We start from the raw sequence: 144179 nt of genomic DNA on the forward strand, positions 1-144179 counted from the left end.
AAACATTAGCCAGACTCATGAAGAAAAAAAAGGAGAAGACTCAAATGAATAGAATTAGAAATGAAAATGGAGAAGTAACAACTGACACTTCAGAAATACAAAGGATCATGAGAGATTACTACAAGCAATTATATGCCAATAAAATGGACAACCTGGAAGAAATGGACAAATTCTTAGCAAACTACAACCTTCCAAGACTGGACCAGGAAAAAATGAAGTATGAACAGACCAATCAGAAGCACTGAAAAAGAAACTGTGATTAAAAATCTTCCTAAAAACAAAAGCCCAGGACCAGATGGTTTCACAGGTGAATTCTATCAAACATTTAGAGAAGAGCTAACACCTATCCTTCTCAAACTCTTCCAAAATATAGCAGAGGGAGGAACACTCCCCAACTCATTCTATAGTGGTGATGGAGCCATCATCAGCCTGATACCAAAACCAGACAAAGATGTCACAAAAAAGGAAAACTACAGGCCAATATCACTGATGAACATAGATGCAAAAATCCTCAACAAAATACTAGCAAACAGAATCCAACAGCACATTAAAAGGATCATACACCATGATCAAGTGGGGTTTATCCCAGGAATGCAAGGATTCTTCAATATACACAAACCAATCAATGTGATAAACCATATTAACAAAACTGAAGGAGAAAAACCATATGATCATCTCAATAGATGCAGAAAAAGCTTTCAACAAAATTCAACACCCATTTATGATAAAAAAAAAAAACCCTGCATAAAGTAGGCATAGAGGAAACTTACCTCAACATAATTAGGCCATATAGGACAAACCCATAGCCAACATCGTTCTCAATGATGAAAAACTGAAAACATTTCCACTAAGATCAGGAAAAAGACAAGGTTGCCAACTCTCACCACTATTATTCAACATAGTTTTGGAAGTTTTAGCCACAGAAATCAGAGAAGAAAAAGAAATAAAAGGAATCCAAACTGGAAAAGAAGTAGTAAAATTATCACTGTTTGCAGATGACATGATACTATACATAGAGAATCCTAAAGATGCTACCAGAAAACTACAGAGCTAATCAATGAATTTGGTAAAGTAGCAGGATACAAAATTAACACACAGAAATCACTTGCATTCCTGTACGCTATAGATGAAAAATCTGAAAGAGAAATTAAGGAAACACTCCCATTTACCATTGCAACAAAAAGAATAAAATACCTAGGAATAAACCTACCTACGGAGACAAACGACCTGTATGCAGAAAACTGTAAGACACTGATGAAAGAAATTAAAGATGATACCAACAGATAGAGAGATATAAAATGTTCTTGGATTGGAAGAATCAACATTGTGAAAATGGCTATACTACCCAAAGCAATCTACAGATTCAATGCAATCCCTATCAAACTACAAATAGCACTTTTCACAGAACTAGAAAAAAAATTTCACAATTTGTATGGAAACAAAACAGACCCCAAATAACAAAAGCAATTTTGAGAAAGAAAAGCGGAGCTGGAGGAATCAGGCTCCTTAACTTCAGACTATACTTCAGACTTCAAGACATTATGACACTGGCACAAAAACAGAAATCTAGATCAATGGAACAGGATAGAAATCTAGATCAATGGAACAGGATAGAAATCTAGATCAAATCTAGATCAATGGAACAGGATAGAAATCTAGATCAATGGAACAGGATAGAAATCTAGATCAAATCTAGATCAATGGAACAGGATAGAAAGCCCAGAGATAAACCCACACACATATAGTCACCTTATCTTTGATAAAGGAGGAAAGAATATACAATGGAGAAAAGACAGACTCTTCAATAAGTGGTGCTGGAAAAACTGGACAGCTACACGTAAAAGAATGAAATTAGAACACTTGTTAACACCATACACAAAAATAAACTCAAAATGGATTAAAGACCTAAATGTAAGGCCTGACACTATAAAACTCTTAGAGGAAAAGATAGGAAGAACATTCTATGACATAAATCACAACAAGATACTTTTTGACCCACCTCCTAGAGAAATGAAAATAAAAACAAAAATAAACAAATGGGACCTAATGAAACTTCAAAGCTTTTGCACAGCAAAGGAAACTATAAATAAGATAAAAAGACAACCCTCAGAATGGGAGAAAGTATTCATAAATGAAGCAACTGACAAAGGATTAATCTCCAAAATATACAAGTAGCTCATGCAGCTCAATATCAAAGAAACAAACAACCCAATCCAAAAATGGGCAGAAGACCTAAACAGGCATTTCTCCAAAGAAGATATACAGATTGCCAACAAACACATGAAAGGATGCTCAACATCATTAATCATTAGAGAAATGCAAATCAAAACTACAATGAAGTATCACCTCACAGTGGTCAGAATGGCCATCATCAAAAAATCTAGAAACAATAAATGCTGGAGAGGGTGTGGAGAAAAAGGAACACTCTTGCACTGCTAGTGGGAATGTGAATTGGTTCAGCCACTATGGAGAACAGTATGGAGGTTCCTTAAAAAACTACAAATAGAACTACCATATGACCCAGCAATCCCACTACTGGGCATATACCCTGAGAAAACCAAAATTCAAAAGGAGTCATGTACCAAAATGTTCATTGCAGCTCTATTTACAATAGCCCGGTGATGGAAACAACCTAAGTGCCCATCATCGGATGAATGGATAAAGAAGATGTGGCACATATATACAATGGAATATTACTCAGCCATAAAAAGAAACGAAATTGAGCTATTTGTAATGAGGTGGATGGACCTAGAGTCTGTCATACAGAGTGAAGTAAGTCAGAAAGAAAAAGACAAATACCGTATGCTAACACATATATATGGAATTTAAGGGAAAAAAAACATCATGAAGAACCTAGGGGTAAGACAGGAATAAAGACACAGACCTACTGGAGAACGGACTTGAGGATATGGGGAGGAGGAAGGGTGAGCTGTGACAGGGCGAGAGAGAGGCATGGTTATATATACACTACCAAACGTAAGGTAGATAGCTAGTGGGAAGCAGCCGCATGGCACAGGGATATCGGCTCGGTGCTTTGTGACCGCCTGGAGGGGTGGGATAGGGAGGGTGGGAGGGAGGGAGACGCAAGCGGGAAGAGATATGGGAACATATGTATATGTATAACTGATTCACTTTGTTATAAAGCAGAAACTAACACACCATTGTAAAGCAATTATACCCCAATAAAGATGTTAAAAAAAAAAAAAACTACAATGAAGTATCACCTCACAGTGGTCAGAATGACCATCATCAAAAAATCTACAAACAATAAATGCTGGAGAGTGTGTGGAGAAAATGGAACCCTCTTGCACTGTTGGTGGGAGTGTAAATTGATACAGCCAGTATAGAGAACAGTACGGAGGTTCCTTAAAAAACTAAAAATAGAACTACCATATGACCCAGCACTCCCACTAATGTGCATATACCCTGAGAAAACCATAATTCAAAAAGAGTCATGTACCACAATGTTCATTTTAGCTCTATTTACAATAGCCAGGAGATGGAAGCAACCTAAATGTCCATCGAGAGATGAATGGATAAAGAAGATGTGGCACATATATACAATGAAATATCACATATTTATATATTATATTATATTATTATAAGCACCTCTGATCATGGGTAGAAAATTTGCATAGTGGTTTTTATATTTAGATTTTATATTTAAAATATAAATATTTTATATTTAGAAGGACTAGTTCTTGGATGTTTGGAATTCTGGTGTTCCTACATTGTCATATTTGTTGTTCAGTTATATTGCTTTGCTCTTCAATTATTTCTATTTGTAACTCTTGAACCCAGCTGTCACATTCATTGGAAAAGGGCAATCTAACCATGCTGGTTTATTTTCACATTTTTTTTCCAAATTTACTTTCCAGCTCCATAATTTGAGATAGATAGCTCAATCTATCCCTTTTATTTCTAGAAACTGATTTCAGTGAATGGGATCATAATTTGGGGTAATTACTAATAAATGTCTCCCTGAGAAAATAGTGTTTAAATGAATTGTATCTTTCACTAAAAAGACCAAGTATTTGATCTAATCTTTGGTGGGGAGTCAAGGTCGATGACATGAACGAGTTAATTTCTTTCAATTCTCCTTGGTACACTGTCACAAGTCAGTCACCTAAAATTCGTGTATAAGTGACCACCATACTCTGCCTCTTATTCATCAAGTAAAGTGCTAATCTGTCTGTGTTCCTAAATCCTAGGAATTTATCTGGCTTATGATTTTAATGACTGAATTTGAGATGGGTTCTTTTTCAGCAGAGTGATTTATCATGAATGGTGTTATGATAGAATTTAGTTCTTTACATGACAAGTTCACCATTAACACTGGCCACTGTAGGAGCACATTTATGTTTGTCTTACTAACTTTGACCAGGCTATTTTCAACTGTTCAAGACTTGTGGTAGATGCAAAAATGGCCACAAACTCTTCCCCAACCTGCATCTGTGACCTTATAATGTGACTTGGTAGCTTCTCTCATAAAAGAGGGGGAAATCTATTTCTTTCCCTTTTGAATACAGTCTGGCCTTGTGTCTTGCTTTGGCCAATAAGGAGTGGCAGAAGCAATGATATGAAAATCATAAATGTCTCAAGATGTTTTGCATGCTTCTGCCTTCACTGCTTCATCATAAACCAGACAGCCCAAACCCAGCCATCAGCTGGTGGCAGAAATGCATAAGTAAGTTCAGCCAATAACGGTCCAGCACCGCCCAGGCCAGAACAGCTGTTGAGATAAATCCAGGCTGAGTTATCGTACTGCCAAATCATAAGATAAATAAATGTATGTTGATTTAAGCCATTAAGTTTTAGGGTGGTTCTTTTTACACAGAATTACTATCTGATATGACTTATCTCAATACACTATAAGCATCACGACCAAAGTTTTTAGTTCCATCTTAATTCTTAATGATATTGAAATAAATATAGTTATTCCAGGTGGTAGTATTTATACTTTTATAAACTGCTGTAGAAAATGCCATACATTGGTTAAAAATATCACACACTTAGCCTTTCAGCTCTTAAATCATATTTTCAACTTCCTGAACATCCGCCAACGCTTGATTCTCTTCAGGAAACATAATATTTTTGCCCTCAAGAGACATTCTTTTACAGATTTACCCTCTGTGAAAGTTTTTGTACTTGGAAAACTTTTTGTTACTTACTGAGCACATAACTGCATTTTATAGTGGTAGTATTTCATTTATGAACACTAAAAAGAGGTCCTCTTTAAAGTTCAATTCTTTATTTTTTTAGTTCATTAAGTTCTTCAATGTGCATCTTTCTCTAGCCTGTCATAATTCTTGCTATCATTTGTTTTATAATTGTACCTTTATTTGCATTTAATAAAAAAAAAAGACACACTGGAAATTCCCTGGTGGTCTAGTGGTTAGGATTCGGCGCTTTCACTGCCGTGGCCCGGGTTCAATCCCTGGTCAGGGAACTGAGATCCCACAAACCTCGGGTCGTGACCAAAAAAGAAAAAAGAAAAAAAAAAAGACACACTTTATTTGCATATATATGTAGGAATACTTTTTACTTTTATAAAGAAATGATCTCTTCTTCTTGAAACCACAAGTTCTTCTTGAAACTACAAGTTCTTCTCATTCTGTCTTCTGTTTTCCTACTTTTGGTAGAGACATGGGTAAAAAAGTCACTCTTTTCTTAAATCTACTGTAAGCAAACAGTTGGACATTTGAGAGAATAAATGGAGACTGCCACTTGGCTTAGATTCAATGAAACAAAGGGAATAGCAGATACTCTGGTCAATTGGAGAGCATGTGCTCCATTTGAAAGCAGAAGCTGATATTCAACTCTAGAATATTGTCACCAAATCTGAAAATCTGTTATCTGATTTTTCAAACTTCTTAAGAGAATCTCCAAATACATATTTTTATGTGAAACCTCCTGAGTTCTAAATTACAACTGATTTAAACTGTAACTTTAAACACTGTGTAAGTCAAGGATGTGCACCAGATGAACATGAGCAGAGTGGGATTTTTACGTTTCTCCTCCCGGTCAATATGTAGTATTAAGCAAAGTAGCTTAAACACAGACTAGATGAATGAATGTATAAATGAATGATAGGATAGTATAAAATAGGGACACAAAATAGGGAAGGACAAAACCTTTTCAGGGTTTTGCTCCAGGATTTGGTAAAGTAATTCAGGGAGGAAAAGGAAAAGACAAAAGTAGCAGGAGGGCCGACTGAGGAGGCATTCTGAAGGAGACTTGATTTCAAGAAAGAAGAAAAATATCTCCCTCTCCCATAGCTTACTCATGCTCTGCATGATGAAACACTGTACCTCTTTGACAGAGATGCTCTTCTTTAATGGGATCTAAAATCTGAACTCCTTTTGAAGCAAGACCCCTTGCATCCTCTCCAGATTGTGGAAAGGGTTATGGTTGGAAAAAAAAAAAAGGTGGGATACCCAAAGAGATGAAGAACACTGAACCATCAATTTTCCAAGAAAGAGTTCTGCTTGGGGGAGTAGGACAGGATCCAAGGACCCTTTCTTCTCTCCCTTCCCCATTCATCCAGTTACTTCTGAATATAATGGTCTCTCAAGCCCAAGAAGACATTTCTTAGGTTCAGATAGTTGGAGGATTTCCTAAGCTTATCTCCCGGTCCAGTTCTTGGCAACTGGGTGGAGTTCCTACCTTGAAGAACTCCAGAATTAAAAAAAAAAAAATCTCAGCATATGTGTGGTTGCCAGAGCTGGACTGAGGTTATTGTTGGTTTGTGGGAGTTAATGGTGGTATAAATTGAGAGCAAAGCAAGAAGAAATTGATCCTTCTGTATCAGGGTAAGTCACACCAGCAACGTATTTTTATAAGGATCACAAAGCACCTCTAATCATAAATCTTCCATTTCAAAGTAGAAAGTAGAGTCAAGAAAACACTCTGATTAATCAAATAAATCTGTGATTGGAACATACAGAATCCAGAACTTCTGAGATGCAAGTTCTTTTAATGTCCTAGTTTTCCAGTCAGGAATGGAACTTGGTGAGTGTGGATATGCGTGGTTGTAAGGGGTGAGGTGTGGGGCGCTAAAGCAGGCCATACACAACTAATTTTAGTTATCTGTGGAGCCAGGACCAGCAGAACTTGGCACTCTCATGAAAATGTCCAGGGGTAAATACTGGAATATAAATAGTACCACTGACTTGCAAACTCTCGATGCCCCAAAGCTGCTATGAGAGTTGTAGTTATTGAGGTTCTCATGAAGTTAGGATGAAAAACTTATAAGAAGTGGCTGTTCAAATAATCATATCCCCATGGATATTCTCTGCAATTTAAGGAGAAAAATAAGGGTATAGACCCAATTAGTCATATTCTAAGATGCCCACGTTACTATCTTTAGTAGACTCTTGTTATTTACTTATTTATTTGATCTCTTGAGTACAACACATCCTTCTTACTATTATTTTGATTTCCTTTTAGGTGGACTAACCCAATGTATGGTCTTGGTGGGAAATAGGGCAGCCTCTCCTTTTAAAAGCCCAGTGAACAAGATTATTCCACCCCCTATTCCTGGGTTGTCAAGAGATGGATGTGTGACCTAGGCTCGGTCAGTCAGTCCTCTGGCCCGGGACTTTGCAGCTGGAGCTGGTGGCGTTGGGGTGCGGGGTTGCTGCGGTGGACAGGTCCATGTGTGGATCACAACATTTCTGTAGCATGACATTTGCTGTGGTCCCTACTGCTTGGGCTTCCCACTCTCTCTTGTTCCTATTCATTTCCTAAGCCCAGTCCTCCCGTTTTCTGAGTCTCTGATATACTTTCAGTAAAGTATCCCCTTTTTGAAAAGAGAGCCGGAATTGATTTCTGTTGCTAGAACCAAGAACCCTGATTAAAATATTACCTGAAGACTGGAGAAGAGACATGAGCTTTCTGCAAAGTCTACTCCATTGATTAGAATACATAGGGGTATGTAGAATGCATGTAGGGTTCTAGGTATGTGCCTATGTTTGAAAAAAGGGGGTAGCAGCAACATGGGTAAAATTCACTAGAAACCTCTTGATAAATTGTTTTTGGAATGTCTGTAAGAGACAATGTTTCCCATAATAATGATTATAACAATAATTCAAACATTAAAATTACCATTTATTACATGTCTTCTTTACAAAAGACATTTATTTCTTAGAAGGTCTCAATCTTTTAATAGCCCTATGAGATAAGAGCATTTACTCCCATTTTATAGGTAAGATAACTGAGGTTCAGAGAGGATAATAATTTCCCAAGGTCAGACAACTGGTAAAAAATCAGTCAACATTCCCCTCCAGTCCAAATCTTGTTCTCTTTTTGTTCTACAAGGTCATCTCTCTTCCAAAAACAGAGGGCAGGGGGGGCTTCCCTGGTGGCGCAGTGGTTGAGAGTCCGCCTGCCGATGAAGGGTACACAGGTTCGTGCCCCAGTCCGGGAAGATCCCACATGCCGCGGAGTGGCTGCGCCCGTGAGCCATGGCTGCTGAGCCTGCGCGTCCGGAGCCTGTGCTCTGCAACGGGAGAGGCCACAGCAGTGAGAGGCCCGCATACCGCAAACAAACAAACAAACAAAAACCAGAGGGGGGAAGATTCTAGCCCAAAATATACCTTGTGAACCTCATATTGCTAAGTCTCTGCAGTTATCTTTTTTAACCACTGTGTCAACCAGACATTCTCAGACCCTCATTTTATTTTTAGACCTCACTGATTTGTAACTTACTGACAGGTGCATGTCAGGATTGCTAGCTCCGGAGCGCAGAGGCAAATGCTGCTAGGTGGAGTACGGATGCTCTTATTCCAAACACACCATCCTCTTTTTTGTTGACCTAGATAGTCCTTTGTGCTTTGTATTTTTGTTAGGGTTCTCCAGAGGAACAGAACCAGTAGAATATATGTAGGTATATCAAAAGACATTTATTATGAGGGATGGACTCACATGATTAAGAAGTCTCATGATCTACTGTCTGCAAGCTGGAGGCCCAGGAAAGCCAGTGGTGTAGTTCCAGTCCAAACCTGAAGCCCTGAGAGCCAGTGGAGCCAGTGGTGTAACCAGTCTGAGTCTGAAGGCCCAAGAACCATGGGTGCTGATGTCGGAAGGCAGGAGCAGATCAATGTCCCAACTCAAGCCCTTTCTCCACCTTCTTGTTCTAATCTGGCAGTCAACAGATTGGATGAAGCTCACCTGCATTGATGAGGCTAGGTCTTTTATACTCAGTCTACTGATTCAAATGCTAACCTCTTCCAGAAACGCCTTCACAGATACATCCATAATTAATACTCTACCAGTGATCTGGGCAACCCTGAGCCCAGTCCTGTTGACAAATAAAATTAACCATCGCTTATCTCAACTTTACCGGAGGTAGTTGTCAGGTTTTCCTTTCTTCTTCTTTTTTTTTTTTTCTCCTTCCTTTTGTCTATGACCTTTTTATTATTTCTGCAGTGACCAGGGGCTGTTTGACTCATCATTTGTCCTTTTTAGAATTTATTTTCCTCCCTTTTGTTTCAGAAATATGTGTCTTGTCTAATTTGCCTAAAGTTTCTGGAAACATCTCAAAGATTTAAATTTTTCATGCAATCCAGAGCAAAGAGGCTGAAGGTAGTGTATGGTAGGAAGTAAAGGTGGGGATAAGGAAGATAGGAGAGACAGTCTGTGGTATTTGGGGGACCATGGACTTTGAAAATTTTGGAATAAAAGGGACAGGTCTCTGCTTTCAGGGACAGTGCAATAAACTTTCTGTAAAGGCAGGTTTATATTGGTCTCAATTATTTTGTATTTCTTGGTATGAAAGCCTCATTTCATAACTATTTGAAATCTCTAGGACTAGGGATTAAATGGATATAAAATTAAGGCTGATAGTATATAAAAAACAATTCTAGAAAGAATATTTATGCTCAAATTGCCTAAGAAAGTCATTTCTTTTTCTTTTAAATTTATGAGAAGTTGAAAGTTAATCTAGAAGCAGTATTAAGAATTAATTTGGGTTTTGGTGGGGGAGAATGGGAAGTAGAAGATGCAGATGAGGAGAGAAACCCTTTAGCTAGGAACTTAATGGTTTTGAGGTAGTTTTTCATATAATTAAGCTACATTAATGTAATATAATGTAGTCTGACTACATTACTGTAGTAGAAGCAGATGAATATAAAAATACATTACCATTGATACAGGAAGTCATTGCAAGAGTTTGTTTTTCACAACTAGTTATTTTATTCCAATTAGAATTACTTTGCTACATTATTATGTTTAATTTATTGATTTATTCTAGTCTCATGAAGCTAGAATATATATGACGATCAAGACTTAAATGTATGTCGAAAGATGAAAGCTGAAGAAATGGGGTAAACTAGTAAAACAAAGTCAGGAGTGGAATTAGAACATGACACGCATACCACAAGGTCTTGCCTGATGGTAAAAGTGCTTGAAAGTTCATGTCTTGGTTTCTTGTGACCAAAGCAAAGAGGGCAAGATCATGAGTTGACGCTGTTCAGGAATGCTGTTAAGAGAAATCAAATCTTGCTCTGGCACGAGGATTCACTGGACAGCAGAATCACAGTTTCTGACAGGGACACCAGTTTTGCGGTGTGAGTGGCTGAGTCTACATCTCCTCCACTGCTTGCCTAGTTGAGAGCCCTCTCTCACAATTAAACTTAGGGATTCTCTCTTAGGGCCCTGCGACTTGCTAACACAGGCCCAAGTCTTCTGCTCACTGTGTGCAGGTGCTGACTGCAAAGCTGGCCCTCGGGGGATTTGTGGGCAGCTCCTACTCACAAGGGTCCCCTTGCCTTTGTGTCCTGTCTGTGACGTGGGTCTCTGGGCTGAGGGCCCCTGGGCTGCTCTGGCTCTACCTCAGGGTGGTATAGAGATAGTCCGGGTGAGGGCATGAAGAAAACTGGAAAGATGGCTCCAACAGCAACGCCTGGTCCCTGAAGGAAACGCAGGGTCTGGGTCACAAGCAGGTCATGGGGACTGGATGTTCTCATAACCTTCTCTAGCAACCTCATGGCGTACTTCCTAGCCCTGAGTTTCCCTGCTCAGTCCCTGGCAAATAATTCTTTTCCTTCCTGGGAGAGAAGTACACGGTTATCCTGGTGGGCACCTGAAGACCCCAGTGATCTGAGTCAAGGTCAAGACATGCCTGCAGGACCTGTTCTGACTCACTGCAGGTGCCTTTAGGCTCCTTTCATGCTGAGTTGAGGCTTCTGGAGGCTGCCCTTTCCCCACCTTAGGACAGACAACAGAGGAATACTGAGGGGAACAAGCTCATGAGAGAAAGGAAGTTACTGTTTTTGTTGAGGGCCCACTGTGCCTAATGCATTGAACTACGTGCTTCGTTGAGGGGGAATAAGTCCTGGGAAGAGACAAGCCAGGAACGTGGACCCACTTGCCTTCCAGACATGTTCCTAGGTGCTCTGCTGGGGAGGAAATTAGAAAATCATGAGCAGTGAAAAACAGCAAGCCTCTTACAGCCCAGTCCTTAAACCATCCCCCAGCGTTTCAGCCTCTCTCCCAAGACAGGAAAGAGACACAATAGCAGCAGGCTCTGGAAGATTCAGCCATCAGGAGAGACCCACATTGTCTTCTCATGTGCAGGGCAATGACTGCTATCAGTGCCAAGGGACAGACATTGCTGCTCTGGAAAGCTCTGCTGTGCCTAGCAGCCCACTTACCCCCTCAGCTCCAATGAAGACAAAAGCATTGCCCCCAAAGCTCACCTGCACCCTCCTGTCCCTGCTGGGTGCTCCAGACCTGGGAATAAACCATGCACGGACACACTGGATTCACTGAAAGAGGGGACAAGATTAGACAGGTGGTGGTGGTCAAGGACTCACACAGGCGCTTTTCCTGACCACATGCTTCATACTTACCTTGACAACCCCAAATGAGTCTCAGCAGGACCTGGGATGTCAAGGACATCCCTACAAGCCTCACCTCATTGGTCCTTTCCCTACACCTTTCCTCACCTGGAGCCCTGACCTAACAGCAGTATTCACCATTGTTATACACGGGCTCCTGGTCCCTGGCTGGGGCAGGTGAGCTAGAGTAGAGGCATCCTGGGAGACCTGGGCTGAAAGTTTCTGAAAGCAAAGAAAAATGTGTTGGTCCTTGGGACAGTGAATTAGGAGGAGAAGAAAGGCTGGCCAGGGGGCTAAAGTGTAGACAGAGTTTCAGAGGATTTAGTACCCAGAAAGGCATGGAGTGTTGCAAGGTAGGGCTAGAAGCGGGGAGGGGTGCAGAATATGGCATGTTCAAATTTCTATTTTTGAGCCATTTTCCAAGTTCTCCATTTTGAGTATTAAATAAGTTAGAAGGAGAGTTCCAGCATCCTTTGCACACAGTACATGCACACCTAGATGTGGAATAAATGAACCAACACATAAATGTGGACTAGACACAAAGGCCTCACCTGTGGGGGTCGGCACCAGAGCCTGCTCCTGTGAGGCAGAGAAGAACTAGTGTTTGCCAAGGGGAAGCTCTCTCCAGGATGGATTTGGCATAAAAGGAGTCCACTCATTTCACATATCAGTAGATGATGGTCTGGAAGGCCCCTTGCTGGGAAGTTTACAGTCAGAATAAGCATCCCACCTTCTATGTGACCCCCTGCTCCTGGCATTGAATTAGTGCTTAATATATGTTAGTGGAATGAATGAAAAATGTGAAATGCCTGTCTTCCCAGGGGCAGACAGCAGGTGCTTTACACCTGGAAAATTTAGAGATTTGGCTACTGGCTGTGTAACCTAAGCGAATCACTTAGCTTCTGGAGACCTTGGTGTGCTCTTTATGAGTATAGTGTAGTGCGTTAAACATGAGCTCTGGGGCCGCACTTCTTCAGCCAGCCTGTAGTTGGGTCACTTTAGGGTTACTCATCATTCCTGTACCTCTTGTTTCCATATTTGTGAAATGGGGAAAACAGTAATAATAATAATACCTCTCAAATGAAGATTAAATTAGTCAATGCATGCTAAAGTGATGGTAACAGCATTTGACACACGGTGAAGATATTTGCTGCTATTATTTTTATTAATATTATTTTGTTAGTTTTACGAATTAGCCTAAACCTGACTGTGCTTTCGAGTTACTCAGGGAATTAAATAAATACCATTTCTTTTTTTTCTTTTTTTGCGGCACACGGGCCTCTCACTGTTGTGGCCTCTCCCGTTGTGGAGCACAGGCTCCGGACGCGCAGGCTCAGCGGCCATGGCTCACGGCCGCAGCCGCTCCGCGGCATGTGGGATCTTCCCGGACCGGGGCACGAACCTGTGTCCCCTGCATTGGCAGGCGGACTCTCAACCACTGTGCCACCAGGGAAACCCTAAATACCATTTCTTTATCCTCATTTCCAAATTCAGATTCAGTAAGTCTGGGCTGGGATCAGATATTTGTTTATTCTATGACTGATTCTGTTGTGCAGCCAGATTTATTGACTCCAGGGCTATGCTGCTTAACCCTATGGGATGCTGTCTCTGTAGACTACAATGTGAATGGCGTCCCCTGGAGTTGTACTGCGTGGTGACTCTGACCTGGTTTCTTCCAGTCTTAAGAGGCTGTGATGCTGTTCTGTGTCCCACATAGGCACAGTTCAGGGTAATCCTATAGCATATATTCAGGACATACTTGATTTTGAAATTAAAGGACCCACAATTTTGAATTCTTGAGGATTTTAATTATTTGGCCATCGCTGATTCGCTTTGCACAAGTAATATACAGTCTTGCCTGGAAGGTTTAAAAAGTGAATATTTAAATGAAATAAACATGAACTTTAACAGGTACCCTTAGCAGGCAGGGTAGTCTTCATCCTGCTGGAGTCTATATTCTTCCTTCCTCTGTCCTGAAAATAAGGCACTTTAAAACACTCTAAATACCCTCCAAGGCCATGGAGATCTGCAACCACTTGTTTGGTGTGTGCCAGGCTCCCTTCTGTCCCTCTGGTTAGTATCTTCACGGGGACATTTCGCTCTGAAGGTCTTCTGCAGTCTCTTGGCACAGGGCATTTTAATAGGCTCCTTTTGTGACTGGAGATATTAAGTGAGTGCCAGGGTCCTTTTCCTTCCCTGTGTTAGTTAGGATTTTCTCTACTTTTGACATTGTCTTTATGTGAGCTTGCTGGATATCTGGAGGGCTTCTAAGGATGGAAGTGCTGTCCTTGGCACCAATATGCTGGGCGTCCCTAATCCATCTAGTAAGTGCATTATGGCATAATATTACAAGAGCCTTTTTTAAAAAAGGTAAAAGTAGTGGAAAGACTCCCCAGAGAAAAACATCAAAAGTCTCTCCTGGGGGCTTCCCTGGTGGCGCAGTGGTTGAGGGTCCGCCTGCTGATGCAGGGGACACGGGTTCGTGCCCCAGTCCGGGAAGATTCCACATGCTGCGGAGTGGCTGGGCCCGTGAGCCATGGCCGCTGAGCCTGTGCGTCCGGAGCCTGTGCTCCGCAACGGGAGAGGCCACAACAGTGAGAGGCCCGCGTATCGCAAAAAAAAAAAAAAAAAAAGCCTCTCTTGGGATTAACAGCTCTTCTTTGGGCATAAGAATTGAAAAAGGTGATGGAAGGGGGATGAATTGGAAGAGGAAATGTGATTATTCTATTGTGGGTAAAGGACCTAGCCTATATTAATTTTGGAACAAGTGACTTCTTGGAGTCAAGGTAGTGATATCTGATTGTCTATTGTCAAGATTTTAGCTGGCTTTGTGTATCCAATAAAGTCTTCTTCGGGGGGGGGCACCCCTCACCTATTAGATGACAATTGTGCTTGGTTCATGAGATTTGGGTGAGGTTGCCTCCTCCTTCCTTACTCCTGTGAAGGGTGGGACGTGTGCCATTCATGCTCCAGGCTGGCTCGTCCCAAGTTCTCCTTGAGACTTCTGCAGGAGCCATCTGGATCCTGAGCATTAAACAAGAGGCAGGCTTGGAGCAGCCAGCACCCTCCTGCTACCAAGAGGGCAGCCTAGGACCTGTGTCTGTGTGAGTACAAGCTGAGGTAAGCAAGCTGTGGCTGACTTCCACCTCTTTATGTTTTCCACGGGCTTGATTCTCTCTTTGACATTCTTCTCTAATTGTCAATGTTTTTGTCACAAGCTTTCTCAAGTCCTTCATGGAATGAATTAGAGGTATAACTAAATGAGTAAATGAAGTAAGACATTTTATGTAAAATGATTCTGTACTTCATGTTATCCTCAGAATGCCTCTATGAGGGCAAGGAGAGGATGCATTAATATCCCCATTTTCAGAGAAAGAAAATGGTCAGAGAGATAAAACCATTGTCTTGGTAGGTTTTTAATATATCCCACCCAGCAAGTGGCAGAATTGTGGCTACAACTCATCTCTTTACTTCCAATCCAAGGCTCTTTCTATTATATTATACATTATCATATATGAGTATGCATAATATAGTATATTATAATATATTATAATTAATATGCCAGTTATACTGTACTTAATGTACCCATTGCATTATATTCTATAGTACTTAGAATACTCAGATTATTTCTTTTCAAATCTAGTTCCCTGTTGTATTTCTCTTGTCTATGCATCTTCATGGAGATTGTTTCTAACCCATAGCTATTTTGTCAGAGTTCTATTGAATAAACAAATGTAAATGGGCAATCAGTCTCACTTGAACTCACATATGTAAAGCACTTTCTTGGAGGGTTGAATTACTTTAACTGACAGCCTCACCCACTGGGTGGTAGCTTCCAGACTATGTGGATGCCACCTGCTGCACCCAGGCAGTATTTTTGGTGATAATCAGCGATAGAGCAACAAAGAGTAAAAGCAGAAGTTACAAACCTGACTTCCTCTGGACCTTAGGTGAAAAACAGAGCAGCAGTTGTCAGGAAACCAAGCAGTGACTCCCCCCACCTCCCCGCCATCACTGCAGCCGGAAGGTGGCTCTTGTCCTCTGCAGGTTCTGAGGAGAGAGGCCTGGGACTCAAGCTGGACATCTGCGGATACTGCGGGGGAGGGGGTGTGAGGTCAGGGATGGGGCAGGGGTCCCAGTGAGTTTTGCCTTAGTTTGAAACGGATAAGTGGATGTTCAGTTATTTGTCCAATGACCTGGAGTGTAATCCACTCCTCTCAGGCTAGTGTGAGGCTGGCTGCTAACTTTCACAATTTCTAGTAGTCTCTATTTCCAGTATGAGTCACTGAGGAACCCCAATTTTTTTTCTTTTGGCTGTGGCACATGGCTTGTGGGATCTCAGTTGCCCGACCGGGGACTGAACCTGGGCCATGGCAGTGAAAGTGTGGAGGCCTAACCACTGGACCACCAGGGAATTCCCGAGGAGCCCCAATCTTAACCAAATGCCCTTTCTCATCGACCGGCATGCTTAGAGTCTTTCCTCTGGAAGGGAAGCGTGTAACCCAAGCTCAAGCAACACACAAATGACATTGAATAGTAGTGCCTCACTGCGCTGGGCCCCCAGGCCATTGACAGCTTCACATAGTAGTTTCCAGCATGTTCTGTGGTCAGAGAGAGAATGAAGGATGCTCCTCCTCCAAATGGGGCCGAGCTGGTCCCCAGGCTGACATCCTCATGATAAAACCAGTACAGGATCGGGGAGAGCCTTTCTGGGCCTCACAGAGAAGCTCCATCACGTTCCCCACCACAGCCTGGGCTCCGGGATCCCTGAGAGTGAGGACAGGGCAACACACAGGACCTGAGGGGGACCGCGGGCTGTCAGAGAGGGTCTCTTCCTCTTGACAGTTCACCATCTACCCCTGCCTCTGTTCCCACATTCCAGAGTTAATCCTTAGATCAGGGCTGTCCAACAGAACGTCCTGCAATGGTGGAAATGCTCTATAGCCCTGCTGCTCAGTATGGCAGCCACTACACGCATCTGGCTGTTGTGCACTTGAAATGTGACTAGTGTGAATAAAAGAGAAAATTTTTTATTTTAATTAATTTAAATGTAAACAGCCAAATGTGACGAGCGGCCACTGTATTGAACAGCACAGCTGCAGAGGTATTTACCCCAGAACTGTGAGGATGAATTCCAGGAAGCCTTTCTCCGGCTGGCTGACAGCAGCAGTGTTCTTTCATCTCTTTCGTCTTACTATCTTATTTTTTCTACCGAATTTGTAGTTCCCCTAAAGCAGCTATTTATTTTGGAAGGTCTGCCTCTGTCAGAAAAGAATTAGCTCTTCATAGCTCTCATCCCTATGATTACCTTAAAATGTTCTCATGACCCAAAGGTTCCCTGAGCCCACTTTGAGTACCTCTGACTGAACTGTGGGTGGGTGGAACTCACTTCTCACAGTGATATTTACTGCCTCACTCTGGATGAAGCCATAGCTGTTGTCAGCTGTAGAGTAGTATCCCCCAGCCTGGCCCTCCGTGATAACAAGGATTTCCAGCTCTGCTCCCTGGAAATGCCAAGTTTTGGTCCCCAGACTCTCCTTCACGTCCCCTCTGTGTCAGGAAAAGGTGATGTCCCCTGCGCCTTCAGACACAGAGCAGACAAGGACCAGTGTCTTCCTTTCAATCACCTGCCCTCTGGGGGCAGAGTTTCCACGGAGACACAAGACACAGGGCTCCCTGTGTGAACAGGAGACAGCAGGTGAGGCTTGACTCTTGGGAACATCAGGGCTGAAGTGGTTGGTATCACCCTAAAAGTGACAGCAGATGGACTTGGAAATTTTGAGTAAGATCAGAAAACAGCGATCTTTGTAGAGTACGAATTGGGGATGCTGGGTGTCAATCCTGAGTATATTTCTGTGGGAGGCAAGATTCTCACTTCTCAGCCTTCGGTCACATGAGGTTCCTCATCTTATAATGTACTCACTTCAGGAGCTTATTTCCCCTAGGGGGCCAGGATGGGCAACGCCAGGGGAAAATCTTTGGGCTTGTGCTTGGTGACAATAGGCAGAAGTCTTGTGTTGAGATCTAGGAAGAATAATGGAAAATATTAGCCCTCCTTTAAAGGGACATCATGCAAGATGATAAACTGCTTCTCTCCCTTCTTTTCAGACCTACCTCAAGACCCTCTGCTTCAATACTATCTTCTCTAATTGCTCTGATATAAAATGGGTCTCTCTGTTCTCTCAGATCCTACTGTGTTGGATTTGCTACTAGGCTACTCTCTAGATGACTGTCAGCTCCCTGCAAAGCCTCTATAGCATAATAATAGGCACCCAGTATATATCTGATTATATTACAATAAGAAAGGTAAAGTTAAGAGGACTGTGGTGGACATTCTGAAGTTTTATGATTTTTTTTTTTTTTTTTTTTTTTTTTTTTTAGTCGTACGCGGGCCTCTCACAGTCGTGGCCTCTCCCATTGCAGAGCACAGGCTCCGGATGCGCAGGCTCAGCGGCCATGGCTCACGGGCCCAGCCGCTCCGCGACATGTGGGATCTTCCCGGACTGGGACACAAACCCGTGTCCCCTGCATCGGCAGGCGGACTCTCAACCACTGCGCCACCAGGGAAGCCCATGAAGTTTTATGATTCTTGAAGCCTCTCGGTAACCATTCCAGTCCTAAAGCACTATTAGAAATGAGAGGAGTTCAGGATAGCCTCAGGATCTCTCTGGAACAGACCCCCATCCCCATCTTATGGGAAAAGAAGGAACTAAGGTCTGAATAACGCCCTGCCCTACCTCCCTTTTTCCAGCCCCAGTAGCCCTTTTCACCAAAACTCACTCTGCACATAAATTTGGAATCTCTGGCTCAGTTTCCAGACACAGGAAGTCACTTCTGTACCTTGTACCAGGAAGACCCTGAGTCTTCTTTCCACCTGGCAGCTATCTGGAGCTTTGGGGAGCTGCCCCAGCATGACCCCAGGTCCTAGACATCTCTGAAGAGGTGAAATTGAAGTTGGGCATCTGACTCTGTGGAGAGAGCAGAGTCTTACAGGTTAGGGTTACTAGACTCTCCTTGGTGGGCCAGACGGTGTTAGCTGTCAGCACAGGAGGTGGAAACAGCTCTAAAGAGAACAAACATAATCCCAGGGCAGCGAGGCTCAGAGCACCTGGAGAGACTCATCTACGTTCTCAGCACTATCAAATAGGTCTTACAAAACCAAGTCAATAGAATCACCACCCAACTCCCTGGCACAACTGAAGTATCATAATTTCTACCCATGGCTTTCTAGGGAAGCTTGATGAGCACACCCTCCGCCTCCCTGCTCCTTGACGAGACTTGTTTGCACCCAACCCTGCTATACCTGGAGTGTAGTCGTTACCTTGAATTTTGACCCTTACACGGTTTGAAGTTCTTTGCCACAGAGATACATAACCTTCCTCAGAAAGCAGCGCAATTATATGAGCCATTGTATCTGGAGACCGCTTTTGGTATGCTGAAGCTTGAGTTCCTTGTAAAAGCAGCAAGTTTTTTTCTTTTAACATCTTTATTGGAGTATAATTGCTTTACAATGGTGTGTTAGTTTCTGCTTTATAACAAACTGAATCAGCTATACATATACGTATACCCCCATATCTCCTCCCTCTTGAGCCTCCCTCCCACCCTTCCTATCCCGCCCCTCTAGGTGGTCACAAAGCACTGAGCTGATCTCCCTGTGCTATGTGGCTGCTTCCCACTAGCTATCTATTTTACATTTGGTAGTGTATATATGTCCATGCCACTCTCTCACTTCGTCCCAGCTTACCCTTCCTCCTCCCCATGTCCTCAAGTCCATTCTCTACATCAAGCAGCAAGTTTTTTCCCATCCTTGTAGTAAATAATTTCATTCAATTCCCCTCCCTCCCTTCTCCAGCAGCTCAGAATCACTCTATCTCCTTCAAAGATAGAGTGTGGGACCTGGAGAATCAGCCAGTCTGCAATAGACAGTAGACACTCAATTCACTCCTTGATTTTCCATCCTCTGGGTGCCTGTTGATATCTTGCACTCACTTTCCCCACAAAACCTATCCATTCATAGTTTCTTCAATGACAGTTTTGCTTTTTCCTCATGAATTTTACCCTTCATTCAGGAGCAGATGATTTCTGAAGCCTGACCCTCCTCTTCCTCACCTGAAGACACTACCAGGTACACAGGGTCACTGGGACTCAAGTTCAGGGTACAGCACTGGTGCTTTCCAGGATGTGTCTCTTAAATAGCATTTGAAATGAAATTTTTAGTCCATATGCTTTCATAGGCTCATCATGCTCTCTCTGTTCCTGGGTAGAGGGATGCTTTGCATGTCATTGTTACCACTGTGCCTTGGAAGATGGTGGTCCTTGGAGGATGGAAGAGAGCACAGCTTTTGGTTGGGCAGCAGATGGAACGAGCCTGTCATGAATCAAGTTTCCACTGGGCGCGAGGCACCTAGTTATACTCGTTACATGAGGTCACTGAATCCTCACGAATACCCATGGGGTCATTATCATCATGTCTAATTTGTAAACATGTAAGTCAGTGGGGGATCAGGCCATTTTGCTCATGGTCACAGAGCTAGAGTGTAGCAAAGATAGGATTTGAACCTCATTCGCTGAATTTTAAGGCCATAGTCTTTCTACTAAACCATGCTCTCTGCTTGAGAAAGAAAGAGAAAGAGGAAGAGACCCTAAGTTTGGATTGGCTGCCAAAACCCTCATCCCTTGCTTGGCTGGTGCCAGGGAAGTGAGGAGTCCACATTGCTCTGGGGTAGTTATGGCCCTTCCTCGCATGATTCTTTATGAGTATCAGGGCCTGAAATGAATCAGACAAATGAGTAAACAGTTCCTCCTCCCACACCCCAAAACAGCACTGACTCTTGCTCAGACCAGGAAATAACAAGTTGAAACAGGGTCAATATGAAATATTGAGTTTGTAGGTGAAAAGGATGGAAATGACAGGAATTTGTTCTGAGCCTGGATCAAGGATTTGGGTGAGACAGTTCCTGTGAATATTTCTGGCAGAGCTGCCTCCCTGTTCCTACAATGGATTTCCAGCTGGGGTGCTCCTAGGAGACTTCGTGCACCTGCAACCAGGTGAAGACACTGTCTCCTTACCTGTCTTTCCTTTGTCAGGTGCATCCTCCTCCTTTTGCAGAAGAGGTCAGAAAGTAAACTCTTGAGCAGAGCAGAGCAGGAAGGTGCCAGGAACAGAGAGGTAGATAGGACTAGAACGACTGGGCCTAGGGGAAAGGGGGACACTTCCCTGCAGCTGTGGGGAGAAGGATTGGTACAAGCTTCCCCAGGTTCCTGTGGCGGGCACTGTAACTCCAAGGCGATGAAAAAGAAACAAAGAGGAGCTTACAGGACTCTCCTCAGCCAGGAACTGCAAGAGAGAGAGACATGAGAAATTAGCACAGTACAGGGATCCCGTCCTCAGCTGCACACTCACACTTTATCTGCCTTTCTTTGCCTTCTCTGTGTTGCCCTGTCCCTACCCAAACAGCTGATGGACACTTCTCCAGTTCATCATCAGGGCCTATTGACTACTCAGCAGTTCTCTTTTTTGGTCCCAGACGCTAGTGTGGAATAGCCCAGAGGCAAGAAGAACAGTGGAGAAAGACATCTAGCCCTTCCATTTCCTCTGCACTGGTCTCCCTTACCTGCTCTCTGTTTTGATTTTGGTGTCCAGAGAAGGGTTTAGCAGAAGTCTGATCTCACCAAGTTCTCATCTGGGGGATTGTCCCTTTACAAGGGCACTCAGTGGAAGCAACTTCCTTGTTCACGCACTCATTTGTTCAACAAGCGTTTGGTAAATACTGTGCCAGGAGTGGGTCTAAATATTAGAGTTACCAAGAATAAGACACTGCCCCTACCCTCAAGAAAATTACAGTCTAATGGAAGAGATGCTAAGTTGATAAGAAATTACAATACAGTGTAATAGGGCTATGACAGTGGGAAGAGAGAATTGTTAAGAACACAGAAGTGGGTATCAAACGTCTCCTTTTTACTGAATAAAAAAAGACCATTTATGTAGTTTTGCAATGTAACAGGGATACATCAAAGTAAAACTGCTAAGCCTACTGTCAGAATTGAAGTTTGAAACTCTTATTTTTCAAATATTTTAAATATTATTTATATTAAAAAAAATAACTGCTCATGTATATTTTCAATTCCACAGCTCATCAGATTTCACTATTTCCTTCCATTTTTCTTGTATGTGTATTATCTTAACCTAATTTTAGTGCTTGTTAAGATACAGTTTAGAATTCTGCTTTCATTTCTTTGATATTATCATATTATAATAAATACAGTGAACATCATGGTGCATATTCTCTTCTCCATGCTCACCCCTTTATTTTAGATTCCCAGAACTGGGATTCCTAGGTCAACATACATGCCATTTTTTAACTGGCTTTCCAGATATGCTTTACCACTTCCGCTGCCAGGAGCAATGTGACTGCATCTGCTTCACTCAATCTTCCCGCACTGGGAAACTAGCATGTGGCCTTCTGGGATTATTGTTGCTGTTGCAAATTTATTGACTGTAAACTGAACCGCCATGTTTTAATCTGTGTTTCTTGAATGGATTTACTCATTCATGCAAGAAATATTAACTGAGTGCAGCTACGTGCCAGGCACTCTGCTAGGTTTTAGGGATAAACAGTGGTTTTTGTGAAGCGGGTGGTCCAGTAAGCAGCTGCTGCAGGAAGTGTCTTTTAGTAGATCATCATGATCTTTATCCATTTACCCGGAACATTTTCAAGTTTTTTTGCCAATTTATATGAATTCTTTGCATCATATCTCAGCTCTTTGCCTTATTAGCTGTAAATATTTTCCAAAGATAATACTCATTTTTATTATAGTTGTATTATTATCATATTACAGACATATCAAATGTTTATTTTAGAAAATCCTCTCTGAATTTTCTACTACTTCAATATTTAGGAAGACATAATCTGTATAAAAATCCAATACAGTCTTAATGCATTTTCCATGTTTTTGAGAATTAAAAAAATACACTTATTTCTTAATTATCTGGTTTATTTTAAAATTTACAGTGGAATCTGTAACTATCTATTGTGTGATGATGTCTATTTACCATAAATTAAGCTAATATGTAATTGAACGTATTTCTAGATTTCTATTATTTTCCACTGATCTATACTTATATCTTGTACCCATAATATCATCTTTTTATATTGTTCTAGAATCTATTTTTAAAATATATGAATTAGATTTCCAATGTTACTCTTTAAAAAAAAAAATCTATTCTTTGATACTCTCACCAATAGATTTTTCCAGATAAGTTTTTGAACATTTTATTGAGTTCCAAGGAAAATTCTGCAGGTAGTTTGATTGAAATTATATAGAATCTATAAATCAACTTGGGGAGAACTGACATCTTTATAACACTTCTACTTTAGTGCTCCTATCCAGACTAATGACATGTCTTCATTCATTGAAGTTTTCTTTGTACAGTTTTATAGATTTCCTTTTATAAGTCCAAAAACATTTTTATCACTCTTATTTTTTCACTTTTATGGCTATTGTAGATGGAATTTCTTCGCTATAATCTCAAACTAATATTTGATAATATTCAAGGAGGTCACTGTTTTGGTTGTTTATCTTGAATCTTCCTAATTAATTCATATTCATGTACTTCAAACTATACCACATAGATGATATAATCAAGAATAGAGGTTGCATAGTTCATAACACAATAGCAAACAAGCAAATGCCAAATAAGTGTGGTGGGAATGAATAAAGAATGAATAATATATTTTAAATCTTGCCTTCCTATGTGTATGCCTCTTACTTTTGCTACTAATGTTAGCGTACTGGCAAAATTTAAAAACTATGACAAATGATAATGATAGCAAGCCTCTGGGTTCTAGCTCCAATTTGAATGGCAATTTTAGTCTTGTTCTGTTATGTATAATATTGGCTGTCAATCTAGAACAGGTATTCTTTGTTATGTTAGGTAGGTAGTCTTCTGTTCTGTGATACTTATTTTAGGAGTAGATACTGATTTTTTTATACCTCTTCTAATACCTTTGGCACCTGTTGTCACCATAATTTTTCTCCTATTTAGCATTTTGATGTGGTTAATTATATAATAACCGTCGATGCATCTATTCTTCAATTCTGACACAAATTCTACTTGGTAGTAGTTAGTGTAAGATGAAAATACTTAACACAAGCAAATTGCTAGAGAGCACTCAAAAGATATTAACATTTCTATTGTCATCATTTTTATTTTGACACACTGCTAAATTCTTATTTAAGATGATAGGGGCCCACATTCCAAGGAAAGCTTTCCCAGTCCATTTTACCCCTAGAGAATGCCTGAGGGCAGAGCCCAAGGGAATTTTTATGGGCATCTGAGACTAGTGCTCTGGGGAGGCTGAAAAATCCATCCCATCCAGGTCCTGCTCTGTGGTGCCCACTCACCTAGAACCAGCAGCAAATCCACAGCAGCATGGAGTCTTGTTCCAGGAGACTCAGAAGCAGCTCCTCTTGGAAATTGACGGTTGCACTTGGATCTGAGGACAGAGGCTGTCCACAGTGGCACCAATAAGCGTGGCCCAGAGATTTTGAAAAGGGGAAGCCGAGGACACTGCTATTTGCTAATTGCCATTTCCTCTGTTGGGGGTCCTAAGGAAGTGAAATTGTTCTCTTGTTTATATATCTGCTTAAATATAGGTCAACAACGTAGCTAAAATAGTCAAGGAGTCATCCAGGAACTGTAAGACTTGGTATCCCATTATAACAGTTCAAGTCTCCCTAGTTTCTGTGTCTGGGGGATTTCATTCATTCCTTTAACAATTATCTATTGTTTATTTACTGTGTCTTATGGGCTGAGTTATATAGGTGACCTATATCTCCCTGGCCATGTTGTGTTGAACAAAGCTAATGATCCCTGCCCTCATGTAGTTTCTAGTCTAATGAGGGGAGAAAGCCTTGATAGAGAATGACATATCATCTATTTTCCTGTTAGGATCAAAAAACTTACTTGATGTCTTTCAACAGAATGCTTCTCATCTATCACTTGTTTATACTTCATGTGGTTCCTTATACGTAGTTTCTACTCTGCTCACACCCTGCAAACACACTCATGTGCTCTAGGGCCGATTGGCTCTCAACTTGAGCAGAAATCTCAACTTCTCCATTAAATGTTACTATGTGAAAACACTTAAACTAGCACCTGACACATACAAGAAATAAATGAATGAAAGGGGAATATCTGTCTGTCCCATACTCGTCGTGCACCAAATTGTTTCAGTTCACCTCCAGAGTATATGTGTTACCGAATTAGGTCTGGCGGTTCTCCACTCAAAACTCAAACTCAAGAAAGACAAATGTTGGTAAAAAAGAAAGTTGCTTTTAATCAGAATGCCAGCAATCTGGGGAGATGGTAGAATCAGCTTCCCCAAAAAATTACCTCCGGAGACTCTGCTAGACCATGAACATTTTAAAGGAAATAATCTTTGAGATAGGGGGTCAGGGTCATGGCTATCCCCCATGGCATGCAGGCCCATTTACTTCTTGTGATCTTCCTCTAGATGTTATCTTGTTTACACAGTTTGGTCATAAAGTTTGTTCATGATATTACTGAAGACAAAGCTAAGGAAGAGATATGGTCATCTGTTAATTACTTATTCTTTGTTTCTACTTCTTCGATCTGGGAAAGAACCAAAGAAGTATTGTGTGATCAAAAGATTTGAAAGGTCTGCTAGAGCCAGAGATGAGTAGAGCAAGGGGGTGCTTGTTAAAAGTTAGTAACAGGGCTTCCTTGGTGGTGCAGTGGTTGAGAGTCTGCCTGCCGATGCAGGGGACACTGGTTCGTGCCCCAGTCCGGGAAGATCCCACATGCCGCGGAGTGGCTGGGCCTGTGAGCCATGGCCGCTGAGCCTGCGCGTCCGGAGCCTGTGCTCCGCAACGGGAGAGGCCACAACAGTGAGAGGCCCGTGTACCGCAAAAAAAAAAAAAAAAATGTTAGTAACAATATAGCTTTGCTAAAGTGACAAGAAAAGGGGTTTCCTGCTGAGGGCAGTTTACTGCAAAGAACTGCTTACATATGCACTCCAACTCTTCCACCCAGTGGGTCTTAGTGATCACATAGATCTTACAAGTCCTGGGATGTGTCCTATTGCAGTTCCACAGTAAGTGGTGCTCAGTACACTGAAGCCCGTGAGTGACAATGTTATCACTCATGTGGCAGGAGGGCTTCCTTGGAAAGAGTACCTCTGGGATGGGTCCTCTGTTTTAGCCACCACTGCTGGACACTTTCAAGGTGTCCCTCCCAGTAGTAGAGCCTATAGTTGATTGACCCTGGGACTTCCTGGGACACAGACAGATCCTGAAAACAGTGTGAGGGGTGCCACTCAGGAGCTCCATCTGTTCAGGAGCAGATGATTACTTCTTTCCTGGACCCAAAGCCTCTGTTTCTTTTCCTTCCCCTTATTCTCATACCAGGTCTACAACTGCCTTTGCCTTTTGAACTCAAAGTATCCATTTCCTTCTTGAAAGTAAAAATTGAATTGTCTGTTAGGAAGGTCTTAGCCCACACAAACCCAGGAAGACCTGTTTATTCTTTCTGGGATTATGGAGGGTTTGGTACTTAGGAACCCAAAGGCCTGTTATCCTCCTGGGGGTGGAGGTCACTGTACCCGCCCCCTGTCCTTCCCCACACCCCTGCCCTGACGCACATTCACACAAACATACACAGCAAGTATGGACCAAGGATATTTCTTGTCACTTTCTTGCTAAAAACTGTAAAAAAAAATTGTCTAGGACTTCACTGGAATATAACTACATATAAAATGACTTAGACACACAACAGCTGTTTGTACTGTTGACCTGAAACAAATAGACCGCCAGGTATTTCTCCAGCAAAGGTGGGATTATTTGGGATCAGCAGAGAATTACAATTCAGGGTCTGCAACCACGGTTAGCCATATGCAAGTCCCCACACAGAGAGGGAAGGAGAATGCTTTTCTAGAGGGAAAAGGAAGCTGAGAGGGCTGCAGTAAAAAGAGTCCATGACTTCATTAACTGCTGAGTCCTTGCTAAAAGAGGTCTTTCTTCTTCCTGGTCGGCTCTGCTGCCATCACAGGGTGTGAGAGCTCTCCCTGCTGGTCTTCTGACTCTATTTAATGGCAGTTCCTGTTCATTAACTTTTTACAGTAGAGATCTAAGCTGGCTTCTTGAATTTGATAGCTGCTTTTTATAATAGACAGGAATACAGTTATGGCTACCTCAAATGTCATCTCTATCCTTTTCTGACTCTGCTGATTGCGGTGTGCAGTGGTGAGGATGGGAAGAAGGAAAAAGGTTTTAAAAGTCTGAAAAGGCATTCTCTATGCAGTCTTGCTGAGATAATAAACAGAATAATCATCACCCCCATCATCCTCTGAGCTAATACTTAATAAGGACTTACTAAATGCCATACGTTGTGCCAGGTATCTCATGTTCTCCTCCCGAAACCTCTGTAAGTTAGATGATATTATTACCCCCATTTCAGGACATCGCCAAAGCCAATTATTGCACCTAACACCCCCTTATCACTAAAGAAGAGGCAAAATCCTTGGTAGATTTTCTTTTTTATTTTGGAGGCAACGCATTCCTCATTTAAGTGTACTGCTGTGACCCAGTCACTGAGGACACCAGACGACTGTCAGTTTTGAGTGAGGTCCAGGGCAAAAGACGAGTCTGCAACAAGTCCACGTTGCCATGGAAGCTGCTCAACCATGGGAGGGGTACAGTCCTGAAAATCTGATGCTGCCTGAGATGACTGTGGCAAGTATGGATGTTGCATGGGGCACCCGAGGAGCCAGGAGAGGAGAATTACAGCCTAGCGTCCTAAGATTTTAGACAAAAACTATGCACTCTCTTCTAGAGATAACTCCTGAGATAACTCTTCTTCTTTTGAGAAGTAGCATTCTAGATTTCTTACTGGGTCTTACTGGAAGTTGAATGCTTAACCGTGGGACATCAAGTGACCACAAAATCATGAGATAGATTTTAGATAATCATATTGTATATGCACAGCAGCAATCCATCCTCAAGAGTAAAAACAAACGAAAAACACACACACACACAAAACAAAACCAAACTAGGCTCAGACAGGCATAAGTAAGTTGTGTGATGTGTGAGCAGGTAGCTCAGGCTGCCATGGCACCAACTTTTGCCTCATTTCCTCCTCTCTCTCAGCCCACATGTAGAGTTCCTTATAACCGGTTAACTAAAGAAGAAAAACTAGGGCTTGTTTCATGACGATTTTGCAAAAAATACTGAAATTAATTGGAAGTGAACTGCTACAGCATTACCACTCCAACTAGGATTGTTCCTGAAAAAAAGTGATGAAGGGAATCCTTACAAGGGACAGAACTTCAAGCATTATAAATGGTCGTCTTCTCAGTCTGACTTGAAATCAAATGAATTCTGATTAATTCACCTTTAGAGTTGAGGTTCAAGGAGCTCCCCTCCTTGGGGTAGGAAGTCCAGCATTTAGCTAGGGAGATAGAACCAGCCCTGGGGATGAGACACTGTTACAGTTTCCAGAGTACAAGTCTGGGTAAGAAACAAGCTGAGAGTTCTCAGCACCAGCAAACAGGGCACACAGCAGGACACCCACTGTCCTTGAGGTTGTGAAGAAACTTACATACTAGCGGAGAAGGCAAATATACCAATAAACGATTATGTAAATGAGATAGTTTCAGATAGTGGGGCTTTCTATGAAAGAAACAAAATAGGAATCAAAATATGTGGTTAGATAAAATGAAGCAAGCAACAACAATAGTAACAGCAACAACAGCTACTATTTGAGTGTTTAGTAAATTTCAGACATAGCTCTAAGCCCTTGGCACAAGTTAACTCATTTCATCCTCACAAAATATTGTTATTCTCATTTTAATATGAGGAAACTGAGGCATAAGGAAGTTGAGTATTTGTCCAAGGACACATGGGGGCTGGTGGACGAGTCTGCCTGGTTTCAGGGGCAGGTTAGTGCTGAGGTTCCCATAGCATCCCACTTTCTGATTCCAATTTGTTTCTGACCTTTCTGATCAGTATTCTAAAAGCAATTGTTTTTTAATAATAATTTCCCACTTCTATTTAAGGTCACATAAGTTGGATCACATTCCCTGATACCAGAAGAGTCCTATCGATATTTTACGAGTAAAGAGCAATTTCCACTTTCAGTAGATTGAAACCTGTGTGGAGAGCAAGGTTCTCCTCTTTACCATGTTAGTATTAGGGGCCTTTCTTTCCATTAGGTACTGAGGGACCAAAAAAAAAAAAAGTTTGTATGAAGAACTAGTTGAGGCACCTGGTTAATGGGAAGCTAAAGCTAAATGGCTGGGTTGACTATTGAAAGCAGATGATAATCACAAGGATACTACTTTATTCTGGACATAGATCATGGATTTTTCTACAAGATTCCCTTTGTTTTCAGGATCCATCTCACCGAAGTCTGTCATTTGCCAAATCTCAAGGAGATTGATGGCACAGACATTGTTCCATCAATAGCCACTTGTAAAACCTGCCCTTCTGTTTGAAGAGGTCTTATCCCTCCCTCATTAGCATTCCTCAGCAGATAGGGTCACACAGAATGACAGGCAGGAGACTGGGGTGCAGATGGGTGTAACCACAGAAGTCTCTTGGCTTCAAGTGACGGGAGCCTCACTCTTGTAGCTGTTAGATAGAAGGGGCTTAGATAGATATATATGAGTCTTCTGGGTGCTGATAAAGGGAGTGGACCTTGCCTGGAGACCATAAAGCAGGAACGGAAGTCACAGATTTTTTTTTCCTTCTGCCTGGAACTGCCAAAGAAAAGAAACCAGACACTTGCACAGAATTGCTCATTTTCCAGTCTTTTCAATCTGCAAATTTCTGAGAACTTTCTCAGCAACCTACTAACCACTACTTCTTCCTTTTGTGCTTACTTCCCTCTATTCCTTTTTTACCCCTCACACCATATGTAAAGCAGCCCAGTCCTAGCTGAAAGGCTGAAGAAATTAGCAGTTGTTGAAGCAGAATCACATTAATTATCCATCGATAGAGAAGAGGGGAGAGATTTATTTTAAGAGTGGCTTGTGTAGATAGATCCATTCAACTTCCTTCAAACCAAGGAAGGGAGAGAGAAGAATTTACAGTTGTCAGAGAGAGTAATGTGTAAATATGATTTCATCTACTAGAAGGACAGTACTGGGAGGAAACTGAAATGTCAAAGGGAACTGTGAGAGGCTATTGTAAGTTATAATCCTTGATATAAATGTCTCTTTATTCACCAACAAGGCACTGTTTTTGGCTTGCATCTTAAGAGTATGTCCCCTGTAAGTGCGTAGCACAGACAAAAGTGGATGCTCCAATATATATTACACCGTACTTGCTTTTGGAAAAATGAAGCTGTTCTCTAGACTGAATGACCCAAGGATTATGGTTCTTTTAAGCAGTAACCCTAGTCCATGATTCTGAAATCATCCTTTGCTGTCAGGTTGTTTGCAGTTAGGGGGCCCTATCCTTAATTCTTTCTGTCTGACACCTAATTTTCAGAGATTTTTGAGCATCAAGACACCCTGCTTTGGAGAATACAATTCAAGAAGTGGCATGTCTTCCACATTACACATGGGTATTTCCTCTCTTCAGACCAAGTTTTGGTTTCATGTTTCGAGAAATTTAGAGAAGTGTCAGCAGATGTCCTGTCTCTTCACCCATGGCTGGAAGAGGGCATTTTCATAGATGAATATATCTTTATATTCTATTAGATAACTTTGGCATATTAAAATACCATGAACAAAAGTATAAGGCAAAGGACACACCATGAATATCTGCATCACACATAATAAGTAAAGGATTAGTATCATTAGTTCATAAAGTAATCACACAGTTTACTAGGAAAAGACGGTTCCAACTGCTAAAAAAATATATAAAAATATTATCACAAACTGACTATTGGTTTAAAAAAAAGAACACTACCCCACACACATAAAATGATATTCAACTTCGCTAATAACCAAATAAAATGTAAACCATCAGATATAGCTTCTGTTATCATATTGGAAAAAAAAAATACACCACCCAGTGTTGGAACACATACACGTTTCTGGAACAATAAAATATAAAGTTGTACTGGATTAAGAGCTTTAACATTCTTTATACTCCATGTCCCAATAAGAATTTATTGTGAGAAAATAATCAGAGATACAGACAAAAGTTACACCTCAAACGTTTTTACAAAAGTAGAAAAAAAATGAAATATCCTAAAATGGGAGAATCTATATCATGCAATACTATATAGCTATTAAATTCATGTTTTAGAAGAATACTTAACAGCATGAAAAATGTCCAAATATATTGAGTACTGAAGGAAAATCATATCAGAGGGAAAATTGGATCTTCAGGAAAAGTTAAGAACATTGAAATATCTGGAGAAAAATAAAAGATCACAATTTTCTACTTAAGTTATTTAAAATATGTGTGACTGCTTAAAACATAAATTACAGCAATGACTTATATGATTTTTTTACATGTATGTAAATGTAGTACCTATGACAAATATCACATAAAGAATTCAAGGAGCAGGGATATAAAGATACCTATATGGTTTCATTTCTCCATTTTCTATGGAGAAGTAGAATACTAATTTCAAGCAGATCAGGAAAGATTAAGAATGTATATTGTAATCTCTAGATCAGCCTTTAAAAATAATATAAAGACATATAGCTAAAAAGATAATAAAATTGCCATATTTAACACACTAAAATAGGATACTAAAAATATTCAAATAATTCGAAAGAGGGAAAGGGAAAAACAAAGGAACAGAAAAACAGTAGAGAAAAATAGGAAGCAAAAACTAAAGTTAATAAGTCCAACCATATCAATAATTATCTGAAATGTTATTGGTCTAAACACTAATGAAATGAAAGAAATTATCTGAATACTTAAAAAAGTGAGACCCAACTATACACTGCTTACAAGAAACACACTTGGAATATAAAGACACTGATTGAAAGTAAATGGATAGACACATATACATTATTCAAACAATAGCATAAGAGAACTGGAGTGGTTACACTAATATTGGATAAAATAGATTTCAAGACAGATTATTATTAGAGATAAAATGGAATTTCATGATGAAAGAGACAACTTCAGGAATCCATAATTATTAATGTGTATACATCTAGTACCAGAGCCTCAAATACATGACACAAAAATTGATGGTAAAAATACATAATTCCACAATTGTAGTAGGAAATTTTTAACATTCTTCTCTCAGCTCTTGAAAGAACGTTAGACAAAAACTCAATAAAGACACAGAAAATTTGAACAACACTCTCAACTTCGACTTAATTGATATTTATAGAATAGGACACTCCAAAATTGCAGAATATATATTATTTTCAAGTGCACATGGTATATTCATCGAGACAGATTATATACTGGGTCATAAAACTAGTCCCAATAGGTCTGAAATGACTGAAATAATAGAATGTTCTCCAATAACAATGTAATTAAATTAAAAATCAGTATTGAAATCATGTACATACCCCTGTGACCTTGTCTTTTGAAGTAAAAGGCTGACTCAAGAGTTAATGATTGGGAAATGTGAATATGTAGAAACAAGGAATAGCTGTTGGGCTGGGGAACTGGTAATGATTTAGACTATAAATCCACCACATCAAATTAAAAATGTTTGCTTTTGAAAGGTACAGTTAAGAAAATGTAAAGGCAAGTCATGTATTAGGAGAAAATATTTGCTAAGCATTTCTGACAAAGGTATACATATCCCAAATACATAAAGAACTCCAGTAACTCAGTAATAAGAAGACAAATAACTCAAATTATAAAGAGGCAAAAGAAAGTTTACTCAGCAAATAGTGCTGGAACAACTGGATATTCACAAGAAAAAAATGAACATTTTTCCTCACACAATACACACACACAAATTTTCACTCTAAATGGCTCTTAGGTTTATATGTAAGAGTTAAACTATAAAATTTCTAGAAAACGAAATAGGAAAGAATCTGTTGACTTTGGGGTATACTTTCTTATATAAAAAACACAAAGCTTACCCATAAAATGAAAAAGTAGATAAATTGGATTTTATCAAAAATAAAAGAATATCTTCTCTTCAAAAGACACCATTAAGAAAATGAAGGGCAAGTTACAGACATGGAGAAAACATTTGCAACACATAAATCAGACCAGGATATATAAACAAACAAACAAAAAAACCTCTTGCAACTCAATCATAAAAAAGACTAACCAGTAGGGCTTCCCTGGTGGCGCAGTTGTTGAGAGTCTTCCTGCCGATGCAGGGGACGCGGGTTTGTGTCCCGGTCCAGGAAGATCCCACATGCCGCGGAGCAGCTGGGCCCGTGAGCCATGGCCACTGAGCCTGTGCATCCGGAGCCTGTGCTCCGCAACGGGAGAGGCCACAACAGTGAGAGGCCCGCATACCGCAAAAAAAAAAAAAAAGACTATCCAATAAAGAAGAGGTAAAATGTGTGAATAGACACTTCACAAAAGAAGACCTACAAAGTGCTAATAGGGAATTGAGAAGATAATCAACATCATTGATTATCAGTGAAATCAAAACCACAATGAGATGACACTATACCACACTACAAACTCTTTAGAGTGACCAAAATTAAAAACTGAAAATGCCAAGTGTTGGCAAGGATGTGGAGCAACTGTAACTATCAAACACTGTTTATGGGAATGTAAAATGGTACAGCCATTTTGGAAAAGAGTATTGCAGCCTCTTAAAATGTGAAGCATCAATCTACTATGTGACCCAGCAATTATACTCCAGAGTGTTTACAAGGGAGCGATGGAAACATATGTCCACACAAAGAATTGTACATGAATTTTCATAGCAGCTTTATTTTTAATAATGACAAATGAAACAATCCAAATGTCCATTAACAGGTAAATGGATAACAAAAGTGGTATATACATATAATGGAATATTTACTCAGCAATAAAAAATATATATATACTATGGATTCATGAAGCAATGTGAATGAATCTCAAAATCTTTCTGTTTGGTGAAAGAAACCAGGCACAAAAGAGTATATACTCTATGGTTCTATTTATATAAAATCTTACAGCATACACTGTAATCTACAGTGACAGAAAGCATATCAATGACTGCATAAGATAAAGGTGGAGGGAAAGAAGTATTACGTACAGGATAAGGAAACTTTGGGGGGTGATGGAGATATTTGGGATCTTGATTGTGGTAGTGTCTTCATGGATGCATATATTTGTCAAAATTCATCAAATTGTATACTTTAAATCCATGCAGTTTACTCTGCATAAATTATTCAATTATTTGTAAAAAATTAAAATAAATATAAAGAAAGAAATTATAGTAATGTCTTGAATCTTAATGCCTCAACTGTTACCTTCCTGACTAGTTGGGAAAATAATTGCCTCATGAATCTTCTCTCAAATATTCCTTCAACTCTCCCTGACTGCTTACAGGTACTACTATTTGCCCTTAGTTTGAAGATCTGCATAAGGGGTTCTGGGAGGGAGGTCCTCCATACACTCGGAACTATTCTGTAGGCTGTACAGCCCCTCTGGTGTCCCCATTTCTTGCTGGCATTTCCTGATTCTGTCCGGCTTATAGGTTGCTGTCCTTGGTGCTGCTTGCACCTCTTGCATGCACTCCTGGAGAGTGGCTCTCACTGTCCATAGGAAGCTACCTCAATCCTGTCTTTTTCCCTTAAGGATTTTTTTCTCTCTTAAGTCAAGAGAGAAAACCTGCCTTTTGTCACAACTCTTTTAGATGGGTTTCCCACAGCTGGATCTAGTGTCATGTTCCCCTTCTCCTGTATACCTTATTCGTTCTGGAGCTCAAGGTGGGGAGGCATTTGGAGCAAAACTTAAGGACAGACACAGACTACACCTGGATTCCTTTCTCCCTCTAAAGGCCAGGCATACATTATGGATTGCATATTGTACCTACTAATATGGAAACTAGAATGATAAGTCCCTCTTTCATAATAAAAATATGTATTTCCTCTTTAAGAAGGCAATCATTTTTTCCCTTGGCAAATGATCTTGTTAGTTGAATTCATTAGTCAAGGCTAAAAGCCTCAAATCAGATTGCATTTTGATATATGTTATACTTCCTGATGTCTAAGCTTCTGACACCCAAGGGGAAAAACATAAAATTTGAAATACACAATACTTTTATGCTTGAGGTGTTTTCAAGGTTTGCAAAGCATCATTTCATTATTTACTTAATGTTATCAACAATGGCTGGTGTAAAATCAATGATGTCCATAAATTGTATCAGTTGAGGTGCATCAGTCCTCAGTGAACTTCTAGCTTCTTTCCTTAAGGTCTATTGTTTTCAAAGCTAAAAAAGGTCAGTGTAACACTAGGTGATAGAGACTAACAATTTCAATTATTCCTTTTCTGCCTCAGCAGAACTTATGAATAAAACTGCTTCTGACATTTTTGCTGGCATACTTAAAAAAATGTTTTTTCTTCATTGGTAGACACCCAATATCTGTCAGTCAATTGAGGAATTGATTAGGAGTCACTGAGCAATGGAAGGGGATGTCTTCCTTTGAGCCTACTAACTGCCTTGCATCTCTACACCCACTGCCAGCTCAGGTCATGAGGGCTCCTGAGTGACACTAAGCTTTACCATCTGAGTCATGTAAATCATTGGCTCTACTGACATTCCAAGATTGATGTTGATGCTTCTGTAGCCATCAAATAGTGGATGTTGAATAATTAAACAGTAAAACTGAGCTGCAACTTGTAGGAGGAATGTTTGATCTTATGAGAGATGAAGTATCTTGAAGACTACAAATTCTGTGTGGGCTGGGGTGTGTATGTGTGTGTGTGCCATATACCTGCATCTATCTTTATCTATCTATCTATCATCATCATCATCGTCATCAATCATTTATCATCTATGTATCTATGTATAAATTTGTGTTAGTCTGCTCTGGCTGCCATAACAAAATACCACAGACTAGGTGGCTTAAACATCAGATATCTATTTTCTCACAGTTCTAGAAGTCCAAGATCAAGGTGCTGGCAGAGTTGGTTTCTGACGAGAACTCTCTTCCTGCCACCTTCAGGCTTCGCAGATATCTGTCTTGCTGTGTCTTCACATAGCCTTTCCTCTGTGTGCATGAAGAAAGATAGAGAGGGCTCTGGTGTCTCCTCTTCTTCTTAGAAAGACACCAGTCCAATTCAATTAGGGGCCACCCTTATGACCTCATTTCACCATAATTATCTCCTTAAAGGTCCTATCTCCAAGTATAGTCACGTTGAATTTTGAGGGAATACAATTCAGTCCATTATACTATCTAATCAGACAATTTGGAAACTCTCTCCCATTAAATAGAATGTGTTATTTAAAAAAATCTTAATACTGATGTATAGTTCATGAAGAAATAGTATATACGTGGATAGAACAAAGCTTTTTGGTTGTTTCCAATTTGGTAGCTGGAACAAAGCATGTATGACAGAACATCAGCCATGCCACTATCAACCCCACAAAAATGGAAACAAGATGTTTAGAACAAACTGTTTATGTAGAGATAGTACATTAAAAGATTTTGATCCCACTTAGATCAACCGGTCACGATTGCATCCTCATGATCCTGGCTAGACCATTTCTCCTTTCTCATCAACAGGCCTGGGAGCTGAAGGCCCAACTGCCCTGCCTTCACATGTGTCTCTACTGTGAAAGGAATGCAGAATTTACTCAAATGCTGATCACTATGTTCCTAGATAATACACAGACTCAGGCACAGAGGAAGTTGGCAGAGCTTTCACCCAGCCTGATGTCCCCTATAGCCCAGCCTCTTGGGATGCTGAGCCCTGGAGGGAAAGAGGTAGCATGGCTGGAGATAACAGAGATAATGACACAGGCTGCTTCTCAGGGTCTCTGTGAGCCACTATGGGTACAGAGCTAGTGGTCTATGGCTGACAGTGCACATGGGACATTCTCATAGTTTTCTGCAGCATCTTCAAGGTCCCTGTCTTGATTGATGGCCAGCCCTGCAGAATCATCTAGATGTGCCTTCTTCAACTCTGAATAGATGACTGCAGGCTCCTAGTGGAAAAATAAAACAAAACAAAACACAGATAGTAAGTACCTAAATGTAGGTGAGGAAGAGCAGAGGGGAAAGCAAGCCAGGAAATATGACCCACCTTATCCTCCCAGTGTTTCTTTGGTGAATTTGCTGTTGGATGGGAAGAGGAAAGAAAAGTATTAAACTGTGGGTAATACATTGTAACTTACAACCTACTTACAGTGCATTCCAAGCCAATCTTTCCTCTGCTGACTCATTTCCTGTCTCCTCTGCTGAATTCTTCCAAAGCCCTCACAGAGCAAGAATCTCATCCTCACACAAACAATAAAGCCTTTCCTCTGCCCATAAAATGCCCAGAATGACTTTCTTGAAAATATCTTCCTTTTTCCACAGCTCATCACAACCCCAGCAGAGCAACTCTGTTATTTCCACCTCCCTACTACTATTTAGGGCCTCTATGGCTACATTGATCATCTGGGAGAAGGAAGTAAATATGATTCACTTCACTTTGCACAGAGAAATTGGAGGAGGCAGCTCCAATAGGGACTTGGCATTCTAAGGCCAAACAGAAAATGCCCAGTAAGCCAAAGATACGCAGTTCTAACATTGAGAAAATTCAGTGTGTGTATTTCTCCTAACCTTCCAAGGGATTCTTTGGATCTCTTTCATTTAGTTATTCAGCCAATAAGCATTCAGTGAACAATGACCTTCTATTAAGCATTGGTAAGCCATCAAGTGGCAAAAATGACATAAACTCAGTCCATACAATTAAGAATCTTATCATTTTTAAGGAGAGAAATAGAGAAACAGACATGGAAACAAATGCAAGAAGTATTATGAGCACCAAGATAAAAATACATATTAAACTATGCTGTTGCCACAAAGGGTAATCAGTTCCTCTCAGGTTAGGAGATAGGGAGGGCTGGTGGGAATTACTGAGTTTCACGATGATAACTGAATTATTTCTTGAAATGTGAGCAAGGGTCACAGACAAACTAGAGGCAAGAACATTACAAGACAAATAAGAAGCACGAGCACCAAAGCACAAAACCACCCAGTTTGATCAAAGAAATGTTAAGAGTTCAATATGGCTAAAGTAAGGACATAAGGCAGAGCTTAGAGGAGGGACAAAATCACAGGGGAAGGCAAGGGTCATGCTTTAAAATGGAGAATCACTGAGGGCAGTTAACCTAGACAATGATGTGATCAATTGTGCATCTCAGAGGGATCACACTGGAAACAGGTCGTTACAAGGTTGGAAGGAGAATGAGATTAGAAATAAAGAGACCAGTTAAGAGAATTACAATTGTCTACACATTAGATAATTAAAGACTTAATTTATTATGCCTTTGTTCATTTATTATGTTCATTTATTGTTCATTTATTATGCCTATGTTCATTCATTCATTAAAGAAAAATTTGAGGGGGCCTATCATTTTCTAAGCATAACACTATATGCTACTGATATATTAGCAAAGAAATAAGGTGTCTGTCCTTAAAGAGTTTATGGGGTAGTTGTGGCAGTGTAGACAGGTAAGAGGGAATGGATATGATTATAGGATTGGTAATATAAGAGGAGCAGTTAATGCCTCTCATGTTGGATTCATATGGAGATGACTCTTTGATCAAAAACCCCTTGCTGGATTTGATAAAACACTGCCACCTTACCTCTACTTGTGTCTCACCTGAATTTTCTTTTGTATCTTGGATGCTGCAGATCTGGGAATAAACCAGGTTGCTCTCACCAAGATCCACTGCAAAACAATAGATCACAGTTGGCTGCAGTCAAGAGCTCACACTATAAACTCTTCTTCCCAGTCACCAAGTTTATAACCACCTTCTAACCTTGACATAGTGACAGAAATGACATTTTTATATTGAATATGACTGAACCATGGACTGTTGCTCAATCTCTGTTCCCTCCCTGGTTCCTCCCTGGAGCCCTCTGTTCCTTAGGAAGTTCTCACCATTGCTGTACACTGGCTGCTGTTCCATTGGGTCTGGTGGTTCAGAGTAAGTGGGTTCTTGGGGGTCTGTGTGGGAGGTTCTAGAAGGTTCCTTAAACTCCTTGGAACTGTAACTGTGACAGAAGGGGAGAGAGACAAAAAGGAGAAAAGTATTTGTGGATTACACAGAATCTCAGGAAAATCAATATCCAGGAAGAGCTCAGCATGGTTCATGTGAAAATATCATGGCTGCTACTCTGAGTCTTCATGCTTCTTTTGAGAAAACGTCAGAAGTATGGCACAAGACAGAGCCAGGGCAGCATCACAGAGAAGGCCAGCTGAGGCAAGGTCAGAGGACAAAGGCTACATAGTTCAAGGTCCCTTTGACAGAGTAAACACTTGTGTTTGCCTATTTTTTATTACTTTCAAAAGTTTAAATGTTTCAACATTGGTACACAAAGGCTTCTGCATTCCACAGAAGTTGACCTTTGTCCTTTTTTAGGTTCCTTTCAGTTTTCTACCTCATATTACAATGATCTACCTTTCCTGTAAAATATTATGAAGGCTTTTCAGGAAAAGTATTTTTTTCCAATTTCATTTCCTTCTGCAGTTAATATTGTGAGTTGAACATTGCCAGCATTCAATAATTGTTTCCTGAATGAGTGTATGAGTGGGGAAATGAGTGATAAGGGAGTGAATAAATGTAGCCTTATGAAAGATGATATCATTAAGACATCAGTGATCAATTCTCTACTGGCGCACACTTAAGGAAGGAGATAAATTAACCATGGATAGTAAATAACATTATTTCTGTGTATAAGTAGGTATAAGTGAGTATTATTCACAACTATGATCAAAAGTGGCCTTCTTAATCACGTTTTTTATTTCATAAGAATTTGAAATTTTAATAGGAAATGAGTAAAATATTTTTAATGTACATAATTCCATGTTCTATCTTGTGAGCATAAATAAAATGAAAATGCTGACAGCACAAGAAGCAGAGACCTCACCTAGGTGTTCCAGTGGTGGAAAGTCCTCCTGAAAAACAAAAAAAGGAACATTGATGATAAGTGATCTCTGTGGACAATGTGCTCTATGTTAGAATATCCTTTCCCAGAAATCAAATTCAGTCTAGATTTCAGCTATGGCAAACCTTTGAGAACATCTGGCTCCACCCCTTATGTCATGTTATAGATAAAGAAGGTGGGGTCTGGAGAGACATTTGCACAGAATCACACTTATTCTCAATCATTCAATCAGTAATAGCAGCATGAACTCTAAGTAGTTGTGACGAAGTAGCAGAAGAGAGACAACTTAATATTTAACTCTAGATCAAGTGCTTCCCATACTCCCACTTCTCTATTCTCACTGCAGCCCTATGAGGTAGAGACAAGGAGACTGAGGCCTAGAGGGGGGTTAAAATTAATACTTGTTACACAAGTATGACTCAATAGGACTACCAGAATAAGCCCAGACCTTTCTTTATCTCTGACCTTGCAAATCCATTTCAACAACATTGGGTGCATATTGTTTTCTCCATACCCCTTCTTTCCTTCACTTTCACCTGGCTAATACCAATTTATCTTTCCTCCTCCAGAGCTTTCCCTGATGCCAACAGGCTGGATTAAGTGACCTATATCCATGCACATAGAACCCTGCAATATTAAAATTACTATATTGTATTTTAATTATCTATTTCTGTGTTTGCCTCTAACTCTATCCTTCGTGAAAAGGTGTGTTACTTGAAGGCGCAAAACTTGTCTTAATTATTTTTCTATTTCCAGTGCCTAGAAGGTTGAAAATATTTAGTAAAGATTTGTTAAACGACTGAACAAATTAAACTATGTACTATGAGGACTAAGAGAAAAACAAGTTGACAATTTTTTAATAGGTGACTACATGTAAACCTAATTTGGAAGCCTACTCCATCAGCCTTGAAAATATGCCAGCTTTCCATCAACACAAAAATATTGAAATCTTTCTGGCCTGCCCAGTACAGCCTCCTCCCAGTTTCCCATCTCTGCCCTTTGCCTACTTATCTGTGGCTCTATATCTGTCTCACTGGTCTTAGAGGACACAAGTTATTTCCCAAAGTAAACATATTCAGCCTTACCTCTCATGGAAAATGACTGATTAATGCCTACAAACCCCATCTTTGGGAACCAGGTGTCCTGAGTTAAACTAGAGGTGTGTAAGTGTGATCCTGGCCTGTATCTCTCTCCTCAGGGCCATTGTAACCATATCAATCAACAACTAATACCCTTACTTGTAAGCAGGTTAACTAAGTCCCAGGATGCATCTGAGAGTCAGATTATCTCTTCATCTGCATAAAGGAAAACAGACCCAGAAGGTGGCTATTTATAATATAAGCTAGTATTCACTAAAGATATATGGGCCAGGCACTGTGCTAAGCAGTTTACATAGATTGTCTCATAGCACCTAAAAGGTATATACTATTATTATGACCATTATACAGCTAAGGAGACTGGAGTTTGGAGAGTTACATTACTGGAATTTAATTCCAAGCAGTTATAGAGTCAATAAATATATCACTCCCTTAGGTAACTTGGAGGAAACACTCAGGCTTAAGGAGCAGAGTCCTTCACTTTTAGATGAATTTGAAAGGCCTGAGCTCTTCCCTGAGAAGACTGGTCAATAATGAGAAGGAAGACTTTGCTATGAGGGAAGTACAGTAGACAAGATTTTGAGATGTGAAAGGCAGAGATCCTCTGATTGACACTGTCAGAATTCCTTAGTTGAGTTTGCTATTTAAAAAAACATTTCCCTTAGATGTAGAGGACAGAATCTGCTGGGTTTCTGCCCTCATGGATCACATTAAATAATGATTGGTAATCTTTCCTTCCCTTGTGTTATTTGGTGTTGTACTGACTGAGCAACCTGTTTTTTTAATATTATCAACTGCAATACTGAGGTTCTAATGTCTGCACTTCTAGTATGTTACTGATTAATAAATGACATCCAGACAGGTAATGAGATAGAAAAGTAATTTTTAAAGTAGGAGGTACAACCAGCCTTTTACAAGTCACCAAGATGTAATGGAGAGTATATGGACTCAAGGGCTAGGGAGACCCCAGTTAAGACCTAACTCTGACTCTTAGTAGATACACATGAATTTGGAAAGGTGTCTAACTTCTCCAAATCTTCATTTCTTCATCTTTAATATGGTTATAATGATATTGGTTTAATTGAAGTGAAATGTACATACTGAAAAACTGAGAGAATTAGACACTATAAAATTGCATATAATAGACTCTACATGAATGACAGATTTTATGATGAGTACTATCAGGGTTAGTGCTACACACATAATTGTATATGTAATATTATTTAAGAAACTATTAAGTAGCTTTAAATATCAGTCATAAAATGATGATGCCATTTTTTATACAAAGAAGAGGAAGGATGGATGCTCATTGACTGACCTGAAAGTGGAAGTCAGAAGACAATGCTTAACCACTATCATTAAGGAAAGTATGTAAAGCTTTCATTAAATTGAGACCCAATTATTTGTTTATTTGCTTGATTTTCAATATGAGCCCTGAAAAAGGAAAACAGAACCATTTGGTCTGACAGAAAAAGAGAGTTCATGTTACACCACAGAGAAAGACAGAAAGTAAAGGATTAGTAATTCCAGATATAAAGTCTTGAAACCTTATAAGCACCCAAAGCACTGAATAAAACAGTCTATGCACTCAAAGATTTCTGATCCATGAAAAAACATTCAGAGAGAAAAATAAAAGCAATCACATAAGAAAAAGGCAAGGATTATGACAGATTTCTTGTTAGAAACCATGCACACAGGAAGACAGTACAGCATCTTTAAAATATTGAAAGAAAACAAAATTTTCAACCCAGAATTCTATGCCAGTAAAAATATATTTCACAAATGAATGCAAAACAGAGACTTTTACAGACATACAGAAGCTGAAATAATTCACCACCAGCAGACCCATACTACAAGAAATGTTAAAAGAAATCTTTTAGGTGGAAAGAAAATGATACCAGATGAACATATGGATATACAAAAAGGAATGAAGAACATTGGAAGTGGTAACTTTATAAGTAAATGTATAATATTTTAAAATTATATGTAAACTTCTTTAAAAGATAGTTGTTTACAAAATTAATAGCAATGTAACAGGCAGGGGAGAAATGGAGTACACAATGGTAAGATTCTTATGCTATACATGAAGTGATAAAATGTCACTTGAAAGTAGACTGTGATAAGTTAGATATGTATACCATACACTCTAAAACAACCACTAAAATAACAAAGCAATGAGTTATATAGATAATAAGCCAAAAAAGGAAATAAAATGGAATCATAAAAAATACTCAAGTGGTCCAAAAGAGGGTAGAAAATAAAAGGAAACGGAAAACAAAGAACAGATGAGACAAATAGAAAACAAATAGCAAAATAATAGATTTAGGGACCTAACCCTATCAATAATCACATTAATCTAAATGGTCTAAATTTTTAAAATTAAAGGGTAGAGACTGCCATATTAGATTAAAAAAATCCAAGTTAACTATATGCTATCTATAAAAATACACTTTAAATATAGAGGCACAGGGCTTCCCTGGTGGCGCAGTGGTTGAGAGTCCGCCTGCCAATGCAGGAGACACGGGTTCGTGCTCTGGTCTGGGAAGATCCCACATGCTGCGGAATGGCTGGGCCCATGAGCCATGGCCACTGAGCCTGCGCATCTGGAGCCTGTGCTCCACAACGGGAGAGGCCACAACAGTGAGAGGCCTGCGTACCACAAAAATAAAAAAAATAAAAAAAATAGAGGCACAAATAAGTTAAAAGGGTAGAAAAAAGAAATATCATGCTAACATTATTTATATTAATATATTAATGTCAAAGAATATTTCAGAGTAAATGATGCTACAGGAATAAAAAGGTCATAAGGATAATGTGGTCATTTCATCAAAAACACATAACAATGATAAATATTTGTGCACCTAATAATAAAGTTTCAAAATACATGAAGAACATGTGATAGAATTGCAAGAAGAAATGGAAACATTTACAAATATTGTTGAAGATTTCAATACCCTTCTCTCAATAACTGATAGATCAAGTAAAAAGAAAATCAGAAAGGATATAGAAGACTTCAGCAACACTGTCAATCAAGTTCACAAACAAACCCATAGTACAAGAAATGTTAAAAAGAAGTCCTTCAAACTGAGAGAGAATGATACCATATGGATGTATGTATATACAAAAAGGAATGAAGAATTCTGGAAGTGATAACTAAGTGGGTATTACCTAGACATCAAGCCAGAAAAAGAAATGACAAGAAAATAAAACTACCAAATCAATATCCCTTATGAACATAGGTGCAAACGTTCTTAAAGATTTTAGCAAATCAAATTCAAAAATTATAAGCAAGTGAGGTTGACCCCAGAAATGCAAAGCCAGTTCAACATTCAAAATCCAAAACCTGTATCACTAGACTAGAAAATAAAATCATATGATCATCTCAATCAATGTAGAAAAAACATTTGTCATTTCTTCTGTAAAAACTGTCAGCAAATTACAATTAGTAGAGAGTTCTTCAGCCTAATAAACAGCAGCTACAAGAAATCCACAGCTAATATTATCATATGCAGTGGTGAAAGTCCAAACACTTTCCCCCCTTTAAGTTCAAGAACAAGACAAGTAGGTCTATTCTCAACACTTCTATTCAACATTGTACAGGAGGTTCTAGCCAGTCCATTAAGGCAAGAAAAAGAAATAAAAGGAATCCAGATTGGAAAGTAAGGAGTAAAATTATCTTTATTCCCAGATGACTTGATCATCTATGCAGAAAAATCTGATGGAACCTACAAAACTAATACTAGAATTAATAAGTGTGTTTAGCAAGGTTGCAGGATATGAGATCAATGTACAAAAATCAACTGAATTTCTATATACTAGCAACAATCAGAAATTAAAATTTTAATTTCATTCTCATAATATCTATTAATTTTATCTACTAACAAATATCACTGTCTTTATATGCTTTTCAAATATATCTCAGAGTTTATGGTTTGTACTTATGGCTATTGTCTATTTTTGTTGTTGTGACAAGTGGAGGACTTTGTTTTTCCTTCTTTTTGTTTTCAGTAAGCTTTGGACTGGGGTTGGAACAGTAAATACTTAACTTTCTAATTTTTAAATGGAAGCTAAACTCTGTTCTCTGATTTAAATCTCAAATTAAATACATGGAGTAGTAACTTCATTAAGAAATTTGTTGTACCTTTTTGTCACTGCCACAGAGTGGCAGTGATTAGAACTGAGGGCTTAGTACTTGGAAAGGGATAATTGACCTTTATAGGATGTACTACACAAGTCCAAGTTATTACAGCAATGGCAAAAGTCACAACATCAAAGAGTAAGATATAGTCACTCACCTGAATTCCTTTGGGTCCTGAAGTAACACACCAGAGCAGCAGTAGCAGCAAGGCCAAGGATACTTAGCAGTCCTGCAGTGACCCCCTTGGTGATAAGCGTTATTTTGTTACTGGAAGGCCCTAAGTAAAGAGACCTATACTTGAGTTCAGGGCCAAATATTTTTTATCTAGACAAAAAACATGTATGTGGGGGCTAGCTATATATTAGGACAGGTTTTGCCAGGTTCTGATTTCTCAATTTGAATCATTTACAGTATAATTCGTAATTTTCAAAATAATAGCACATGAGAGTGATTGCCAGAATCTAACATTAAAATGTATTCCTTTTCCCTCCCTCACCCCCATGAAATCAGTACCAGTCTCCAGAAACTTCAAGCCTTGTTTTCATGTTAATAACTCTTTGACACTGGGAGAATTTCTACAGTCTATTGGAGAAATATTTTATTGCTTATAAATGTAACCTATAGCCCAGGTACCACCAACCCACCTGTGACGCTGAGTGTCACCATCTCACTGCGCTGGACCCCCAGGCCATTGTCAGCCCCACAAGAGAAGTTCCCAGAATGCTCTGCCATCAGAGTGAGGTTGAAGGATGCTCCTCCTCCAAAGGGGTCCGAGATGCTCCCCAGGGTGACATTCTTGTGATAAAACCAGTACAGGATCGGGGGAGAGCCTCTTTGGGCCTCACAGCGAAGCTCTAACACATCTCCCACCATAGCCTGGGCCCCAGCAGGGTGGAAGGTGAAGACAGGATGAGACACTGGAACTGAGGGAAGCAACATAGTTCATGAGCAGCTTTAATTAAGTATGTGTACAAGATAAGTTAATAAAGGAAATATTTAGTTTAGTTTAGTAGTAGGAACATAGACCTGGGATTCAGGAAAACCTGAGTTTAAATCCCATCTCTGCTCTTTATTAGCCCTGTGATCTTGATGTTTTAAAAACTTTTTACTAGCTCCAAGTCTCAGTTTATTCCTTCATAAAATGGAGCTAATAATAATTATATCACAAGCTATGGTAATAAGAATCATGTATGTAAAATGCTCGATAAATGTTAGCTACTATTACTGATAGAAATAATAACTAAAAGCAAGGTTTGTTTCTCCATATCATTGATTGACTCCTGAGACTTAGCTTTAAACCTAGACTTCCACACCTATCTGAAGTAAGACCTCATTACCTTTTACCCAGTTACCTTGCTTTATTTTTCTGCATAGCATTAACACTAACATCTATCAATCTATGTATCTATGTATCTCTCTCTTATTTATCTATCTATCATCTATCATTGTTGTATATCTGATTCCTCTAATAGAATGTACATTTCATAAGGATGAGGACATATCTGTTTGTTCATTTTTGTATTTCCGGCTGCTGGAACTTTGTCTTGGCATGTAATAGTTCATCAACAATTCGTGAATGAGTGGATGACAAAATTGATCCAGATTGGCCCCAAAATATCCAGACACAGCAATAACAATATGATTTCCATTTTACTTTGTGATTATAGAAATAGGACAGCCAGGAAAAACAGAAAATCACTATGTTTTTAATTAATATATGGAATTATTAATCAATAATTAATTAATGTGAACTGTGAGATTGCTGATTCTGCTAAGTTGTGAGGGAACCTGGATGAGCCAATCTGTGTGCAGTGCTTTAGATATAAGCTGTGTGCTTCATTGGCAAGAGAAGTTTGGTAAGGATCTTAAGCTTTGCTTTGCATCTGAGATTGGCTAAAGGGGAGGGAACATGGAGACAATCCATTGAATGGGAATAATTCACCCTTCTGTACATCCTTTACAATATATAGTGACCTGGGCCAAATGCGAAGAGTCTCAGGGGTAAGGCTTTATACATTCTTTGCACATCTCAGTGTGCCTTTCCACCCATGTCACCACCTCATATATTTTTATCCAATTTTTATTGCTGTAAAATGCTCATAACTTAACATTTTCCATCATAAACTTTTTAAGTGTACAGTTAAGTGGTATTAAATAATTTCATGACATTGTGAAACCAATACCACCATCCATCTCCATAACTTTTTACCTTGTAAAAGTGAAATTCTATACCCGTTAAACAATAACTCCCTATACTCCATTTCCCCACCCCGTGACAAGCACCCGGCTGCTTTCTGTTTCTATGATTTTGACTAACCTAAACATCTTATATAAGTGGGATCATACAGTATTTGTCTTTTATTGACTGGTTTGTTTCACTTAGCATAATGACCTCAAGATTCATCCAGGTTGTAGCATAATTTTCTTTCTTTTTAAGTCTGAGTAATATTTCATATTATGTGCATACCACACTTTGCTTATCCATTTATCTATTGATAATGGATATTGGGTTATCAACAGATAAACGGACTGGGTTGTTTCCATGTTTTAACTATTATGAGTAATGTTGCTCTGTACACGCGTGTACAAATATCTTTTTGAGAATATATTTTCAGCGTTGGGGGATGTATACCTAGAAGTGGAATTTCTGTATCATATGGTAGCTCTATTTTTAATTTTCCGAGGAGCCTCCATAGTGTTCTCAATAATGATTTCATCATTTTACATTCCTACCAACATTACACAAGGATTCCAATTTCTCCACATCCTAGCCAACACTTGTTATTTTCTATTATTTTTATAGTACCCATCCTAATGAGTATGAGGTGGTATTTCATTGTAGTTTTGGTTTGCATTTCCCTAATAATGAGTGATGTTGAGCATTTTTTTCATGTATCTAATAGCCATTTATATGTCTTCTTTGGAGAAATGTCTATTCAAGTCCTTTACTCATTTTTTTAATGAGTGCCCCATGACGCCAGCCCCTGCCCCTCAACCCACAACGGCAGAGTCCACAAACCTTATGACATCAGAAAGGGTATAGGTGCCAGCCTGACCCTAGCTCCCACCCTACCCCCTTGCTTTGCCTGCATTGGTGGAGCCTATGACTCAAGGGATCTCAGACACGAGAGAACAGCCCACAATCCTGGGGCACCAGGTGATGATAACAGCAACACTTCAGGAGCAAAGCAGCAGTAACTCCGGAGGCACAGGAAGTGATAATAGAGCCACACTTCTTATAGAGAGAGGGGAGGATGGAAAGTGACTACTCTCAAACATAGCCAGAGGCAGCTTAGGTAAGAGAAACCAAAAACTTATGCCATACCACCACCTACTGGAAAACAAAAGAAAGGCCTCTGATATCTAACTGTCACCACATCAAGTGCACCAGCAGAGAAACTACCCATCAAGTACCATGAAGAATCACAGTAACACTGTACCACAAAAAGAAACTGGCAATTCTCCAGAAACCAAACTTACAGTCATGAAATATTGTGATCTAACTGAGAAAGAATTCAAAGAAAGTCAAAATAGTCATCATTCAGAAACTCAACAAGCTACAAGAACACTCAGAAAGCCAGATTAATGAGCTCAGAAATAAAATTAATGAACAAAAGAAATACTTTACCAGAGATATTAAAACTCTAAAAAAGAGCCAAACAGGAATTCTGGAATTGAAGAACTGAATAAATGTTGAGAAGAATGCCTTGGAAAGCACTAGAAATAGATCAGACTATATGAAAGAGAGAATTAGCGATCTCAAGATAGAAATCTAGACATGATACAAGTATAAGAGGAGAGATAAATAAGATAATTTTAAAATGAGGGAATTCTCCAAGACCTATCTGACTCTTTTAGGAAAGGCAACATTAGTATAAGGGGTGTCCCAGGAGAAAACAGGGAGAGGCGAACAGAGAGTATATTTAAATAAATAATAGCTGAGAACTTCCCAAACCTAGGAAAGAAACTGGATATACAAATCCATGAAGCTAAGAGAACACTTAATTACTTCAAAGCAAAAATACCTTTTACAAGACATGTTATATTAAAATTGTCAAAAGTCAATCACAAAGAAATAATTTTAAGGCAGCCTGGGGGAAAAAAGGATGGTAACCTACAAAAGAATCTCCATGAGCCTAACATCAGGTTTCTCAACAGAAATTCTACAGGACAAGAGGGTATGGAATGACATTCTCAAAATACTGAGAGATAAAAAGTGTCACCCAAGAATATTTTTTCCAGCAAAGTTATTATTCAGATATGAAGGAGAAACAAAGACTTTCCCATATGAATGAAAGTTGAGGGCATACATCAACACTGGTTCTGCTTACAAGAATTGTTGAAAGAAGCTCTTCTACAAAAAACAAAAAGGCAAAAGTATACAAAACTTTGAGGAAACTGAAATAGACAGAATCAGAAAATTGCAGCTCTTTATCAGAATAGGTTTTAAACACTTTATTATAGCATAAAGGTAAAAGGGGGGAAGCCAGAAAAATAACTATAGCTACTTCAATTTGGTATAAAACTCACAATACAAAAAGAGATAATTTGAGACAATAAAAACATAAAAGGGGAAGAGGAAAAGGATGGAACCCATATAGGTAAATGAAGATAAGATTCTATCAGCAGAAAACAGACTATTTTATCTAGGAGAGGTCTTATGCAAACCTCAGTGTAACCACAAAATATAAGTCTAGAACAGAGATACAAAACATGAAAAAAGGGAAACTGAGAAAAATATCATAAAAAACCACAAAACCAAAATGGCAGGCAGAAACTTAAGGGGAAGAAAAAAATGGAGATATAGAGCAACCTGAAAATGAAAGGTAAAATGGCAATACTAAATTCTCCTTTATCAATAATAACCTTAAATGTAAATGGGTTGAATTCACCAATCAAAAGACATAGAGTGGCTATATGGAGTAAAAAATAAGACCCAATTCTATGCTGTCTCCAAGAAACTCACATTACCTTTAAAGACAAACATAGGCTCATAGTGAAAGGATGGAAGATGATACTCCATGCATATGGCAGCCATAAAAAAAAAAAAGTGGGTATAGCCATGCTCATATCAGAAGAAATAGACCTCAAGCCAAAAAAGATAACAAAGGACAAAAATGGACATTAATTGTGATAAAGGGGACAATTCATCAAGAAGACGTAATAGTGATAAATATATATGCACGTAACATAGGAGCACCAAAATATACAAAGCAATTATTAACAGACCTAAAGGGAGAAATTGACAGCAACACAATAATAGTAGGGAACTGTAACACCCCACTATTAATGGATAGATCATACAGAAAGAAAGTCAACAAGGAAATAGCAGCCTTAAAAGATACATTAGACCAGATGGACTTGATAAATTTATACAGAACATTCCATCCAAATGCAGTAAAATACACATACTTCTTAAGTGCTCATGAAACTTTCTCAAGAATAGACCATATGTTGGAATACAAAACAAGTCTCAATGAATTTAAGAAGATTGAAATCATATCAACCATCTTGCCTGTTCACAATGGTATGAAACTAGAGATCAACCACAAGAAGAAAGCTGGAAAATCACAAATATGTGGAGACTAAACAACAAGCTGCTAAACAACTATTGGGTCAAACAAGAAATCAAAGGTGAATTGAAAAAATACCTGAAGACAAATGAAAATGAAAATATGACATACCAAAATTTAACTTTGCACATAAAGGAACTAGAAAAAGAAGAACAAATGAAGCCAAAAGTCAGTAGGAGGAAGGAAATGATAAAGATTCAAAGAGAAATGAAATATACACTAAAAAGAAAATAGAAAATATTGATAAAAACTAAGACCTGATTCTTTTAAAAGATGGACAAAATTGCCAAACCTTTAGCTAGACTCACTAAGAAAAATGAGAGAAGGCTCTGATAAATAAAATCAGAAATGAAAGAGGAGCTATAACAATGAATGCCCAGAAATACAAAGGATTATACAAGAATATTGTGGACAGTTATATGCCAACAAATTGAGCAACCTAGAATAAATGGGCAAATTCTTAGAATCACACAACCTTCTGAGACTGAATCATAAAAAAATAAAATCTGAATGACCAATCACTAGGAAAGAGACTGAAATAGAAATCAAAAACCTCCCAAGAATAAAAGTACAGGACCGGATAACTTCACAGGTGAATTCTACCAAACATTCAAAGGTGCTGTAAATCCTATCTTTCTCAAAATATTCAAAAAACCTGAAGAGAAGGGAATACTTCCTAACTTATTTTACAAGGCTAACATCACCCTGACACCAAAACCAAAGACAACACACAAAAAAGAAAATTACAGGCCAATATATCAGGTAACATAGATGCAAAAATCCTCAACAGAATATTAACAAACCGAATACAACAGTACTTTAAAAGGATCATACACCATGATCACGTGGGATTTACTCCATGTATGCAAGAGTAGTTCAACATTTGCAAATCAATCAACATGGTACATCACATCAATAAAATAAAAAATAAAAATCATATGACCATCTTGATAAATGCAGAAAAACCATTAGGAATGGCCTAAGTTCCTGAATGTAGAGTCAGAAGAAAGAATCCCAGGACTCTCAGGTAGAGGAAGAAAAAGTGGGGAGTCTGCTGGAATGTCACACCAGCAAGTAGCCCAAAAGAGAAGACACAGTCTATTCTGGGCTGTAATTGCTGCAGGCACCCCTACTAACCTGTGACACTGAGAGTCACTCTGTCACTGATCTGGACCCCCAGGCCATTGTCAGCCTCACAGGAGTAGTTTCCAGAATGTTCTGCAGTCAGAGAGAATTTGAAGAATGCTCTTCCAGAGGGAACTGAGCTGCTCCCCAGGCTGACACCATCATGATAAAATTGGTACAGGATCGGGGGAGAGCCTCTCCAGGCCTCACAGTGAAGCTCCATCACGTCCCCCACCACAATCTGGGCCCCAGGAGCCCTGAGAGTGAGGACAGGGCGAGACACTGGAACTGAGAGAGATAGTAGACTGTCAGAGGACTCTGATGCTGTGACAGACTCATAACCCCACTCAAGAAACTTAAATATAGATATATCTCTTGAACCATGAAAAGTAATCCTAAATAATTTTGTTTTCATCACTACGGTCCTCTCCACAAGTAAAATATCTTCAACTTTTGTCATCTTTGCCATTCCTTGGTTAGCTTCTAAATCTTCACAACTCTGTTCCTTTGCCTTCTTCCAAAGAGCCTCATGGCTGATAGAACGCCTAAACCCTGGCTTGTGAACCGAGGCTGAATAGAAGGAATCGGGAACTTACTTCTCAGTGTGACTTTAATCAGTTTACTGAGGATGGGACCGTGAATGTTGTCAGCTGCACAGTAGTATCTCCCAGCATCATGCTCCTTCACAGTGAGTATCTGCAGCTCTGCCGACAAGGAACGCTGGGTCTTTGTTCCCAAACTTCTCACTGTGCCCTCTCTGTGCCAGGAGAATGTGACAGTCCCTGTACCCTTGGCTACTGAGCAGATGAGGAGCAGATTTTCTCCTTCAATCAGCTGCCCCTCGGGGGGCCGGATCTCTAGATTTACATCAGACACAGGGACTCCTGGGAGGACACAAGATGACACATGAGGGTTCTCATGGCAGAAACTTCAGGGTCAAGGAGAAGGCTGGTTCTGTCACGAACAAGCCCATAGCAGCAGGTACAATAAGCAGGGGTCCAAAGTGGGCAATAAGGAATTAATTGTGCATGTTATTATAAAGGCAGAAACACCCCTCCCACCACATACAACAGTTCCCATTCTTGGGGAACGTGGGGACTAGGCTCCTGATCTTCTTAAACCTAATGCTGACTGCAGTCACATTTTATTTACATTTATATCTAAGGAATCTTTGGTGCGCTGATGGATCACAAAATAAGAGTGAACCCTGAGAATATTACTTCTATCCTGAAATTCAAACCCCTTTCCTATCCTTCAAGACTCTTCTCCAGTCTCACCTCCATCTTCCCACATTCTTTTCTGATTATTCCAGTTCATGTTTGTCTTCCACTTTTATTTTGGAATATGTTTAGGTCAACAAACGGAAGCAGCATAGGGACCTCTAAAGACTGCATGTGGTCATCTGTGTCTGTTGACTTTTTTTTTTTTTTGCACTACGCGGGCCTCTCACTGTTATGGCCTCTCCTGTCGTGGAGCACAGGCTCCGGATGCGCAGGCTCAGCGGCCATGGCTCACGGGCCCAGCCGCTCCACGGCATGTGGGATCTTCCTGGACCGGGGCACGAACCCGTGTCCCCTGCATCGGCAGGCGGACTCTCAACCACTGTGCCACCAGGGAAGCCCTATCTGTTGACTCTTGAGAGGACATATCCTGTAAGTTTCTGTAACCACCCCCCCCCACAGGGTTGGGGACCCAGTAACTGATCAATAACTGTTATTAACTGAGTTAGATGGAAGAGAATGTTCTAGGGACATTAGGCCAGTGTTGAACCTGAAGAGAGAAGGATACCAGGACAGCTGAAATTCTCCTCTCTGTTATGTTCAGTGTCCTAGGGAGCAGGAAATGTCATTGCTCTCCTCTCCTCTCCCCAGCTCTGACTCTGGAAGTGCAGCCCCACAGACACTCACTCTGCACATGTATCTGGGATCTCAAGCTTCTTTTCCTGACATGGTGAGTCACTGTCTCTGCCTGGCACCAGTAAGACCCTGAGTCTTCACTCCACATGGTAGGTAAATTGAGCTCTGGGGAGCTGCTCCAGCCTGATCCCAAGGCCTGCTCTTCTCTGAAGAAGCAGAATTGAAGCTGAATGTATGACCGCTGTGGAGGGAGCCAAGTCTCACATTTCAGAGTCACCGGTCTCCCCTCTATGGGCTGGGAGGGTCTGGCTGTCAGCACAGGAGGGGGAAACAGCTCTAGAGAGAAGAACAAACACAGTTCCCAAGGTAGTGAGGCTCAGGGCTCCTGGAAAGATGCATGTGTGCTTTCAGCACCAGCTATCAGAACACAGAGACCCAAGTAGGTGGAACCACTTCCCATCTCCCTCCCATGACTGGAGGATTTTCATGAAATCCCCACTGATGAGCCCCTCCCTAAATCCTCACACAGTTTCCCTGCCAAGTCCTGTTACCCACAGGAGGGCATCCATTACCTTGAACTTGAATTGTTAGAGGTTTTGAAATGTCTCTCTTTATTCCCCAAAAGCTGTTCCTAGAAGCAGTACAATGATATTTGCCATTGTCCCTGGAGACTGAATTTAGTGTGAAGTTTGGTATATAACTCTTCCTAATTTCTTTTTTATTTTTGTATAAAACTGTTTCAATTGTTGCTTCTTTCCCCTGGCATCTCAGAACAACATCATCTCCTTCAAAGACAGGGTGTGGAGCCTGGATGATCAGTCTGTCTGCAAAGAGTGGAGGAATGCAATCAATTTATTTCCTGAAGCTTGTTTCTTCAAACTCTCATTTCTGCCCATGAAGAAAGAGCTGCAGTCCTATACATACCTGCAACTGTCCTCCATCAACATTTCCACATGATCCCAAAACCCAGTTCTCCCTTGTCCTAGGATAATGAACTAATTTCCAGAAAATATCCTTAAGAAATCCTCATACATATTGTTAAAAGAGAAGTTTTATACCATACATTTCTTCAGACCCAAGTCCCTTTTTCCTGGTGACTTCCCCCATACTTACCAATACTTACCAATACTTCTTACCAATACTTACCAATACTTCTCTGGATGGAGAGGATGGACAAGGCAGCATTCTGTTGCTGTCCTATCTCCTTATTTTCCCCACTGGGGTCAATACATCAAATATCCTCATGCCTGTTTACAGCCCTGCCTAGGCTCCCTGCATTAGCGTAGCCCTTAGACATGCTGCCCAGTGGTTTAATTTCAGAGACTCTCTCCTTTCTTTCCTCACCAGATAAAAAATCCATATGTACGGGGTCACTGGGAGAGGATCTTCGAGTCTTGCATTTGTAATATCCAGTCTTGTGTATTTGGATCTCTTCAGATTTATTATCCAACAAATGATCATCATGATACCAAGATATGTCTCCTTGGGCTGGAGAAAGGGAATCTCTGCATGTGAGAGTCACTCTGTCATTTTTGAAGTTTGTAGACCATGGAGGATTGAGGAGAAGAAAAGCTTTTGGAGTTACTCCTGAATAGGAAATGGAAAGACGAAGGCAGGTAAAGGTGAATGAGAGGTGGGTGGGGCGTAAGGAAAGGCCCAGCTGCAACTAGGAGTTTTTCTGGGCTAATTCCTATTAGGACTAGGGCTGGAAATGGAGCAGACACAACTTGGGGAACTGCCTGGGACAGAATCTGTTCTTTGTCATTTTTTGCCTAGTAGCAGTGGGTGGGTAGGTGTCATGCGGGATAGGTCTCAGGTTCCTGGTATGGGCTCAGAAAAGTTCAGGAGACATGATTTGTAGTTAGGCAAACACTGTGAGGGCCTCTGAAGGTGGGCTGATTCTGAAGTGCTCTTGTCCTATACCTTCCTGTCAAGGTAAAAGTCAGCCTGGGTTGTATATACCTCAGAAGCAGTTTCTAGACTCTGAAAAACCAGTACCTACTTGGTTATTAATATCTAATGAACAAGATTTGTTTCACTTACAATTCTTTTAAACTTTGCTTAATTTGAGAGTCTATGGGGAAGGCAACATTTTTCTACTCTCCGCCTAAGGTGAGTATAATCAGTAATTGATACAGGATATAAAAAATTTGAACAAAGGGGCATGGACTGCTTGCATAATCATATTTGTATATATAATTGCAACTAACCAATGGGACCAGAAATTGAAACAGTGTAGTGACATGAGCTTCTTTTGGAGATGTATAAAGATTTGGCTCTAGCATTTTCCACTGTGAATAGGAGATATTTCTATGTTCTTTGATAGTGGCACCAGCTTGGACATACAGAGGGGTCTTAGGGAATAGAGTAGATCAGATTTGAGTTTCTCTCAATATCAGCCTCCTGCCTCTGCCTTTCCTTCTGCAAATATTTCCTTCCCCTCCGCACTGTGGCATTCAGTAATAGGGAAAGAACTGAAGACTGGAGAAGTCAGAGGAGAGTCTGCTCACCCACTAATGCAACAGGTGTGACCTCGGAGTAGCAATACCACTGATGTTGGCACATCACCACAGGCCTCATTTATGGGTACAGGCAGTGCTGGCTGGGAGGACCAATGCCCAGAGACCAGGAGGAACAGAGAAAAGGGAAAACTGACCTGATTGATCTCTTCCAGGAGCTGTGAGGGAGCCAAGATTTAAAGGTTAGCACAGAGTAAAGTTTTTCAAACCTTTTCACTTATGCAATTTGAGAAGTGTTCCAACAACCCAGCCACAACCACTTCTTCGGTTTTTCCTTCCCATTTCTTTGCCCCCATTCTATGATACCCATAGTCCCCAAACAAAGAAACAAAAAAGAATAGCCTATAATTTATTGTATAAATATGAATGACTTGTACCCACAATCCTGACTCTTCTCTTTGCTATTTAATACTTAGCAGCTTCATAGTTCATTCCCCCCTGTCTTCCCTAGTCTGAACTCAGCCATGTAGAGACAGAAAAGGCCTTGGAGAAATGGTTTCTCCTCCCCTCATTACTTGGGTACTGTTCCTCCTACTTTTTCAATCTCTGGCTAAATACTGGCTTAAAGTCTCAGGAAGCGGGGTCATATTTCTCAGTAGATCTTCCCTTACTCAACTGAATTTTGAAAAATATTGTTTATGTGAGGGATTTAGAAGGGGTTTGGTGGAAAGAAACATCCAAGCTTCCTATGAGATGAAAAAGAAATGGTTGAAGAATCAAGGGTAATATACTTGGTTTGCTCTGTTGGCTTTGGTTTTCCTGGGACCCAGCTCTGCTCATTCTTCATCTCTTGTGTAAAGAAAAAAGTGTTGCCTGCCATTCCAGTTCTACAATGATCAAGCTATTAGCCATTGTAGTTGCCCACAGACAGTGTACTCTGAGGAATTCAGGATGAAGAAAGACAGGAAACATTCTGGGCTTTGGATATATTGGCCCTTAGACAGTTAAGATGCATATCTAAGGGAAAGTTTCAAATGACCCCAGATTGTTGCATCTTCCCATACAGAGAAAAGCACTAAAATCGGTGAGATTTCTCTTCTTTGTGATTAGCAGTAATCTTTTGATGCTTGACTACATGTTTTACCAGCAAAAAGTTTATATATATCCTGGCTCCTCCCTTACCTCTTCAGAGCAGTTCCTCAGAGCTATCTGAGAGGTTGTCTTCTGGGCTATAGTCTTCAATAATTTCCCCAAATAAAACTTAACTCAGATTTCACATTGTGCAGTTTTCTTTCAGTCAATAGTTTCGGTGACCACAAAGGGACCCAGAGCAGACTTCACTCCTTTGCCTGAGGATCAGGAGCCTTGGTACCAGCAAGAGCCTCTTGTGCCCATTTGCCTCTTCCATGAGTTTAGACAAATTTGGGTGAGTCTCTCCTGGTTCTCGGATCTCACAATTATTATTATTTTGGTTTAAGGCCCATGTTCATCATGTCCTTTATTATATCATCCATGCATATTAAGACTACAAATGACTTTCAGCTACTTAAACATATAATCATGATATGATATCCATGGCTTTATAGAGTCCCAGCATAATGTTTCATATATTCTTTTTTTTAACATCTTTATTAGAGTATAATTGCTTTACAGTGGTGTGTTAGTTTCTGCTTTATAACAAAGTGAATCAGTTATACATACCCATATGTCCCCATATCTCTTCCCTCTTGTATCTCCCTCCCACCCTCCTTATCCCACCCCTCTAGGTGGTCACAAAGCACTGAGCTGATCTCCCTGTGCTATGCGGCTGCTTCCCACTAGCTATCTATTTTACGTTTGCTAGTGTATATATGTGCATGCCACTCTCTCACTTTGTCCCAGCTTACCCTTCCCCCTCCCCGTATCCTCAAGTCCATTCTCTAGTAGGTCTGCATCTTTATTCCCATCTTGCCCCTAAGTTCTTCTGACTATTTTTTCTTTTTTTTTTTAGATTCCATATATATGTGTTAGCATATGGTATTTGTTTTTCTCTTTCTGACTTATTTCACTCTGTATGACAGTCTCTAGGTCCATCCACCTCACTACAAATAACTCAGTTTTGTTCCTTTTTATGGCTGAGTAATATTCCATTGTATATATGTGCCACATCTTCTTTATCCATTCATCTGTTGATGGGCACTTAGGTTGCTTCCATGCCCTGGCTATTGTAAATAGAGCTGCAATAAACATTTTTGGTACATGACTCTTCTTGAATTATGGTTTTCTCAGGGTATATGCCCAGTAGTGGGATTGCTGGGTCATATGGTAGTTCTATTTGTAGTTTTTTAAGGAACCTCCATACTGTTCTCCATAGTGGCTGTATCAATTTACATTCCCACCAACAGTGCAAGAGGTTCCCTTTTCTCCACACCCTCTCCAGCATTTATTGTTTGTAGGATCTCCCAATTATTGGTTGATGATCCTGAGTTAGTTCTATTTTGTGGTGTATAATGGGATTTGTCTCCCCTCCCCCTGAGCCAGGAGATAGATGGGCCGCAGGTTAAACATTTACAACTGGCCTCTTTACATTTCATGAGGGAGGAAAACATGGGCTTCGGGCTGGACACTTACAGCTAGACTCCCGTTTGCATTTCCTGGGACAGGAGATAGATGGCCTCCAGGTTAGCCATTGAAAATCAGTCTCCTGTTTGCTCTCCGAAATGGAAGCAATGACAGAGACAGTGTAAATAGCCAGGCTTCATCTCCTGTGGATACCTTCAAAAGCTGAGGGGTAATCTGACAAGCCCAACCACACGCCGCCCGGGCTGGGAGTCTCCACTCTGTGTTCAGTTCTGTTCATGTGTACATGCGTGCAAGTGTGTTTGTGTGTGCACGTGTATGCATGCAGGGTGTGTACAGCTGAATAACAGGAGAGGATCTGCTGGGTTCCAGCATCCTGTGTTCCCCTCCCTGGCTGCCCTTGCTCAGGGCCACCTTAAGATAACAGTCATGGCTGGAACAGAGAGGGGCTAAACCTTGTTTGAGTAAAGGGTCAAGAGGTCACATATTTCCCCTTCTTGGGGCAAGGGACACATTGCACATGGGCAGAAAGTCTCCTTGAGGGTCAAAAAGGAGGGCTCACCACCCCATAATATGTGATGCTAAGGCCACCCCATAGGCCTTTGGGCTGAAATCCAACTTGGAAAAATGTTGCACACACATGTTGGGGAGGGTCCTAGGGCAGGTCAGGTGTGGAAAAAGAAGCCAGATAATTGGCCAAAGGTAAACAAAGACCCGGAAGAACTGCCCTATATAAACGACTTAACTGCCTTTTTATCACTCTTCTTCTCCTTAGGGAGGATGCCCACACTCTTTCTCTCAGGGCGTGCATCTCTGCCTTGCTAAACAAACTGTTTCTCTGTATTGTCTCCCACTTGTGCTATGTCTCTAATAATAAACTTTGTACCTGTTTTTACAGTTTTTACCTCCATGAGAAATGCATTTTTCACTGGGGGCAAGAGCCATGGGGTGTGGTGGCTATGATTCCTGGTTTTCATCCAGGCTACCCGGGTTCAATTCCTGGGCAGGGAATTAAGATCTTGCTTCATGCCACCACTCACTTCTGCCTCTCCAAAATCACCTCCACCCCAGTTTAAAGATACTGGAGGAGCCTGGTTAAAAGATACCAGGATTTATTCAGTTGAAAGACACTGAGCCTCTGGGCTGGGTAAAATGAAGGGCATCAGAAAGCCAGCCTCCAACTAACACTCCAGCCATGTTTATGTACATATGGAATTTATACTTACAAATATTGAGTACTTGTTTAATTGGGAATTAAAGGAAATCTTGCCCTAAAATGGCCAAGATAGGGTTCTTTTGACATTCTAAAAATGATTAGAAGAAAGCCAGCTTGATAAAACATCTTTTCAAAATTTTGACCTTAAAGGAACAAAAGCCCTTCTAGGAGGAACTTGCATTTCGCTCCCTGTGTTTTTGAGATGTAAATGTTATATCTGATCTTCTTAGGCATTTTCTTCCGTGTTTCGAGAGCTTGGTCTTTGCCATCCAGAAGGTACACATATGGTGTACATTTGGCAGCCAGCTGAATAGATTGGGATTCCAAGCAGTCATCTTGTCTGGCTATGCCAGCTCTCAGGAAAATTTGTTATAAGGAGTCCCAGCCCATAAGGGGCCTTGTCATCTCAACCTTTGTTGTGTCTACCTGCACAAAAAAGACCTTTAGTTTCTTAGACTATTATGGGGAGTAAACTTTCTGTATTTTAAGAAGGCTGCATTCTTTGCGCTCTCTTGTGGGGTTGCCTCTTGCGTCTTATTGGTTTGAGTTGCTATTAAGATACTATTCATCAATGGCCAGACATTGGATTCTTTAAATTGGAGAAACTTCTAAATTGCTAAATTTTTAGAGAGCTCTCATTTTAAACAGCTGTTTTATTGGTGCCTATGAAAATACCAAATTAAAAGGTAGATGCAAAATATATATATACATACATAAGTAAAACAGGTAACCTTAAAAACTCCCTTAGTTTAAGGGCTTCCCTGGTGGCGCAGTGGTTGAGAGTCCACCTGCCGATGCAGGGGACAGGGGTTCGTGCCCCGGTCCGGGAAGATCCCACATGCTGCGGAGCGGCTGGGCCCGTGAGCCATGGCCGCTGAGCCTGCGTGCCCAGAGTCTGTGCTCCGCAACGGGAGAGGCCACAACAGTGAGAGGCCCGCGTACTGCAAAAAAAAAAACAAAAACAAAAATACAAAAAAAAAAAAAACCTCCCTTAGTTTAAAACTAACAAATAAAAACTGTTTTAGGAAGCCTTATTTGTGGTCTCAGCTTCCCTTCAATGGTTCTTGCAGATGCTAATAAAAACATTAGCTTAATTAATGTTAATTAGGTTGATTAACAGGAGAATAAGAAGAAACTGAGGGGAAAGTCAAGAGACTTCTTCCCAACGGAGTGAAAAATTTAAAGGGACTTATCCCAACAGAATGGAAATCTTTAGATGATTATTAGGAAATGGGATAAATAAAATGGATTTTGGTAGGATTAAAACAAAAGTTTTGACTACCTGGGGTTGGATAGACCAAAGGGACCCCCCAATTAGTCCCCCCAACATTAAAGTGCACTCTATTAACCCCTATTTTGAAACAAAATTTAAAGGCTGGAAGAAAATTACACTGAGATACCTGACTAGCATTTGCTTGGGACAACAGTGAGATCAATTAATGAAGTTAAGATTGACAAAAGGGCCTGTGTCCCTTGGCTTGACCCCTCACTGGGGACCCCAAAGCTTTATATACAAAAATGGATAAAATGGCCAGGGGATAAAAAGGAAAGTTTCTGGACTCCTTGTAAGACCAAGACTTGTTGATGGGGTCCTAATGGAGGCTTAAGTTAAAGGTACAAGAGTTATAAATTTGAAATAAAATCTTATAAAAACTGGTGTATTTGAATGGGATTTATATAAGATGGTTACATCTCTTTTGTCTAATTGTACTGTGAGATAGACATTACATCTCTATGAGGAATGCTTCCCCTGACTGGTATTATAAGACAGGGCATATAAATCTGCCCCTTAGGCAGTATTAATTAAACATACTAAAAGAAACCAATAGGGACTTCCCAGGTGGCACAGTGGTTAAGAATCCACCTTCCAATGCAGGGGAAATGGGTTCGATCCCTGGTCAGGGAACTAGAGCCCACATGCATGCTGCAACTAAGAGTTTGCATGCCACAACTAAGGAGCTGGAGAGCTGCAACTAAGACTCGGTGCAACCAAAATAAATAATTAATTTAATTAAAAGTTGATTTTTTAAAAAAAGAAAGAAACCAATATAGTTACCTGCGCCCACACAGTATAAAGTAAAAACTGGGCCCCAAAATTCAGGGAGTAATAAAAGCAATAATAAATATTTTTTGCCCCTAGGGTAAATTGCTCTGTTTAATTTGTGCATGCACAAAGAGGGTCTTTGTAGAATACCTTGTGCATAAATTTTTGAAGGTATGATAAATTGAATCCCAAAGTTCTAGAACATAGAACTCTTGATTTCCAATTTAGTGGAAAATCTTCTTGCTGATATTAAAAAAACAAATGAAAGAAAATGTAATTGGGCAAATCAATCTTTTAATATCATTTAGGCAGCAGACCAGTTCTTTGGGGAATTAAAAGCAACTGTCTTTGTCTTGCCAATCTACAAATCAGAAATATAAATACAGCCCACAGTGACCTGAGACTGAGCCTAATTAGCTCAATCAGATTGAACCTGAAGCTGAAGAGGGAAAAAAGGAAAAAAGAGGCCTTTTATCAATAAAACTCAAACTGTTGGTGCTCTTGCCTTCTGAGATGGCCCACATTCTGTCTGTGGTGTGTGTTTCTCCCAGGGCCGTCTTGCCTTTTGAGACGCGAATAGCATTCTGCCTATGGAAAGTGTATCTCTCTAAATAAACTCAGCCATAAAAAGGAATGAAACTGGGTCATTTGTAGACACGTGGATGGACCTAGAGAGTGTCATACACAGTGAAGTAAATGAAAAAGAGAAAAACAAATACCGTATATTAATGCATATATGTGGGATCTAGAAAAATTGTATAGATTATCTTATTTGCAAAGAAGAGAGACGTAGAGAACAAATGTATGGATACCAAGGGGGAAAGGGGTGGGGGTGGGAGGAATTGGGAGATTGGGATTGACACATATACACTACTGACGCTATGCATAAAATAGACAACTAATGAGAACATACTGTATAGCACAGGGACTCTACTTAATGCACTGTGGTGATCTAAATGGGAAGGAAATCCAAAAAAGAGGGGATATATGTATGTGTATAGCTGATTCACTTTGCTGTACAATAGAAACTAACACAACATTGTAAATCAACTATACTCCAATAAAAATTAATCAAAAAATTAAAAGTAAATAAATAAATCCACTTCTTACCTATCTAAAAAATAAATAAATAAAAACTAAACAAGGAACGAGGGGAAGATAGCGGAAGAGTAAGACGCGGAGATCACCTTCCTCCCCACAGATACACCAGAAATACATCTACATGTGGAACAACTCCTACAGAACACCTACTGAACGCTGGCAGAAGACCTCAGACCTCCCAAAAGGCAAGAAAGTCCCCACGTACCTGGGTAGGGCAAAAGAAAAAAGAATAAACAGAGACAAAAGGATAGGGACGGGACCTGCGCCAGTGGGAGGGAGCTGTGAGGGAGGAAAGGTTTCCACACACTAGGAAGCCCCTTCGCGGACGGAGACTGCGGGTGACGGAGGGGGAAGCTTCGGGGCCGCGGAGGAGAGTGCAGCAACAGGGGTGCGAAGGGCAAAGCGGAGATTCCCACACAGAGGATCGGTGCCGACCAGCATTCATCAGCCCGAGAGGCTTGTCTGCTCACCCGCCGGGGCGGGCGGGGCTGCGAGCTGAGGCTCGGGCTTTGGTCGAAGCGCAGGGAGAGGACTGGGGTTGGCGACGTGAACACAGCCTGCAGGGGGTTAGTGCACCACGGCTAGCCGGGAGGGAGTCTGGGGAAAAGTCTGGACCTGCCGAAGAGGCAAGAAACGTTTCCTTCCCTCTTTGTTTCATGGTGCGTGAGGAGAGGGGATTAAGAGCGCTGCTTAAAGGAGCTCCAGAGACTGGCCCGGGCCTTGGCTAAAAGCGCGGAACCCAGAGACGGGCATGAGACGCTAACGCTGCTGCTGCCGCCACCAAGAAGCCTGTGTGCGAGCACAGGTCACTATCCACACCCCTCTTCTGGGGAGCCTGTGCAGCTCGCCACTGCCAGGGTCCCGTGATCCAGGGACAACTTCCCCAGGAGAACGCACGGCGCGCCTCAGGCTGGTGCAACGTCATGCCAGCCTCTGACGCCGCAGGCTCGCCCCACACTCCGTGCCCCTCCCTTCCCCCGGCCTGAGTGAGCCAGAGCCCCCCAATCAGTGGCTCCTTTAACCCCGTCCTGTCTGAGCGGAAAAACAGACGCCCTCCAGCGACCTACACACAGAGGCGGGGCCCAATCCAAAGCTGAACCCCTGGGAGCTGTGAGAACAAAGAAGAGAAAGGGAAATCTCTCCCAGCAGCCTCAGAAGCAGCGGATTAAAGCTCCACAATCAACTTGATGTACCCTGCATCTGTGGAATACATGAATAGACAACAAATCATCTCAAATTGAGGAGGTGGACTTTGAGAGCAAAATTTATTATTTTTTCCCCTTTTCCTCTTTTTGTGAGTGTGTATGTGTATGCTTCTGTGTGAGATTTTCTCTGTATAGCTTTGCTTCCACCATTTGTCCTAAGGTTCTATCCGTCCGTTTTTTTTTTTTTTTCCTCTTCTTGTTTTTAAAAAAGAAAAAATTTTTTCTTAATAATTATTTTTTATTTTAATAACTTTATTTTATCTTACTTTATTTTATTTTATCTTCTTTCTTTCCTTCATTCCCTCCTTCCCTCCTTCCTTCTTTCCTCCTTCCCTCCCTTCCTCCTTTCTTTCTTTTTTCTTTCTCTCTTCCTTCCTTCCTTCCTTCCTTCCTTTCTTTCTTTCTTTCTTTTCTTTCTTCTTTTCTTTCTACTTTTTCTCCTTTTTATTCTGAGCTGTGTAGATGAAAGGCTCTTGGTGCTCCAGCCAGGAGTCAGTGCTGTGCCTCAGAGGTGGGAGAGCCAACTTCAGGACACTAGTCCACAAGAGACCTCCAAGCTCCACAAAATATCAAACAGCAAAAATCTCCCAGAGATCTCCATCTCAACACCAGCACCCAGCTTCACTCAACAACCAGCAAGCTACAATGCTGGACACCCTATGCCAAACAACTAACAAAACACGAACACAACCTCACCCATTAGCAGAGAGACTGCCTAAAATCATAATAAGGCCACAGACACCCCAAAACACACCACCAGACGTGGACCTGCCCACCAGAAAGAGAAGATCCAACCTCATCCACCAGAACACAGGCACTAGTCCCCTCCACGAGGAAGCTTACACAACCCACTGAAGCAACCTTAGCCACTGGGGACAGACACCAAAAAAAATGGGAACTACGAACCTGTGGTCTACAAAAAGGAGACCCCAAACACAGTAAGATAAGCAAAATGAGAAGACAGAAAAACACACAGCAGATGAAGGAGCAAGATAAAAACCCACCAGACCTAACAAATGAAGAGGAAATAGGCAGTCTACCTGAAAAAGAATTCAGAATAATGTTAGTAAAGATGATCCAAAATCTTGGAACTAGAATGGACAAAATGCAAGAAACATTTAACAAGGACCTAGAAGAACTAAAGATGAAACAAACAATGATGAACAACACAATAAATGAAATGAAAAATACTCTAGATGGGATCAATAGCAGAATAACTGAGGCAGAAGAATGGATAAGTGATCTGGAAGATAAAATAGTGGGAATAACTACTGCAGAGCAGAATAAAGAAAAAAGAATGAAAAGAACTGAGGAAAGTCTCAGAGACCTCTGGGACAACATTAAACACACCAACATTCGAATTATAGGGGTTCCAGAAGAAGAAGAGAAAAAGAAAGGGACTGAGAAAATATTTGAAGAGATTATAGTTGAAAATTCCCTAATATGGAAAAGGAAATAGTTAACCAAATCCAGGAAGCACAGAGAGTCCCATACAGGATAAATCCAAGGAGAAATACGCCAAGACACATATTAATCAAACTGTCAAAAATTAAATACAAAGAAAACATATTAAAAGTAGCAAGGGAAAAGCAACAAATAACACACAAGGGAATCCCCATAAGGTTAACAGCTGATCTTTCAGCAGAAACTCTGCAAGTCAGAAGGGACTGGCAGGACATATTTAAAGTGATGAAGGAGAAAAACCTGCAACCAAGATTACTCTACCAAGCAAAGATCTCATTCAGATTTGATGGAGAAATAAAAACCTTTACAGACAAGCAAAAGCTGAGAGAGTTCAGCACCACCAAACCAGCTTTGCAACAAATAAGAAAGGAGCTTTTCTAGGCAAGAAACACAAGAGAAGGAAAGAACTACAATAACAAACCCAAAACGATTAAGAAAATGGGAATAGGGACATACATATTGATAATTACCTTAAATGTAAATGGACTAAATGCTCCCACTGAAAGACACAGGTTGGCTGAATGGATACAAAAACAAGACCCATATATATGCTGTCTACAAGAGACCCACTTCAGACCTAGAGACACATACAGACTGAAAGTAAGGGGATGGAAAAATATATTTCATACAAATGGAAACCAAAAGAAAGCTGGAGTAGCAATTCTCATATCAGACAAAAGAGACTTTAAAATAAAGACTATTAGAAGAGACAAAGAAGGACACTACATAATGATCAAGGGATCAATCCAAGAAGAAGATATAACAATTGTAAATATTTATGCACCCAACATAGGAGCACCTCAATACATAAGGCAAATACTAACAGCCATAAAAGGGGAAATCAACAGTAACACATTCATAGTAGGGAACTTTAACACCCCACTTTCACCAATGAACAGATCATCCAAAATGAAAATAAATAAGGAAACACAAGCTTTAAATTATACATTATCCAAGATGGACTTAACTGATATTTATAGGACATTCCATCCAAAAACAACAGAATACACATTTTTCTCAAGTGCTCATGGAGCATTCTCCAGGACTCATATCTTGGGTCACAAATCAAGCCTTGGTAAATTTAAGAAAATTGAAATTGTATCAAGTGTCTTTTCCGACCACAACACTATGAGGCTAGATATCAATTACAGGAAAAGATCCGTAAAAAATACAAACACATGGAGGCTAAACAATACACTACTTAATAACGAAGTGATCACTGAAGAAATCAAAGAGGAAATAAAAAACTACCTAGAAACAAATGACAATGGAGACACGACAACCAAAAACCTATGAGATGCAGCAAAAGCAGTTCTAAGAGGGAATTTTATAGCAATACAATCCTACCTTAAGAAACAGGAAACATCTAGAATAAACAACCTAACCTTGCACCTAAAGCAATTAGAGAAAGAAGGACCAAAAAAACCCCAAAGTTAGCAGAAGGAAAGAAATCATAAAAATCAGATCAGAAATAAATGAAAAAGAAATGAAGGAAATGATAACAAAGAACAATAAAACTAAAAGCTGGTTCTTTGAGAAGATAAACAAAATTGATAAACCATTAGCCAGACTCATCAAGAAAAAAAGGGAGAAGACTCAAATCAATAGAATTAGAAATGAAAAAGGAGAAGTAACAACTGACACTGCAGAAATACAAAAGATCATGAGAGATTACTACAAGCAACTCTATGCCAATAAAATGGACAACCTGATAGAAATGGACAAATTCTTAGAAATGCACAACCTGCCAAGACTGAATCAGGAGGAAATAGAAAATATGAACAAACCAATCACAAGCACTGAAATTGAAAGTGTGATTAAAAATCTTCCAACAGGGTTTCCCTGGTGACACAGTGGTTGGGAGTCCGCCTGCTGATGCAGGGGATGGGGTTCGTGCCCCAGTCCGGGAGGATCCCACATGCCGTGGAGCAGCTGGGCCTATGAGCCATGGCCACTGAGCCTGTGCATCCAGAGCCTGTGCTCCACAGTGGGAGAGGCCACAACAGTGAGGCCCACATACCGAAAAAAAAAAAAAAACTTCCAACAAACAAAAGCCCAGGACCAGATGGCTTCACAGGCGAATTCTATCAAAAATTTAGAGAAGAGCTAACACCTATCCTTCTCAAACTCCTACAAAAAATAGCAGGGGGAGGAACACTCCCAAACTCATTCTACGAGACCACCATCACCCTGATACCAAAACCAGAGAAGGATGTCACAAAGAAAGGAAACTACAGGCCAATAGCACTGATAAACATAGATGCAAAAATCCTCAACAAAATACTAGCAAACAGAATCCAACAGCACATTAAAAGGATCATACACCATGATCAAGTGGGTTTTATTCCAGGAATGCAAGGATTCTTCAATATACGCAAATCAATCAACGTGATACACCATATTAGCTAACTGAAGGAGAAAAACCATATGATAATTTCAATAGATGCTAGAAAGCTTTTGACAAAATTCAACACCCATTTATGATAAAAACCCTGCAGAAAGTAGGCATAGAGAGAACTTTCCTCAACATAAAAAAGGCCATATATGACATACACACAGCCAACATCATCCTCAATGGTGAAAAACTGAAAGCATTTCCACTAAGATCAGGAACAAGACAAGGTTGCCCACTCCACCACTCTTATTCAACATAGTTTTGGAAGTTTTAGCCACAGCAATCAGAGAAGAAAACGAAATAAAAGGAATCCAAATCGGAAAAGAAGTAAAACTGTCACTGTTTGCAGATGACATGATACTATACATAGAGAATCCTAAGGATTCTACCAGAAAACTGCTACAGCTAATCAATGAATTTGGTAAAGTAGCAGGATACAAAATTAATGCACAGAAATATCTTGCATTCCTATACACTAATGATGAAAAATCTGCAAGTGAAATCAAGAAAACACTCCCATTTACCATTGCAATGAAAAGAATAAAATATCTAGGAATAAACCTACTTAAGGAGACAAAAGACCTGTATGCAGAAAATTATAAGACACTGATGAAAGAAATTAAAGATGATACAAAGAGATGGAGAGATGTACCATGTTCTTGGATTGGAAAAATCAACATTGTGAAAATGACTCTACTACCCAAAGCAATCTACAGATTCAATGCAATACCTATCAAACTACCACTGGCATTTTTCACAGAACTAGAACAAAAAATGTCACAATTTGTATGGAAACACAAAAGACCCTGAATAGCCAAAGCAATCTTGAGAACAAAAAACGGAGCTGGAGGAATCAGGCTTCCTAACTTCAGACTATACTACAAAGCCACAGTAATCAAGACAGTATGGTACTGGCAAAAAACCAGAAAGATAGATCAATGGAACAGGATAGAAAGCCCAGAGATAAACCCACGCACATATGGTCACTTTATCTTTGATAAAGGTGGCAGGAATGTACAGTGGAGAAAGGACAGCCTCTTCAATAAGTGGTGCTGGGAAAACTGGACAGGTACATGTAAAAATATGAGATTAGATCACTCCCTAACACCATACACAAAAATAAGCTCAAAATGGATTAAAGACCTAAATGTAAAGCCAGAAACTATCAAACTCTTAGAGGAAAACATAGGCAGAACACTCTATGACATAAATCACAGCAAGATGCTTTTTGACCCACCTCCTAAAGAAATGGAAATAAAAACAAAAATCAACAAATGGGACCTAATGAAACTTCAAAGCTTTTGCACAGCAAAGGAAACCACAAACAAGACCAAAAGACACCCCTCAGAATGGGATAAAATATTTGCAAATGAAGCAACTGACAATGGATTAATCTCCAAAATTTATAAGCAGGTCATGTAGCTCAATAACAAAGAAACAAACAACCCAATCCAAAAATGGGCAGAAGACCTAAATAGACATTTCTCCAAAAAAGATATACAGATTGCCAACAAACACATGAAAGAATGCTCAACATCATTAATCATTAGAGAAATGCAAATCAAAACTGCAATGAGATATCATCTCACACCAGTCAGAATGGCCATCATCAAAAAATCTAGAAACAGGACTTCCCTGGTGGCGCAGTGGTTGAGGGTCCGCCTGCCGATGCAGGGGACATGGGTTTGTGCCCCGGTCCGGGAAGATCCCACATGCCGCGGAGCGGCTGGGCCCGTGGGCCATGGCCGCTGAGCCTGCGCGTCTCCGCAGCGGGAGAGGCCACAACGGTGAGAGGCCCGCGTACAGCAAAAAAAAAAAAAAAAAAAAAAAAAAAAATCTAGAAACAATAAATGCTGGAGAGGGTGTGGGGAAAAGGGAACACTCTTGCACTGCTGGTGGGAATATGAATTGGTACAGCCACTATGGAGTACAGTAGGGAGGTTCCTTAAAAAAATACAAATAGAACTACCATATGACCCAGCAATCCCACTACTGGGCATATACCCTGAGAAAACCATAATTCAGAGAGTCATGTACCAAAATGTTCATTGCAGCTCTATTTTCAATAGCCTGGAGATGGAAACAACCTAAATGTCCATCATCGGATGAATGGATAAAGAAGACGTGGCACATATATACAATGGAATATTACTCAGCCATAAAAAGAAACGAAATTGAGCTATTTGTAATGAGGTGGATGGACCTAGAGTCTGTCATACAGAGTGAAGTAAGTCAGAGAGAGAAAGACAATACCGTATGCTAACACATATATATGGAATTTGAGGGAAAAATGTCATGAAGAACCTAGGAGTAAGACAGGAATAAAGACACAGACCTACTAGAGATTGGACTTGAGTATATGGGGAGGGGGAAGGGTAAGCTGTGACAAAGTGAGAGAGTGGCATGGACATATATACACTAGCAAACGTAAAATAGATAGCTAGTGGGAAGCAGCCGCATAGCAGAGGGAGATCAGCTTGGTGCTTTGTGACCACCTAGAAGGGTGGGATAGGGAGGGTGGGAGGGAGGTAGACGCAAGAGGGAAGAGATATGGGAACATATGTATATGTATAACTGATTCACTTTGTTATAAAGCAGAAACTAACACACCATTGTAAAGCAATTATACTCCAATAAAGATGTAAAAAAAAAAAAAACTAAACAAAACAAAAGCAAACAAATTCAAACTGCTTGAAAGGCTCCCTCACCCAAAATTGAATTAACGGCCTCCTTAAGGATTTATCAAGGACAGATACAAATCTCAAAGTCTTTTCTGCAAATAGTAATAAGCCTTAATTATCTGAGCAAATAAATTTAACTTACACCAACTGTCATTTATAAATTAGTAAGTTTATATTGTAATACCTGATTCATGACTCAGATTTAAAATGAAGTTATGAGATCTCTAGTTATGTCTGTTTATACATCTGTGTGTACATTATACATATGATACATCTTTACCTTCAGATAGTATTATCAAAATTAAATTTATAGAAGAGCTGTATCTAATTGACTTAAAAGTAGCATTTACAAATTAAATATTTTTAAATGTAGCAGAAACTAACCCAAATGAATTTCAAGTTCACATGATCTGGGAAATATTCAATATTAAATTAATATTCAGTATTAAAGTTCAAGTTTGTTGGTTTAATTAATACAGATATGTCTTACTTTTTATTATACTTAGCTTTACTAAAAGTCAAATAAGGTCATATTATCTCTATTATAAAATTTATCAGTGAGAAAAATAGCTTGGGATGGTGGCTGACTTGGTGTCATGTCTCAAAGTTTTCATGGATAATCTAAACATAATTGTTGAGAACAAATGAATTAAATAGATATAAATGGGGTAAGAGCTTTTAGGCGAACCCTTGAAGAATAATTATGTTTTATGGTATATCTACTTAAAAATAGTTTCTCTAGATTTTTGGTAACTTGAAACTTTAGAATTTTGGTAAGTGAATTTAAATGATGGAAATTTATTAAATACCTAGACCATTTCCAAATAAAATAAGATACTGAAATATTAATTACTGAATATATGCTTCATTTTGCAGAGAAACTAAAGATATTTCGGACTATTAATGAAAATGTTTGGTGCCACACTAAAAAATAGTCTATAAAAAAGCACATATTTTTAGAAATCATAAATAATATTTGTAAGTTTGCCAATCTACAGAATGCTAATGTGAAAGACAGTGCATCGTTGCTTACTTCTTAGCTTTTACTAGAAATTACAGTACTTAAACATTAAGAATTCTAATTAATATACATAATTAAAACTACTAAAACTAATAAGGGTAACAACTTTGCATGAAAGGAAAAGGACATAAAGAATGAACATTTTGTTATGGGAAAAGAGAGTCATTTTGTTCCGGAGAGAAAAAAAGGAAGAAAAAGCACTGGACTAAATCTGAAAGTAAAAAAGACAGTTATAGAAAGTTTGTGGGAAAGGAACCCTGAGAAAAGAGTTTTGTGCATGGTCAGGACTGGCTAGAATTAAAATAAAATTTAATTGAGTAAATAAGTTTAAATATTAAAAGTAAGCTGGTACAAAACTAGAATTTGGTTTTCTCTCCAAGTTTAGAGAACAAAGTTTTCTTGGAATATTGATCTGCTTTTGATAACAGATTGTAACGTTTCTTTACCTTTTAAATAATTTGTTGTAGCTTTCTGTATTTGCCTTTAAAATCTTTAATGTCACGTTGGTTGAGTGAATAAGTATTGTTTCACACTGACCTATGATCCTATTTGACCAAGTGTTTTAAAAACCTTTTGAGGGCTTCCCTTCCCTGGTGGCGCAGTGGTTGAGAGTCCGTCTGCCAATGCAGGGGACACGGGTTCGTGCCCCGGTCCGGGAGGATCCCACATGACGCGGAGCGGCTGGGCCCGTGAGCCATGGCCGCTGGGCCTGTGCGTCTGGAGCCTGTGCTCCGCAATGGGAGAGACCACAGCAGTGAGAGGCCCGCATACCGCAAAAAAAAAAAAAAAAACCTTTTGATATCTTTGACAAACTTCCCAAGTCAAATTCCAAATGAATTCTCTTGACTTCTAGCTAACTTTGTGATGCTTCAAAGGGCCACTGAAACATCCCAAAGAGAGATATTAAACTGATTAGGCTTGTTGAGTATGTTAAATTACATGGGAAATATTGTCAAATAAGTTGTGATAAACTTTCTTAGGCTATATTATATGGGTATATGTCATTAATATAGAGCTTCTAAAAATTATATGAAATTCCTAAAAATCCGATATGTTCTGGTATAGTGTTATTAGTCATAATTCTAATTATTATCTTAAAATGTTGTATGTCACAGAATGTTGTATATTCTTTGTCAGTTATGTTGTAATCAGATATTTAACCATGCCATTTAAAATCTTTTGTCTTTTATATACAGTCATTGTTTTATGCTTTTACAAAATCAAGATCTTCAAGATTCACAGAAAGGACTTTTTGACAAATAAGGTTTCTGATGACTTGTAGATCATACCACTGAACTGGGTAAGAAATTACAAAACTCTAATGGAAAACCTGATGACTTCATCCAGATCAGCAGGAATCAATTACATGGGACTGAATGAACTAATAAACACAATTTGTATTTTATAACTTTTTTCTGAAATATTACTGACTTTTAATATTTATTTTCCAGAAAACCTTTCCTCTTACACTATGACCTACAAAAAAGTGATAAAGTATACTTTTGTAAACAAAGATGAAATATTTAGCTTTTTCTGTCTACCTGATCCCTCCGGAATCTGGCTTTTCCAGCTGGCTCCCCTCTGGACTTTATAACTTATTGCAATCCAGATTACAACTAGTTATACTCATCATTATTTTAATCTGTTCTCTCTTTGTTGTTTTCAAACTATGCTTTTTGTCTCTCTCTGCTCCACTCTGAGCTATATTACTTATATTCTGTCTATTTTGTAATATTGTTGTTTCTTAAATTACCTGATGTGTAACCAGGCCTCCAACAAAATTAATGATGGCTAAAAGTCTTGAGGCAATGATCACATATATAACTCTATACAGAATAATTGTAATAGTGCAACTCTAGATATGGGAAGAAGTAACAAGGGAAAAACATTTCCTGGATCATAATAGACTAGTAAGACAGATGATCCAGAGAATTTTTGGTTATTAACAGGACCTAATCCAGATATAGCACATGAATGGCCTATCACTGAGATCTTCGCCTTACTTAGGAATAAGTGTTCTTAGCGCCACGGGACAAATAGGTCATGAAATGCCTCCCAAACCTTGGCCGAATTTATGACCAACAAAGGGCACTGTAAAGAAAAAAATGTTGCCTGCCATTCCAGTTCTATAAGGATCAAGCCATTAGCCACTGCAGTTGCCCACAAACAGTGAGCTCCAAGGGGAATTCAGGATAGAGAAAAACAAGAAACATTCTGTGTTTTGGATATACTGGTCCTTAAATAGTTAAGATGTATATCTAAGGGAAATTTTTATTTTTTGTGGTATGCAGGCCTCTCACTGTTGTGGCCTCTCCCGTTGCGGAGCACAGGCTCCAGACGCGCAGGCTCAGCGGCCATGGCTTACGGGCCCAGCCGCTCCACGGCATGTGGGATCTTCCTGGACCGGGGCACGAACCCGTGTCCCCTGCATCGGCAGGCAGACTCTCAACCACCGCGCCACCAGGGAAGCCCCTAAGGGAAATTTTTAAATGACCCCAGATTCTTACGTCTTCCCATACAGAGAAAAGCACTAAAATCATTAAGTTGAGATTTCTCTTCTTTGTGATCAGCACTAATCTTTTGATGCTTGACTACATGTTTTTCCAGCAAAAAGTTTGTATATATCCTGGCTCCTCCCTTACCTCTTCAGAGCAGTTCCTCAGAGCTATCTGAGAGGCTGTCTTCTGGGCGATAATCCTCAGTAAGTTTCTTAATAAAACTTAATTCTCAGCTTTTATGTTGTGCATTTTTCTTTCATTTGACACTTGCTATCTGTCTCTGAACCCCAAGTGGAAGCAGAGACAGAAGCTCCTTGGTCTTCCCTGGATGACATTAGGAGCTGAGGCCCCTGTCCCAGTCCAACCCATCTACTCACCCAGGATCAGCAGTAGCAGCCACAGAAACATGGGGATGTGACCTGGTTGAGGGCAGGGAAAGTCTGTCTCACCATAAGCCAGGCTTCTTTCTCATCCACGAAAGAGGACAGAAGGGAGGTACTCAGATGAGATCTGCAAGAGTTAGAAAAGGGGAAGTAAAAGAATTATATCTTGCTTTGGGTTCTGAAAAATTAACACAACTACCTTCCTAAATGTTGTTTGTATTTCAACCCCGGCAGTTGTGCAGTTTTAGACGTTGACAGTTATCTTTTAGCAGCTCAATTCTCTCTGGAGAAGTGTCTCCAAGGCTGTGCTGGGTTCTCTGAAATGCCACACTATAGATTTGCTAGTATTCAAATAACCTTTTTTCATTTTTCAAATGGAAAAACCCTTCCATTACCTTGAATTCATACAACATCTGGTTCTGCATAAGGCTCCTAATATAGACATACCTGGTGACTGTGGTGTCCTGCTATGTTTTATGATGTAAGTCACAAAAAGTCAAAGGGTCAAAGCAGACACGAAAGCCTTTTGACTTTACATAAACTGGCACAAAGTTGTTGAGGAGGAAAAATTTTTTAAAATTCACCAACTACAAAAGGAGCTGCCCCTAAATTCCTCCCAGATCTGTGCAAATTAGGAGATAAAAGAACAAGCATTAGGTAGGAAACTGTTTTGTGCCCCATCTCAGCCTATAACCAGTGCTGTGCCTGGACAGGCCCTTGTGATTCTTATTATGATTGCAAGACACCCTCAGCAATAACCACGAAGAAACTTTGGGAAAAAAAAGTTTATTACTCATCGGTCCTGGAAAGCTTTTATTGGGGTGGAGGGTGGGGCTTAGTGTTTTGAGGGCTCACTCTTTATTGGAGAATTTAAAATATAAAAGCCAGAAGTTAAAGCACAGGAAGAGAAAAAAACAAGAGGCCCAAATGGTCAGTTATCAAAATCAACCAATATCTCTAAAACAAAGGAGCCTGGGGGGCAAAGGAGGGCGGTGGGGTGGGCTTTGGTGCTGCCTTTTATCTAGTGGCTAGCAATGTGTTTATTCAAAGTAGCTCTTTGAAGTGGATGGATGCCTCAGCAATCAAAGTTTAAGTCGGGCACTTGCATTATGATAGAAAGAACAACTGTTAGGGCCCATACTACAGAACCTCTGTTTTTAAAGCCAGAGCCTTTATCAGAGAGGCCTTCCCTGGCCTTGCAATCAAAGAGGTCTCACCTGATTATTTTCTGTTTCAAGCCCCTGTATGCTTGTTTTCCATAGCATTTTATCATTATTTGTAATTATTTCCTCTATTTTCTTGTTTGTTTTTAGGTCTTCTCCTCAGCTATCATTCAAGGGCCCATGTTTAGCTTACCCATTGTTGTATCCCTTGTACCTCTACCAATTTTCTCTTGCAGGGAGGCATTAAATAAGTATTTTTTGAGAAACTGAGAAACTCTGGACCAGGGTTTCTTGACATTTATTTCATTAGCACTTCCCTAAGGGGCCTTTTCAGATTTTTTTTTTCTATCCACCCCCCTCCTCTATGAAACATTAATAGCACAGATATGCTGTATGTATATATATACATAAAAAGTAAGATTTTTTTTTCACCTCCACAAGGATCAATTTTTGCTGCTTTGAGGGTGATATCACCTCTGTTGGGAATGCATGCTCGAGACGTAGAGACAGACCATTCTCAGCAATCGAACTACCAGGATAGAAAGTTATGACCATTCAAAGACATCTTTGTATTAGAAACAGAAACCTCTGATCAAGTTTCCCTTCTTTGTGGAGGCTATCCTGAGGCTATAATGGAAAGAAGTCCTCTCGTTTAACCAGATGGCATTCTTTTGTTCCCCCCCATGACAGTTACCAAATTTTGTTTTTCTGTATGCATTTACGTGGTTATGATGTTCCTTTCTCTCCTTAGACTGTAGTATCACAGGGCTGAAAAGAGTCTGGTGTGTTCTCCATCACGTTTTCTTTCTTTTCTTCCTTCCTCCCCTCCCTTATTTCCTCCTACACTCCTTCCTCCCTTCCTCTCTTTTTTTGTTGTAGAAAGAACAGTTAACATGATATCTATCTTCTTAACAAATTTTTCATTATACAATACATTATCGTTGATTATAGATACAATGTTGTACAGCAGCACTCTAAAGCTTAACTTAATCTTGTGTAACTGAAACTTCATGCCAGTTGACTAGTAACCCCTCAGTTCCTCCTCCTGGCAACCACAGTTCCACTCTGATACTATGAATTTGATTATTTTAGATAGCTCATGTAAGTGGAATAATGCAATGTTTGTTTTTCTGTGACTGGCCTATGTCACAACATAATTGTCCTCATGTTTCACCCATGTTGTCACAAGTTGAAGAATTTCCTTCCTTTTTTAAGGCTGAGTAGTTTTTCATTGTATGTACATATAACAGGGAAGAGCCAATCCTGTCTCCATGTTGGATCTGTTTCTTTACTTTAACCTTTGCTTCCTGTTGCTCTTGTTCATTAAAAGGACACTGTGTATACATAATGGCCTGCCTTTGGGAACCCTGCCCCTCTGCCTGAATGTTAAACCAAAGTGCCTTTGTTTAGGGAAGGAACCTGACCCTGTCCACCTGGGAACAGCTGCAAGAAAGAAGAAATTAGCATGTCCCCTCTCCGAGGCTGGCCATTCCAGGAGATATTTGCAAGACTTATGGCCTTTTTATTTTACTTCCTCACCTCCTCCCACCCTCTGTTCTATAAAAGAAACTGACATCCAGACCCCGATAAGATGTTTTTTTTTTAGACACTAGTCTGCCATTTTCTCTGTCTGCCAGGTTTCCAAATAAAGTCATTATTCTTTGCCTCAACACCTTGTCTCCTGATTTATTGGCCTGTCATGCAGCGAGCAGAGGGAACTTGGACTCAGTAACATATATACCATGTTTTCTTTATCCATATATCTATTGATGGACAGTGAGATTTCTTCCACATCATGGTTATTGCGCATAGTGCTTTAATGAACATAGCAGTGCTAATATCTCTTCAAGATCCTGATTTCAATTATTTTGGATGAATACACAGAACTGGGATTGGTGGATCATACAATAGTTCTATCTTTAATTTTTGTTAGAAACTTTATACTGTTTAATATAGATGCTGTAACTTACAGATTAATAAATGATGCCTTACTAAAATTGGTGAAACTTATAAGAGGAAAATAAAGTGAGGAGGTGCAACAAAGTCAGGTTTAAGCCTCTGCAGTCAGGGAAATATGGATTCTGGTCTTAGCTCTACCCTCTACTGACTGTATGAACATGGCAAACTACTTCCCCAAGATTGTTAACCATGGACAATATCACACACTTAAAACATACTTTTTTTTTAATAATTCCAGATAATATGTGTAAGTTTTCCATACATAATAGACCCAATAATTAGTCATTGGTAACATTTTTTGGCTAGTAGAATATTAGTAGGGATCAGTATGATACATCATTTGGAGGTATTCTGTAAGTTTGGGGTCTTAAAAATTGTATATTACAAAGAGATAAAGTTATGCTGAAAAGGCTAAAAACATAACACCTTTATGAAAGCGTTGGTTATAAAAGGTGGATGCATTTACACTTCCAGTAATGATAGAAGAAGAAACTGAACTAACCTTTCTTTTGAGGATCACTAGAAATGCTGGGCGAAATTCTTTTAAAAGTCTCTTTCAAGGTACTGAAGAGATAATAAGACAGCGAAGAATCCTGAGACACGATTAGAGAAGAAAGGAGCCCAGGGAGAAAAACCTGGCTTCTGAAACCACTTGTTTAAAAGGGCACTTGCCAAGTCCAGAAAGGGCAGCAGGGAGGCTTGTGCTTTAGCACAATCCTGTGGGGTTGGGAGACATGGACTGGTATTCATGCTGGTGTGTGTGGAAGTGTTTAAAATATGATTGTAAAATTAAAAAGAATAAAATACTGCCATTTGCAGCAACACGAATGGATCTAGAGAATACTTAGTGAAACAAGTCAGGCAGAGAAAGACAAATACTATATGATATCAGTTACATGTAAGTAATCTAAAAAATAATACAAATGAATACATATACAAAACAGAAACAGACTCACAGACATAGAAATCAAACTTATGGTTACCAAAGAGGATACAGAGAGAGGTAGGGAGGGATAAATTAGAAGTATGGGATTAACATATACAAACTATGATACATAAAATAGATAAGCAACAAGAGTTTACTGTATAGCACAGGGAATTATATTCAATATCTTGTAATAACTTATAATGGAATACGATCTGCAAAAAAAAAAAAAACCAGAAGCAGAACCAAATCACTGTACTGTATACCTGAAACTAATGCAATATCATAAATCAGCTATACTTCAATAAAAAATATATATATGGCTGTAAAATTTTTGACAGGTCCTCAATTTAGAGGTGGAGTCTATACTCCCTCCCCTTGTATCTGGACAAGTTTGTTAGGTGCTAAGACCCAATAAAACTGTGGTGGAAGTGATACTGTAATTTTTGAATTAGTTGATGAGATGTTATAGATTTACTATCACATTTTTTTTTGAAGCTTAAGCCAACATATAAAAAGTCTGACTACCCTAAGGCCACCATGTTATGAGGAAGTCCAGACCACATTGAAGGGTCACACATACACACTCTAATTGACTGTCCAGGTTGAGGTCCCAACCTATAGCCAGCATCAACCACCAGACATGCAGGTGATGATGGCCCCTTATGATCCATATAATAGATCCAAGAATTCAAAAAGGAGTCACTGTTCTTGTCATGAGTTGGGTAACTGAGAAGAAATGGATAAATAAAAGATAAAATATTATACTAAGTTGTTTTCATTTATTTAAATAAAACTGTTAATTATATTTTACTTCATTGCATATAAACTAATTTTGTCTATTGAAAATTATTAAATTACATTTAATAATTGGACTTTTTATTTAAAAGTCAAGCATGGAGGAATGTGCTAATGGTTTTAGTCTCAAGTGACTACACACAGGGAAAAATGACAAATTGTAAAATTAGTAATATGGCAACGTTGCCCACTACATGGAGCCTTAGAAAATTGTGAAGCATGAAAATAAATGATCAGATTTTTGAAGGTTTTCATTTTTCTCTCTTTTTTTTTTTCAAATCCAATCTATAGCAGTAATGGGTCCTGGAATCCTTGCCAATACTATGCAGAAACAGTAAATATAAATTCATGTAAATTTAAGCATAGTGTGTACTTTTCAGGTTAGTGTGGAGAGAAGAAAAGCAGTCAGGCATTGAGGGAGCTCACCTTCTCCAACTCCCCCCATAGAGCAGACATCACCTAGACCTCCACCTATTTTCTGAAACCCAAGTATGGTACCAATAAAAAGCCATTGACTATAATACTACTCCTGTATCCAGGGACCATCAACCCACCTGAGATGGAGAGTGGCACCAGTTCACAGAACTGGGCCCCCAGGCCATTGTCAGCCTCACAGGAGTAGCTTCCAGAATGCCCTGCAGTTAGAGAGAGGTTGAAGGATGCTCCTTCTCCAGAGGGCACTGAGCTGCTACCCAGGTTGATGTCCTCATGATAAAACCGGTACAGGATTGGGGTGGGGGATGTAGGGGCAGCTCCAAGCCTCACAGCAAAGCTCTACCATATCCACCATGACAGCCTGGGTCCTGGGACCCCTGAGGGTGAGGACAGGACCAGATGTTGGAACTAACAGACCCAAAGGGGGCTATCAGAGAGGATTTGTGATGCTGCATTAGACTCATGAATTCCCATACCAGGATCTCAGCATCGGGCCTGGCTCTTGGTCATTGTGTATTCCTTCCATTCCTGTATCCCCATTAGAGCAATCAGAGGTTGTTTTTTCAAAGTGTCTTTAGAAATTTGGGGAAATATCAATTCTGGGTAATTGTCTAGAGACATGATCGTTTGTCGTTCTTATCTTATTTACTTCTAATGCCAACCCAACCACCTCTGTGTTTTCTGCTAGAAAAAAAAAGATGTCAGCAGTTTAACTTGTGAAGGTAACCCATCCTCAAGTTGTTGGTGGTTCTCCACAACACTGATCACTGGGATCTCCTGGAATTTCCTCATGACTCCTGGCTCTTGGTTTGGGGATTTCTGTCTGAGATGAATGGGAGTGAAATTTACTTCTCACAGAAATATTCACCACCTTGTTCTGGATGCGACTGTGGCCATTGTCAGCTCTATAGTAATATTGGCCAGCATTGTACTCCTTCACAGCTGGGATCTCCAGGTCTGCTGACAGGAAATGCTGGGCTTCTGTCCCAGACTGGTTCCTGTGGCCTCTCTGTGCTAGGAAAATGTGATGTCTCCTGTGCCCTCAGCCACTGAGCAGAGTAGGGTGAGATCCCCTCCTTCAGTCTCTTGTCCCCCAGGGATCTGGGTATCTAAGCTTACATTAGAGCCCAGGACTTCTAGCTGAATAGAAGATGACATATGAGAACCCTGACTATGAAAGACTCTGGGAACAGAAGGTAGACTTATTTCAGCCTCTAATACAAGGAGTGGGAATATGGGTATTTCTTATGTAACATATTACAAGTATACAATGGTAAGGAATCCATGGTAATTATCCTTGAAGAATGTGGATACAGATACTTTCAGGTCCTAACCCAGATCTGGGCTAATTTCATGGGTAGCAATCATTAAACAATCATGATGAATCATCCACTACATGAGAGAAGAAACATTTTTTTTTGGATGAGTCACTGTGCAGACACATACCTTTTGCATAGAATTAAGAAGTTCACTGGTAGCATCAGTCTACCTTGAAAAAGGCACTGTTCCTAATAATGTCAATAAAAATTCCTCCATTATTCCCAATTTCAAGGATCAACACAAATTGTCACCCTCTCCTCTGACCACTCCAGTTCACTTTGATTTCTGCTCTTCTGACTCTTCATTTTAGCCCCATATGTGTTGCAATCCAGGATGTGGAGACATTTGGAGAGCAGGAGCCTTGTCTTTTAAAGTTCCCAACCCTCTACTAAATGCCAATGCACACACTTGGTGATCAATGAAGATTTGATTGATGATATTACTTTAATAAGAAGAGAAAGATTATAAGGAGCTTAGTCCATTTGTTATTCTTATGAAATGCCAAGAGCAATTTGGAGAGTTTCTCTAGTCCAGCTCCTACTTTCCACAAGGACAGAAGTTGAACAAAGAAACAAAAGACTAGCCATCCATGCTGAAGCTACAGTGTTCATGTTTTTCCCCATGCTCAGCCCCACTGATACTTATTCTGCCCGTGAATTTAAGATTGGAGGCTCCAGTTTCTGACACTGAGTCACTGTCTCTGCATGGCACCAGTAAGACCCTGAGTCTTCACTCCACATGGTGGGGAACTAGAGCTCTGGGGAGCTGCTCTAGCCTAACCCCAGGATCCTGCTATCTCTGAAGAAGCAAACTGGAGCTGGGCATCTGAGCTCTGTGGAGAGGGATGGGTCTTTCAAGAGAGATCAAGGTCACTGGGCCCTCCTCAATGGGCCCAGAAGAGCTGACTGTCAGCCCAGGACATGGAAACAGCTCTGGAGAGAAGGATCACAACAGTTTTCAGAGCAGTAAGATTTACAGTTCCTGCTGAAAAGTACCTGGTGAGAAACAACCCCAGCAAACAGGACATTCAGAACCAGACATGCCACGTACCATGTCTCCCTTACATGGTCAAACCACAAGCACTCCAGTTCATGTTTGGTGTATGGGTAGCTTTCCCCTATGAAGTACCCACCTGCTCTGCTACCACTGTCTCCTATCCACCCCAGCTCCCACAGGAGTGACAGTTTTACTTAAGACTTCAATCCTTACTACTCTTTACTATTTCTGTTTTTAGAGTTTTCTTCCAGTAACAGTACAGTAATATTTGCCACTGTCACTCAAAATGCATTTTGGATAGGAAAGCTTGAGACTTCATCTGTAAAAGCAATAATGCTTTTCTATCTTTGTAATAAGTCACTGTCTTTATTTTCCAAGCCTTTTCTCTCTGGCATATCAGAACTACACTGGTTCATTCAAAAACAGAAGAGGGAGCCAGGACAGTGAACCAGTCTGAAAGAGAGGGGAGGGGGGAACTGGATTTTTCATTTCTGCAGAGAATCCAATGTCTGACCATCTCCCTTATTCTTAGGCAATGAGATGTGTCAGGTGTAACCTCTTCATCTTTAGACAAGATAGAAGTTTCAACCCATTCCTTAGTCACTCAGAGATGCATCTTATTTTTCCTGAGGAGATATCTTATTCAACTTGGGCTGCTCTGACAAAATGCCATAAACTAGGGGGCTTACCAACAGCACAAATTTATTTCTCACAGTTCTGGAGGCTGAAAGTCCAAGATCAAGGTGCCAGCATTGTCCAGTTCTGGTGAGGACCCCTTTCCAGGTTGCAGACTGCTGACTTGTATTCTCATACAGCAGGAAGAGACCCAACTAGTTCTCCAGCCTCTTCTTATAAGGGCACTAATCTCATTCATGAAGAGCCCACCCTCATGATCTAATTACCTCACAAAGCTTCCACCTCCAAATACTATCACATCGAGAATATGGTTTTAACATATGAATGGGTAACAGGCTAAAACATTCAGTCCATTACAGGGAATGTCAAGGTAAACATAACTTTTTACATGGATACAGGGTGTTCTGCTAAAGCTCCTACTCCTTAGCTCACTCCATTGGTGACTTCACATAGGGGACCCTTGTCCTCGGTGGACATTTTGCTTTCCCACCCCTTATGCTTTCATCCAGTCTTTAACGGCACCACATTGTATTGTAAAATCATGTTCTGTTCCTTCTTCTGAGCTTGCTAGATGAAACAACCAAGTGGCCTGGATAAGGGGAATAAGCTGGTTACTGGAATAAGATCTAGTATCTTTGTTTTTTATCTTCTTTTAACATCTTTATTGGAGTATAATTGCTTTACAATGGTGTGTTATTTTCTGCTGTATAACAAAGTGAATCAGCTATACATATGCATATATCCCCATATCTCTCCCCTCTTGCATCTTCCTCCCACCCTCACTATTCCACACCTCTAAGTGGACTCAAAGCACTGAGCTAATCTCCCTGTGCTATGAACTGCTTCCCACTAGCTATCTATTTTGCACTTGGTAGTATATATATGTCCATGCCACTCTCTCACTTCCTCCCAGTTTATCCTTCCCCCTCCCTGTGCCCTCAAGTCCATTCTCTACATCTGCATCTTTATTCCTGTCCTGCCCCTAGGCTCTTCAGAACTTGTTTTTTTGTTGTTGTTTTTTTGTTGTTGTTTTTAGATTCCATACATATGTGTTAGCATACGATATTTGTTTTTCTCTTTCTGACTTACTTCACTCTGTATGACACTCTCTAGGCCCATCCACCTCACTGCAGATAACTCAATCTCATTTCCTTTTTTGGTTAAGTAATATTCCATTGTATATATGTGCCACATCTTCTTTATCTATTCATCTGTCGATGGACACTTAGGTTGCTTCCATCTCCTGGCTATTGTAAATAGAGCTGCAATGAACATTGTGGTACATTACTCTATTTGAATGATGGTTTGATCAGGGTATATGCCCAGTAGTGGGTTTGCTGGGTTATATGGTAGTTCTATTTGTAGTTTTTTAAGGAAACTCCATACTGTTCTTCATAGTGGCTGTATCCATTTACATTCCCACCAACGGGGAAGAGGGTTCCCTTTTCCCCACACCCTCTCCAGTATTCATGGTTTGTAGATTTTTTGATGATGGCCATTCTGAGGTAATACTTCATTGTGGTTTTCATTTGCATTTCTCTAATGATTAGTGATGATGAGCATACTTTCATTTGTTTGATGGCAATCTGTATATCTTCTTTGGAGAAATGTCTATTTATGTCTTCTGCCCATGTTTGGATTGGGTTGTTTGTTTTTTTGATATTGAGCAGCATGAGCTGCTTGTATATTTTGGAGATTAATCCTTTATCAGTTGCTTCATTTGCAAATATTTTCTCCCATAGTGAGGGTTGTCTTTTCATCTTATTTACGGTTTGATTTGCTGTGCAAATCTTGTAAGTTTCATTAGATCCCATTTGTTTATTTTTGTTTTTATTTCCATTTCTCTAGGAGGTGGGTCAAAAAAGATCTTGCTGTGATTTATGTTGAAGAGTGTTCTTCCTATGTTTTCCTCTAAGAGTTTTACAGTGTCTGGACTTATATTTAGGTCTTTAATCCATTTTGAGTTTATTTTTATGTAGGGTATTGGGAAGTGTTCTAATTTCATTCTTTTACATGTAGCTGTCCAGTTTTCCCAGCACCACTTATTGAAGAGGCTGTCTTTTCTCCATTGTATATTCTTGCCTCCTTTATCAAAGATAAGGTGACCGTATGTGTGTGGGCTTATCTCTGGGCTTTCTATCCTGTTCCATTGATCTATATTTCTGTTTAAATGCCAGTACCAAACTGTCTTCATTACTGTAGATTTATAGTATTATCTGAAGTCCAGGAGCCTGATTCCTACAGCTCTGTTTTCCTTTCTCAAGATCGCTTTGGCTATTCGGGGTCTTCTGTGTTTCCATACAAATTGTGAAATTTTTTGTTCTAGTTCTGTGAAAAATGCCATTGGTAGTTTGACAGAGATTGCACTGAATCTGTACATTGCCTTGGGTAGTATAGTCATTTTCACAATGTTAGTTCCTCCAATCCAAGTACGTGGTATATCTCTCCATCTATTTGTATCATCTTTAGTTTCTTTCATCAGTGTCTTACAGTTTTCTTCATACAAGTCTTTTGTCTCCTTAGGTAGTTTTATTCCCAGATATTTATTCTTTTTGTTGCAATGGTAAATAGGAGTGTTTCCTTAATTTCACTTTCAGATTTTTCATCATTATTGTATAGGAATGCAAGAGATTTCTGTTCATTAATTTTGTATCCTGCTACTTTACCAAATTCATTGATTAGCTCTAGTAGTTTTCTGGTAGCATCTTTAGGATTCTTTATGTATAGTATCATGTCATCTGCAAAGAGAGACAGTTTTACTTCTTTTCTGATTTGGATTCCTTTTATTTCTTTTTTTTCTCTGATTGCTGTGGCTAAAGCTTCCAAAATTATGCTGAGTAATAGTGGTGAGCATGGGCAGCCTTGTCTTTTTCCTGATCTTAGTGGAAATGGTTTCAGTTTTTCACCATTGAGAATGATGTTGGCTGTGGGTTTGTCATATATGGCCTTTATTATGTTGAAGTAAGTTCCCTCTATGCCTACTTTCTGGAGGGTTTTTATCATAAATGGGTGTTGAAAGCTTTTTCTCCATCTATTGAGATGATAATATGGTTTTTCTCCTTCAATTAGTTAATATGGTGTATCACATTGATTGATTTGCATATATTGAAGAATCCTTGCATTCCTGGAATAAACCCCACTTGATCATGGTGTATGATCTTTTAATGTGTTGTTGGATTTTGTTTGCTTGTATTTTGTTGAGCACTTTTGTTCATCAGTGATATTGGCCTGTAGTTTTCCTTTTTTGTGACATCTTTGTCTGGTTTTGGTATCAGAGTGATGGTGTCCTCCTCCCTCTGCTATATTTTGGAAGTGTTTGAGAAGGATAGGTGTTAGCTCTTTTCTAAATGTTTGGTAGAATTCGCCTGTGAAGCCATCTGGTCCTCAGCTGTTGTTTGTTGGAAGATTTTTCAGCACAGTTTCAATTTCCGTGCTTGTCATTCGTCTATTTATATTTTCTATTTCTTCCTGGTTCAGTCTTAGAAGGTTGTGCTTTTCTAAGAATTTGTCCATTTCTTCCAGGTTGTCCATTTTATTGGCGTATAGTTGCTTGTAGTAATCTCTTATGATCCTTTGAATTTCTGCAGTGTCAGTTACTTCTCCTTTCTCATTTCTCATTTTATTGATTTGAGTCTTCCTTTTTTTCTTGATGAGTCTGGCTAATGCTTTATCAATTATGTTTATCTTCTCAAAGAAGCAGCTTTTAGTTTTATTGATCTTTGCTACTATTTTTTCCTTCATTTATTTTTGATCTGATCTTTATGATTTTTTTCCTTCTGCTAACTTTTGGGTATTTTTGTTCTTCTTTCTCTAATTGCTTTAGGTGTAAGGTTAGGTTGTTTTTTTGAGATGTTTCTTGTTTCTTAAGGTAGGATTGTATTGCTATAAAGTTCCTGTTTAGGACTGCTTTTGCTGCATCCTATAGGTTTTGGGTCACTGTGTTTTCATTGTCATTTGTTTCTAGATATTTTTTTATTTTCTCTTTGATTTCTTCAGTGATCTCTTGGTTATTAAGTAGTGTATTGTTTAGCCTCCATGTGTTTGTATTTTTACAGATTTTTTTTCCTGTAATTTATATCTAGTCTCATAGCGTTGTTGTCAGAAAAGGTACTTGATATGATTTCAATTTTCTTAAATTTACCAAGGCTTGATTTTGACCCAAGATATGATCTATCCTGGAGAGTCTTCCATGAGCACTTGAGAAGAAAGTGTATTCTGTTGTTTTTGGATGGAATGTCCTATAAATATCAATTAAATCCATCTTGTTTAATGTATCATTTAGAGCTTGTGTTTCCTTATTTATTTTCATTTTGGATGATCTCTCCATTGGTGAAAGTGGGGTGTTAAAGTACCCTACTATGAATGTGTTACTGTCAATTTCCCCTTTTATGGCTGTTAGTATTTGCCTTGTGTACTGAGGTGCTCTTATGTTGGGTGCATAAATATTTACAATCATTATATATTCTTATTGGATTGATGCTTTGATCATTATGTAGTGCCCTTCTTTGTTCTTGTAATAGTCTTTATTTTAAAGTCTCTTTTGTCTGATATGAGAATTGCTACTTCAGCTTTCTTTTGGTTTCCATTTGCATGGAATTTCTTTTTCCATCCCCCACTTTCAGTCTGTATGTATCCCTAGGTCTGAAGTCGATCTCTTGTAGGCAGTATATATATGGGTCTTGTTTTTTTATCCATTCAGCCAGTCTGTGTCTTTTGTTGGGAGCATTTAATCCATTTACATATAAGGTAATTATTGATATGTATGTTCCTATTACCATATTCTTAATTGTTTTCAGTTTGTTACTGTATGTCTTTTCCTTCTCTTGTGTTTCTTGTCTAGAGAAGCTCCTTTAGCATTTGTTGTAAAGCTGGTTTTGTGTTGCTGAATTCTCTTAGCTTTTGCTTGTCGGTAAAGGTTTTAATTTCTCCATCGAATCTGAATGAGATCTTTGCTGGGTAGAGTAATCTTGGTTGCAGGTTTTTCTCCTTCATCACTTTAAATATGTCCTGCTAGTCCCTTCTAGCTTGCAGTTTCTGCTGAAAGATCAGCTGTTAACCCTATGGGGGTTCCCTTGTATGTTATTTGTTGTTTTTCCCTTGTTGCATTTAATATTTTTTCATTGTATTTAATTTTTGATAGCTTGATTAATATGTGTCTTGTTTCTCCTTAGATTTATCCTGTATGGATTTATCCTGTGCTTCCTGGACTTGATTAACTATTTCCTTTCCCATATTAGGAAAGTTTTTAACTATAATCTCTTCAAATATTTTCTCAGTTCCTTTCTTTCTCTCTTCTTCTTCTAATATCCCTATAATTTAAATGTTGGTGTGTTTAATGTTGTCCCAGAAGTCTCTGAGACTGTCTTCAATTCTCTTCATTCTTTTTTTTTATTCTGCTCTGCAGTAGTTATTTCCACTATTTTATCTTCCAGGTCATTTTTCTGTTCTTCTGCCTCAGTTATTTTGTTATTGATTCCTTCTAGAGAATTTTTAATTTCATTTTTTGTGGTTTCATCATAGTTTGTTTGCTCTTTAGTTCTTCTAGGTCCTTGTTAAACATTTCTTGTATTTTCTCCATTCTATTTCCAAGATTTTGGATCATCTTTACTACCATTGATCTGAATTCTTTTTTAGGTAGATTACCTATTTCTTCTTCATTTGTTCTGGTGGGCTTTTACCTTGCTCCTTCATCTGTTGTGTGTTTCTCTGTCTTCTCATTTTGCTTAACTTACTGTGTTTGAGGTCTCCTTTTTGTAGGCTGCAGGATCGTAGTTCCCATTATTTTTGGTGTCTGCCCCCAGTGGGTAAGGTTGGTTCAGTGGGTTGTGCAGGTTTCCTGGTGGAGGAGAGTAGTGCCTGTGTTTTGGTGGATTAGGCTGGATATTGCCTTTCTGTTGAGCAGGACCTCATCTGGTGGTGTGGTTTGGGGTGTCTGTGAACTTATTATGATTTTATGTAGCCTCTCTGCTAATGGGTGGAGTTGTGTTCCTGTCTTGCTAGTTGTTTGGCATAGGGTGTCCAGCACTGTAGTTTGCTGGTCATTGAGTGGAGCTGGGTCTTTATATTGAGATGGAGATCTCTGGGAAACTTTCACCATTTGATACTATGTGTGACTGGGAGGGCCCTGGTGGACCAGTGTCCTGAACTTGGCTCTCCCACTCAGATGTTCAGGACTGACACCCGGCTGGAGCACCAAGACCCTGTCAGCCACATGGCTAAGAAGAAAAGGGAGAAGAAAATAAATAAATAAATAAAGTAAAATAAAATAAAAAGTTATTAAAATAAAAAATAATATTAAAAATAAAACAGTAATTAAAAAAAGGAAAGAAGAGAGCACAGAAACCAGAAAACAAATCCACCAATGATAACATGCACTAAAAACTATACTAAAAATAAAAAACAATTAAAAAACAGTCACACAGAATCCTAGGACAAATGGCAAAAGCAAAGCTATACAGACAAAATCGCACAAAGAAGCATACACACACACTCAGAAAAAGAGAAAAAGGAAAAAATATATAAGTATAAAAAGAAAGGAAGAGAGCAGCGAAATTAATAAACAAATCTACCAATGATAATAAGCTCTAAATACTAAACCAAGATAAACATAAAACCAGAAACAAATTAGAGGCAGAAAGCAAACCCCAAGTCTACTGTTGCTCCCAATGTCCACTGCCTCAATTTTGGGTTGATTTGTTGTTTATTAAAGTATTCCAGAGATGCAGAGTGCATCAAGTTGATTGTGGAGATTTAAGCTGCAGCTCCTGAGACTGCTGGGAGAAATTTCCCTTTCTCTTCTTTGTTTGCACAGCTCCTGGGGTTCAGCTTTGGATCTGGCCCCTCCTCTGCATGTAGGTCACCCTCTGGCATCAGTTCCCTGCCCAGACAGGACAGGGTTAAAGTAGCAGCTGATGAGGGGGTTCTGGCTCTCTCAGGCTGGGGGGAGAGGGGTACAGAATGCTGGGCGAGCCTGTGGTAACAGAGGTTGGTGTGACATTGCAACAGCCTGAGGCACGCCATGTGTTCTCCCCGGGGAAATGTCCCTGGATCACGGGACCCTGGCAGTGGGAGTGTGCACAGGCTCCTGGGAGGGGAGGTGTGGATAATGACCTGTGCTTGCACACAGGCTTGTTGGTGGCTGCAGCAGCAGCCTTAGCATTTCATGGCCATCTCTGGTGTCCACGCTGTTAGCCGCAGCTCACGCCCATCTCTGGAGCTCGTTTAGGTGGTGCTCTGAATCCCCTCTCCTCACGCACCCTGAAACAATGGTCTCTTGCCTCTTAGGCAGCTCCAGACTTTTTCCTGGACTCCCTTCCGGCTAGCTGTGGTGCACTAGCCCCCTTCAGGCTGTGTTCATGCAGCCAACCCCAGTCCTCTCCCTGGGATCTGACCTCTGAAGCCTGAGCCTCAGTTTGCAGTGCCAACCCACCCCAGCAAGTGAGCAGAGAAGCCTCTCAGGCTGGTGAGTGCTAGTCGGCACCGATCCTCTGTGTGGGAATCTCTCTGCTTTGCCCTCTGCACCCCTGTTGCTGCACTCTCCTCCTTGGCTCTGAAGCTTCCCACCCACCCACCCCCTGTCTCCACCAGTGAAGGGTGTTCCTAGTATGTGGAAACTTTTCCTCCTTCACAGCTCCCTCCCAGAGGTGCAGGTCCAATCCCTATTCTTTTGTCTCTGTTTTTCCTTTTTTCTTTTGCCCTACCCAGATAGTTGGAGAGTTTCTGGCCTTTTGGAAAGTCTGAGATCTTCTGCCAGCATTCAGTAGGTGTTCTGTAGGAGTTGTTCCACATGTAGCTGTATTTCTGATGTATCTGTGGGGAGGAAGGTGATCTCCATGTCACACTCCTCCACCATCTTGATGGTCCCCCCAAGATCCAGTGTCTTTAATTTTCAGAACTTTCTACTGAAATGTTTCAAAATTTTTTGTCCATTTATTCAACATACAATTAGGTGGAAATGAGTTTAAATCCAGGGTTCAGTTCTTAGGTGACTGATTATAGTGGAAAAAAAAATCATTGCCAAGGACAAATATCCTCCCCTGGGGCTGCTCTTCTTAGATTGGTCACAGATTCTCTAGTTTCTACCTTGTCTCTTCACTTATTTATGGTACCAGACTATGTTCTATCTGTGACATCTGCATTATATTTTAGGATTATAGTTGAGGGTTTTGACCTCAAGGTAAGGAACTAAGTTATATCTCAGATGAAAATATTCTTTCTATCATTGTTCAATTATACCATGATTACCAGAATTTGGATATGTAGTATCAGGAAGCAGAGGTCAGTCATATAAGAGAAGCAGTAACTCCAAAAATATCACTGCAAAGCCAGAGCCAAATGCCACAGGAAGTGTCGGGAGCAGAAACTGTGTGATGCTGGAGCAGGTTGGCCCGGGGAGCAGTAACATGTAGACATCTCTCCAGTCTTTCTACATCCATCTCTACAGGACCTTGTGGTAGCTGGGTGGCTGATATACCACAGATCAAAATCAACAAACACAAAGTGTGACTCACCTGCCTGTTCACTGAGCAGAGCTGTGAGGGGATCAAAAATCCAAGGTTAACACGGAGCATTTGCATCACAATTTAGAAATTTATATTACTCTGCTAAATTGCTCAAAACATTCCATCTTTCCCTCCTTTTCTATTCCCCTACTCCATTATCACCAACAATTCAATCTCCCTCAAACATACAACCAATCCGTATTCGTTTTATTTGTTTTTAATTAATTTTTGTTGGAGCATAGTTGCTTTAACCCTCATTAATTTTACAATCATGAGGCAAATTGCAAACCTTCTCTTCCCCAAAGGGATTGCCAGAAGCAAGTCCCATGGATGTTGGATGTTTAGTGATTCTCTCCATTTCATTTTGCTTCCCCTCTTCCCCACCAACTGCCTTCTCACCCATGCTTTTCAAGGGGTAGACACACTGCTACATGATAACATGGTCTCAAGTCACAAAGAGTTCATCAGGAAACATACCCAGTGAGAGTTTATGAGAGTTGAACCCACCCTGAACTGATGTTTTCTCTAGTCATATTTTATGTGAGAGTCCTTTTACTCAATTAACAAATATTTATTTAGTGCCTACTGTATGTAGCGAAAGGAATCTTGTTTCTCAGCAGCAGACTTCCTCTCCCTCATAGCCCATGATTAAGCAAAAGGACATTAGCAAAGGGTCTCAATTTATCTTTTAAGCCAAAATCTTGTAGATAACTATCTAAATACTTTTCATGGAGGACTATTAAGCATTGAAATTATGAAAATTTTATTTATGAGAACGTATTACTCTCTGAGATCTAAGAGAATCAGATTCATTCATTCATTCAATTCATGATCAACAAATGGTAAAGTAGCCTGCCTTAAACATTAAGAATTAGGATGTATGGCAATATGATTTTCCTGGGGCAACTGTTTTGTATTTGACTATGAAATCTAAGCAGGAAGCAGAGAACTGAGCATTTCTACTGGTCCCTGGGCTCTGATAAATCCTTAGACCTTTCAAGAGTTGGAGATCTCATCTTGCTTCCACCTCAGTTCTAACTCATATTAACTCACTGAAGATGATTAGTAATGACCACAAGAGCGTGAAGGCTTAGTTTAGCTATTTGAGAAGATGTTCCCTCAGCCACCTGTTGAGTCCCATGTTCAGGAAATGAAAACTACTTTTTAAAGTAAGTCTTGCACAATTAGCAAGAAAAGGAAGTAGAAGAGCTCTTCAATGTCTCACCACTATCTTCTTTTCCATAGGTGCTAGAGAGTTAAAGACGATCCTCTCAATGCCAGAGAAATTCCACATCTTGACACTGGTGATAGCTAACACTTATATATGGCTGTTAATAAGTTGAATAAGTTCAAAGTGCTTTATGCCCACAAAGTCATTAATACCCTCAGTAAGCTTGTGAAGTCAGCACTATCCCCTTTACGCAATTGAGGAAACAGGCACCAGAAAAGGCAAGTAAGTTGATCAAGATCAATATGGTCAATTTCTAGTAGTAACAACTGGGCAAACCTAGGCAGTCCAGTTCCATAGTCTGACTCTTAAACCCTTTGATGTCTTGCTATGATATAGCATCTCTCAATGTTTCTTAAGATAACAGGGCCGTTGTTGCAATGGCTCAGGTTTCTTAGGTGAAATTTTTCCTTAGTCAATTTTTAACTTCGTAGAATGGGATTTTTACTAAGATTCAAAGCACTTGCTCTATATCATTGCATTATCCCCTTCCCTATTTCTAATCCATACTGCTTTTTATATCATGAGCTGGTCTTAATACGGTTACACCCTGCAAAGCATGCATCATGTCAAAGCCTATTGTCACTCTCATTCTGATAGTATGTAGTCCTCAGAAATGTTATACAGAACAATCTGCTCAGATCAGGCTGTCCAGGCAGATGCAAGTTGCCTTTTTGGACCTTTTGCTGCATGAAACTTTAAATCACAAAATCACAGGTGTTTGTAATCTGGAGACTGATAGTGAAATAATAATCATAGACTCAATGTTATCTGTTCAGGTGAATACGTAACAGTATCATTCACTATAAACTTAGTTTTACTTTGGGAAATGCTGATGTATGTATGTGATGTGATGAAGCATTATAATCATGTAAAAAGAAAAGGCTAAAAACACCTAACAAAGGCAGTTTGAAAATAAATTATGTATGGATTACCAAGCTGCCATTAAAATGTTTCTGTAGAAGAATATTTAATAGCAATAAAAGATGCTCATGATATATTGCTAAGGGGAAAGTGGCTACTAAATGCAGTTTATCTGCTGCACACCACTCTCTTGCTCTCCAGTAAAAAAATGTCTGAGACAATAAACATCAAGTCTTTACTGTAATTATATCTGAATAATGTAATTAAAGGTGATTTTTATTTTCCTCATTTTGCTTATTAGTGTTTTCTAGTATTCCTACAATAAACATATGCTATTTATATATTTTTAAAAGATTCATTTAAAAAATGGCCTGGGTTTTTTGACCTTTCTAACCTTAAAGTATATCAAGCAATGCTACTTTAACTTTCTGCATAAATGGCTTATTTATGTTTAGAAGAGGGGCCAGAGCTGATCTTCAAGTCCTTGCCTACTGGAAAGGTTCCTAGGTGGCCTGTAAATTCCTCCTCATCCCGGCCAGCCAGGAAGTCATAGGATTCTGATGGATGGAAGCAAATTAGGGAAGAGAGTAGAGAGAGAAGCAACCAAAAGTTGGTGGAGGAGTTCATGGTAGGTATAAGTTTTTCATAAACATCTGAGGAGATTTTTCAAAATATTCACAACCTTTCATTGATTCCAATATGTCTTCTATGGAAATGTATCCTGTTTGGTTGGAAGTTAATATTTCCTAAGGTATTACCAAATGGTGTGGGGCGGAACTCATGGTTTGTGTGAAAGTGAGTGTTGCAGGTAGAAAAGAGAAATAACGAGTCGTTAGAGACAAGTGTTGTCATAGTGAGGTTGATGGGTCACAGTGGTGACAACAAGTCCTCTGAAATGATTGACATGCTCCATCTGGGTGCTGCTCTGTATTTGACAGATGGTAGGCATTTACATATGGATAGACATAGACTGGAAGCATACTTAAAGTGGGAAGCAAACTAGGGACCACATTCAGAGATTAGGAAGCTAAATGGTTCAGTGGAGGGAAAGGTAACTTAATGTTTAAGACTGTAATGGCAAAAGTGAAATTGTGTGTATATATGTTTAACCAAAGTGAGAGATAAAACTCTCCCTCTGCAAAGATATTTAGCTACCAGTCAGATGGAGTCACAGGTACCACAGGGAAGCAGAGTTACACATAGATATAAAAGCCTCTTGGCACAGCCATGTAGACTCTTGACTTAGAGATTCCACAGGTAGCAGCAGGCAGAAGGATGCTATCTTGGACGCAGAGCAAAAGCAGTCTCTGCAAATTCTGTTCAATGTCTTGAATGGGACACAGAGCATAGTGCCAAGATGGGGGATGCCAGGATTGAAACAGAGAAGAAGAGAATCTTCATGAAATACAATTCAGAAGAAAATAAATAACATCTCCCATTTGAAGAAGTTGACTACTAGGACAGTTAAGGTAGAAAAATGAGGCTGGTAAACTTCAGAGATCTCTGAATATATCTGGTTGAACTTGGGGCTCCAAGGTCACTATGGCAGAATAAGTGTCATAATGTATATAAATATGCTGCATACATGGCCGTAGAAGTACTCATTGTCATGGTCATCATCATTGTGTGGTAGTAGTTATAGTAGTAATTTTAATAGTTACTGTAATTATCTTGAACAACATATGTCTCTCTTGAGTGGGGCTTGACCTAGGAATTTTATGTCCAGGGTAATAAATATATACTTTTGGAGGTGATAATGTTTGTTGGAGACCTTCTGGAGCAGAATTGGCTAGTGGAAATATTGATTTTGTCTTAATAGACAACACCTAGACGTTATTTAGGCAGAATCAGACCCTTCTGCCCAGCAGATTCTCTACAATGCAATCAATTAATTTCTAGAAGTCTACTGGGGCCCTGCATAGGCCAAACAGCATGACATGGAATTCAGACTGAGTAAGAATGCCTGGGGCTTCCCTGGTGGCGCAGTGGTTGAGAGTCCGCCTGCTGATGCAGGGGACATGGGTTCGTGTCCCGGTCAGGGAAGATCCCACGTGCTGCAGAGCAGTTGGGCCTGTGAGCCACGGCCGCTGAGCCTGCGTGTCCGGAGCCTGTGCTCCACAATGGGAGAGGCCACGACAGTGAGAGGCCTGCATACCGGAAAAAAAAAAAAAAAGAATGCCTGGAAGCTGTTCTATATCACCTCCCTGGCAGATATAAAGATGGAGATGCTCCAGAGACACAGTTTCTAAAAGAAGTATCCCCATATTTGCTTAATTAGAGAAGGGCAGGAGGAAGTTTTAGTTTCAATAGTGATTGTTTTTAGAGACTGGAATTTTACCAAACTCAAATTTTTCTTCTTCATGAGGAGTACCAGTTTCTTCAGTATTAGTAGAAGTTTCTATAAACCCCTTCTAAAGAAGGCATTGCTATTCCTGGGGTGGGGAGTAGAGGTAAACCTAGTCTTGAAGAGGAGGGGAGACAGAGGCACAGGAAGACTTAGTGAGTCTCCTGGCAGATATCTGAGCAGCATCTGCAACAAGGAACCATCCTCCCTCTATGTGTGAAAATACCGCCCTGTAAGTGACCTAGACTCCCTGGGGACAGCAGGTGCAGAGGGGCCCCCACGAATCAGACAAAATTCAATCTGAAGCTTTCTATTTTCTGTTCTAATTGTATGTTTGTGGGGTTTCCAGAAATGTGGATGGGATATGACTTTCTATGGAGGAAGGACATTACCAAAAAGAACTGTGGACCATGGGTCATTGACTATACCAACCCTTAATAGCATCACCCAGAGCAGCTTCCTGTGCATATCTTCCAGGCAGTTGAACATCAGTTGTTGGTGACAGAAAATAAACAAATACCACAAAATTATACCCTGGCTTTCAATCTCAATTTCCCTTCAGAGGTTTTTGCTCACTCTTCTAACATGCTCTCCTAGAAACTCTTTCCCAGTTCACAAAGGTATAATTCCCAGTCAGAAAAAGCATTCATACATTCATTCAGGGATGCATAAATTTTACATAATTTTTAAAATGCATAGCCAAATAGGTAAGAAGGGAAATTCCCCTATTACAGATTAAAAAAGGAAGTGAAAACAGAGTGTTATGTAAATTACATTACTGTTCCCCTAGGAGGAGTGGGAGATAAAATACTACACTAAATAATTTGTATGAGCTTTGCACTTAAAGTCTATGTGGAATCAACAGACAAAATTTTGGACCTACGAAAGGCAGAAACTTGAAACTAAAACATCACAAGACTTTCTTTTTAATAAATGAGTGGTTTGGTGAGGGAAAAAAAATTACCCACAAACACAGATAGATGCCAAGTGAGCTTGTGTTTGTACAAGCTTGGGGAAAATAGAAAGTTTCCTCTGAAACAACAAAACCCAGGACTGTGCCATGCTCCTGTGCGTGCCCTGGGAAATCCCAAATAAAGAAATATTATAAAAATTGGTCCTGGGCCAGTGACCACCCAGGGCTTAGAAGAAGTAAATACAAAATGGCTTTTGAGGGACACAGTCAGAAACCCAGGTCACATGGAATTCCTACACTGCACAAAAAGCTTCTTAATCTAAAATCACAAAACTCATCAATTTATGAAGAACAAGATTCAAAATATACAATAAATACAGGCTTTAAATACCTAAAACTTCAGAAGAACTATCTAAGAATTATAGTATATTAAATGTATTTAAACTATTTTAAGGTTGTTAAAATAATAAAGTACAGTTGACTCTTGAATAACACAGGTGTTAGGGGTTCCAACTCTCCATGCAATCGAAAATCCATATATAACTTTACAGTTGGTCCTCCATATCTGTAGTTCTGCATCTGCAGATTCAATCAATTATGAATCATGTAGTAGTACATGTATTGAAAAAAAAAAGATATATACGTAGACCCATGCAGTTTAAACCCATGTTGTTCAAGAATCAATTGTATTAAGCACATAACAGTAAAATACTATAAATAATAAAAAGACAAATTTGAAAAGTTATAATAATAATATTTTTGAAAACTTAATGTGTGCCAAGTATACTTTTAAGCATTTTAAACAAATGATTTTACATAATTAGCAAAACAACGTCATATATTAGATACAATTGCTATCCCAATTTTAAGCATGAAAACACACAAAGGTTAACTAAGTTGACCCAAACTGCAGGACTAGTAAATGGTGAGGCCAAAATGTAAAACCAGACAACTCTTCAGAAACCATGCTTTAAAAATTTTGCTACTAATATCTCTGAGAAGAAAAAAAAAAGGGGGCTTCCCTGGTGACGCAGTGGTTGAGAGTCCACCTGCCGATGCAGGGGACACGGGTTCATGCCCTGGTCCGGGAAGATCCCACATGCTGTGGAGTGGCTGAGCCTGTGAGCCATGGCCACTGAGCCTGAACGTCCGGAGCCTGTGCTCCGTAATGGGAGAGACCACAACAGTTAGAGGTCCATGTACCGGAAAAGAAAAAAAAATGTAGTCATTGAAATAAGAAAGAAATTGGTTAAACTGATATAGCTGAAGAAACTGAAAGATAGAGATTAAGAAATTGCCCAGAATGCAACAGGGCTAATAAAGAAATGAAAAATTGGAAGACTAATTAAGAGTCATGAGAATAAAGTCAGAGGGTCCAGAAAACTTCTAATATGAATTTCTGAAGGATAGAATTAAAACAATGATGAGGCAATATAGTAACAGAGATAATGATTAAGTATTTTCTAAATTTGAAGAAAGCCATGAATCCTCAGGTTTAAGAAACATTTATCTCAAGCAAAATAAATTCATATTTAGACACAGCAGAGTGAAACTACATAAGACCAAAGATAGAGAGACTTAAAAGCAACCAGTGAGAAAAGACAGATTAACTACAAAGAAACAACAATTAAACTGAGGGAAATTTTCTCAAAGGCAACAATAGAAGCAGGAAGACCATGGAATAAAGTATTAAAACTATTGAGAGCAAATCTAAGCTATCAGTCTTAAATTCTGCTTTTGAACCTTCTGGACAAATGAACTCACAGATTGTAGCAAAAAGAACTAGAAAGTAAAAGTTCATAAAGAAAGAAATTGGACCACAGTGACATTATCATCATAGCAGAATAAGAATTTTCTTCTGTCTTTCCTCCAAGACCACCAGTTTAGACAATCACCAAAGAACAAGAGAGTCTTGTGGAAATCCAGGAGTCCAGCAGAGAATTTCTGACACACTCTCAGAGCAAAAAACTCAGATATTGGATAGATTGAAGGGGAATATTGAGGTGTGCTGTGTGACTGAGTGGTGGGGAGCAACTGGGAAAGTGGCAGATAGGGCTCTCAGAGAGGACCAGAGGGACATGAGTGCTACTAACTGCATCACAGAATCCATCAGGATGTCTGCCTGTGAACCACAGGGGATGCCTCACCTGCAGATCCCTCCAACTGGCCCACAGGAACCAATAGCACTCCGCAGGCCTCACTCACACATTCCCCTGCTGCAGGAATGGTTCTTTATGTATGTTCCCAATAGCTGCAAGAATCATCCTTTGAAGATGCCTAGTGAGCACACACAGAAAGCTGAACCAGCTTTATGGACTTGGGAGAAATGACACAACTTAAGCATTCAGGACCACCCTAGAGAAAGCAAAACCCGGCCTGGCAGATCAAGAGAAGTCATACAAACTTAAGAATTCTCTTACAAGAGAGAAAACGAAATGTGGATCAGGTGCACCCATAGAAAAGTTCTAAGAAAGCCTTAGAATTCCTAGCAGGCTGACAGAAAGTATTTTTCTCCCAAAGTCAGCCAGTAAAGACTGGAGAAGGAGACTGCTTCCTCAAATGTGAAGACAGCAATGTAAGACCCCAAGAGATATAAAAATAAAGGAAATATAATACTACAAAAGGAATACAATCATTTTTTTCAATAACCAGCTCCAAAGAAATATGGATCTGTGATTTATGCAATAAAAAATTCAAAATAACTATTCTAAGGAAGTTCAGTGAACTATAAGACAACACAGAAAGACAATTCAATGAATTCAGGAAAATAATACATGAGCAAAATGCAAAATTTAACATAGAGTCAGAAATCTTTAAAAAGATCCAAACAAAAATCCTGGAGCTGAAGAATACAATAAATGAAATAAATGCAACAGAGAGCATCAATAATCGACTAGATCAAGCAGAAGAATCTGTGAAGTATAGAAGACACATCCTTTGAAATTATCTAATTAGAGGAGAATAAAGAAGTAAAGAATGAAAAAGAGTGAAGAAATGCTATGTGAACTATGAACTACCATTAAGAGAAATAATCTATTCATTATTGGAATTCCCAAAGAAGAAAGGGAGAATGGGGCAAAAAGCTCATTTAAAGTAATAATGGCTGAGAACATCCCAAATCTGGGGAGAGATTTGGACATCCAGTTCATAAAGCTAATAGGTCACCCAAAACTTCAACCCCAAACAATCTTTTCCAAAACACATGATAATAAAATTGTCTAAAAGCAAAGGCAAAGAAAAAATATTTAAATAGCAAAAAAAAAAAAAAAAAATCTCATACATAGGAACACCCATAATATTATCAAACCTTGCAGGCTAGAAGAAAGTGGGATGATATATTCAAAATACTGAAAAGAAAAAACAACAACAACAACTAAGAAAACTACTGGGAAAAGTTGTCCTTCAGATACAAAGGTGAGATAAAGACTTCAACAAACAAAAGCTGAAGGAGCTCATCACCCACTAGACCTGCCTTATAAGAAATGCTGAAAGAAGTTCTTTAAGTTGAAGTGAAAGGATGCTAATAAAGAACATAAAAGCATATGAAGACATAGAACACATTGGTAAGGGTAAATATATAGTTAAATTCAGAATACTGTAATACTACAATATGGTGATGTGTTAATAACTTAACTCTAGTATAAAGTTTAAAGGACAAAAGTATAAAAATAAATATAATGATAATAATTTGTTAATAGCTACACAATACAAAAAGTGGTAAATTGTGACATCATAAACATAATGTGGAAGGAGTAAAAGGGTAGACGTTTTGTATGCAGTTAACTTGTTATCAGCATAAAATGGACTGTAATATCTATAAGATATTTTATGTAAGCCTCATAGCAACAACAAAACAAAAACCTACAGTAGACACACAGAAGACAAAAAGAAAATCTAAGCATACCACTATGAAAAATCATCAATTCAGAAAGGAAAACAATGACAGGAAGAAAAGAATAGGAAGCTACAAAAAGGCAGAAAATAATGAATAGGATGGCATTAGTAAGTTCTTACATATCAAGAATCATTTAAATGTAAATTAATTCAATTCCTCAATCAAAAGGCTGAGTGGATAATAAAACAAGGCTCAACTATATATGCTCACAATAGAAGCATGTCACCTATAAGGACACACATAGGATCAAAATGAAGGAATGAAAAAAATATTCTGAGTAAATGAAACCAAAAGAGAGAAGCTATATTTATATCAAACAAAACAGACTTTAAGTCAAAAGCTATAACATGAGACAAAGAAGGTCATTATATAATCTAAAAGGGGTCAATTTATCAAGAAAATATAACAATTGTAAATATCTACGTACCCAACATTGGAATGCCAAAATATGTAAAGTAAATGCTAACAGAACTAAAGGAGAAAAAAGCACTAACACAATAATAGTGGGGGGCTTAACTATCCCATTTCTACAGTGGATAGATCATCCAGAGAATCAATAGGGAAACAGCGAATTGGAACAACACTACAGACTTAATAGACCTAACACACATATATAGAACATTCCACCCAACAGCAACAGAATACACACAGTTATCAAGTACACATAGAACTTTTCCTAGGCTAGATAATATGTTAGGCCTCAAAACAAGTCTCAACAAACTTAAGGAGAAATAAATTATATCAAGTATTTTTTTTCCTACCACAATAGTATGAAACTAGAAATCAATAACAGGAGGAAAGCTGGAAATTTTACAAATAAATGGAAATTAAACAACACACTTCTGAACAAAAAATGGATCAAAGAAGAAAGCAAAAGAGAAGTCAAAAAATATCTTTAGACAAAATAAAATAAAAACATAACACACCATTACTTGGGAATTCAGCAAAAAGAGTCTAATGAGGAAAGTTTATAGCTATAAAAGCCTACATTTAAAAAAACATAAAAGAAAGACCTCATATGAACAACCTAGCAGTGTACCTCAAGGAACTGGAAAAACAAGAAAAAACTAAGTTCAAAGTTAGCAGAAGTAAGGAAATAATAAAGATTAAGCAAAAATAAATGAAATAGAGAATAGGAAAACAATAGAAGAGAATAAGAAAGCTAGAGCTGGTTCTTTGAAAAGATAAACAAAATTGACAAATCTGTAGTTAGATTAATCAAGAAAAAGAGGACTCAAATAAATAAAATTGTAAGTGAAAAAAGGAGACATTACAATTAATACCACAGAAATACAAGGGATCAGAGGAAACTACTATAAATAATTATATTCTGACAAATTGGACAACACAGAAAAAATGAATAAATTCCTAGAAACATTCAATCTATGAAGACTGAATCATGAAGGAACAGAAAATCTGAAGAGATCAGTAATAAATAGGACATTGAATCAGTAATCAAAAACTTCCCCAAAAAGAAAAGCCCATGACTGTATAGTTTCACAGGTTAATTCTAGAAAGCATTTAAAGAAGAATTAAAGCCAATTCTTCTCAAGCTGTTCAAAAAATGGAAGAGAAGTAAACATGTACAAAAAAATTTTATGAGGCCATAACTACCCAGATACCAAAGCAAAACAAGGGCACTACAAGAAAAGAAAAGAAAAAAAAAACCTACAGGCCAATATCCCTGATGAATATAGATGCAAAAAAAAGAAAAATCCACAAAATACTAGCAAATTGAATTCAACCACACATTAAAAGGATCAAATATCATGATCAAGTGAAATTCATTCCTGGGATACAAAGATGGCTCAACATATGCAAATCAACAACTGTAATATATCAATTTAATAGACTAAAAATTAAAACTATAAGATCATCTCAATAGATGCAGAAAAGACATTTGACAAAACTTTTCATGATAAAAAAACTTTCAAAATTGAATATATAAGGAATGTATCTCCATATAATAAAGGCCATATCTAACAAATCCACAGCTAATATCATACTCAAAGGTGAAAAGCTGAAAACTTTTCTTCTAACATCAGGAACAAGCAAGAGTGGTCATTCTCACCAATCCTATTCAACATAATACTGGAAGCCCTAGCCAAAGCAATTGCACAAGAAAAAGAAATAAAAGGTATCCGAATCAGAAAGGAAGAAATAAAATTTTGTATGTGAATGACATGATTTATATATAGAAAACCCTAAAGACTCCACCAAAAATCTTCTGGAAGTAATAAAATACAGTTAAATTTCAAGATAAAAATAAACACACAAAAAATCAGTTGCATTTCTACACATTAACAACAAATTATCTGAAAAGAAATAAAGAAAACAATCTCATGTATTATAGCATCAAAAACAATAAAATACTTAGGAATAAATTTAACCAAGGGGGTGAAAGGTCTGTATATTTAAAACTATAAGACCTTGATGTAAGACATAGAAGAAGACACAAATAAATGGAAAGATATCTCTTGTTCATGGATTGAAAGAATTAATATTGTTAAAGTGTCCATACTACCCAAAGCCATCTATACATTTAATGCAATCCTTATCAATATCCCAATGATATTTTTTCACAGAAATATAACAAAGAATTCTAAAATTTGTTTGGTGCTACAAGAGTCCCCAAATAAGCAAAGCAATATTGAGAAAGAAGAACAAAGCTGGAGACATCACACTTCCTGATTTCAAACTATATTGCAAAGCTATCATAATAAAAACAGTATGGTATTGGTATAAAAACAGACACATAGACAAATGAAACAGAATTGAGAGCCCATAAATAAACTTAGGCATAAATGGTCAATTAATAATTGACAAGAGAGCCAAGAATATTCAGTTGAGAAGGGATAGTTTCTTCAATAAATGATGTTGGGAAAACTGGATATTCATATTAAAATAATGAAACTGGACTCCTATCTTACATTACTCACAAGAGCAAGACAAAAACAAACACATAGATACAAAGAACAGATTAGCAGTTACCAGAGGAAAAGAAGGTGGGGGAGAGCAAAGTGGGTAAAGGGAGCCAACTATATGGTAGTCGACTGAAACTAAACTTTTGGTGTTAAGCTCACTGTAGTGTAAATGGAAGTCAAATTATAATATACACATAAAATTTATATAATGTTATAAACTGTTACCTCAATTTAAAAAAGAGAAAAATAGAAGAAACACAAATGAGGGGAAAAAATGAATAAAAAGAATTTAATAACTGGAAAATAAAGAAAAACATGGTTAAAATGGTAAATTTTATGTTATTTATATTTTAGCAAAAGAAAAAAAAAGAAAAAATATATTATGATTTATCATATAACAGGATACTACACAGCTTTTAAAATAGTACAGTAATCTACATACAGACTTTAAAATATTTCATGATATTTTATTAAATAGGTATACTTCTAAATACCTATATATTCACATGTATGTAGAAGTGTTTCTACAGAAAAATAGAAAAATACCTGCAGAGCTAAGATTTTAACAATGCTAAGCTTTTAACAATGGGTACCACTTGTGGTAACTTATAGGGAAGACTTTAACTTTTACATTATATACTTTTAAAATGTTTTAATTTATGTGTTAGCTTATGATTGTTTTAAAATTAAAATACAGACTTCAAACCATATTATCACGTTTTCAAAAAGTTTGTGAATTAAGGAAGAAAACATATTCCTAAAGCTTTCAGAGGTTGCAACAAATACAGAACTTTGGATGTAGTGAAACTTACTGAGATTATATCTCCTTATAAATATGGGGGCATCTAGATTGGCACCTAGATTGGCCTGACATACAAAATATGTCATTAAAATTTAGTATAACTGCAATGGTATTTTATGTAACTTTGCTTTCATTTTAGTTTGATAACAAATTCATTGAGTCACATATTTTATGTAGAAACAGGATGATTAACATAAGGGGCAGGGCTGGAACTCTGTACTGTCTAAGCAGAGAAAGCACTTGGACAAAAAATTATGGACACAGCTTTCTGTATGGAGCAGTCCCACACAATCACTAACTTTGGGTTCATGCTTTCTAAGCTTCATTGTCCCTCTACCCCATGACCTCAAGTTCTTTTATTCCTGTCCTGTTTCCTCTTGTAAAAAGAATTCAGAGCAGAGTTTGACCTGTACCTGAAAGAACCAATAGGAATCCGGTTCTAGTAACAAAGTTCTTCCCACTCCTGAGTTCATGTTGGTTCTCCTGGGTGATCTCTTCAAAGCTTGAGCCAACTTCACTTCACAGTAGATGCAGGAATAATCTCATGGAGGTAAGCACCTGGATGAGGTGTACTGGAACGCTGATTCTCACAGGATCTCTGAAGGACATATTAGTTCGGAGGTATAGGGTCATGCATGGTTTCCCAAGAGCAGAATCTTCTATAACTTTACATAGCATCTTCATAGTCCACATCTGTAAGATCCGCCTTCTTCAGCCTAGAATAGATGGCTGAGGAGTTCTAAAAGAAAGATACATGGATAGAACCTGAGCAGGGAAGACAAGTCGAACATGTTTCCCACAGGTCCTCTTCCCCAGTCCTCTTCCAGTCAGCCTGGATGCACCCTATCATGGAGCACCACTCAAGACAAAATTTGGAGCCTCTTGGAAGACTGTGGCCCTAGGCCACCATTTTCAAAGGGCCTGCGTCCCACTGTTGGGCTACTGAGACGCTCCTGATGAGCTGCAAACTGACCCATACAAAGCCTTCTCTCATTTTTATGAGTCATTGTTAGGCTGTTCCATGGACTATAATTTTTCAAGGATGTCATAATTTTGTATTCATAAACTAAATTTAGCCTGTTACTGGAGTTTATCAAGGACTTGAACTCTGTCCTGAGATATTTGGCTGCCACACCATACTAGACTCAAATACAAAGCACCTACTCTATTTGCACATGTGCAGAGTTAGAATTTATGCAATTTTCTGAAAGCATTTTTTTTTTTTTTTTTTTTTTTTTTTGCGGTACGCGGGCCTCTCACTGTTGTGGCCTCTCCCATTGCGGAGCACAGGCTCCGGACGCGCAGGCTCAGCGGCCATGGCTCATGGGCCCAGCGGCTCCGCGGCATGCGGGATCCTCCCAGACCGGGGCATGAACCTGTGTCCCCCGCATCGGCAGGCGGACTCCCAACCACTGCGCCACCAGGGAAGCCCCAAAAGCATTTTTGTATCATCAGTGAAGTCTTGAATTAATCAAGGTTCAGAAATTACTGATTTTTTAATGACAAAAATCACTTAGGTTAGCTTTATTCAATATTAATTTAGTTTTTGACACGTTGTTTGGTTAAACACAAAATGATGTATGTATGGTTCAACAGTATTTCAGGATAAAGATTTTCAAATCTATAGAATTTTTAGACTAAGCATGCACTACAGTTTAGCTACGAACCTTCCATATGTCCATTGCTAAAAAAAGTATACGTGAGCCTCTAAAATTACCTTGTACAATGACACTTTACTGTTATAATAAAATATTTTTATCCCTGTGGTGTGAGGAGATAAGGTAGGAGATAGACCATGAGATATCTTGTTTTTCCTAAGTGGCCATAATTTTAAAAATTTGAGCACCTGTCCCCAGAAGAAAGAGAGAAAGAGCATGGAGGAAAGAACAGGGATTCTAACTCACCTTATCCCCAGTATGCATCCCAGGAGGTTCTTCTGTGGAGACAAACATATGTGAGATTCCATTTAAAGTCCTTCATTAAATTAGTGTTAAAGGCTTCTTTCTGTCCTGTCTATTTCCCATGGACTTACTTCCATTAATATTTTCTGTCTCACTTTTCTGCCTATCACAAATATGACTCCTTACTATACAGAGGAAAACTAGTACCTAGGGGGAGTGAGGGTCCGCCAGCCCCTCCTGGCATTTGTATCTCTCAGCATTTCTGTGCCTACCAGGTACGGGATGGGACAACAGCCACAACTAGGCAGCTGTATTGGGGTGCTACAGGGAGTACATAGCTGGTACTGTCTCCAATGCTGCCATCTGACTGGGGAGTGAGATATACAGGAGGCCAAGTTAGCATTAGCACTGGCATCTACTCAAGACAGCATCCAGACCAAAGGCCAGTCTTCATAAAAGGCACAGCAATGCTCATAGTCAGCTCCGAGAGCAGAAGCAGCAGTGCCAAAGAACAGAGCCATGTTGCCATACACAGTCACTGATTATCCTCCCGGTTCCAGGAAAGACAAAAGTCAGAGACAAATTCACTCCCTCATGTCTCACCTGCTGCCGGTTGCTGTTCCTGCTGCACACAGTACACCAAAGAATAAACCTCATCCCCACTTACAACATTCACTGAAAGAGAAAAAAGGAGGCATCGTGACATGACACAGTCCCTTCTTCCTGCCATTTAACTCACTCCATACTTACCACCTATCACAGCCATGAAGATAGATGAGTCATTTATTTGTAGAGGTGGCTGGGACACAGCAGGGTCAGATTTGGTTAATAGACATCACGTTATTGCTTCTTCCCCAGCTTGGCCTGCCTACTTTGGCCCAGGTCATTTGGGAAACCTCACCATTTTCATAGTTATGGTGTAGTTGCTCTGGGGCTTGTGAGTTGAGGTAGGTGGATTCTTGGGGTACAGGGCTGGGAAGGCTCCTGCAAACACAGAAACACATGCTATCTATCTGGGATAGCATCCTAGATGTCCCAGACACAACTATTTAGGATTATGAGTAAAACACTGAAGGAGAGAAGCATGTTACAAAGTGTCCTGAATAGAATGCTAATTTATGGGGAAATCAGAAATCAGCACAGCTGTCTGATACAAGCCCTATACTTGCGCTGAGCAGGGCATTGCAGAGTATCACTGGAGTATATATTCCACAAGTGTACGGTTCTTATTTGACAGCTTACTGTGGAATTGCCCACACCCAGAATAGTGCCATTCACATCATAAGTGCTCGGTAAATATTGAATGAAAAATTATTGATTCACTCCAGATGGAAACCGGTTGCTAAGCAGAACAAGCAGCTTGAGGAAGGGAAAGAAGAAAATGCTCTTGCATGTGCATCACTGAAAAAGTGCTATTCTGATTTGGAAAAAAATATGGTTTTTGTTGGCAAAAATAATAACAGTATAAAATGTATCAACTAAACACTGATATCCCCCGATGGAAGTATTTTAAAAATCTTTTCCTTTTCTAACCAACAAGGACCTATCGCATAGCACAGGGAACAATACTCAGTATTTTGTAATAACCTATAAGGGAAAAGAATCTGAAAAAGAATATATAACTAAATCATTGTGCTGTACACCTGAAACTAACATGACATTGTAAATCAACTATACTTCAATAAAATAAAATCAAAAATAAATTTAAAAAAATCTTTTCCTCTTCTAAGGAACTTGATCAACAATTTTTCAGTATGTTTATTACTTATTCTCTGGCCTGCATTATGGAAATGTGTGTATATCTTAACTACTCTAGGACACTGAAAACTCTTAAGATCTCTCCATATTTTCATGCTTTCTAGCACTCAACAAAATGACTTACAGACTCTCAGATACTGGTTGATTGAATAAACGCATGAAACTGGTCAATATAACAGAAGTGTCTTATTCTGTAGATTTAGTGAGGGAGACAAATTAGGAAAAATGATGAAAGGATTTAAATTAATTAGTTAATATATAAAAGAAGAGGAATAGCAAATGAAGTTACCAGTGGAAGAACACTGGAGTAGCAGTTTTGCATATGACAAAATATGGAAAAAAGCTCATGAGAGAGAACAATTCAAAAAATTGTTTGAAATAGATTTTTCTACATTAACTGTGCACACAGAGATAGCAGAGGTCTCACCTGAGTGGATCCCTGGCTGAACGACTTCCTGCAAGTCAAACAAATGAACATACATGTCAATGAGGGAACTCTCTTTCTCAGTGTTTTCATACAGCCCCTGTGCAGGGAATGTGCCTTGTTCCAGGATGCCCATTGCAAGATGTCACTGTGTGCTCAGAGGACATCCTGGCAATTATTTGGGCAGATCCTTCATATTGCAGATGAAGAGATTTAGGTCCAGAATAGTTAAGCGAGCTTCCCAAAGACAGTTAATACCAGAATTGGACTTGAGCCCAAGGCTCTGTACCCACACACCTATAACATTTTTGGGTTTTGGTTTTAGAACCATACGACCTAATCCTATCATGACAAAAGGCACTTCCATAGACACAGTATAGTTGGGGTGACGTCTCCAAAGATGCCCAAAAAGCTTGGAATTTAAGTAAGAATCTCACATTGTCCTCTCTTGCCCCATCTCCAACCTGCTCAATGGAGAACAGGAAACCAAGATTAAACATACAAATAAATAGGTAATAATCAATTGTAATAACGTGTGAAGTTGTTGGTACTCTGAGGAAGCATAATAGAAGAGAATTGTAAGCTGTGTGGTCAGGTGAAGCCTCTTGGAGAAAATGACATTTAAGCTGAAAAGTGAGAAACACTCAGCAAAAAGCATATGTCTGGATGTGTGGGTAAATATTTCAGGGAGAAGAAAAACCATGTGACAATATTCTAAGGCAAATAAGAATTAGTGCAATGACTTTACCTGGGAGATTGTCAGTATAGCTGGAACTGCTAACTGTATTTCTCTTCTAAGTAGCTGATTAGTTATTTTAAGTAGTCACATTTTTGTATAAAAATTAAACCACAGAAGTACAAGGTATCAGTTTAACCTCAATTGATAATATGTGGGGATGAAGGGCTTTACTAAAAACTTTCACTACTTTAATAGGTGCCATTCCATGTGCTGGGGCAGTGGGGATGGCTATGAGCAGATCTATAGGCAAGGTGGCTAATGGGATATATTCATCCTTATTAGTATATATGTCACAAATCTTGCCTTATCTCAGTGAAAACAAAGGTCACAGTAACAAAATACCAATCTCTATAAATACAAACCTATTTTTCTCTTGAGCCAGCAGCAAAATAATAGGGCCATAGTGGTGGGACCAGAGATGCCAAGCAGCACCTCCATGACTCCTGAAGTAAGAACTTCTTTTCTGTCCTCCGTAGGCACTGAAGGGAGAGACCTATACATGAGCTGCCAAGGAGAAGGGCTTGGGTTTGGAGAGCAGATATCTTGAGTGTGGGTTGAGGAAAGGTCTGCTCTTCCTGGGGGAGTTGGGGAGGTAGGACTTACTTATGCACCTAGGGACTTGCAGCTTATCACATTGTTGAGAGAAGAGAGGCACCAGTTTTGGTGTCCCCCATGCCCCCTCGGATATATCTCCCAGGACAGGACTACCCATAGAAGCCTCATCTTGGGTAGCACATCACCAGAAACTTTGTGGGGTCAGCAAAACTCTCCCAGAATGCTGAGAAAGAGACATTGACTGAAGTAGTTCCACAGCATGAGCTATACCTATGATATTGAGTGGTACCACCTCACTGCACTGGGCCACCAGGCCATTGTTGGCCTCACAGTAGTAGTTTCCATAATGTTCTGCAGTCAGAGAGAGGTTGAAAGTCACTCCTCCTCCAGAGGGAGCTGAGCTGCTCCCCAGGGCGACATCCTCATGATAAAACTGTACAGGATCGGGGGAGAGCCTCTCCAGACCTCGCAGTGAAGCTCCACCACATCCCCCAACACAGCCTGGGCCCCAGGAGCCCTGAGGGTGAGGACAGGGTGAGACACTGGAACTGAGAGAGACAGTAGACTGTCAGAGGGGGTCTCTGATGATGACAGACTCACAATCCCTTCCCACAGAGGCTCAGCGCCAGTTAACTTCCTCAGGGTGCCCCAGGGGAACATGCTGGCTGAGCAGAAAGGCAGTGGAACTTACTTCTGACAGTGATACTCACCAGCTCACTGAGCCTGGGGCCATAGCCATTGTCCTCCGCACAGTAATATTGCTCAGAGTCACTCTCCCTCACCACAGAGATCCCAAACGTCACCGTCAGTCTTCATTTCCAGGTTTAAACCCGGGGCCCCTTTGTACCAGAAGAAGGTGATATCTCCTGTGCCCCCAGTGACCAAGCAGACAAGAACCAGCTTTTCTCCCTCCATCATGTATCCGCCTGGAGGTTGTATCTCCAAGCTCACATTACTGATGGGGAGTCCTACATGAACACAAGATGACACAGGAAGGCCCTGAGTAGGGAGGGTTTCAAGGACAGGGTATGTGCGACAGTCCTGAGAGCAAAGGCCTCTGGTGAAGTCAACAGCTTATATTGTTTAAAGGTGGGGCAGGGAGCTAGTGGGCAAAGGGGGTCCTGCTGATTTGGAATTGGCATTGGTTGGGTTGATGGTGGTAGGGTAAGAAAGACACCGTAATATTCCCATGGAGGCTACAGTGTCTTCTCCCTGCCTAGGACAGTGTGATACCCAGAATGCTGATCTCTCAAACTCTCATTTTTCAAGGCACAATAGTATAATTTTTACAAGCCTAGGTTACAAATCACACTGCCTGGGTTTGAATGTTGGTTCCAACTCTTCTTGTGCATGCTTGATCAAATTACTTAACTTCTCTGAGACTCAATTTCCCATCTGGAAAATGGAGAAGATAATGACAGTTATCTCCTACAGTTGTGATGCTTCAATTAAACAACATGTGGGTCAGATTGGTTCAAGATGACAGAGTAGAAGGACATACACTCACTCCCTCTTGCAAGAGCACTGGGATCACAACTAACTGCTGAACAATCACTGACAGAAAGACACTGGAACTCTCTAAAAAAAATACCCCACATCCAAAGACAAAGGAGAAGCCACAATGAGATGGTAAGAGGGTCATAATCACAATAAAATCAAATCCCATTATGCTGGGTGGGTGACTCACAAACTGGAGAACAATTATACCACAGAAGCCCACCCACCAGAGTAAAGGTTCTGAGCTCCACATCAGGCTTCCCAACCTGGGGTTCTGGCCACAGGAGGAGGAATTCCCAGAGAATCAGACTTTCAAGACTAGTTGGATTTGATTGCAGGACTTTGACAGGACTGGGGGGAAAAGAGACTCTACTCTTGGAGGGCACACACAAAGTAGTGTGCTCATCAGGACCTGGGAGAAGGAGCAGTGACCCCATAGAAGACTGAACCAGACCTATATGCTAGTGTTGGAGGGTATCTTGCAGAGGCAGGGGGTGGTTGTAGCTCACTGTGGGGATAAGGACACTGGCAGCAGAAGGTCTGGGAAGTACTCCTTGGCATGAGCCCTCCCAGAGTCCACCATTAGCCTCACCAAATAGCCTGTAGCCTCCAGTGCTGGGTTGCCTCAGGCCAAACAACCAATGGGGAGGGAACTCAGCCCCACCCATCATCGGACAAGTGGATTAAAATTTTACTGAGCTCTGCCCACCAGAGCAATACCCAGCTCTACCAACCACCAGTCCCTCCCATCAGGGAGCTTGCACAAACCTCTTAGATAGTCTCATCCAGCAGAGGGCAGACAGCAGAAGCAAGAAGAACTACAGTCCTGCAGCCTGTGGAACAAAAACCACATTCACAGAAAGGCAGACAAAATGAAAAGGCAGAGGGCTATGTACCAGATGAAGGAACAAGGCAAAACCCCAGAAAAACAACTAAATGAAGTGGAGATAGGCAACCTTCCAGAAAAAGAATTCAGAATAATGATAGTGAAGATGATCCAGGACCTTGGAAAAAGAATGGAGGCAAAGATCAAGAAGATGCAAGAAATGTTTAACAAAGACCTAGAATAATTAAAGAACAAACAAACAGAGATGAACAATACAATAACTGAAATGAAAAACACACTAGAAGGAATCAATAGCAGAATAACTGAGGCAGAAGAATGGATAAATGACCTGGAAGGCAGAATGGTGGAATTCACTGCCATGGAACAGAATAAAGAAAAAGGAATGAAAAGAAATGAAGACAGCCTAAGAGACCTCTCAACAACATTTAAAGCACCAAAATTCACATTATAAGGGTCCCAGAAGAAGAAGAGAGAGAGAAAATATTTGAAGAGATTATAGGTGAAAACTTCCCTAACATGGGAAAGGAAATAGCCACCCATGTCCAAGAAGTGCAGAGAGTCCCAGGCAGGATAAACCCAAGGAGAAACACGCTGAGACAATAGTAATCACACTGACAAAAATTAAAGACAAAGAAAAATTATTAAAAACAACAAGGGAAAAATGACAAATAACATACAAGGGAACTCCCATAAGGTTAACTGCTGATGTCTCAGCAGAAACTCTACAAGCCAGAAGGGAGTGGCATGATATATTTAAAATGATGAAAGGGAAGAACCTACAACCAAGATTACTCATTCAGCGAGGATCTCATTCAGATTCGATGGAGAAATCAAAAACTTTACAGACAAGAAAGACTTAAGAGAATTCAGCACCACCAAACCAGCTCTACAACAAATGCTAAAGGAACTTCTCTAAGTGGGAAACACAATAGAAGAAAAGGACCTACAAAATCAAACCCAAAACAATTAAGAAAATGGTAATAGGAATATACATGTCGATAATTACCTTAAATGTAAATGGATTAAATGCTCCAACCAAAAGACACAGGCTCGCTGAATGGATACAAAAACAAGACCCATATATATGCTGTCTACAAGATACCCACTCCAGACCTAGGCACACATACAGACTGAAAGTGAGGGGATGGATAAAGGTATTCCATGCAAATGGAAATCAAAAGAAAGCTGGAGTAGAAATACTCATATCAGATAAAATAGACTTTAAAATAATGTTACAAGAGACAAGGAAGGACACCACATAATGATCAAAGGATCAATCCAAGAAGAAGATATAACAATTATAAATATATATGTACCCAACATAGGAGCACCTCAATACATAAGGAAACTGCTAACAGCTATAAAAGAGGAAATAGACAGTCACACAATAATAGTGGGGGACTTTAATACCTCACTTATAACAGTGGACAGATCATCCAGATGAAAATTAATGAGGAAACACAAGCTTTAAATGACACAATAGACCAGATAGATTTAATTGATATTTATAGGACATTCCATCCCAAAACAGCAGATTACACTTTCTTCTCAAGTGCACGTGGAACATTCTCCAGGATAGTTCACATCTTGGGTCACAAATCAAGCCTCAGTAAATTTAAGAAAATTGAAATCACGTCAAGCATCTTTTCCAACCACAATGCTATGAGATTAGAAATAAATTACAGGGAAAGAAAATGTAAAAAACACAAACACATGGAGGCTAAACAATATGTTACTAAATAACCAAGATCACTGAAGAAATCAAAGAGGAAATCAAAAAATACCTAGAGACAAATGACAACAAAAACAAGATGATCCAAAACCTAGGGGATAGAGCAAAAGCAGTTCTAAGAGTGAAGTTTATAGCAGTACAATCCTACCTCAAGAAACAAGAAAAATCTCAAATAAACAATCTAAACTTACACCTAAAGTAACTGGAGAAAGAAGAAGAAACAAAACCCAAAGTTAGTAGAAGGAAAGAAATCATAAAATTTTAAAGATCAGAGCAGAAATAAATGAAATAGAAACAAAGATCAATAAAACTAAAAGCTGTTTTTTTGATAAACAAAACTGATAAAATATAGCCAATAAGAATTAGATTAGAAATGAAATAATTTCTAATAATCAATGATTAGAAATGAAAAAGAAGTTACAATGGACACCACAGAAATACAAAGGATCATAAGAGACTACTACAAGCAACTCTATACCAATAAAATGGACAACCTGGGAGAAATGGACAAATTCTTAGAAGGGTATAACCTTCCAAGACTGAACCAGGAAGAAATAGAAAATATGAACATGCCAATCAAAAGTAATGAAATTGAAACTGTAATTAAAAATCTTCCAACAAATAAAAGTCCAGGACCAGATGGCTTCACAGGTGATTTTATCAAACATTTAGAGAAGAGCTAATACCCTTCTCAAACTCTTACCAAAAAATTGCAGAGCAAGGAACACTCCCAAATTCATTCTACAAGGCCACCCTGACCCTGATACCAAAACCAAAGATACTACCAAAAAAGAAAATTACAGACCAATATCACTAATGAATATAGATGCAAAAGTGCTCAACAAAATACAAGCAAACAGAATCCAACAACACATTAAAAGGATCATACACCATGATCAAGTGGGACTTTTCCCAGAGATGCAAGGATTCTTCAATATATGCAAATCACTCGGTGTGACACACCATATTAACAAATTGAAGGAGACAATCCATATGATCATATCAATGGATGAAGAAAAAGCTTTTGACAAAATTCAACACCTATATATGATAAAAGCTCTCCAGAACGTGGGCATACAGGGGACCTACCTCAACATAATAAAAGGTATATACGACAAACCCACAACAAACATCATTCTCAACAGTGAAAAACTGAAAGCATTTCCTCTAAGATCAGGAACAAGACAAGGATGTCCACTCTCACCACTATTATTCAACATAGTTTTGGAAGTCCTAGCCACGGCAATCAGAGAAGCAAAAGAAATAAAAGGAATACAAATTGGAAAAGAAGATGTAAAACTGTCACTGTTTGCAGATGACATGATACTATACATAGAGACTCCTAAAGATGCCACCAGAAAACTACTAGAGCTAATGAATGAATTTGGTAAAGTTGCAGGATACAAAATTAATGCACAGAAATCTCTTGCATTCCTATACACTAACAATGAACGACCAGAAAGAAGAATTAAGGAAACAATCCCATTCACCATTGCAACAAAAAGAATAGAATACCTAGGAATAAACCTATCTAAGGAGGTAAAAACCCTGTACTCAGAAAACTATAAGACACTGATGAAAGAAATCAAAGATGACACAAACAGATGGAGAGGTATACCACATTCTTGTATTGGAAGAATCAATATTGTGAAAACGACTATACTACCCAAAGCAATCTACAGATTCAATGCAATCCCTATCAAATTACCAATGACATTTTTTTACAGAACTAGAACAAAATATCTTAAAATTTGTAACACCATACACAAAAATAAACTCAAAAGGATTAAAGACCTTGATATAAGACCAGACACTAAAACTCTCAGAGGAAAACATAGGAAAAACACTCTTTGACATAAATCACAGCAAGATCTTTTTTGACCCACCTCCTAGAGTAATGGAAATAAAAATAAACAAATGGCACCTAATGAAACTTAAAAGCTTTTGCATAGCAAAGGAAACTGTAAACAAGACAAAAAGACAACCCTCAGAATGGGAGAAAATATTTGCAAATGAATCGATGGACAGAGGATTAATCTCCAAAATATATAAACAGCTCACGCAGCTCAATATTAAAAAACAACCAACCTAATCAAAAAATGGGCAGAAGACCTAAGTAGACATTTCTCCAAAGAAGGCATGGCCAAGAGGGAAAATCTGCTCAACATCACTAATTATTAGAGAAATGCAAATCAAAACTACAATGAGGTATCACCTCACACTGGTTAGAATGGGCATCATCAGAAAATCTACAGACAACAAATGCTGGAGAGGGTGTGGAGAAAAGGGAACCCTCTTGCACTGTTGGTGGGAATGTAAATTGCTACAGCCACTATGGAGAACAGTATGGAGGTTCCTTAAAAAACTAAAAATAGAACTACCATATGACCAGCAATCCCACTACTGGGCATATACCCAGAGAAAACCATAATTCAAAAAGACACATGCACCCCTATATTCTTTGCAGCACTATTTACAATAGCCAGGTCATGGAAACAACCTAAATGCCCGTTCACAGACTAGTAGATAAAGAAGATGTGGTACATATATACAGTGGAATAAAAAGGAACGAAATTGGTTCACTTGTAGAGACATGGATGGACCTAGAGAGTATCATACAGAGTGAAATAAGTCAGAAAGAGAAAAACAAATATCGTATATTAACACATATATGTGGAACCTAGAAAAATGGTAGAGATGAACCAGTTTTCTAGGCAGAAATTGAGACACAGATGTAGAGAACAAACTTATGGACACCAAGGGGGGAAAGCGGTGGGCAGGGTGGGTGGGCGGGATGAACTGGGAGATTGGGATTGACATGTATACACTGATGTGTATAAAATAGATAACTAATAAGAACCTGCTGTATAAAAAATAAAATAAAATAAAATAAAATTCAAAAAAAAAAGTAAAAACAACATGTGTGAATCACTAGAACAGGGCCTATGGCATATGAACTGTCCAGAGGTTTTTTGTAGTGGTCTAGGTTCACGGAGTTGAGTTTTGAGGAAGTCTGGGAAAGCCCAGCTTTCGGAATGTATTAGCAATTGCTTTATGGTATCATGGCTACGTCTTTGTCTGAGAGTGGGAGAGGATGTCAGAAACGTCAACCATGTTATATGGAATAACACGGTTCAGAATCACAAAACACCCTCATTCCTTTTTATCTGTCAAAATCAGACCTCAGCTTCTCTTCCATAAGCCCTTCCCCCATAGCCTTTTCCTCAAGGCCTCCTCTTACCGCCTCAGTCAGATTTCTTCCTTCTTTGTAGTTTCTATTAACAGTCGACCTTTATGACACCACCAATTTCACCCTAGTTGTTTAGGAGGCCAGTTAGGCATCAGCTTCTCATAGTCAGGGACAATATATTATGCAGCTATTTCCTCCACACCCTCTAGCACAGTGATGACACACGGTAAGGGCTTCCTAAAAATTCTTTTGTTTGCTTGAATGCAAATAGCAAGGATAAGGGAAGACCCCTTAAGAACTCTGATAAAAAGAAGCTCAGGTACATGTCTCAAACAGCATCCATGCATGCAGGAGCAGAACGCAACAGTCAGGGAAGACCAGCCTCGTACCTCTGCCCTTCTCAGCCCACCCCAGCAGAGGCCCCCACCGGAACTCACCGTGTACTTGGATCTGGACTCTGCAGCTCCTTTTGACTCCGAGTGGTGTTGCCTTTGCTTGACACCAGTAGGACCCTGAGTCTTCCCTCCACACAGCAGGAATCCAGAGCTCTGGGATGCTGTCCCAGTCCAGCCCTAGGGCCTGCCATCTTTGTAGAAGTGGAACTGGAGCTGAACATCTAACTTCTGTGGAAGGGCTGGGTCTCACAGGCCAGGGTCATTGACTTCCCCTCTATGGGCTGAGAGGGGCTGAGTATCAGGAAGAGCTCTAGAGGGAAGAGTTAAACACATATTCTAGGGCAATGGGGTTCAGAGATCCTGATGGGTGGCACTTTGTGTTCTCAGCATTTGCTCTCAGCAAGACTCAAAGGTCCAGCTCATTGGACATGCAGACCACTTCTCACATTACCGCCCTGCCTCGACATGGCACATGGGCTTTCAACTGCTCACGCCCAGCACCTCCTGCCCCTGTGCAGCATCACTTCCTTCTACAAGGCAACCCTTACCTTTGACTTGGTTAATACTCTTTGAAGTTTCTATCCATGGACTGAAAACACTTTTGGAGACAATGCAGGGATACTGATGACTGTCACTAGAGTTGGCATTGGAGATGGTGAAGCTTGAAGTTTTAGGAAAATATATTTCATTCATCCTTGTTATAAGCCATATTGGTCATTTTCTTCGGTTCCCATTCCCCTGATGTCTCAGACCCATGCTATCTCTTTCAGAGATAGAATATGAGACATGGAGAATCGGTCTGGGAAATACTCAGAGGAACTCTATTTGTTCCGTACTGTTTCTCTCCTGCCCCTTTTATTGCTATTCCTAATGGAAGGAAGAGGCATGCATTTGTCTAGAAATACCCTGCATCCATACATCCACATGGCCCAGATCCCTTGATCTGGGACCTCTATACAAACCCCTATAGGAAGCATGTATCCCTTTTTGGCCATAGGGGTTCTTTTCCGGATGAATTAAAGATGAGTAAAGTTGTGTTCTGCTTTCATCTCATCTCCTTATCTATCCCAGTTGCAGCAGACCATGAAACATTGAAAGCCCTGATTGCATTTGCTCTCGGGGCATTTGTTTATCCAACCCTCAGAGCCTCTGTTCTTTTGGAAGTTTTAAGAGTATTCCTAAGAAAAGCCTCTTTGTCTCCTCATCAGATGAAAATGCTAAGTGTTCTAGATCACTGAGGGGTGATTCCCAGTCCAGTATCTATAATCTCCAAGCCTTCCAACTGGAATGCTTTACCCTAGGACTTTTAAAAATTCAGTTGAACTGTGGTACCAAAATATTTGCCCTGTGCTGAGGCCTGGAATACCCTGTGCATTAATCACTTTCTCTCCTTGGAAAACTGTAGTCCCCAGAGGACTGAGGAGCAGCACAGCTTTGGGTGCATAGCAGAAAAAGTGAATAAAAGAGGCATCTAGGCACCTGTAACCCACTCTTTTGAATGGGTCTGGGGTGGGGATGGAATAGGACACTGGACAGGGCAGTTTGCATGGGTCCAGAGCTCAGTCCTGCAGCTTGGAGCTTGTTTCAGAAAATTCTCAGGCATAGAGACTACCTGGCAAATTCCTTGTGGCAGAAGCTTTGTTTCTTCATCCTGGATGTGGCTTTGGACTTTTGCTTAGGCTATGACTGGTCAGGCACATTTGCAGAGTAAAAGCAGAGCCAAGCACAAGGTATCATGGAATTAACATAAGGCATGAGTTAGACTTGGATAAACATCAGGTGAGGAAACCAGAAGCCTGAGTTGGTTCTGAGTATCTCTTGTCATAGGAATTCCAAACCCTGTGTTCCTAGTTGCACATGCAGCCTGTGTTGAAGTAGCAGGATAATCTCTTTTAACCCTGTGCTTATTATTTTAAGCACAAGACAGCAGTCCTCATATATATTAGATTTAAACATACTTCAGTGGAAGATTCCTTCTGGGGGAAAATTTCCTCCTCTCCTCATCTGGTACAAGTAAGACTGAATCAGGAGCAAACTAATGAAGTAAGTTTGCATAAATCAGAATCTAAGAGAGAAAACGCACCGGGGTAACAATTGTGGCTGCAGAGCAAGGCCGAAAACAGGAAGAAGGCAGCAGTCTACAGTTTGTACATGGCCCATGCATTGACTGTAATGTTGTTCTCCGTGGAGGCGTGACTTTGGCATTTTTTCCAACACTTCTGGTGGAGTACCCAGCTGGGAGTACACAGGGGCCTTGGAGCCCTTCTGCCAGAGGGCAGAGATTTTTCTATAACATCAACCTTCAGCACCCCCTGACTTCCTTGTGCAACCCTCCCTAAGCTGGGACGTCCCAGAAAAAAAAAAGATTGTGGTCTTGAGAAGGTCAGAGCAAGATCTGCTCCATCAGCTGAGCATGTACATGTCACGTGCAGAGACTGCTGTGAACACAAGCACCCTGGGCCCAAGGGGGCTGCTGTCATCTGTATACTGGATATCAAACAGCTATCTACAGGCCTCCTGCACTGGCTCAAGTGACAAGATACCTGCAGACCTTGAAGAAGAAAAGGAAGTGCAACTCACCAGTTGCTTCACAGAGTGGAGCTGGGAGAGAATTTAGCAGAGATCAGTACAGGGCAGCAAATCCCAAACATACCCAAAGTTTAACTCCCACGAAGGCTTTCCCAACAACGCACCGTCCTTCTTTTGTGCCCTTCCTCTCTTTTTTCTCTCTTTCCCTCTCTTTTTCTCTTTTCCCCTTCCTATCTTCTTATTTTCTCCCCCTTCCCTACCCTGCTTCCTTCCTCCTTTCTCTCTGTTCCTTTCCCCACATTCCACATCAATCACCTGCCTACAAAATGACACAGAGTTCTGTTTTATGATTGTAATTTACAATAACTTCTCTCACCGTGGTTATGAGATGGTACCTTTGTTGTATAACTACTTAGCCGCTCCCTTCCTCAAGCCATCATCCTCATTCCCTCTCTCAAAAGTCTGATGATCCAGCTCTAGACTTGCTGACTCATGGTAACAGCAGTCAGGCAAGGAGGGTGGACAGGCTTATGCTCAAGACATGACACCTCTTTATTTAACAACTTCAGGGCAGAGGAGGCTTAGGTCCAGAGAAGGATTTCAGATTTCTCCAAAGATTCTCTCTTATCCCAAGGATTTGACCATAATATTATGGCATAACGGTCAAGAAAAGAAAATCCTGGGGAAAACGCAGCCTTTGTAGCCAGATGACATAGACTTGAATCCTGACTCTTTCTCTTACAAGCTGTGTGACTCTGGGAAAAATGCTTTACCTCTCTGTGCTTTAGTTTTCTGTAAAATGGAGATAATAATAGACCTACCTCACATAGTTTTGTGAAGATTAAATGAATTGATATCCACAAAACGCTTAGAAGAATGCCTGAAATTTATCTAGCATTTAATAAATATTATCTCACTATTATTATCTATTTTAGTTCAGTTCAGTCTGAGATGCCTACTGTTTATATTAAATGTTTATTTGAGGGCTTCCCTGGTGGTGCAGTGGTTGAGAGTCCGCCTGCCGATGCAGGGGACACAGGTTCGTGCCCCGGTCCGGGAAGATCCCACATGCCGCGGAGCGGCTGGGCCCGTGAGCCATGGCAGCTGAGCCTGCGTGTCTGGAGCCTGTGCTCCGCAACGGGAGAGGCCACAACAGTGAGAGGCCCGCGTACAGCAAAAAAAAAAAAAAAAAAGTTTATTTGAATAATCAGTTCCTCAGGAAGGAGAAGGGAATCAATGAGGGCTAGCATGAAAATCACATTTTATTTATTCATCCATACTACAAATAATTTTGAATGCCTACTATATGCCAGACATTGTACATTACACTTAGTTTGCAGGAATGAACATGAATGACAATCTTTTCTGTCAAGGAATTTACATTATAGTGGGAGAGAGCCAATCAAAAAAATATATATGTAACATGATTTTAGAGAATGGTCAATGCTCTAAGAAAAATACAGTAGAAAAATAAGTTACAGAGTACCTTGGGATGGTCTTGACTATTTAGATGTATGTCAATTGAGTAGAAACATGAATGAAATTAGAGAACAGGCCTTCTGAATATTTGGGAAATAGCATTCCTGGCAGAGAAACAGCAAGCGCAAAGACCTTGAGAAGGAATGAGCTTGTCCAAGGAAGAATGAGAAGGCAGGTACACTGGGAACTGACCAGGTGAGGGGAACAGTGGTTGATACTGGTGTGTGAGAAGTAAGCAGGGGCCAGTCACAGAAGGCTTTGTGGGCTTGGTAATAGCTTTGGATTTTGTTCATGATGTAATGGAGAGCGATGGACAGTTCTGACTTAATTTGCATTTGTAGAATCATTCTTCCACTGTAGAAAGGACAGACTACAGACATGCAAGAGTAGCAGGGAGAACATTAGTGGGAGTTTAGTCTGGAAGAGTGAGGATGGTGGCTCAGGCTAGGCAGTATTGGTGCTGTGAAGGGGACAGATCTCAGTATATATTCAGAAGTAGAATCAATAGGAATTACTTATGGATTGGATATAAAGTGTCAAAGACAGAGAGGAATTAAATATAACTCCTAGATTTTTGGCCATAGCAACCAGAAGAATGGTGGTGACATTTACAAAAATGGAGAAGTGGTGGGGAGAAATAGGTTAAGTCCTATGGTGATGGTGATTCATGTGGAAGATCAAAGGATCTGTTAGGACATGTTGAGTTTAAAATGCACATTAGACAGTTGAATGGCAGTTGAATATATGAAAGGTGTTCAAAGGTGGGATCGAAGTTGGATAAATAAGCTTGATTTTAAGCTGTTTAAACTTAAAGTGACTGAAGTGTATAACTTAGGGAATGAGTATGGATGGAGAAGAGAAGTCTACGTACCAATCTTGAGAAACTCAAACATTTCAAGGTCAGTAAAGCAGCAGGTATTAAGTTAGAAAGAATACCAGCAGAATACAGTATTTAGAAGCCAAGTGAAAAAGTATTTCCAGGAGAGGGAATGATCAACTTATGTCAAATACCCCTGAGATACTGAATAAAATGAGAAATAAAAATTGAATTCTGGGTGAGGCAACATAGAGGTGGTTGATGATATTAACAAGAGCAGTTTCAGTGGAGTGGTGAGGACAAAGATTGATTGAAGTGGATTCAATAAAGGATAAGGAAGAACAATAAGGACCTAAAACAGTTTAGCAGTTTACAGGGGTTAGGAATGAGGGAGGAGTTGACTCTAAAGGGATTGAGGGCATGAAGGAATTTTTGAAGTGATGGAAATCTTCTGTATTTTGATCGTGGTGGTAGTCATATGACGCTAAATCTTTGTCAAAAATCATAGACGTTGCATCAAAAAAGTGTATCTTATTGTAATGTAAATTAAAAATGAATTTTAAAAAGAAAGGATGGGAGGAGATCAAGTAAAGATAATGACTCACTGAAAACTATAAAAGGATGTGCAGAATGGTGAAGCAAACGGAGGTCACATTTCTATTATTTTAAGATAGAAGATATTATGGCGTATTTGTATACTCATAGGAATAATCCAGGATGGAGAAATATTTTGATGATGGAGCAAGGGAGTCTGGGACCCAATGCACAAGTGGAGAGTCCTGTCTTCAATTCGGATGAGGGAAAATATATCCATAATAGGGAGAGAAAAGGCAGAGTATGTAAATGCAGAGGTGGACAGGTTGATAAATACAGCCGTATAAAGATGAGGAAATTTTATTTCGATTGCTTTTATTTTTCTCACGTTATAAACTAAGAGTAAGAAGAGAAAAGTTTGAGGAGAAAGGAGTGGGTATGAGGAAGTGGTCATCAAGAATGGAAGAGCAGGGCTCCCCTGGTGGTGCAGTGGTTGGGAGTCCGCCTACCGATGCAGGGGACACGGGTTCGTACCCCGGTCCGGGAAGATCCCACATGCCGCGGAGCGGCTGGGCCCGTGAGCCATGGCCGCTGAGCCTGCGCGTCCGGAGCCTGTGCTCCGCAACGGGAGAGGCCACAGCAGTGAGAGGCCCGCATACCGCTAAAAAAAAAAAAAAAAGAATGGAAGAGCATTGACTCTGAAAGAATGGGAGGATTGCATGGCACCCGAGATTGGTGGTCCTACATTTAAAGAAAGATACGTCAGCAGGATTGTACCTTTTGCTTAGAGTCACATTCAGCTGCTTAGGCACGGGTGTGAAGCATGCAGAAAAGTGTGTTAGTCAGGAAAGTGCTATGGGGAAGAGGGATGAAGGTATATCCAAGGGGAGTATTGTGATAAACTACAGAATCTAAGTACTGTGAGAAGTGAGGACATGGAGTGTAGTAATTTGACAGTGGAAACCTAAGCCTGGGGAGGGGAAGACATGTTGAATATGGAGCATTAGAGAAAGTGAGCTGGAAATACAATGTAGTCGGGTAGGGAGGTGGATGCTGAAGTCAAATATTTTGGAAGTGGGACCGTCGTTGGTAATGATAAGTTCTAGGGTTTGATGGTAGAAATGGGGAAGTCAAGGAAGGATATAGGAAAATCATGTTGATTATAAGAAGGGCAAGGAACTGAGAGGCCAATTTGTTGTTTGAATTATCTTTGTGGCTATCGAAGCCACCAAGAACAAAGTCAGAATCAAAAGTGGAAAGAAAGAGAACACTTCCTATGAGATAAAAACTAAAAGGATAGTTTTCTTCCAAAATCTGGCTTTCCAGTGTCTATGACTTTCTGCCCAACTCTAAGCCCTCAGTGGGAAGTAAAGATCTGAGCGTGCCTGACCATTGCCTGGCAGAAACTTAGTCCTGAGAAGTTCCAATGCTCTTCAGGAAGCCGGGCACCAGGGAATGGAAACCCATACCCTTTTCTGAGTTGTCCTACTCACCACAGATCAACAGCAAGCGCCTCAGCAGCATGAGGACGGGGTCAGGGGACTGGAACTGGAGGTGCTCTCTCATCGAAAAAAGAATTCACCTTAGAATCAGGAGGCAGTGGCTTGTCAGAGGTTTGAGGAAGTCGGGATCAGAAGTAACACAACTGAAAGCACACATTTACAGAAATAGAAGAAGGAACAAGAGCCTTCTGATGGCCAATCTCTATTTCCTCAGCTCTGGAGGCCAAGAAAATTAAATATAATCCTGTTTATAGTTTGGTTCTGTTTCCAAAATGTGAAGATAATGCATATTAGTACATCAGCTCCTTCTTCAAGAACACAGGTAGCTCAAAGGAAGTTTCCCAAAGGCAGTTTCTGACTTTGATGAACATCTCATCAGGCAGTGGTTCTGCTGAAATTCAGACGGCATGTCTGTCATCTTTGATAAAGATGTCTCCTCGACCGTATCTAATCAGCACATCCTTTTGTCTCACAGCAGCCTCTATCGTAGTCACGCTATGTACAAGAGTCAGTAAGGTGGGGACCGATGGACTGTCACCCAGGTTATGTGTAATGTCTGACAGTTGTTACACAGGATGATTTTCAGGGTCAAGCTATCCATAAAATACTAGCTTGCATATTTAAACATTCACAGTGTACCAATAAGTGAGCGTGAAACAGCTGAAAAATAAAATCATGGGAAATTACAACCTGGGCAACATTTATAAGTGAAATACAGGAAACAGGCATATGCAAATTATCTTCTGGGCATTTGGGGTCAGTTCACCATTATCACTAACCCTGGCGCTTGCAATATTGTTCCCCCCCTCACCCGAAATCAGGATATTTATAATCTCTTCCATTTCTTCCTTGAGCACCTGTGGCTACCAGTTCTCCACACTTGAAGCCTGTATTTAATTCTGATTGTGGATTAGAGGGGAATAAGACATCTTAATTTTCAACATTTCTTGAATCTTTGAGTATCTAGGCATAAGAATGTGTAGAAGCTAAGATATTAAGGACCTGGGAAGAGGCTATTCAGTAATGACTTCCAAGTCCAGGTATCCAGTCCGAAGAGGAAGACTGAGAAAAGAAACAAATGGTCTTGTAATAACCTAAATGGGAGAAGAATTTGAAAAAGAATAGATATATGTTTATGTATAACTGAATCACTTTGAAACTAACACAACATTGTAAATCAACTATAGTTCAATATAAAATAAAAACTTTAAAAAAGAAAGAAACAAATGGTCAGTGATGTGCAAAGCTGGAGGGAAGAGGGAGCAATGTTGGGGACCAGACCAAAGACCCCTAGGAAATTGCCAAAAACAGGAAAAGTGTGCCACAGCTTTGTTTATTGACTTGGGAAAGCCTGTGTGGGGACGAGTTTGACTGGTTTAAAGTTTCAGGGCCAAGGTATAAAACTCAATGAGAAATGTGGAACCCTCTAAACTCAGAGCATAAGGGTATGTTTCTGCATATACTGTGCTGTTTAACACCTTTTCCTGTGCTCATGTGTGTGCCTTCACAATTTCTTCAGATTAAAATATCTGTTCCAGTATGGAGGTTCCTTAAAAAACTACAAATAGAACTACCATATGACCCAGCAATCCCACTACTGGGCATATACCCTGAGAAAACCATAATTCAACAAGAGTCATGTACCAAAATGTTCATTGCAGCTCTATTTACAAGAGCCCGGAGATGGAAACAACCTAAGTGTCCATCGTCGGATGAATGGATAAAGAAGATGTGGCACATATATACAATGGAATATTACTCAGCCATAAAAAGAAATGAAACTGAGCTATTTGTAATGAGGTGGATAGACCTAGAGTCTGTCATACAGAGTGAAGTAAGTCAGAAAGAGAAAGACAAATACCGTATGCTAACACATATATATGGAATTTAAGGAAAAAAAATGTCATGAAGAACCTAGGGGTAAGACAGGAATAAAGACACAGACCTACTAGAGAATGGACTTGAGGATATGGGGAGGGGGAAGGGTAAGCTGTGACAAAGCGAGAGAGAGGCATGGACATATATACACTACCAAATGTAAGGTAGATAGCTAGTGGGAAGCTGCCGCATAGCACAGGGAGATCAGCTCGGTGCTTTGTGACCGTCTGGAGGGGTGGGATAAGGAGGGTGGGAGGGACGGAGATGCAAGAGGGTAGAGATATGGGAACATATGTATATGTATAACTGATTCACTTTGTTATAAAGCAGAAACCAACACACCATTGTAAAGCAATTATACTCCAATAAAGATGTAAAAAAAAAATCTGTTCCTCCTTCTCCATGGGTTTAAAGATTGCATTATTTATCAAGTTCTCACACTTTTATTTTTATAACATTAATACATACATATATACCAAGAAATGGAACACGCCTTTAAGTTATGCAATACTATAATGAAATGAAAAACCATGAACCCACTCACAAAGATTCTAGTGAAGTAAATGGGGATAAGAGCTGATTCAGGAGGTGGTAAGTGAACAGGTGCACCACTAGAAAGGAGAGGAATGTGAAATCCTCTGGGGGAAATCACTGGGGCTCCAACATCAGGATACGAATTTACACAAGAAGATGCTTCTGTTGGGAAATCAGCACCTTTTGCTCCATGGAGCAGTGATGAGGGCACAGAGGTGATTTGAACTCAAATGCAATAGTTTGGAGAGTGAAGTAACAGAGCACAATGCAGAGAAAAGATCTGCAATGCTCATGGGTTATATCTAACAAACCCCACTTTCTGCAGGGGAAACTGTGATGGTTAATGTTCCATGTCAACTTGTCTGGGCTATAGTGCCCAGATGCGTGGTCAAAAACAGGAATCTTCATTCCCATATATTACAGATGAAGAAAATGTGGTCCATAGAGGAGAAGAAATTTGTTTCAAGTCACTGTAATAGATTGGATTACTACTTCCAACTATTGGCTCCCTACCTATAAGAGAATTATATATGCTTTCTCATTGTCAGGTGACTTGCTCAAGTATCCTTTGGGAGAAGTGGACATCCCTGATTCACTGGCTTTTGGCTTGGCTATGGGACCTGCCAAAGTGATGTAAATGTACAAGGTACTTGCTGCATCCATTCAGACACTTCATTGAGGTTTCATGGTTTGATTTGACTGCTCCTTCAACACATTTCCTAGAATGAGATGACAGAGGAAACTTGAACCCAGCCCACAGCCTGTAGCTAAGCCCAGCTGAGCCCAGAAAAACCTCAGCTGACCTGCAACCCTCAGTTAGCCTGGGCAAGAAATAAAAGTTTACATTGTAAGTCATGAGATATCAATATGGTTTATTACCATAGCAAACGCTAACACAGTCACACAACAGATTTGTGGCTGGGTACTACTAATATGCATTGTCAATTTGATTTCATCTTCAAATTAATATTACTCATTTACTTATTGGATCTCTGCTCTGGACTGTTAGGAGTACACACCCTCTATTCCTCTGTTTTCATAAAAGGAAGAGATTTTCTGTCCATACTTCAGGAAGAATATTATCAAGGAGATGTGATTTATTTGATTGATAAATTTAGGAGAAGCAATTGAGCGAGCTTGCCCTAGTGCCACCTGGGTTTTCTCTTTGTGCTACCAGACTTCTCCATGCTCTAATCTGCCACTGTCCATACAAAAGGAGTCTGTCCCTGTTGCAGAGGCCGATAAGTGTCTAAACTGCGTGTGGCTGGCATGGTAAATCTGCCTAGTACAGCAGTGAGTTATCAGAGAACCCACTGAGGTCACACAACTGAAGCCACTTCCTCCAAAGTACTTTTTATTGGTGAGAAAGCTGAAGTTTGATTCCCTCTGCATGACTCTTGCTACTCTCAGTTTGTTCCAAAATTGGGTGAGTAAGAAAGGGGTATTACTTATTGGTCTCTAAAAACGGTAATATGTGCCATGCACTGTACTGCATGCTGGGTTTACAGTGATTTTTTTTTTTTAAAGACATGTTTAAGTGCCAGGAACCCACAGTATAGTAGAGAAGAGAGATATATAAGCAAACAAAACACAATGAAGTGATTAACATGATGACTGGAATAGTCATGGGTATAGAGGTAACAGAGTGGAGAGTCTAATTGAACTTATATCAGGAAAGGGGTGGGGTAAGGGAATTAAGCAAACCTTTCTAGAGGATGTGATGTGTAAGCTGAATTTCCAAGAATGAGTAGTAGTTCAGCTAGCTTCTAGGTAGGGAAGAACATTCTAAACACACAAAATCATCAAGTCATGAGTAGTGAGGCATTTTTGCTGAGATATTTGTAGTTTGATTTTTATTTATTTATTTAATTTATTTTTGGCTGCGTTGGGTCTTCATTGCTATGCACGGGCTTTCTCTAGTTGCGGTGAGCGGCGGGTACTCTTAGTTGCGGTGCGCAGGCTTCTCATCGCGGTGGCTTCTCCTGTTGCAGAGCACGGGCTCTAAGAGCACAGGCTTCAGTAGTGGTGGCACGCAGGCTTTAGAGCGCAGTCTCAGCAGTTGTGATGCACAGGCTTAGTTGTTCTGCGGCATGTGGGATCTAACCGGACCAGGGCGCAAAACTTTGTCCCCTGCATTGGCAGGCGGGTCCTCAACCACTGTGCCACCAGGGAAGCCCTGTAGTTTGATTTTATTGGAACAAAGTATGAAGAAGTACTAACATGAAATGAGGCTGAAGAGACACAGAGGATAAATCATGAAAGGCTTTAAATGCAATCCTAGGAATTTTGAATGTACTTTCCAGGCGGTGAGTTGGGCCAGGTGGGGCTATGATGAGCTGGAGAAAGAGTTCCTCATCCAAGGGAGCAGTTGCTACTCTGTTTCAGTTGGTCATTGCCAGGAGGTTAAAATAACATGTTACTAGATCTTCTGACTGTCCAAGGAAATCAGAGTTTGGGAATTTTATGTAAAATCTACTAATTTTTAAATGTTTAAGACTAATTTTAAAAAATTTTTGAAAACAAGCATTTTTGTAGAGCCCCACAGCTTTGTGACCTCTGCTCTAGGTCATGGTCAGGGGACAGACACTACTAATCATACAGAAAATGAACTAGGGAGAGGATAACCTGGACATTATGAAGCTCTGAAGCAGGAGTAGGAATGGAGAGAAGTGGACTTAGTTAAGGAAATGTTTGAGAGAACTTGGCGACAGGCTGGACATGCAGGGAGAGAGACTTTTTTTTTTGTTGTTGTTGTTGTCTTTTGGCCTAAGGTGGAATGACAAGGCCACCAACTAAGATAGTAATAGGGCAGTAACAGAAAGTTCAGGAAATAAAGAGAAAATATTATAAGTTTTAGATATGATGAGTTTGAACATTTTGAGGTAGAAAAGTTACTCATTTTACTCATGAGGAATCTACAACTCAGCGATGTTAAGTAATTTTCAGAGTTTTACCTGTGATAAGAACTAAGGCTGATATAACCCCAATGACTTTATCTTACACCTACATGTGCTGTCACACATAATAGCCACTAACGACGAATATTTTCTGAGCACTTGAAATGTAGCTAGTTCAAATTGAAATGCACCGTAAGTGTAAATTACATACGGGATTTTGAAAACTTAGTAAGAAAAAAGGAGATTGTAAAGTACCTTGTTAATTTTTTATATTGATTACCTGTTAAATGATAACATTTTGGGTATATTGAGTTAAATAAAACGTATTATTAAAATTAATTCCACCTGTTCTTTTTTTTTTACTTTTTTCTAGTGTGGCTACTAGGAAATTTTAAATTATATATGTGGCTCATATTATATATCTATTGGACAGAGCTGCCCTAGACCATGACCCTCAACAAGAAGGTGCTTTCTAACTCTGCCCACAGCCAGTCTGTAGAGAACACATGGGCCATTAGGCACACCTATCCCATTATCATGTGTTAAGCCCCATGAGAGGATGCCTTCACCTCAGAGTAAAAGAAAAGAAACCCAAGAAGGGGGGACTTCCCTGGTGGCACAGTGGATAAGGCTCTGCCCTCCCAATGCAGGGGGCCTGGGTTCGATCCCTGGTCAGGGAACTAGATCCCACTTGCATGCTGCAACTAAGGAGCCAGCAAGCCTCAACTAAGGAGCCTTGGAGTCGCAACTGAGGAGCCCGTCTGCCACAACTAAGGCCCAGCACAACAACAAAAAAAGGGTAAATAAATAAATAAATATTAAAAAAAAAAAAGAAGAAGAAACCCAAGGAGGGGAAAGCATGGGCTAGGGGAAGAATAAAAGTGACATTATCTAGTTTCCCACGCACCTCCAAGGAGCGTTTTGGATCTAAGTCCTGCATTAGGAGGACATCATGAGATGAGGACCTTCTTACAACTTTCAGAGCATCTTCATGAATTTAAATAAAATTGTGGGCCCATCTTACTGATTGCTTTAGGTCTAGGTGACCTTCCCCTCAGAATAGATTACTGGGTGGTCCTGATGAAGAAATACTGAGGACCTAAGTGAATCCCATGAGGCAAGATCTGAGCGGGACTCCTGCGAAGCATCTCGCAATGCTGGGGAGCTGGATACCCACCTTGGGCTCTCTTTTCCTACTGGAGAAACCACAGGCTCAGGGAGACCCTCTCAGTGTGGCACAGTGGCAGCCTAGGGGAGGGATGATGCAAAGTGAAACTGCTCCTTTACCCTTCTAATGTAGTCCTTCTCAGTCTCTGTGGTCCAGGGGTTCTTTTTCAGCCTCACCTCCAGGTTCTGGAATTTTCACAATGACGTTCTTATCTATGGATAGTTGCTAGCTGTTTTTCTTATGAGGACTGAAGTCTGGAATGACCTATGTCGCCATCTTGATGACAGTACCTCAATTCATCTGTGTTTTAATAAGGAGGGCATGAGCTATAAATGTCACCTGTGTAAACAAGTTGATTGGTCATCCAACCGATCAGAATCACTCAAGGGTAATACGTTGTAGTGGTACCTCTGTTATAGACCTTAGTCCTCATCTTTTCAGATCCATAAACTTGATTTTATAAATGCAGTGAGAATTGATTCATTACTGATAAATGGGCTTATCTAACTAAACTTACACAGGACAGGTAAATTACCACTTTATTAAGTTAAAACAGGAAAATTGGTTAGGGTTATTATGGTTAGAAATAAAAAAAGCAATGAGATAGGGACTTCCCTCATGGTCCAGTGGTAAAGAATCAGCCTTCCAATGCAGAGGATGAGTGTTCGATCCCTGGTTGGGGAACTAAGATCCCACATGCTGCGGGGCAACTAAGCCCATGTGCTGCAACTACTGAGCCCACACGCCTCAATTAGAGAGCCCACATGCCACAAACTACAGTGCCCACGTGCTCTGGAGCCTGTGTGCCACAACTAGAGAGAAGCCCATGCACCGAAATGAAAGATCCTGCATGCCACAGCTAAGACCTGATGCAGCCCCCCCAAAAAAAGAAAAAAAATGAGATAATTCAATAAAAATTTAATATATATTAATATGTATACTATAATATATATTACATATCATGATATGTAATATACATATATTATAAACCTACAACAGTTTGTCACAGAACCCAAGACCAGGAATGCAGTTGGATTCCAGGAAAAGATGAGAACCAGAAATTGAAAATGTTGTTCGGGTTCTTTGTCTCTCATCTATGTCCCTCTCTGTGCATCTCGTTCGTTCATTTCTTGTATCTCTGCGGAAGGGCTTCCTCTCATTCTCTGATCTATGTGGAAAATGACCACCCACAGCTCCTGGGTTAATTTGTTACAAGTCTAGCTACTTGGAGAAACTAACCTGATTTCAATCAGAGTTCCTGTCTCCTGGGAAGGGTTGATTGATCTAGCTTGGACATAAGCCCACTCTTGGTATCAATCAACTGTAGCCAGAATGGCATGCTCATATTGTTGAAAAATGCTCCTTAGTATTTACCCAAAAGAGTTTAAAACTTATGTCCACACAAAAATCTGCACACAGATGTTTATAGCAGCTTTATTTATGATTGTCAAAACTTGGAAGCACCAAGATGTCGTTCACTAGATAAATGGATTCAAAAAACAAAGTGGTACATCCAGACAATGGAATGTTAGTGCTAAAAAGAAATGAGGGCTTCCCTGGTGGCACAGTGATTAAGGATCCGCCTGCCAATGCAGGGAACACAGGTTCGAGCCCTGGTCCAGGAAAATCCCACATGCTGTGGAGCAAGTAAGTCCCTGCACCACAAATACTGAGCCTGCGAGCCACAACTACTGAGCCTGTGTGCCTAGAGCCACCACAATGAGAAGCCCGCACATTGCAAATAGAGAAAGCCCAGGTGCAGCAACGAAGACCCAACGCAGCCAAAAATAAATAAATAAATAAAAAATTGAAAAAAAAATTTTAGAAGTAGATTGTAAAATAATACAAAAAAAGTTTTAAATAAATAAATAAAAGAAATGAGCTATCAAGTCATGAAAAGACACGGAGGAAACTTAAATACATATTACTAAGTGAAAGAAACCAATCTGAGAAGGTTATATACTGTACAATTCCAATAATATGACTTTCTGGAAAAGGTAAAACTATGGAGACAATAAAAGGATCAGTGGTTGCTAGAGGTTAGAGGGGCATGAGGGATGAATAGGCAGAGCACATAGGATTTTAGGTAGTAAAACTATTCTGTATGATACTCTAATGGTGAATACACATTTATAAATTTATCCAGACCCATAGAACAACATCAAGAGTGAACCCTAATGTAAACTATGGAATCTGAGAGATAATGATATTTCAGTGTAGGTTCAAATATACTACTCTATTGGGAATGTTGAGAATGGGGCAAGTTATGCATATGTGAGAGCAGGAGGTGTATGGGAAATCTTTGTACCTTCCACTGTGTTTTGTTGTGAACCTAAAATTGTTCTTAAAAAAAATAATAAAGTCTTAAGATACACAACAAATAATGTTGGCAAGGAATTCTCCAGGAGCATCTTGCATAGTTTTTAGAAAAAAACATATGTGTGGGGGGGTGTGGGTCAGAAGACCATCAAAAATAAATATCCAAAATAAAATATAATTTATAGTAAAAATAAAGTGAGTGAGCCGAGTCTCACATTTCCTGATTAGCATGGAATATTAGATATCTAGGAGCTTTAGAGGAAGCCAAATGATCATCAGAAATTTTTTTGGTGAGCTTTGAAGGAATGCAATTGATTTTTTAAAATACTATTTATATCTGTTTTACTCCGGCTAAACTAATTGCTGTAAAAACCTCCTCAACACCTCAGTGACTTAACACAAATAAGCTTTATTTCTTATTCATGACACAATCAGCAGAGTGTGTGTCATTCAGAGATCCACACTGTCATTCAGAGATCCAGGCTCCTTCCATCTTCTGGGTCTGCCCTCCCCTAGGTCTTTGGGGTCTTCTCTAACAAGCCAGCAGGTAAGGAGAGAAAGAGCATTGAGAAGGCACACTATTGTTAACTGCCTTGATATGAAAGTGTCATAAATTATTTCCACTGTGAGAATGAGACATATGGTCCCACTTAGATCAAAGGGACACCTGGGAGCCCTAGTTACTTGAGAAGCCTGGGACCATCAGGCAGCAAGTCCAAATGGAGATTGATTGTGGCCAATTTGCAGCTGCAGCCTCAGGGTAAACTCCCAGTGGTGGGTCCCCTCCCCACTGGAGATTATGTAGGTGCTTAGTGTTAGGCTCTGGCTCCACAGACCTGGAGGCCCATTGCTGCCCAGGACTCTTGTAAGAAGGTGTAGTTAGCAAGTGCATGCTGAGCACTTCGTGAGTAGCTAGGGATCTGGAACTGGGCAAGGGTCAGGAGAGGCTGCTTACAGGACAGGTACTTGGAGGATAAGGTGTATGCCAACTGGCAACTTCTAAAATACCCAATGGGTAAAATTCTCATTGAATGAAGAGCTCCAGTTTACTGCACTTCTTTGCTAGGGTTGGGGCAGGAGTCTGGTTGGGGTATCTTCTATAAGACAAACTTGGGATAGACTAGTGGCATGTCCAGGAAGAAGAAACAAACATGAATATTTGTGAGCACTGTCAGTCACTGTCACTATGCTAACTTCTTCAGGCTCTGATATACTATTTCATCCATGTCCACTTTGGAAATCAAGATAAACAGCCATATTCTTGGGTCAGGGAACAACTTTCTCCTGGACAGTGCTAATAGGCTAGTGTCAACTTTGACTTTCAGCTTCTCAGTTTCCTCTATTTAAGTGACACATTCTTATTAGATGTCCAATGCTACCTATTAGGCTACTGTCATGTCTTGCGTTCTGCGTTGGATCACCCGGCCTCCTCTAAGAGGTATTATTTTTATCTAATTTGTTCTCAGGGGTCTTGTTAAGTAGGAATTTTACAAAAGAAATTTTAGTGTAGAAATTAAGGCGAAATCAAAGTTCCTTTTGTGAAATGCCAACCCTGTTCTACTCAGGATAAGAGAGCTTTCCAATGACTCAATCAAGGCAGTTCAGCAGGCCTCTAGATTCTAGATATAATACTGTGTGGTTTAGGGAACATGATACTAGTCTGTAGGGAAAATCAGGAGGACCTGAGATAACTGATCAGTTAAAGGCAAAATCTCTTTGAGTAGACAGGATAGATCTCAAAATGTCTGTTAAGGCATTTTCTTCTCTTCTATGAAGCTAGGTTTCTTTACATATTTTCCCATTATAGGAAATAGACAGGGAGAAAGTTCTCCATCCAGAGGAGAAAGCTATATTACACATAAGATTGCATCTGCTGGCAGATTGCATCTTCTACCTAATCCTGCCTAAAAGGTCATCCCTGTAAAGCTGAGACACCTGCTTCCTCTTGGGTAGAAAGAGTATATCACAGAGAGAGGCAACTGTTGAGACTGTGAGAACTACTTTATTAGAAAGCATAAAGGTAGGCATATTACAGGTACTCGACTCGGCCTCAGAATCTAAAGTTGTCAGTTTTTAGAATTAAGTCATGATTCTCTCCTTAGTATCATTCTATCTTGCCTCAGACTTGCAGATCCTAAAGTCCGAGTTGACAGAATTAAAATTATATCATCTGGTTGGCATGAGGCATGACTCTGGACCTCCCTAAACTCTTTCTGCATCTCTTCCTTTCCCTTCTCCTAGTGGCAGCTCCATAGCCAATACATTTTTCCTTGGAAAAATTATAGTGAATTTATGAGATTCTTCTTGTTCAATGTACACCATGTTGGCAAGATGTATATGGATGGTCAACAAAGATATTTTATTATGGGCATTCAGGGAGTGTGATCTTTTTTTCCAAGTGTCATGAAAAGGTCTAGGATTACATGATACTGCACTGCTCTTGAAAGAATGGTCTACTCTCATCAAAGAATAGGAGAATATTCAGATGTTAATTGTTGTGATCACCTGAAGGTTAAGAAAAAGCGTTCAAAAAGACTCTAAGCTTTCCCCCAACTTTCATGTAATTGTTAACCCATATTCCCCTTCAAATGTTCTTTTGTTGTCTCATTCCTTTCATGTTCTTTACAGACATAGATCTTGTCTTGAAAAGGGCCTGTGTGGTCAAAGTAACAGGCCTGGGAATGCCAGGCTGGTTGAGAAGAAGCAGGAGAAGCCAGAACCGATGCCAAAGGGTCAGCAGTGAGGAGAGGGCGACTGGGAGCTCATCTTCCCCAGCAAGAGAGAATTCAACAACTCATATCTCCAGGCAATGATAGGGGTGCTTGGCTCTGAGAGCAAAGTATAAGCAGAGTGTTCAGATTCCTGCTGAGGGGCTGAGGGAGTGGTAGCTAAGCCTGCAGTCTCAGTGCTCATGCCAGGCCATTCTGGCCCAGAAGAAAGCAAAAGACACAGGGATCCTGCAGGGATCAGGTCAAGCATCAAGAAGGCCAGGCTACAGTTCTGTAAAGAGAAGAAGAATGTACAGTAAGGATGGGGACATGCCAAGAGGGGATTATTTCATTCAGACCCAAAGAGGCCAAGAAAGAAGACTGGGTTCCAGAATAGGAAACAGAGACCCTCCCAGACCTAATCACACACATATCTCACACTGATGTGGACCATGTCAGAATCTGGTACAGTGTCCCAGGCACTTAATTCAACCAGCTCCCCTATGAGTCACAAACAGTATTCACATATATTAACACTTCTCACCCTCACACAATCACAAAACTCTTCAAGAGGAATGGGACGAGTGTCTCCCTTTTTAACAGTGAAAATACTGAGGTCTTGAGTAGTTAAGTGACTATCTAAGATTAACTAGCCTCAGAATGGCAGCAGCAAGGCTCAAACCCTAGTCTTCTGTCACTAAAGCCCTCCTTTTCTGGGCACTAGCTGCTCTTCATATCTTTGGTCCACTATCAGCTCTTACCCAGTTCCATAGCTGAGCATTTAACCAGGCAGCCCTGCATGCCAGTTTCCCACCCTGATTAAAAAGCTGGGCTTCAGAACTGTGACTCTCTTGAGTCAGTCACCCAATGGCTATGCTTGCATTTCCGGACTCACATCGGGGACAGGATCTCTTCCTTCACTCCCCCATAGAGGTCTACAGTTCAGGGTTAGTATCCTGGCTTCTCTAGAAAGACACTCATGGGCATTCCCAAAGAGCCCCCCAGCCCAGCCCCATTCCCACAGGTTAACTTAATATCTGGGGAGTGACAATAGGTAGAATGAGATGGGACAATTTTCTGTAGTTTAAACTTAGAGTTTGAGGACTGAGGTCATCTAAGACAACTAATTCTGAGTTAAGAGTCAATACTGGTCATTTTAGTTCTGCCCTATCATTTGAAAACAATTTTTATGATTTTGGAAAGTTACTTATTGACTGACTCTTACTTTCTTCATGTTTAACATAAAAGTGTTAATTCAATAATTTTCAAAATGCTTTTTGTTCTCATATTCAATAACTGTATGGTATGGGGTTTATTATTATTATTATCATTCTATTCACTACTAGAATGTCTCAATTAAATTCCTTGAAGAACACACAAAGTAGGTGACAATTATGGGCAGCTGTATGGCACTGGTAGAATAACCCTTATCCTCAGAGTTCACCCCCACCACACTCTTCTTCAACTCCCTCAATGTCAGTCCCCTTGGGTTCCATCTACAGGACTTACCTAAGCAGGTCACGGCCACATCTTCCTTGTGGTTGCAGTTGTGATGCCCCCAGAACCTGTGCCGACATTGCTCCAGGGACTGCTCCTTCCCTGAGCAATGAACATCATCTAGCCAGATGCGGCCAGCTCCAAGGCCAAAGTTTCTCCGGGCTTTGGCAGATAGAAAGATTGACTCCCCACAGCCCAGTTGCTTGCACACCACCTGTTCCTCCTTTTCTCCCCAGCCATCATCACAGACAGAGCCCCATTCGCCCTTGTGCAGCACCTCCAGTCTCCCAGAGCAGCGGGTGTCTCCTCCTACCAGCCTCAAGTCAAAGGAATCTGCAGGGTCAGGGGATGGAGAGAGGCATGGAAAGAAGAAAAAATAACATCATCTACATCCTCATTCAAATCCCATCAGCACTTTTGAAACTCTTTACCTGTGTTTCTGTGATTATATGATTAGTTTCTGTGATTATAGCCCTTGCTCTAGGTTCCAATCCATGTGGCCCAGGACTGTTTCCTTAACTAAGATCTTTTCACTTTCCCATTTATTTTATAAAAATCTAATATTTATGAATGACTTTCTAGTCGTTTTTTAAAATTGGAGACTTCAACAAGTACATGGAATGGTGTGTCCTTTTCCTATTATATAAAATTCAATATAATAATAGTTCATATTAATACATCGCTTAATATCATTTAAAGCATTTTCATATACAAAGGTAAGTATCATTATCTCCATTTTAAAAACAAGACAATTGATGAGCAGCACACTTAAATAACTTTGCCATGGTTATGTGATGCATGAGTAGTTCTCTGTAAACATTGGTTGAATAGAATTCCATTTAATCAAATTCATGAATGAACCTAGTCGCTGGACTTATAGGCATTACCTTCGCATTCGACCCATGTGTCCTCATCATGGGTGCAGTTATTGTTCCCCCAGAGCCCAGAAGGGCAATCATGAAGGTTTCCTTCTTGTCCTGAGCATGACACCTTGCTCAGCCAGATGGGCCCTTGGCCCTGTGTATCCTTGTTGCAGCATCTTTGGGTCAGTGTGGCCCTCCCACACCCCAGCTGCCGGCACACCACCTTCGCGGCTGAGAGATTCCAGCCTGCCTTGCACACGGTGCCCCATTGCTCTCGGTGCTTCACCTCCACTCGCCCTTTGCAGCGACCAGGGCCACCAACCAGCCGCACAGTCTCTGGAACTATGGGAAAAGAAAGATGAAGCGTCTGCTCTTTGTAAGAACACATCTTTCCCAGAAAAGGGGGCTCCTAACACTGAATTTTTCTAAGAAATAAGAATGAGACCTCAGTATCAGGGCGCAAGCATTTAGTGATTGTTTATCTGATAACAAACTGTGGGGTAACAAAGAGAAGACATGAACTAGTCCTTTAGCCAAATCACAGTCTAATGGAGGAGGAGATAGACACAGAGAGAGAAATTATTAATACATAGAAAGCAAATATATGAATGGAGCAAAGGAATACAACAACAACAACAATTATATATATATATATATTCACATATATATGTATGTGTGTGTATATATATAGCTAGATAGATATACACACAGTTGTTGTGTGTTGGTTTCCTATGAGTGTCTCCTGTCTATCTAGCTAGATGGTGGACCCCTTGAGAACTGAAAAAGCATGCATTATACTTTGGGAGCTCATTTCTTCCCCATAACTCCACCTGAGCTCTAGATGCAAATGTTTAGTGGTTGTTGGATTTGTGCATGTTTGTGTGTGTGAAGAAGAGAAACAGGTTCTCATATAGATTGAAACTAAGAGAAAATCATTAGCTCAACCAAGGATGAGTAGCAATTCTACCTGAGGATAATGTTTGTCTCCAGTGTCCACAACTGAGGAAGTGTAAGATGTGAAGGACAAGGAGCCAATTAGCCATTAGTTCATGGTGGAGAATAAGGACAAAGAGTGGTCATGTGGGGTGTGGGCAGCTGGCAGATAGTTCTTGAGCCCTGCCATACTCACTTTCACACATAGCCCCTGCATCCTCATTGTGGGAGCAATCAAAAACATCTTCCTCTTGCTCACAATGAATCAGTTTACTTTCCATCCCACTGCAGTTGACCGCTTGGATGAGGACTTTTTGGTCTTTTTCTGCCAATGGCTTATATAAAGTACCACTGGGTGTCCCTGTGGCTGCTCCACAGCCCAGCTCCCGGCACACCACTTCCACATCTTTCATGTCCCAGCCGTCATCACACACGGTGCCCCACTGGCCGTCCCGTTCCACTTCCACCCGCCCTTCACAGCGATGGCGACCTCCTACCAGTCGCGTTCTGGATGAAGACTCTGCAAAGAAATGAGATATTGGCTGGAGATCTGGGAGGAGCCCAGAGAGTACTCAGGCATGTATGCAGTCTTCTTAGAATTCTTCCACCACTTCCAGTGCATGGAAAATTGAGGGATGAGAAAGGAGGGGCCAAAAGGGAAGAGGAGCTTCAGAACTCCATCTCTGAGTTCTAGCCCTGCTACACTCTTAATTGTACCCTACCAAGAAACTCCATTTCAAGACACCTAGATATGACTGCTAGTTTTTGAAAACCAGCGGTCATATCTAGGTGTTTGAAGATTAAGAGAAAGAGGTTGGTTGAACATCCAGCAGAGTTTTTAGAATCGCTGGCGGTCAGGATAAGAAGGACCTATAGAGATCATCAAGTCTACCCCACCATTTCACTGATGAAGAAAATGATCCTCATGAAATTCAAGGTCATATGGCCACACTGTCAAATAGTGGAAAACCCAGGTCAGAACAGGAGTGTAGAGATGATATCTGTTTTTGTCCTTTCTTCCTCATGACTCTGTCTCCCCCCATGGCAGTTAGATTGAGGCAAGGTGTCTGGATATAATTTGCGCTGAACAACCTAACTCTCTCTCCCAGTATCAATGATCCACCACCACTCATCCTTGCTACTTCTATGACATTTTCCCATGTCCAAGAACCCAGCTCAGAAGAAATACAGAGAATACTGGGCAAAGGAAGAATCAGAGCCTCAGAGTCTCAGGGCCCCAAAACTGAGTCTAGAGGATTCAAGGGGTTGGGAGTAGGAGATATGCTTCACAGAGCCTCCAGATAATTTCTGAGGAATCCAGGATGTGTTTCTACTTCTTGACTACAACTGTGAGGTAGAAAAGACTAATAGAAATTCTTTCCCTTCTACTAAGACTTAGACATGGAGTAGAGATGGTTGTGTAGGGAGCCCAGGGAAGAGCCCACCAGGAAATAAACTTCTGGATACTACATTCCAGGTATTGTTTTATGAACTCAGAGAATAGTGATGACAAGATAGTTAGCATTGTTGCCCTCAAAGAGATTATATTTAATAGGCTTGAGGCAATCCCACCAAGTCCTCTCAGCCCCAGAGTGATAGAGTGAGAAAAAAACCTAAATTTGCCATGCATCCATGGAGAGGTCTGTTGAACCTGGAGGGGCCACATTCAGACTGGTGGTCTGTGATCTGTTAGAATATGAACAGTATAACATGTGACAACATGGGCCACATGGAATGACCCAGATCCCTGCAAAAATGGAATACAATTTCTCAGGACAAGATTTTCCACTGCCTACCTTGTCTCAACTCTGCATAAACTCCCTAGAACTTGGCATCAACCCCAGAAGAAGCTATTGAGTGAAAAAAGTCTGACATGATTTTAAATCACACTGGGAAGTTTATGTTTGGTTTGTTCATTTGTTTTTGTTCTTCTCCTTTTCTTCCATAATTTCTTGAGGGAAGCAATATGAAGAATGGAGATTAGAGATAGAAATTAAAATAAAACTATAAAAACTAAGAAAAGTCTCCATTTTTGCACACCAAAGTTTAAGGCATGTATATCTGAGTACAAATATAATTCAAGAAGAGTCATCTAGGAATAATTTTTGGGTCATTGTAACTAAGATTAGAGCTTGGATAGGCATTATTGTGTACTCCAGCAAATATTAGCTATCAGAATCATGCATATGTTATTTCATTTTATTTTGAATGATAAAACTCTGGTATTAAATAAATGTTCATTTTCATGAAGTGGAGGACTAGAACACCTCCTAAGAAAGAAGAAATATGTTTTTAAAAATAGACAGAGAGGGCTTCCCTGGTGGCGCAGTGGTTGAGAGTCCGCCTGCCGATGCAGGGGACACGGGTTCGTGCCCCGGTCCGGGAAGATCCCACATGCCGCGGAGCGGCTGCACCCATGAGCCATGGCTGCTGAGCCTGCGCGTCCGGAGCCTGTGCTCCGAAACGGGAGAGGCCACAACAGTGAGAGGCCCGCGTACCACAAAAAAAAAAAAAAAAATAGACAGAGAGACAATGAGAGAGAGAGAGGAACACAGAATAAGTATAAAAGAAATCCAGCTTGAGGGGAGAGAAGGTCTGAGAAAAGACTTGAAAGCTAGAGAGAAGAACAGAGGGGCTCGTCAGGGCAGTGTGTCCTAGGCAGTGTGTTAGCTTACTTTATTAGCTGAGGTCTTGAAAGAGGGACCCAGGGGTGGAGGAGAAACATCTTAGGATGTGAGAAGGCTATAAAGAGAGCAGGTGTCTCCCGGCACTTGCAGTAAGGGATAGCCCTGGAGGTCAGAGAAGAAGGACCAAGTAATCTGAGTATTGGACTGAAACCCAGAAGCAGCACTCCTTTAAGGAATCAAACTGCATCTATCAGGGTGTAAAATCCTCCACATTCATAGAGGAGTTTGTAGCTGCCCCTCTCTGGTAAAGCCTCTACTATCAAGAGAAAGACTAGGCTGAAGGGATAATGTCAAAGAAACTCATAATCCACAGCCAATCCCCTTGATTTTGGACCATCAGAGCCTTCCTCTCCCACAGACTAATTCTCTCTGTGCAGCCCCTTTCTCTCCTCAGTTGAGCTGTTTGTGCTCCGCCCAAAGACTCCTCACAGAAATGGTGGCTGAAATCCAACCTGCACTTTGCTGGTGAAGCCATATGCTGCACAGAAGCTGATGCATTTCTAGTTCAATGGTACCATTAAAGCTAGCAGAGAGAACTGGAAATGGTAGAATTCAGCAGGGCAAAAGGAAGTTTGTTTCCCAGGGGGTGAGGTGTCTTCTGAGCCTGAAACAAAGCCATCTGCTACTTAGATGGGGCCGAGAGCCTTGGGTCACAGAAGCCAAGTGGAAAGGAATCCCTTTGCAAGATAAACCACCCAACTTTTTTCTTATGTGGAAATCTACCCACATAAGACTGAGTGGGTGGGTTGGGAAACCAGAAAGGAAATCTACTTGGGCTTTTTTGAACCAGAGGCTCTCTCCATGGCCCAGAGAAGTTTCAGAATTTCCACCCTCCAGAGCTTAAAGTCCTCCCTCTTAGGAACCCAAAAATCTTACCTGAGAGGCCAAGTCCAGTACAAAAGGCTGAGGAAAAAAGATAGAAGTGAATGAGATCATGTAGTCAATTTCCAAGGCTTTGTTCAAAAATGCAACTCTCTAGAAAGTCTTTGCCAAACTTTGTGGGACAGTTAGGGTGGTAAATACACAGCCTCCAAAGTTAGTCCTTGTTGGGACCTTTTCTTCCTGGAATGACCAGTCTCAAAGGACACATGGACACTGACTAGGAACCACAAAACCAGTTCTACCATAGCTAACTGACCCATCATGTTCCCTTTACATCTGATGTTGGCTCTACCCCAGGTATGGATGGATTTGGTTTTCTATTCTAGTCAATTAGACTGATTGGTGATTACCACCTAAAGTAAAAGTGTGGTGATGCAGCATCTGGGCTCAAAAGGAAAGCATGCTAGAGGTCTCCGGGCAGACACACTGGTTGGGGAAGATAAAAATGTCATAGGAAACAGCACAGAGCATAGGGAAAAATGGCAGGATGTGTCTGTGTTCACTGACACAGCATTTAGACCAGGGTCAGCAAACTTCTTCTGTAAAGGGACAGATTGTAAATATTTTAGGCTTTGTGGGCCATATAGTCTGTTTTAACTACTCGACTCTGTCATTGTAGCATTAGTGCAGCCATATATATATAAATGAATGAGCATGGCTGTGTTCCAATAAACCTTTATTTATGGACAACGAAATTGACATATTTTCATGTGTCACAAAATATTATTCTTCTTTTGATTTTTTTCCACCATTTAAAAATGTAAAATCCATTCTTAGTTTGCAGGCTGTAGTTTGCTGAATCCTGATTAATAGGTCAGAAAGCAGTTCTACATTGAGTTCCAAACTTCCAGGTTTAAGCACCAGCACATCTTTGAACCACCAGAGTTTCTCCCTACAGGATGTCTACATGATCAGACTCTTCTATTCATTAGGCTCCCTCCTAATGCTGTAGAGAGAGTCCTGAAACCTGTTGCATGTCAGTGGCCTTTGAACTGCAGAACTCATCATTCCCAACCCCGCCTGCCATCCCATCTTATAGGATCTTTCTGAAGGAGTCAATATCTTTGGACTTCCAGCCTAGAGCTTTTTAGGTAAATCTATGTATTTCATTGGCTTGTCCTGGAATATTTTCTTCCAAATACTTGCTTTCCAAATAATTTCTTAATAACCCCATGTCCTTAGTTTTCAGGATATGGCCACTCCCAGACTCAACGAGACCTTGTGTGCAATTGTCTAAAACTCAAAATTATATTATACATAACACCCTACATGTCTAATAAAGAACACAAAACATGTGTACATGCAAAGGAAACTGAATGTGATGAACCTGATATGTAGGTGTGAAAGTGACATAGCCCAAAAGTGACTTGAATACTCTGTAGCAGGGTGGATGACTATGGGTGTCACAGATAAGGAAAGCTTCATGAAGGAGGTGTGACTGAAGGTAAGTCTGAGAAATTCAACAGCACCTTCATAATGGGTGGGACTATCTGTTAGGTGATATAAGGGGTATATAGATGTTTAAGCATGTGGCCAGCACCCTGCATAGAG

General features: G+C 40.0%; 3 protein-coding genes and 2 pseudogenes across 4 annotated transcripts in view; all 5 read right to left on the reverse strand.

Annotated features, from left to right (window-relative positions):
• Window positions 1-16308: 16308 nt before the first annotated feature.
• LOC132425863 (Fc receptor-like protein 2) lies at window positions 16309-18753 on the reverse strand (annotated as a pseudogene).
• Window positions 18754-36405: 17652 nt separating this feature from the next.
• LOC132438229 (Fc receptor-like protein 3) lies at window positions 36406-74931 on the reverse strand. Of its 2 annotated transcripts, XM_060032237.1 has the most exons (14): window positions 74655-74931; window positions 56291-56311; window positions 54979-55221; window positions 54207-54458; window positions 53686-53970; window positions 52375-52662; window positions 51791-52066; window positions 45725-46003; window positions 45238-45357; window positions 39828-39855; window positions 38839-38951; window positions 38557-38625; window positions 36990-37021; window positions 36406-36891 (listed from the first exon to the last, which is right to left on the reverse strand). In XM_060032237.1, exons 1-14 carry the CDS (start codon window positions 74683-74685, stop codon window positions 36748-36750), a joined length of 2181 nt encoding a protein of 726 aa, XP_059888220.1. In that variant the 5' UTR covers window positions 74686-74931; the 3' UTR covers window positions 36406-36747. The 2 variants fall into 2 exon arrangements, with proteins under 2 accessions (XP_059888220.1, XP_059888227.1); XM_060032244.1 differs by lacking the exon at window positions 51791-52066 and having other exon boundaries at window positions 56145-56311; window positions 74655-74718.
• Window positions 74932-78905: 3974 nt separating this feature from the next.
• LOC132425914 (Fc receptor-like protein 2) lies at window positions 78906-82773 on the reverse strand (annotated as a pseudogene).
• Window positions 82774-105030: 22257 nt separating this feature from the next.
• LOC132425968 (Fc receptor-like protein 1) lies at window positions 105031-124284 on the reverse strand. The gene is given in 16 exon segments (XM_069540647.1): window positions 105031-105102; window positions 106268-106299; window positions 106868-106939; window positions 107166-107248; window positions 108450-108477; window positions 109548-109664; window positions 109797-109803; window positions 110006-110175; window positions 110178-110288; window positions 110432-110547; window positions 110549-110708; window positions 117444-117590; window positions 117593-117634; window positions 117637-117711; window positions 119982-120002; window positions 124254-124284. Coding segments are annotated over 16 exon segments (1284 nt in total).
• A 10800-nt stretch (window positions 124285-135084) lies between these two features.
• The window catches only part of CD5L (CD5 molecule like), a 9932-nt gene continuing 837 nt past the window's right edge, over window positions 135085-144179 (reverse strand). Inside the window, exons 2-6 of the mRNA XM_060008495.1 lie at window positions 142623-142649; window positions 139256-139579; window positions 138151-138468; window positions 137276-137596; window positions 135085-136058 (exon numbers count right to left, since the gene is read on the reverse strand). Coding sequence (XP_059864478.1) covers window positions 136051-136058; window positions 137276-137596; window positions 138151-138468; window positions 139256-139579; window positions 142623-142649 — 998 coding nt within the window. The 3' untranslated portion in view covers window positions 135085-136050. The remainder of the gene's footprint in view (window positions 136059-137275; window positions 137597-138150; window positions 138469-139255; window positions 139580-142622; window positions 142650-144179) is intronic.

This window comes from Delphinus delphis, chromosome 1, assembly GCF_949987515.2.
Source record: "Delphinus delphis chromosome 1, mDelDel1.2, whole genome shotgun sequence".
NCBI classification, from domain to species: domain Eukaryota; kingdom Metazoa; phylum Chordata; class Mammalia; order Artiodactyla; family Delphinidae; genus Delphinus; species Delphinus delphis.

Excerpts from the sequence above, each read along its gene's own strand:
- LOC132438229 (XM_060032237.1), bottom strand. The coding sequence starts at position 74,685 with ATGTTTCTGTGGCTGCTACTGCTGATCCTGG. Across the intron at positions 45,358-45,724 it reads GGTGACACTCAGCGTCACAG|GGCCTTCCAGTAACAAAATA; the intron begins GTGGGTTGGTGG and ends CTCTTTACTTAG. Across the intron at positions 38,952-39,827 it reads TCCACCACTGGAACACCTAG|TTACAGTTCCAAGGAGTTTA; the intron begins GTGAGGTCTCTG and ends CTTCTGTCACAG.